At 42.5% G+C, this 144,179-nt stretch overlaps 1 protein-coding gene across 1 annotated transcript; it reads right to left on the minus strand.

Annotated features, from left to right (window-relative positions):
* Positions 1–5,308: 5,308 nt before the first annotated feature.
* LOC124803178 (primary septum endo-1,3(4)-beta-glucanase-like) lies at positions 5,309–111,163 on the minus strand. The gene is made up of 5 exons (XM_047264362.1): positions 111,155–111,163; positions 98,601–98,741; positions 73,477–73,760; positions 21,961–22,146; positions 5,309–5,609 (listed from the first exon to the last, which is right to left on the minus strand). The coding sequence occupies exons 1-5, from the start codon at positions 111,161–111,163 to the stop codon at positions 5,309–5,311; spliced, it is 921 nt and encodes a 306-aa protein (XP_047120318.1).
* Positions 111,164–144,179: the final 33,016 nt, after the last annotated feature.

Below are 144,179 nucleotides of genomic sequence, written 5' to 3' on the forward strand. Positions count from 1 at the left end.
GAGCTTCGTCGGTCCACAAGACGTTACTCAGCCAATCGTCATCTTCAGCCATCTTTTGAAACCCCCGCACCGCAAATGCCCTCCGCTTCACTAAATCGCCAGGTAACAGTTCATGATGCCAATGGATTTTGCACGGATAGCATCGGAGAGTACGCCTAAGTGTCAACCAAACAGTAGTGTATGGAATGCCGGTGCGTCATGCGTCTGCACGAGCGCTGACTTCCCCGTGCATAGACGAACCCGCTACAGTCTCCATTTCTTCCTGAACTGTCTCAGCAGCATTACGCCTTGTGCTCGGTCGGCCACTACGGGGTCTATCGTCTAAACAACCCGTGGCTTCGAACTTCGAAATCATTCTCGCCACAGCTGCAGTTGTCAATGGACCTTTACCCGTTCGAATCCCCTTTCTATGGCGATAGGATCGTAACGCTGAACTAGCACATTCCCCATTCTGATAATACAGCTTCACTAAAGGCGCCTTCTCAGGTAACCTCAACATGCTGCGACTGCTGGCGCATCTGATTCTCTCTCTTTTTTTTTACTTTATTGTTATTTTAAAACCTGTACAACAGGCAGGCTGTCAGCAGCACACTACGCTGCTCTTCAGCCATAGAATAGACAAGGAGCAAAAACAGTGAGAAGACACGTAAGTCACAGAACGGTGGGCAATAAAACAGGAGACACATAGAGACAAACACGGAGCCGTTCACACTCGTCGATAATCCACACTGCTAGCTGATGAGACGACGCATAAACACTGAAGATGACGATGGCACTGGTGAACGATGGAGTGGACGGTGAACACTGAACACTAAACACTACGGCACACACACAAAACACTGATGGCGGTGATCTCCGGCGCGCGAATGTCCACGTAACGTGTGCGAGTCCGGGGACCTGCCAAGAGGGGAACAGGGGTGAGGTGGGGGAGAGGGGAGAAAAAGGATGCCAATGGCTGAGGAGACGGGGGCAGGAGGAGAGGGACAGGGGAGGGGAGGCCCAGGGGAGGAGGGGGGAGAAAAGGAGGAGGGAGGGAAAAGGGAGAGGAGGGAGGGAGGGTGCCAAGAGGAGTAAGTACAGGAGGAGGGCGGGAGGATCAAAGTTGGTAGGTGGGGTAGATGGAGGGGAGGAGGGCATCATCAGGGAAGGAGAGCTGGTGGAAGCCACCTTGGGAAAGGGTAAGGAGGGTGGAGAGATGGAGAACGGGTGGGACGTGCGAATACAGGCGCGGCAGCGGGCGGGGGTGGGAGAGGATCGGGGAGACGAGCGGGTGAGGAGGATCGAGTTTGTGGGAGGTGTACAGGATCCGTATCCTTTCAAGGAAAAGGAGGAGGTGGGGGAAGGGGATGAGATCGTAGAGGATCCGCGTGGGGGAGGGGAGACGGATGCGATAGGCGAGGCGGAGAGCATGGCGTTCAAGGATTTGGAGGGATTTATAAAAGGTAGGGGGAGCGGAGATCCATGCTGGATGGGCGTAACAAAGGGTAGGGCGGATGAGGGATTTACAGGTGTGGAGGATGGTGGAGGGGTCCAGACCCCACGTACGGCCGGAAAGGAGCTTGAGGAGACGGAGGCGGGAACGTGCCTTGGCTTGGACTCTCTCTCATTACGGCTCCTTTTATACACGATTCTCATGCGAAGTCACTGACGTTTTGCTGTCCAGCGCCATCTGTCGGACATTTTGTGAACTTCGTTGTTTCTTGTTCTAATAAAACCCTATGTCATTCCAAGCATGTGTGTCAATTTTTACCTCTCTATCTACATTATTCCGTGGTTTATTAAGTTTTCAAATTTATACTGACTTTTTGATCACCCAGTATTTTTCTTAACCTGAAGGGTTAAGAAAAAGTGGGACTATTTTCTCTCAACGCCGATATCTCGCAATATCGCCATCGAAGTTCTGCATTGGGGGGTTCCCCTCAGCATTCATAGTCCCATGACCTTTCCAATACTGGAACGGTATTACTACGCTGATATCGTTCTAGGAGGTACCAGACACCTATCACTTTCCCGCACAGCTGGCACTCCCATCTACATCCAGCCATGTCAACCAGTGCACCTTCCCACTCAACCTGACTCTGAGCCTTCTATACCAATCGTTCGACGTATGCCTGCCCACTGACTTCTGACTACTCTCATTTCCATTTACTTTGATTAATAATGAAAATATAGTTATTCGCATAGCCTTATGGGTGGCGTGAATTACTTTGGTTTAAATTCGGGTGAAGCCCTTACGTTATTATTGTTATCATTATTATAACAATAGAAGCGTTTAAATAACGCTGCAGAATAACAGTGGGTATGTTTGTACAGTACTACATAATGTAGTTTCTATGTTACAAACATTGCTTCTTGCCAAATTTCATGATTCTAGCCAACGAGAAGTAGCACATAGGTTTTGATGAGTAAGTTTGTCTCAAAAATCTGGCAGTATCTTTTGATTGCACTGACTTACATGTCTAAATTTTTAACACTGCCAATGGACCCTAGACCTTAGATGTGAAATATATTTCAATTGGATACGTTTACCCATTACTGAGAAAAAAAGGGTCTTGTCAGTGGGACAGACAGACGACAAAGTGATCCTATAAAAGTTCCGTTTTCATCAGTTGAGGCGTGAAACCCTAAAAAGTACTCTCTTTTTCGAAATATATTAGCTGAAATGCTTGAGCTGTATTTGATATAACTATGCTACACATTTGTGACACATAAACTTTTGTACTGGACAGGGACTTGAGCACGGATTTCCCGTTTATCGCGAGCATTCGGCTTAGCCACTTACGCTATCCGAGCATGCCTCCCAGTCCGACCTAACTTCCACGTATCACGCTGTCTATATCATTATGTTGCAGTCCAATCTGTTCATTTCTCAGTGTTCAAAACTATACTTGTAGACTTTACACTTTGATATGAGGATGTAGACAGCGTAATATGTGAAAGATTGGTCTGGTAATCGTGCTCAGGTAGCCTAAGTGGTAAGGTGACCACTCACAATAAGCGGGAAAGCCGAGTTTGTGTCCCAGTCCCATTGATTACAGATGTAACTGGAGGTATAGGAATGATCACGAAACAGACTATTGCTGTGATGTACAAACCCACCCGAAACATGCAGTAACTTATAAAGTCGATCAAGACTGCTCACAAACCGCTGAAGAAGCACGAATTTACAGGACACTATGTAGCCGTAAAGACGTGTACGAGGGTACTACTGCAAGAATGGTCCAGAAGCGTCTACAAGAGCAACTGCGGAATAGCAGAAACAGAAAGATTGGACCACTGTGGAACTTCCTTTGCAGTCAAGAGACCAGCTTATTAGATTTGATAAGGTTAGGATACTGACAGCCACGAGCAGATACTACACTACTGGCCATTAAAACTGCTACACCAAGAAGAAATGCAGATGATAAACGGGTATTCATTGAACAAATATATTATACTAGAACTGACAAGTGATTACATTTTCACGCAATTTGGGCGCATAGATCCTGAGAAAGCAGTACCCAGAACAACCACCTCTGGCAGTTATAACGGCCTTGATACGCCTGGGCATTGAGTCAAACAGAGCTTGGATGGCGTGTACAGGTACAGCTGCCCATGCAGCTTCAACCCGATACCACAGTTCATCAAAGGTAGTGACTGGCGTATGGTGACGAGCCAGTTGCTCGGCCACCATTGACCAGACTTTTTCAATTGGTGAGAGATCTGGAGAATGTGCTGGCCAGGACAGCAGTCGAACATTTTTTGAATCCAGAAAGGCCCGTACAGGACCTGCAACATGCGGTCGTGCATTATCCTGCTAAAATGTAGGGTTTTGCAGGGATCGAATGAAGTGTAGAGCCACGGGTCGTAACACATCTGAAATGTAACGTCCACTGTTCAAAGTGCCGCAATGCGAACAAGAGGTGACCGAGACGTGTACCCAATGGCACCCCATACCATCACGTCGGGTGATACGCCAGTATGGCGATGACGAATACACGCTTGCAATGTGCGTTCGCCGCGATGTCGCCAAACACTGATGCGACCATCATGATGCTGTAAACAGAACCTGGATTCATCCGAAAAAATTACGTTTTGCCATTCGTGCACCCAGGTTCGTCGTTGAGTACACCATCGCAAGCGCTCCTGCCTGTGATGCAGCGTCAATGGTAACCGCAGCCATGGTCTCCAAGCTGATAGTCCATGCTGCTGCAAACGTCGTCGAACTGTTCGTGCATATGGTTGTTGTCTTGCAAACGTCCCCATCTGTTGACTCAGGTATCGAGACGTGGCTGTACGATCCGTTACAGCCATGCGGATAATATGCCTGTCATCTCGACTGCTAGTGATACGAGGACGTTGGGATCCAGCACGGCGCTCCGTATTACGCTCCTGCACCCATCGATTCCATATTCTGCTAACAGTCATTGGATCTCGACCAGCGCGAGCAGCAATGTCGCGATACGATAAACCGCAATCGCGATAGGCTACAATCCGACCTTTATCAAAGTCAGAAACGTGATGGTACGCATTTTTCCTCCTTACACGAGGCATCACAACAACGTTCCACCAGGCAACGCCGGTCAACTGCTGTTTGTGTATGAGAAATCGGTTGGAAACTTTCCTCATGTCAGCACGTTGTAGGCGTCGCCACCGGCGCCAACCTTGTGTGAATGCTCTGAAAAGCTAATCATTTGTGTATCACAGCATCTTCTTCCTGTCGGTTAAATTTCGCGTCTGTAGCACGTCATCTTCATGGTGTAGCAATTTTAATGGCCAATAGTGTATCAATGGCTATGCAGGGCGGCTGTAGAGACCACTAAACTCAGCAGTGTTTTTAATCGGAAGGGGGAAGGTGTGAAAGTAGTATGTAACTGGATTCAAGTGCTAAATGCATGTACCAACCTTCTTCCATGGGGTGATGTCCACAGCGGACGACAGCAACCGATAAAGGCCAATGGCACTCGAGTTTTCAAAACTCGAAACTTCTTGCATATGCACAAGGCACACGGAAAGGGAATTTTATTTCAGTCAGTAGCGGGTCAGGATGTGGATAAGACCTCTGAACAAGCTACAGCCTCTCTCGAAGATGTCCTCCGCAGATGGGGACGAAACGTTGGGTTTCAACAGTAAACTCATGCGAGCACTGCATTGTAGCATGGAATATTTCAGTAAGTGTAACAACAGCATTGCTTCATTTTGCATGCCCTTTGGGATAGGTGTGCAATATGAGAAATGTAAACAGATTTTAGAATGTTTTTATTCGTAAAAGCATGATGTTGATTGTGAAGAACTAGAGAGGCCTTCCAGAGATACAGTTGACTCCACATTAGCAGAAGCCAAACTCACAGCTGCTGTGCACGGGGTTGTAGTAGGTGCCGTAGGGGCAGGCAGCATGCATCCACGTCCAGTTCTCGCTGCACTCGTAGTAGCGTGTGCAATCATCCGGGTCGGCGACCCTGATCAGTGGTGGCGAGCAGGGGGTGCCTGGGATGGGGGCAGAGCTGGATGTGGTGGTGCTGGTGGGAGCGGTGGTGGGAGTGGGAGGGGCTGGTGTGGTCGTGGTTGTGGTAGTGGTCGTGGTCGTGGCCGCTCCTGTGCTAGATGTTGGCGAATTGGGGTCGACACAGCTGAAATGAAATATTTATTTATTTAGCAGCTTTTGATGTACATACAGGGTATGCTGGTTAAACGCATAAGAATATAAAATGTAATAACATGAGAAGTAAATGAGATATTCGTTGACTGTGAGTTTCCCCAAGTATGGTAACTCAAATTGTTACCATACTCACACCTAATACACCTGGATATGCGCACCATTAGTGGCGCGACAGACATCTGATCGGTATTCCACTACTCCCCAGGTGTTCTGCAACACTGCAGGCGTAACATTTCCTAAGCTGCACGAATGCGATGACACAGATCTGGTAGATAGCAAGTTGGTGTCTGATACACGCGATTCCTGATGAACCGCCACAGAAAAAAAATCAGGTGTCTGGACTTCTAGGGGGGCAAGCAATCTGTGGAATACATTCACAGTCCAGCAATTTGGAAACTAACAATCCAAGAACATCCTATAATGTTCGCAAAATGGTATGATGGGCCATCTCGTTGAAAGATCAGGTCACGAAGAAGTTGTGGCTCAGCATACAGTTCTAACATGTGTACGTACATTGTCGCATTAACTGTAGGCTCTGCAATGAAGAATGAGCGTATAACCCTGTCCTTCAAAAATCCACAGCACGCATTCACTTTCAGAGAGTCACGTTCACACTCTAACACTACATGGGAGGGAGGGAGGGGGCGGGGATAAGGCACAGTTCACAACATGAGGCACACGTGCGTATTTACCGTGCCAGAAGTATAGAAGACAGCATAGTTCGAGAAACAGACGAAATTGAGGAATGCCTAGTTTTCACCCATTCTTGCCAGAACTGTCCCCGCGAATGCCTTCCATCGCGGCATGTCCTTAGCCTTGATTTTGTGACGAAGCTGCAGCTTGTACACCTGTGGGTGCAACCTTTTATGGACAACATGGTGTACTGTCGAACGAGGTAACTGCCACTGACTACTTGTTTGTAGGGTTGACTTACGAGGACTCCGCTGTAAAGACGTACGGATTAGTTCAATAGTAGCCTGTGGAACTGCGTGCTCGCGTGGTGACCCAACACCGAAACAAACTCCCAGTTTTCAGAAGCCGCTTGTTCCATTTGTTGATTGTTACGTAAGTGGGAACGTCCTCAGTTAGTCGCGGTCCATACCCATGTCGAAAACGACGTTGTATCAGTGTAATGGACCTTAGCTCCGCGAGAGTAAGCACACAGAACACCTTCAGTCCACATGGCTGCTGATGTGTGTTTACGTGAACAAAGCAGTTACGTGCACAAGCACACGGTACCAACTGCCGGGAGCGGACACAGAACACATCTGGAGTTGCCTTATCTCTAGAAGCAAACCGCCAATAAGTACCTCAATTATGTCTCAAGTTATGGCATTCTATGTTGTTACATTTTTAACCTGAACAGCATGTAATAGGTTTAGATGTAACTATATATTTGCATTGTCAGCCTTACAAAATGATATTCACATATACTATTTAATTATCACAGGTATGTTGTTGTTGTTGTTGTGGTCTTCAGTCCTGAGACTGGTTTGATGCAGTTCTCCATGCTACTCTATCCTGTGCAAGCTTTTTCATCTCCCAGTACCTACTGCAGCCTACATCCTTCTGAATCTGCTTAGTGTATTCATCTCTTGGTCTCCCTCTACGATTTTTACCCTCCACGCTGCCCTCCAATACAAAATTGGTGATCCCTTGATGCCTCAGAACATGTCCTACCAACCGATCCCTTCTTCTTGTCAAGTTGTGCCACAAACTTCTCTTCTCCCCAATCCTATTCAATACTTCCTCATTAGTTATGTGATCTACCCATCTAATCTTCAGCATTCTTCTGTAGCACCACATTTCGAAAGCTTCTATTCTCTTCTTGTCCAAACTATTTATCGTCCATGTTTCACTTCCATACATGGCTACACTCCATACGAATACTTTCAGAAATGACTTCCTGACACTTAAATCAATACTGGATGTTAACAAATTTCTCTTCTTCAGAAACGCTTTCCTTGCCATTGCCAGCCTACATTTTATATCCTCTCTACTTCTACCATCATCAGTTATTTTGCTCCCCAAATAGCAAAACTCCTTTACTACTTTAAGTGCCTCATTTCCTAATCTAATTCCCTCACCATCACCCGACTTAATTAGACTACATTCCATTATCCTTGTTTTGCTTTTGTTGATGTTCATCTTATATCCTCCGTTCAAGACACTGTCCATTCCATTCAGCTGCTCTTCCAAGTCCTTTGCTGTCTCTGACAGAATTACAATGTCATCGGCGAACCTCAAAGTTTTTATTTCTTCTCCATGAATTTTAATACCTACTCCGAATTTTTCTTTTGTTTCCTTTACTGCTTGCTCAATATACAGATTGAACAACATCGGGGAGAGGCTACAACCCTGTCTTACTCCCTTCCCAACCACTGCTTCCCTTTCATGTCCCTCGACTCTTATAACTGCCATCTGGTTTCTGTACAAATTGTAAATAGCCTTTCGCTCCCTGTATTTTACCCCTGCCACCTTTAGAATTTGAAAGAGAGTATTCCAGTCAACATTGTCAAAAGCTTTCTCTAAGTCTACAAATGCTAGAAACGTAGGTTTGCCTTTCCTTAATCTTTCTTCTAAGATAAGTCGTAAGGTCAGTATTGCCTCACGTGTTCCAGTGTTTCTACGGAATCCAAACTGATCTTCCCCGAGGTTGGCTTCTACTAGTTTTTCCATTCGTCTGTAAAGAATTCGTGTTAGTATTTTGCAGCTGTGACTTATTAAGCTGATAGTTCGGTAATTTTCACATCTGTCAACACCTGCTTTCTTTGGGATTGGAATTATTATATTCTTCTTGAAGTCTGAGGGTATTTCGCCTGTTTCATACATCTTGCTCACCAGATGGTAGAGTTTTGTCAGGACTGGCTCTCCCACGGCCGTCAGTAGTTCCAATGGAACATTGTCTACTCCGGGGGCCTTGTTTCGACTCAGGTCTTTCAGTGCTCTGTCAAACTCTTCACGCAGTATCAAATCTCCCATTTCATCTTCATCTACATCCTCTTCCATTTCCATAATATTGTCCTCAAGTACATTGCCCTTGTATAGACCCTCTATATACTCCTTCCACTTTTCTGCTTTCCCTTCTTTGCTTAGAACTGGGTTTCCATCTAAGCTCTTGATATTCATACAAGTCGTTCTCTTATCTCCAAAGGTCTCTTTAATTTTCCTGTAGGCGGTATCTATCTTACCCCTAGTGAGATAGGCCTCTACATCCTTACATTTGTCCTCTAGCCATCCCTGCTTAGCCATTTTGCACTTCCTGTCGATCTCATTTTTGAGACGTTTGTATTCCTTTTTTCCTGTTTCACTTACTGCATTTTTATATTTTCTCCTTTCATCAATTAAATTCAATATTTCTTCTGTTACCCAAGGATTTCTACTAGCCCTCGTCTTTTTACCTACTTGATCCTCTGCTGCCTTCACTACTTCATTCCTCAAAGCTACCCATTCTTCTTCTACTGTATTTCTTTCCCCCATTCCTGTCAATTGCTCCCTTATGCTCTCCCTGAATCTCTGTACAACCTCTGGTTCTTTTAGTTTATCCAGGTCCCATCTCCTTAAATTCCCACCTTTTTGCAGTTTCTTCAGTTTTAATCTACAGGTCATAACCAATAGATTGTGGTCAGAGTCCACATCTGCCACTGGAAATGTTTTACAATTTAAAACCTGGTTCCTAAATCTCTGCCTTACAATTATATAATCTATCTGATACCTTTTAGTATCTCCAGGGTTCTTCCATGTATACAACCTTCTTTCATGATTCTTAAACCAAGTGTTAGTTATGATTATATTGTGCTCTGTGCAAAATTCTACCAGGCGGCTTCCTCTTTCATTTCTGTCCCCCAATCCATATTCACCTACTATGTTTCCTTCTCTCCCTCTTCCTACACTCGAATTCCAGTCACCCATGACTATTAAATTTTCGTCTCCCTTCACAATCTGAATAATTTCTTTTATTTCATCATACATTTCTTCAATTTCTTCGTCATCTGCAGAGCTAGTTGACATATAAACTTGTACTACTGTAGTAGGTGTGGGCTTCGTATCTATCTTGGCCACAATAATTCGTTCACTATGCTGTTTGTAGTAGCTTACCCGCATTCCTATTTTCCTATTCATTATTAAACCTACTCCTGCATTACCCCTATTTGATTTTGTGTTTATAACCCTGTAGTCACCTGACCAGAAGTCTTGTTCCTCCTGCCACCGAACTTCACTAATTCCCACTATATCTAACTTCAACCTATCCATTTCCCTTTTTAAATTTTCTAACCTACCTGCCCGATTAAGGGATCTGACATTCCACACTCCGATCCGTAGAACGCCAGTTTTCTTTCTCCTGATAACGACATCCTCTTGAGTAGTCCCCGCCCGGAGATCCGAATGGGGGACTATTTTACCTCCGGAATATTTTACCCAAGAGGACGCCATCATCATGTAATCATACAGTAAAGCTGCATGCCCTCGGGAAAAATTACGGCTGTAGTTTCCCCTTGCTTTCAGCCGTTCGCAGTACCAGCACAGCAAGGCTGTTTTGGTTATTGTTACAAGGCCAGATCAGTCAATCATCCAGACTGTTGCCCTTGCAACTACTGAAAAGGCTGCTGCCCCTCTTCAGGAACCACACGTTTGTCTGGCCTCTCAACAGATACCCCTCCGTTGTGGTTGCACCTACGGTACGGCTATCTGTATCGCTGAGGCACGCAAGCCTCCCCACCAACGGCAAGGTCCATGGTTCATGGGGGGGATCACAGGTATATCATTTTTAAATACAATAACACCACAGATAATTGCACATTTTCTGTGTACTGTACAATCTCCCTACACACATTTTAATTCTGTTACACCACACAGAAGTTCATATCTTCTATTTACCACCCATCTACCTATATACATTTTATTTCTGTTACATCGTACACCTATTTTCATTTGTATTCACTGACTGACTTGACTTTCTGCAAGCAATAGTTTTATCGTTCGCTTAAATATCTATTTCAAACTGATGCCTGAAATATGAAGTGGGAAGCAGTTACACAGTTACATTGCCGTGCTAGCTGAGTAACCGGCGTGGCCCAGGTATATATTTACTTTAATTCTATTTCTCACTCGATTCCTTCCCCTCTTTCTGTCTATCTCCTCCTACTCCTTCTCCCTGTCCACCTCTTCCACCCATCACTCTGTCCGTCCCCTCCTCCCCCTCCCTTTATCCATCGGCTGCTCCCTCCTCTCTCTGTCCATCTTCTCCTACTTCTCCCTGCCCACCTCCTCCACTCATCACTCTGTCCATCCCCTCCTCCCCCTCCCTTTGTCCATCGGCTGCTCCCTTATCTCTCTGTCCATCTTCTCCTCCCCCAATCTCTGCCCATTTCCTCTTCCGCTCTCCCTCTCCATCTCGTCCTCTTCCTTTCCTATCTCCACTCTTCCTTCCTCTCTCTCTCTGTGCCATACAACGATATAATTTTGTAGGTACATTCAGCGGCATATGTAGTTAGTGTCTGCTAAATGTGTTGCAAATAGACTTATTATCAAAGAGATAAAAAATTCAAACGTCATGAAAGTTGCTGCAATTTTTTGCGCATCTCAGTGTTTATGAGGTCATATCTCGTGAACTATCTGCCGTAAAATGATATAATTTCGCATGTACATACAGTCTATATACTGTCTGCAAAATGTGTCGTGAATATAGTAGTAAAGAAGTAAGAAATTAAAAGGTCATGCTTCATGTGACAGTTTCACTGCATGAACAGCGAAAATTTAGTAAGCGGTAATCTTTTCTCCTTTCATCATTTTTCGGGGGTTGTAAGCAACAAAAGTTTTCATAACGACTTGAAATTATATCAAAATTTTGTTGCAAGTCACCAAGTGCCCTCGTTCTCAAATACTGAACAGTGCCGATACTAGCTATACGTGACATTGTGCAGCATGAGAGTGGACGCGTGGATTAAACACACTGAAGATTGTCTAAACATTATATAATTACGTTGAATCGTAGCACATAGCAACCAAGAAAAGCATTTTCACAAATATGATGAAGTTCAAAAGCCAAAAAGCAAATAGCTTTTCGAAAGTCTAAAACTTTTTCTCCAATTCGCGTAACATTCTCAAAATCAACAATTACCTTGTACTACACAGTATCTAAAGTAGCTTTGTTTCTCCCTCAGGATTCAGGCTATTACCTACCAACTTTTATCGAAATCGGTTCTACGGGTTATTTAAGGATCACGCATCTCGGTGTTTATGACGTCATATGCTCTGAAATATGAGTCGTACTCTGATATAATTTTATAGGTTCATTCAGTGGTATATAGGAATACTGTCTGCAAAATTTGACCCGAATACAGCTAGTAGTTAAGACGTAATAAATTGAAACGTCATGCAGGATGCGAAAAGGAGCAATTAATATATAGTAAGCGATAAACATTTTTCCTTTCATCAATATGTGCGGGGTGTCAGCGAGAAAATATTTCATAAGGATTGGAAATTATTTTTTAAATTTGTTGCAAATCAGGACGTCCTCTCTTCTCAAATACTGGATGAATAAAATCTGGATATTCGAGCGTCGTGGCCTACGCTTCTTATTATTTCCTCTCCCCATCCCTTTGACAGGTGGGTGGTTCCTACCCCACGGCGATTATTTCCAGACAGTAAGTGATACATGTACCAAATTTGGTTGAAATGGATCCAGTGGAACACACATATATTTCTATAGTCTCCGTGAATATTTTTTCCCCGATCCGATTTTGATGAAATAAAGCCTATATGGTGCCCCAAGCTACGGAGAAATTACTGCGAAAACTTCTTAAAAATCTGTGTAGTAGTTTTGGAGATTAGCGTGTTAAGGCAAACAAGAAAGTTTTAATAAAATTTTAAATCTCGATGTGTTTTTCTCTGTGATCTAATTTTGGTAAACTGGAGCCTGTAAGGTGCCTCAAAATATGGTCAAGTTACCTGCGAAAACCACATGAAAACTCTTCGAGCAGTTTTGGATATTAATATGTTCAAAGGCAAACAGACAAACACTGAGGTATTACAGATTTATTATTAGTGTAGGTAGGCAGTGCTACTTTCAAGTTTAGCTGCGTTCTCCTGAAGAAATCTTATCTTTATACAGTTTCTGCTGCCACAGCCACGACGCTCCAGCCGTAACTTTGCAGCATGGAATGTCACGCAGGTTCAGTTCAACTCGATTAGAGTCTTTGTTTTGTCAGCTCAGTGTACAACATTCACAACCTATATATCCCAAAATCACGAAAAACGTAATCATGATTTCTGTAGAGTCCTGCTCACTCGTCGCTTATGAGGTGCCTAAAAAGATGCTTCGTCCTCGGAACGCTATACAACAATTGAAGCAAATCACGTAAATAGTCTTTATTCCAAATAAGCAGATTGACAATATTTAACTTTGTATTTACAATGGTGTCGCAAGTGGTGGGCGATGTGCAACCAATCAAAGTCCTTTGCTGTATGCAAGGTCCATGTAAGCAACTGATATGGCTCACACGTCACTGTTATCGTAGTGCTGTCTGCTAGTACTGTGCTAATACTGTCCATCCGAGGCTGGCAGGAACGGCGCTTGTATTCACTTCGTCTGAATGCCTCTCCTATCGTGGTGACGTCCTGGTCAGCACGCTATTGGCTGATAATGCCTCACCACCTTCTCTGGCCTTGCGTTCTTCGTCTTCGTGCCGGCGCTAGTCGATACGCCGGGACAATTTCTTTCAACTAAATTCTGTTGCGTTTTGAGTCTGAGGGACATCTGCTTTAATTCACAGTGCTAGGAACAGAAAGATTGGGCTATGCATCAATCACTGCTATCTGGGACAGAAAAGCCAGTGAACTGACTATGTAAATAATCCTATAAAGTTCAGTTACATTCACATCTACATACATTCTGCGAGCCACCGTATGGTGAATAATGGAGGGAACCTCTTGCCAGTACCAGTCATTTCTTTTCCTGTTCCACTCCCAAATGGAGCGGGGAAAAAACTATAGTTACGAGGGGTAATCCCAAAAGTAAGTGTGTGTGAAATCTTATGGGACTTAACTGCTAAGGTCATCAGTCCCTTAGCTTACGCACTACTTAACCTAAATTATCCTAAGGACAAACACACACACCCATGCCCGAGGGAGGACTCGAACCTCCGCCGGGACCAGCCGCACATTCCATGACAGATACGCCCCAGACCGCTCGGCTAATCCCGCGCGGCCCAAAAGTAAGGTCTCCTATTTTTTATAAGTACATAGACCTGTTTATTTCTACAATGATTGACATCAGTTTACAGCTTGAACATTTAGCAATTTTTCGACATAATCACCGTTTCTGTCGATGCATTTTTGTAGACACTGTGGCAGTTTTTGTATGCCCATGTCACACCAGCTCGCCGCCATGCTGAAGAAAGATGCCGCCACTGGCGTGATTGTTGCTTGGGCTCAGGTGTAAAGTGGTATGCCCAGGTTTCGTCATCCGTGATAGTTGTGTCCAGAAAGTTGTCCTGTTCGGCTGCAAGGCGGTGAAAAAATGCGCTGGAAGCATCATCTCCTTGCCGCATGTGGTCCTCAGTCAGCATACGTAGCACGCATCTTGCGCACACCTTTCGGTAGTTCAGTGTTTCCGTTAAAATTCTGTGAGCGGTGCTTCGGGAAACAGGACGGGCGCAGACAGTAAGGGAGAAATCCAGGAGCCGGAAGAAGCGAGTGGTACGACCTACGATGATTGCCTGGGTCTTGGAAGGATTGATTGTCAGGAGCCACTGGTTACACCATGCAGCAAAAAGGTCAAGGTGATTCTGAAGAAGGCGTTGGGACCGTTGGAGGGTAGGAGCGAGGGCGAGGAAAGCGGTGTCATCAGCATATTGCAAGAGGTGTACTGGAGGGGGGGGGGGGGGGTTGGGGCATATCTGCCATGTACAGGAGGTAGAGGAGAGGGGAGAGGACAGAGCCCTGGGGCACACCCGCAGAGGGGTAGAAGGTGTGGGAATTGGCATGATGGATGGTAACATAGGAGGGGCGGTGGGAAAGGAAGGAGGCCATCAGACGGATGTAGTTGATAGGAAGGGCGTAGGTTTGGAGTTTAAACAGGAGACCGGGATGCCAGAGACGGTCGTAGGCCTTTTCGAGGTCAAGGGAGACAAAAATGGCGGAGCGACGGGAGTTAAGCTGGAGGGAGAGGAGATGAGTGAGGTGGAGGAGTTGGTCATCAGCAGAGAAGGAAGGTCGAAAGCCACATTGGGTGTTGGGGAGGAGGTAGGTTTTGGTGGAGGTGGTGATGGATGCGCCGGGAAAGGATGGATTCCAAGAACTTGCTGAACATCGATGTGAGACAGATTGGACGATAGGAAGAGGCATCAGATGGAGGCTTGTTGGGTTTGGAGAACATCAGGATACGGGAGGTTTTCCACAGGTCGGGGTAGAAGCCAGTGGCCAGGATGACGTTGTAGAGGGTGGCAAGGACTGAAAGAAAGGGGAAAGGGCAGTGTTTGAGGTGGCGGTAGGTAATGCAGTCGTGGCCGGGAGCAGTGTTACGTTTAGTGCGGAGTGTGAGGCTGATGTCCTGTGTAGTGATGGGAGTGTTAAGTTCAGATGGTGGTGTGTGGCCCAAGTACTGGAAGCTAGGAGCAAGGGGACTGCCACACAAACAGAGCTCTGTACTTATAACAAAAATAGGAGACCTTACTTTTGGGATTACCCTCGTAATATGCCTCCCTGTGAGCTCTAATTCATGTTATATCTCCATGGTCCTTACACGAAATGTATAGCGTATCTATAATTTAAATTCCAACTTCAGAAAGCTGTAGAAAGAGAAAAACTGCTTAGAATGCCGTCAAATCTGAATTACTGTCGCAGGAGGGTACGTCATGGAACAAAAAAATTAGCGAAAATTCGATTAATGGATGGCGCCGTAAGCGGCAGTTTACAAGGGGGGACCCAACAGAAACCGGACTCCGAGGGCGCTGCCACTCGTAGACGTAGTGCAGGGTTCTCACGCTAGATGGTGTTAGTAGAGACCTTCATGAAACAGCTGTGCAGACGGCGTCAGTGTAGAGCTGAACGTGCAAGTGTGGTACTGTGTTTCTCTGACTGTTAGCGGGTTACCTCTGCGAAGTCGTTATGCCAACTTTAAAAGAACAAATAGTGTGTGTGAAATTTTGTTTCCTGCTTAAAAAAAAACTGCAACGGAGACACACCAAATGCTTCAGGAAGCTTTCCAGGAGGACGCTATGAGCCGCTCACAGGTGTTCGAGTGGTTTGGGCGCTTTAAACGTGGTGAGATGTACAGGGTGATTCAAAAAGAATACCACAACTTTAAAAATGTGTATTTAATGAAAGAAACATAATATAACCTTCTGTTATACATCATTACAAAGAGTATTTAAAAAGGTTTTTTTTCACTCAAAAACAAGTTCAGAGATGTTCAATATGGCCCCCTCCAGACACACGAGCAATATCAACCCGATACTCCAACTCGTTCCACACTCTCTGTAGCATATCAGGCGTAACAGTTTGGATAGCTGCTGTTATTTCTCGTTTCAAATCATCAATGGTGGCTGGGAGAGGTGGCCGAAACACCATATCCTTAACATACCCCCATAAGAAAAAATCGCAGGGGGTAAGATCAGGGCTTCTTGGAGGCCAGTGATGAAGTGCTCTGTCACGGGCTGCCTGGCGGCCGATCCATCGCCTCGGGTAGTTGACATTCAGGTAGTTACGGACAGATAAGTGCCAATGTGGTGGCGCTCCATCCTGCTGAAATATGAATTGTTGTGCTTCTTGTTCGAGCTGAGGGAACAGCCAATTCTCTAACATCTCCAGATACTGTAGTCCAGTTACAGTAGCACCTTCGAAGAAAAAGGGACCAAAAACTTTAGTCAACAGCGCCTCAAGCGAACAAATGTACAACTAAATGAAACTTTATAGCTCCCTTAATTCGCCGACAGATAGTGCTTAGCTCTGCCTTTTGTCGTTGCAGAGTTTTAAATTTCTAAAGTTGTGGTATTCTTTTTGATTCACCCTGTATGTTGAAGACCAAGCTATTTCTGGACGCCCTTCAACATCGCGAAATGAGGAGAACATTGAAAAGGTCCGCCAAAAGATCAACGAGGATCGTCGCCAAACGATCGACCAAATTTCAGCAGAGACAGGAATCAGTTGGAGCTCGTGCTAGCGAATTCTGAGTGAGGATTTGCGCATGAGACATGTTGCTGCTAAATTTGTTCCGCGCCTTCTCACACAGGAGCAAACAACCATCCGCATGAATGTGTGTCAGGACTTGAAAACAGAGAGTGCACGTGATCCAAACTTCTTGAACAAAGTCATTACAGGGGATGAGAGTTGGTGTTACGGGTATGACCCAGAAAGCAAGCAAGCGTCAAGCCAGTGGAGGACTCCCAGCTCTCCCAGACCAAAAAAGCAAGTGAGGTCAAATGTGAAGACGATGATCATTGTCTTTTTTGATGTTCGTGGAACTGTGCATCGGGAATTTGTACCCCCTGGCCAGAATGTTAACCAGCACTTTTACTTGGATGTTTTAAGGCGTCTGCGAGAGGATGCGGGGAGGAAACGCCCGGAACATTGGCGATCAGGTGACTGGTTTCTCCATCACGGCAACGCTCCAGCACACACGGCCTTACGAGTGACCCACTATTTGGCATCTCAGAGGTGGTCTGTCGTTCCCCACGCTCCGTATTCGCCGGACCTAGCCCCGTGCGACTTTTTCCTATTTCCACGAATGAAAAAAACGCTAAAAGGGGAGCGTTATGACGATGTGGAGGCGGTAAAAACAGCTTCGCAAAGGGCACTGAACAATATCAAACTTGAAGAGTTCCAAACATGCTTCCAACAGTGGGAAAAGAGACTTGACAAATGCATCGCATGTAATGGAAAGTATTTTGAAGGTGACTGAAGTAATTTTGTAAAAAGGTTCATCAATAAATTTTTTATGACAACAATCCAGTTTCTTTTGGGTCCCCCCTCGTACGCACACCAACGGACGGCACACAGGTGTTCCTCAGCTTACGCCCGAGACGTCCAACATGAGGATCTTCATGAAGGATCGCGCCATGCTGGAAAGCTCTTTTACATGAACGGTGACTGTGCGCCAGTAGCCCTGTAGGAGCTCCGCACACTAGAGAGTAGGAAAAAAGACATTAGTTCGACGTCTGCTAAGGGTCTGGAAAAAATGATTGCAAAAATCGAAAAGACAGGTTCTTTTGAAGTAGAATGAGGCAGAGGAAGGAAAGCCACAGCATTGCAGGAGGGGTCTAGCGGCAGTGTGTAAACATACTGTACACGGGAAATTGCCCGAACGCTGGACATGCCTGTGAACACGATGCACAAAATGCTGCCAAACATCCTGCATTGCTATCCATACAAAGTCACCCGTGTTCCGAAGTTGATTCCCGCTCACTTGACAGCAAGACAGGAGTTCGCTCTGGAGTACTTGCTCACGTGGAAGTGGACAGTGGGTGGCCGTGGAACATTCCGTGAACAGTCGAAGCCCATTTTCATCTCCAAGGACATGCCAATATACAGAGCTGCAGAACATGGGCAAGGGAAAATCCGCATGCACATCATCCAGTACCAGTTCATTCTGCTAAGGTGTCTGTGCGGTGCTGGTTGACGGCATCGTTTGTCACAGAGTTGTAATTTTTTGAGGAGATGAGTCCTGCGGGTCCTGTTACCTGTAGCGTCACTGGTAAACGCTATGAGAGTCTCTTGGGCACCAACGTGTTTCCAACTCTCGAACACCGTGCGTGTGCGAGTAGGATCATTTTTATGTAAGAGGGCGTACCTCCGCACATTGCACAGCCAGTGAAACGGTCGCTGAAGATCCATTTCGGAAATGCTAGAATTATCAGCCGTCATTTCCCTACAACCTGGTCGTCCACATCGCCCACTTTTAATCCCTTTGACTCCTGGTAGTGGACCGGTCTGAAAGATGTTGTGTTTAGTGCTACAGTTACGAACGTAGCTGAACTGGCACGCGTTGCGCAAGCATTCTGAATGCAGCCCACCGAGACACTCCGATGCCTTGTGGAACATGCTGTTTCTCGATTTCAACCTGTGGCAGAAAACGGTGGACAGCATACTAAACACGTCTTGTGCAGTCTCATGACAATCAGAAACGGATGCAGTTCGGTTTTTTGTGCGCTTTTTGGCCCCAAGTCAATTACAAACAGTTGTCTTTTGCTTTTTACGCGGTTTCTGGTATCAGGACAATTAAAAACCGATGTGGTACGACCTTTTCACGGTGGATGGGCTAACCTAACAGTGCAGAAACTGTTAACTGCCGAATTTGTGGAGTGATCCACATTGAACAGAACGGATGATGTACCGCGCAACTCAAACCATAACCGAAGTATTGCGATTTATCTGTCATTTGTAGCCGTCCCCATTCACGTTAAGACGCTTACAACGCCATCTATTGATAAAATTTTCGTTAAAAAATTTTCCTTGCATGACGTTTCCCCCTTCGCCAGTAACATGCTGTTCAGATTTGACGTCATTCTGAGCAGTGGTTCTCTTCCCACAGCGTTTTGAAATTGGAACTGTAATTATGGGCAATCGGTATGTTCGCGGCAGCTGAATAGTTCCGCATTTGGCTTCAAATGCCTACTCTCTAACTTTTCTCGATAGTATTTCGTGAAAATAACGTTTTTCTTGAATGGATTCCCATTTGTGCTCGTGAGGCATCCCTGTAATATTCGCATGTTGGCAGAACCTAACGGTAACAAGTCTAGCAGCCCGTCTCTGAATTTCTTCTATGTCTTCCTTCAACCCTACGTGGTGGGGATCGCAAACACTCGAACAGTACTCAAGAACGCCGCGCTGGGTAGGCGTATTGTCACAGTTCGCGCGGCTTCCCCCGTGGGACGTTCGAGACCTCCCTTGGTCATGGGTGTATGTGTTGTCCTTAGCGTAAGTTAGTTTAAGTTAGGTTAGGTAGTGTTTAAGCCTAGGGATCCATGACCTCAGCAGTTTGGTCCCATAGGATCTTACCACAAATTAAAAAAAAAAAAAAATTACTCAAGAACGGGTTGCACTAGTGTTCTATATGCGGTTCCTTTATGGATGAGCTACACTTTCCTAAAATTCTCCCAATCAAGTGTAGTCGACCATTCGCCCTCCTGCTACCATCCTTATATGCTCATTCCATTTCTTCATACCGCTCTGCAGCGTTACTCCCAGATACATAACCGACGTGACTGTGTGCACCTGCACATCACTAATGCTTTATTCGAACGTCACAGGACTGTTTGTGCTTCTCACCTGCATTAACTTGCATTTTTCCAAATTTGGAGCAAGCTGCCATTCATGACACCAAATAGAAATTCTGTCTAAGTCATCCTGTATCCTCTACGTCTACGGGAACGCAACGACGACACTTCCAAGTGCACGACTGCGTCGTCAGCAAACAGCTGTAGATTGTTCATCACCCTGTTCGTCAGATCATTTATATACAGAGAGAGTAAGAGTGGTCCTATCACACTTCCCTGGGGCACTTCTAACGATACCCTTGTCTCTGATGAACACTCCCTTGTGGACAAATTAGTGCGCTCTACTATTTCAGAAGTTCTCGAACTACTTGCATATCTAGCTGCCTAATTCCTGTGCTCGGATCTTCGTTAACGGTCTGCAGTTCAATGCTTTCCGGAAATCTGGGGATATGGAACCTGCTTGTTGCCCTACGTCCATAGATCGCAGTATATCAGGTGACAAAAGGAGTTCTAATCCTTGCTATTCCTCATGTGAAACTGGGCCCTGTGAAGAACTTTCAAGGCCTTGGAAGGACTGGGGAAACATTCTTTATCAGTTGCAAGTACTTCTCACTTTTCGACAAAGTCAAAGCAACGATTTTTTTAAATTTTTTTTTAATACACTGACTCAGTGAGAGTGAACACTTCATTAGCACTCTGACGGTTGATGGGAAATTGGGAAATAACTCCTGTAGTATTTATTTTCTCAAGTGTCCATCATTTTCCTTGGAAGTGCATCAGCAGAAACTATAAGGAATTAGTGCTATACTGTAGAAGCTGGAGATTAACATCCCCATCGAAAAATTACGAAATTGAAATATAGTATAAAGTGATTGGATGGTAGTTTATTACTGATGAACCGTCAAAACAGAACATCTACAAACGACACGTTAATTGATGACGCCTTCACTGACATTCTCGGTGAGATAACAGTAATGCTGATACGTAAATAAAAGCATCTGCGTTAAAGAAAAAGTCTGAAAAGATGAATCAACTAAAATGTCGGGGGTGACCTTATATTTTAAGGACCATTTTTGTTACAGCATCTTCGAAAACAGATTAAGTAGTTTTTTCGATTACAGTTAAAGAAAGCTTTAGTTCTTCTAGTCTAGTGTTACTGATATAAAGGTAATTTAGATGTTACATGCTGGATTACATCTAATCATTCTCTTCACCGAGAAGATATTTTTAGAATCTTTGTTCTTTCGACAACTTTAACGCAACGTAGCAGCTTTTTCTACATGTGATAATACTTATCTAAATAGCTCAACAATCTCTTTCACGTACTGTAATATTAGCCACTAGAAATTTCCATACCAGAGCTAGGTTAATTACTTCTGGATGCCCTAGCATGTTCCAGTAATCTGGGACGTATTCTGGTGGGGACTTCCCGTAGATTTCTTTTTTCTCTATTCTTTATAATACCTCTTAATTTCGTATGCAACTGCTTCGGTTCCTTCTGTGCAACGAAATAAAAACTTCTGTAGTTCTACCGTTCAATTTTCATATTCGTACTATACTGCGTTCCATCTGTACATTTTAGGAGTAGCATTCAATCTCCGTAATGATCTCCACTCGAACTTTCATGTTGTAAAAGCTTCCTTACAGTTCAATAATTTGCGTCGCTTTTGTTCTCTCTAGCCTGCTGCCCAGGAAATAGATATCTTCTGCTGTTACAGTGTCTCCTTAAGTTTTGTTGATCAACAAACCGATAGGTGCTTTTACTTTTTCATCGTAGCTCTGTTTACCGTATACCTAGATGCTGATATAATTAGGCCGCTTATTCGACAGCATTTAACAATAATAGTGCCTGGGAGATGTTGCAGTTGCTATGGGTCAACTCAGAAAGTGAAAATGGTGCTAATCGTAAAACGTTGGACTGACACCAGTTGAAGGCCGAGAGAATTTTATGCACAAATGCTGTTACAGAGAGCTTCGTTGCTAGTCTAACTCTTGACCTGCGTTATAATGCAACAACAAACCAAAAATTTCATTACTATATTTCATTAGTATCTTTTTATCTTAGCTTCGCAGTAACTGCTGTAAGCTGTTTGGCTGGTAACTTACGTATATATTGCGGGGTTATACACTCCTCCGTTGGGGCACTTGAAGAGCGATGGGATCAGTACGTTACTAGTGTCGACTACGCAGACGTAGTACATGCTAGGGTCGGTGGCCAGTGCTCCAGTCTGACCCTCGCTGACGCAAGCAGGCACGGGGCCACTCGTGCAGACGGAGTCCGTCGTCCGGAAGCTGAAACAGAATGCGTACCAGCCTGTGGAGAATGCTGCCTAGAACCACTCTTGGCATGGCGGTAGCAAAGAGAGCTTCACTCCAAGTTTAAACGCAGCCAAAACCTCTCAGACAAACAGAAGCTAAACGATGTCAAAGTTAGCGTAAGGAGGGCTATGCGTGAAGCGTTCAGTGAATTCGAAAGTAAAATTCTATGTACCGACTTGACAGAAAATCCTAGGAACTTCTGGTCTTACGTTAAATCAGCAAGTGGCTCGAAACAGCATATCCAGACACTCCGGGATGATGATGGCATTGAAACAGAGGATGACACGCGTAAAGCTGAAATACTAAACACCTTTTTCCAAAGCTGTTTCACAGAGGAAGACCGCACTGCAGTTCCTTCTATAAATCCTCGCACAAACGAAAAAATGGCTGACATCGAAATAAGCGTCCAAGGAATAGAAAAGCAACTGGAATCACTCAGCAGAGGAAAGTCCACTGGAGCTGACGGGATACCAATTCGATTCTACACAGAGTACTCGAAAGAACTTGCCGCCCTTCTAACAGCTGTGTACCGCAAGTCTCTAGAGGAACGGAAGGTTCCAAATGATTGGAAAAGAGCACAGGTAGTTCCAGTCTTCAAGAAGGGTCGTCGAGCAGATGCGCAAAACTATAGACCTATATCTCTGACGTCGATCTGTTGTAGAATTTTAGAACATGTTTTTTGCTCGCGTATCACGTCGTTTTTGGAAACCCAGAATCTACTCTGTAGGAATCAACATGGATTCCGGAAACAGCGATCGTGTGAGACCCAACTCGCTTTATTTGTTCATGAGACCCAGAAAATATTAGATACAGGCTCCCAGGTAGATGCTATTTTCCTTGACTTCCGGAAGGTATTCGATACAGTTCCGCACTGTCGTCTGATAAACAAAGTAAGAGCCTACGGAATATCAGACCAGCTGTGTGGTTGGATTGAAGAGTTTTTAGCAAACAGAACACAGCATGCTGTTATCAATGGAGAGGCGTCTACAGACGTTGAGGTAACCTCTGGCGTGCCACAGGGGAGTGTTATGGGACCATTGCTTTTCACAATATATATAAATGACCTAGTAGATAGTATCGGAAGTTCCATGCGGCTTTTCGCGGATAATGCCGTAGTATACAGAGAAGTTGCAGCATTAGAAAATTGTAGCGAAATGCAGGAAGATCTGCAGTGGATGGGCACTTGGTGCAGGGAGTGGCAACTGACCCTTAACATAGACAAATGTAATGTATTGCGAATACATAGAAAGAAGGATCCTTTATTGTATGATTATATGATAGCGGAACAAACACTGGTAGCAGTTACTTCTGTAAAATATCTGGGAGTATGCGTGCGGAATGATTTGAAGTGGAACGATCACATAAAATTAATTGTTGGTAAGGCGGGTACCAGGTTGAGATTCATTGGGAGAGTCCTTAGAAAATGTAGTCCATCAACAAAGGAGGTGGCTTACAAAACACTCGTTCGACATATACTTGAGTATTGCTCATCAGTGTGGGATCCGTACCAGATCGGGTTGACGGAGGAGATAGAGAAGATCCAAAGAAGAGCGGCGCGTTTCGTCACAGGGTGATTTGGTAACCGTGATAGAGTTACGGAGATGTTTAGCAAACTCAAGTGGCAGACTCTGCAAGAGAGGCGCTCTGCATCACGGTGTAGCTTGCTCGCTAGGTTTCGAGAGGGTGCGTTTCTGGATGATGTATCGAATATATTGCTTCCCCCTACGTATACCTCCCGAGGAGATCACGAATGTAAAATTAGAGAGATTCGAGCGTGCACGGAGGCTTTCAGACAGTCGCTCTTCCCGCGAACCATATGCGACTGGAACAGAAAAGGGAGGTAATGACAGTGGCACGTAAAGTGCCCTCCGCCACACACCGTTGGGTGACTTGCGGAGTATAAATGTAGATGTAGATGTATTTCATTTAGTAAGGGGCTGGGTTGATCGTCCGTGAACATGTTGCGCGGAGATGTGGAGAGGGAGTTCATAACAACTCTTTATGCTTCCAACTAATTAGGATTTAAATGAACTGTGTACTTAACGTTCCCTGTTGTGCAGGGAAGACATCTACTCCGATAATAAATTAAATCCGCGAATCGTAAGTGCCGCAATAATCGAATCGCCAATGCTCTGTGCTTTCAGCTATGACGATAAGAAAATGAATTTCCGTTAAAGTAAAAAGAAAATAAGAAAGAAATAGAATCACAGTAGTTAGTAAAATTAGGAAAAATATTATAAATTTGGTTAATGAATACAAAAATTAACGGTCGTAAGCTCACTAAGTGAACAAAATTACTGTTGCTGTATTCACTGACTTGTATTGCTGGTAAATTTATTTACGAATAGTTTGCTTTTGTATCAGGCGAAAATAGCACAAATTGTTAATTATTACGTTAGTACAATGGAGATGCCACAGTGCTCAAATACTGTTCAGTTGAATTGTAAGGCATGGAAACAATTTGGTAATGATGGAGAACAACAAAATTTCGTTAGCTATGAGTGGTTTCGTAAAAAGCGAAAATCGTGACGTCACTCACTACAATGCTGATTGTCATTAGTTTTGCGTAAAAGGCATTTATGTCTGTTCATTACCAAATGCTTTCAATTAAGAAGTAAGACATAGCATGATTAGAGCAGTGTTCAGTAATCACTTTCATGTAATTCACAGTTACGCAATGTGCAAAGCAAAGTTTCAGTTGCAGAAGTACACTGTTCAGCCAGAACAGCAAGCAGTGTACGACACTCCTTGGCCATCATGGAGCCTTGCACGAGTTCACTGGACCCATGTATGCACACTTCAATGTTCCCCAGAGCATAATGGACCTGCGGCCAGCTTGACTCTGTCCAAAGCACAGGTGTCAAGAGGCCATTCCCCCAGAAGACAACGAATTCGCATCCTTCCATCACCATGATGAAGAAGGCATCGAGATTCATGAGACAACGCAATGCTCTGCCACTGTGCCAACGTCCAGTGTCGATAGTCACGTGCCCACTTCAGTCGTATGTTGTGGTGTTGACATTGGCATAAGTAGTATGGCAAAGAGGATAACACCCCACTCTGCAGTGTTGCCAAATTTATTCAAGATGGTGGACCCAAAATAGCGGTCATAGATGTGGCAATGTCCCAGTAACGTCATGGTGGGGAGTTAAAATTTTGGCAGGAAATTAGGCCAATTGAGCTGTCTCCACTAGCCTTGAGCTGTCTCCACTAGCCTAACAATTGTCCCCACTCCCTCCCCCTCCCCCCTTCCCCATCCTCTCCCCTCCCTTCTGACCCCCATCTGGAAATATGCAGGAAAAGCATCTGCTGGGCTGCCAGTTAGGATGGATGTAAGTCTTTACTTTGTGTGCATTGTTTATTTAAATAGTTTGAGTTTGAATAGACAGAAGCTCCACACAGTGTGTTCACCATAAGGTCCAGAGTCCAAATGACCTTTTTCACAAGACTGGAGGGCTCCTACCATGATGTAATCCAAGATGGCGGTCTGTGGAAAAATGGCGGAAAATGAGTCACTCTGTTTCTAGCTGCTGGACTGGAAGGACAGACGTAATTGTTTACTGTGTTCAATGGATGCGATGTCTGTGCAGGAGAAATAGGAGTTTAATGAGTACATTAGCTTTAATCATGCAGCTGAGGATTGTGCCCATAGCCACCTGGACGGTGCCAGAAACCAATGATATTTGGTGAAGATGAATACGCTTTATCAAATCATGGAGATGCAGCAGGATGGGGCCATGTTACACTTCCCAACTCATGCTAATAAATGCGTCTGCTGTAAATGTAGATCATTTGATAAAAGTCCAGTCGTCTTCTGAAACACAAAAGCAAGATGTTCACTCATTCTGGTCCGTGGCCTCTTCCAACAGGGGCAGAGACTTGGGCAGGGAGCACATCGGACTTGCACCACTACCACATGGCAGGCACAGGGACAGCTACGTACTTCCTGTCGCATTGAAAATACCCGCAACCGTTCTCCTCCTTCTCATCCCTGGTGCACAGATACCCTTCGTCGATGAATACAAACTGCCTCGGGAGTTATCACATCTGGTGTTTGAGCAATGTGCGGAATACTGTCACATACATAACTAGAAGATGTCCCAGATGTCTGCCTTGCAGATGAGCTTTGCAGATGAGCTTTGCAGATGACGCAAGAATATTTATACAACTTGCGATGTAATTACACGTTTTATTCCGAGGAATACCATCACCACCACACTTGAACACAGACTCTAAAAAGATCGCGACACACTTGTGAAACCATCCCAGAGACACTTCGCACACTTCTGTGGGAAATGCCTATGTCTTTGAGCACAGGCTACTTCAGGAGTTACTAAATCCAACTCAATATGCCTCTTTGACCACCAAAATTCTTGTACATCAAACTTGCGTCCTCAGCATCTTTTTGTATGCATCGGAAACATGGACTACCTATGCCAAACAAGAACGTCACCTTAATGCTATCCACATCCGGTGCCTGAGATCCATCCTCGGAGTAACGTGGAAGGACCGAGTGACCAACGAAGCAGTGCTATCTAAAACTAACTGCAACAGTATTTCAGCAACAGTATTTCAGCTATCTTGAAGCAGAGACGACTCCGCTGGCTGAAACACGTCCACCGTATGGATCCTGACAGATTACCACGTGAGGTGATGCTTGGAGAGATCTATATAGCCAAAAGACCTGTAGGACGTCCTGTATTGAGGTTCAAGGACTCGTGTAAACGAGATATGGAGATCTGTGGAATCGACACAAACAGATGGGAGGCATGGGTTAGCATGAGACCAGAGTGGCGTGATGATATATCATCTGGAATGTCGAAGCATGATGAATGCTTGTTAGACAGATTAAGGCAGAAAAAGCTTCGCAATGCTACCACTGCTCCTGCCTCAGCAGCCAGAACACTTGTGACAATTGCGGCAAGAGATGCCGTGCTGCCATTGGCTTGACAAGTCATATGAAAAAATGCAACCCGTAAGCACACAGGCATTGCAACAATCATCTACCAAGATGTCGTGGCCAATATATATATATATATATATATATATATATATATATATATATATATATATATATATGCCACTAAATACACTTTCAAAAAAGATCGCTGCACAGTAGTTTGCGTCAGTTTTGCGATGTATACCGACACACTCGAACATGGACTCTAAAGCGATCACTGCCCACTTATTGAACATCCCTAAGAAACTTCACACGCTTTTGTGGGAAACAGATCCCGAAACCGATATCAGCCGCAATACACACCCAAACGACTAATTTGTATGTCAAAATAAATACCTCTGTAACTCTCAAAAACAGGACGCTCACCACATTTCGAGTTTTAGCTGCTTGTCTGAAGGCACTGCCGAGACACAGAAAATTTCTGAGTCCTACAGCTACTATGGTGTTCATCACTTTTCTGGAACAGTGACTGGGCTTAGTTAGGATTTGCTTCTGGAGTTGTCTAACTACAGACGGGAAAATAAGAACAATTACACAAATAGAATTCGAAGCACTGCCCTACAGACGAGATAAATGGCTGGAATTTTAGGCAATTTTCGATGTCGTGCAGCTGCTAGTCTGGAGATGCTCGAAAGTCACAGCTGCGGATTAGAGACAGTATCCCGCCTGTCCAAACCAGAGGAGGATGGCCTGCTTGGAGCTGTCTCTGAACTCTCGAACAAACAAGACGTCACGTGACTCTCAGACATCACAGAACTTTCTGTAGATACCTCGCCCCCGTCTTGTTCAAACCAGTCTGTAGAGTGAAAAACTCAATAACCCACTGTTATTGATTCGTGGATTATAGCCTAACAGGCCGTGTGAAAATGATTAAGGCTGATCGGTTAATATTTACAAGGGCACTGTTTCATATAAAATCCAACAAAGCTAATTAGGATGTCAGGTAGCAATAATTGGTACATACTTGTTGTTAATGTTCCTTATCTTTTGTTTAAACAGCATGAATGAGGCAGTTACTCCCTTTGTCTGACAAAATAATGACAGTTAACTCATCACAGATCACCTATCAATGTCGTCGCACACCAATATTCTTCATGTAGCATCGAATGCATAGTCCTCACTGCAATCCAAATCGTGGGTGCCTGGCGTGGTTGTCTCGTAATCACGATACACAAATGAACACTTAAATACATCTATAAATCACTCGATTAATGCCATTTCTGTATTTGCTGGAGGTCAGGTCCACGGCGCTGGGTGACACACACAGCCATTAAACAATAATAAGTGTGGTAGGCTGTCCTGCCGAAATCCGCCCTGCTCATTTAGCAGCCAATAACTTACTTGCTCAGAGTCTCAACACTGAGTACTATCTGGCGCACTCGGCGCTCGACTATCGATAGTACCTATTGCGAGGCAAAGATATACTGTTAGGTAAAGATATACTGCGTGAGGCAAAGATAAACTGTTTTCAATATGTAAGGGGTTGTTGACCCAGTACATCCCCCCCCCCCCCATAGGACTTCTTTGAAACTGGAGATGGAAAAGAATACAGTCAGAGTTCACAGTGATAGAAAGAAAAAAAATATATAAATACAAAGAAATTTACAAACTGATAGGTATATCCTCTGACTGGTCACAAACTGCTGCTACAAAACAGATTACATCTAGATTACAAACTATCCTAATGACACAACACAAAATCATAATTTGTTGAAAAAATACTGTCACATATAGATCATAACAAAACTCCTCTCTACCGCAACTGATGAACTATACAGCTCTGCATATCTATTGAATCATATTGTAACAAACTATTTTCATTTCGTTCACCTCAGTTCGGTTTGCCATCCAGAACACAACCAAAATCCTACTATATTAGCACCATACATCACAGGAAATAACTATCTCTCATTAGACTAATACCTACTTAATCCAATACATCATTGAACAAAAAAATAGGACATAACAAAAAATATTGAATAGAAATGCAGAGAAATGACAATAATTTAGCCTCTATGCAATATGCATATATCCATGTATAGTCAGTGTGGTCATTACAAGACCAGTCTCTAAAGAAATGTCTTTCTCATTGGTTACAAATTGTGGTTCCTGCTTTCGAGCATCTTTTGTTGACACAATTCACAGAGTGGTCCATATCTAGCTCATATTAATACACACTACAATATTCTAAATACTACGAGGGTTGTTTTTTAAGTAAGGGCTGTTTTTATTTTTTTAAAAAAGATACAAATACTTTTGTAAAAAAACTTTTATTTTCTGATTCTACACACTTTTACCTATTTTTCTACATAGTTGCCTTGTTTATTTAAGCACTTGTCATACCATACAACTCAGTTTTTAGTTCCCTCTTCAAAGAATTCGGCCGCCTGCTCCGACAGACAAGAGTTCACGGCCACTTTCACTTCATCGTCGTCATTGAAGCGCTGCCCGCCAAGATGGTGTTTCAGGTACCAGAAAAGGTGAAAATCGCTAGGAGCAAGGCCGGGGCTGTATGGTGCATGGTCCAAAACTTCCCAGCCAAACGAATCAATCAAATCCCGACTCTTTTGAGAGGTGTGAGGCCTAGCGTTATCGTGCAGGAGCAAAACTCCTTTTGTCAGCATGCCTCGCCTTTTGTTTTGAATTGCTCTGCAGAGCTTCTTTAGAGTTGCACAGTAGGCATCTGAGTTGATTATTGTTCCTCGTGGCATAACGTTCACTAGCAAAACACCGCGCCGGTCCCAGAACACAGTTGCCATAATCTTGTGCTTTGACAGCGTCTGTTTGGCTTTGACCTTGACGGGTGAGGTTGTGTGTCGCCATTCCATCGATTGTCGCTTGCTTTCGGGAGTGATATGGGATACCCATGTTTCATCTCCAGTGACAATTTGACTCAACATGTCATCCCCTTCTTTCTCGTAACGAATCAAAAAGTCCAATGAAGTGGCAAATCTCTTCCCTTTGTGGTCCTCTGTGAGGAGTCTGGGTACCCACCGAGAACACAGTTTCTTAAAGTTTAGGTTTTCAGACACAATTCTGTACAAAACCGATCTAGAAACTTGTGGAAATTCCAAAGAAAGAGTGGAAATTGTGAATCTTCTGTCCTCACGAATCTTTGTTTTGACTGCAGCCACCAAATCATCAGTGATCACAGAGGGCCGGCCTGAGCGTTCTTCGTCATGGACGTTTTGACGGCCATTTTTAAACTCTCTAACCCATTGACGCACTTTACTTTCACTCATTGCATTCAAGCCATAAACTTCTGTTAGCTGACGGTGAATTTCTGCAGCTAATAGGCTTCTCGCGGCCAAAAAACGTATTACTGACCGTATCTCACACGCGGCGGGCGATTCAATAATCGTAAACATTGTAAAGTAGCACAGCGATGCGTACACGTCAGCTACAGAGCTGCAACTTGCATCAGTGTGAACGGGAAGGATGCCGGCAAGTGGCGCGGTGGCTTGTTACGGCGTCCGCGCGAACTACGGGACTATACGCGCGAACGGCCCTTACTTAAAAAACAACCCTCGTAATACTTTTCACACTATAAAGGACTTATATGCAATTCATCCCTTAAATATGGTTAATTCTTTTCTCATGATGAAAAACCGTAATCCTGAATAGATACAAATATAGTAACTAAGACAACAACCGACACTTGAACACCAGTTCTCATGATCTTTATTCTCCAAATACACATAATAACCGAAAACCACCTACACACATTTATGTTTATGCCTGACTAGGCCCTACTTCATCATCCTCATTACTTCTCTCCTCTGGGTTGCCCCAATCATCAGGTGTGTAGTATCTCCTCATACTTTCAACTCGTTCCCTGCCGGACGGGAGGCAGGCGTCCAGGTATACAGGCTAGCGCCGAGAAGACCCCGACAGTGCACCGTAGGCCAAGAATAAAGCAGAGGATGGGCCCTTGTTAGGGAGCAAGCCGCCAAAAGAAATTTGAACGTTCTGCGAATTTCCATGGGACAGGAAACTGGCGTCCAGACTCTGTTGCAAAACATGTTTGTGAAAGCACGAGGCTTTTGGCGAGTTTATGGCGGTTCTTTGGGAACTTTGAAATGGACGCAACAGGGGAGACAACAAGCTGTTTATGGAGGGCTGTGCTTCCATCCTGTATTGTGTTAGCAAAAGACACAGCAAACGTGTGGGAAAGAGGCCGCGAAGCTGAATCTTTTATCTGTTTTCTGCCAATTAACTTTAAAGTCTCTGATTGGTCAAATCGGTTTGCAGTGCAAAGACCATTCTCCAAGCTTAGAATGCCAGGCCCCAGCTCGTGATTGGCTTGTGTGAAAGTGGGGGGAGTCAAAAAAGAGAAATGTACTTTTGTACCTGGGCTGAGGAGGAAGCGGTGAGAAAGGAAGAAGGTTCACTCTGGTACAAGTCTCTTTTACTGGCGCTTCGCTAGTAAAGAACTGCAGGTCTCTACCAAAATGGTGAGACTTGTGTCCTTTGCTAATGTGCGACTTAGAGCCTGTGTCAGTCACCTTCTGAACCATCAGAGGTACTGCTTATATTATCATGGTCACAATGAGTGACACGTGCGTGTACTTATTTGTCTTGAGTTGGCCGTCTAAACATTTGACATATTCCGACACGCACAGTCATGGCACGGAGTCAAATTGGTTTGGCAGACCAGCAAACGGGTCCTCCTGCACACTGGAATCCATCGAGGTTTCAGAGGCTCATAGGGAAGTACCTGCATTCTGAATTAACCGAACGTGAGACCGCGTACTTGCATTTTTTGGGAACGCGCATTTAATAACAGATTTCCGCCGTCCATGACTTCAGTCAGCGAACGCATCTTGATGTGTCTCCTGGACCAGCATGAGGGTAAAGTATTCGCTGCTGCGACGTAGGGCTATAATATATATTTCTCAGCACCCTGTTCTTTCGAACCATATTTTTCTTTTTTCTTGTATGGTAGAATATAGATGCTTGGTGGTGGTGTAGTTTGATGCCATAACCTGGATTCACGTGTATGGAGTCAGACAGAGCGATTAGTGTTCTGGTTAGTGTCGTGTGTCAATCCCCAGCAGATCACTTTTTCCACCATAGATCCCATGTTAGTAAGGCGTTTGTTAAATAAAAATGTTTGTGTGAAGTTTCTTGAATAATTTTGCTGTCTTGTCATGTTTAAGAGGAATAAATCGAGTGTCAATTAGACTACAACTTTTCCCTAAGTTCTAATTAATGGTTCCTTCCTATTTTTTTATTTCAGTCTAGATTCTTAACATAAGGAGTAGCTTTCCACTTGATGTCCACTGTGTGGATCTTTTAGTTCATCCTTCAAGGTTATGTCCTTGTGGATATTCCACCAATTCACGAAAAACACTGTCAGGCTCCTGATTAAGTAAGATTTCACAATGTGCAAATCCTGTTGAATCGTGCACTAGGTGGTTCCGAATACGCTCGAATTCTTCTGGGTATTCCTTCCAAGTACCGTGTTTCTTGTGGCAATAGGTCTGACACATGTTTATGTTGAACAGTAGTAGTTTTAGGTTTCTGACAGGTATCATAGGTGCTCAGCTACTTGCATATACGCCTTCCCATGTTGTTGAAGATGCAGTCCACTCTCAGTTTCTCAAGGCATTTCTTAGGTCCATAATGGGCATTGCTATAATGTGTGCACCAGATTAACTTGTCTATTGTATGCTCTAGTATACATAATTTCCAACCCTCTTCATCCTCTCTTCTTCTCTTGTAAAGTATTCCCTGGTGGATATTATAATAGTACGTCCTAATCTTTTCTTCACCAGCAAGTCTATAATTACTCTTGATTAATTTCAGTTTTTTGTCCTGGTTCTGTTTTCTATGTATGTTCCTCAAGAACCTCTTCACAAAGTCTTCATGCTGTACTCGTTTCATTAAATTTATCCGAACTTCTCCTTCTTCTGGTCCGAACATGGCTATTCCCCATTAATTGAGTGGCAGCTGTGACGCATCAGATATGGTATGTGATTTACCTGGCTCATATATCACTTTGAAGTCATAATCTTGCAACACCAATGCCTATCTTATCAAGCAGCTGTGTTTCAGTTTACTTGTAGTTAAGAATGTTAGAACTTTGTGGTCCGTGAACACATTTAGATGTCGAGCTAGATAATAACGAAATCGATTAAAACCCCACACGATAGCCAGTGGCTCTTTTATCTGTAACGTTACATCTCCTTTCCCATGCATTCAAGCGTCTGCTACTAAAGGCTGTAGTCTCTATCACCTCGGTATACCCTTCTTTCTCGATCTGGTATAAATGTGTGCCTAGTCCATAATCAGAACTGTCCACTCCAAAATAAAAGTCTCTGGAGAAATCAGGGTGGCATAATATATCTGTTTCTTCAACCTTTTAAAGTTCTTCACATTCGTCATGTAAGTAGTAAGTGTTCTCAATTCCTTCAGGGGTTTCCGATAGAACTCACAGAAGCCGAAGAATGCTCTCAGTCGCCTTTTGTTACAAGGAACTGGAAACTGCCTAATTGTCTCCAGCTTATTTGGGTAGGGTAGCTACCCTCTTCCGTAATTATGAAGCCCAAGAATTTTATCTGGGATTTACCAAATTCTGATGTATCCAAATTTGTTGCTACCCCTGCTTCCTCAAATGCCTGCAAAACTCCCTCAAGTGTCTCTAAATGTTCTTCCCACGTCTTACTTGCAATGAGTATGTCATCCACATAAACAATAACTTTCTTAAGTAATTCTTCACCGAAAATCATGTCCAGTGCTCTAATGAATTCCGAGACCAACACGTTAAGCCCAACTGGCAATACTCTAACATGACAACTTCTGCCAGCATACATGAAGGCAGTATACTGAAGTGACTCAGGGGCCAGAGGTATTTGCCAGTAGCTGGCGATCAGGTAATTGCTACTAAGTATCTTTGCACACCAAAATCTTTGAATTAATTCTTCTATCGTTTCTGGCTTGTCTTGCTCTGATTCAATAATTTTATTTACCATACATGCATCCAAAACTATCCTCACCCTCCCATCTTTCTTGTCTACCACAATTAATTGACTATTATATTGTCTCTTGGTTCTCTCAATAACCCAAAATCAACAATTCTTTCTATTTCCTCTTCTACCGCTTGACTTTTAGCCTGAGGGATGGAGTATTGTTTAACATTGAAAGGCTTATGTTCCTTAATTTTCAATTTACATTCTACCCATTTCATGATTGCTGGCTGCTGAGAGAAGACTTTGCTGTGCTTATGTAAGATCTCTGCTAACCTCTTCCGAGTCTCTTCATCCAAATGTGTCATATCTTCTAGTTTCTTGCCTATAGCATCTTCACTAGGTTGATCTGCTGGGGCGAATCTCTTGTAGAATATCAATACTTCCTCATCATTTGGTTGCTCTTCTGTAGGCCCTTCCTCACAACACAATTTCACCTGTTGAAACTCATCTTCCTCTTCTGACTTCTTACTTTCTACCAAGGTCAATTCTCTCCTATCTCCCTGACGGCCTCCTACACTCACTGTGCCTTTATCGAAATTCATGTTTGCTTCTACATCGTTCTTCCAATCAAAAATAAATGCCATGTTAAGACCTAGAATCACCAAAAAATGTTCCTTTGTATACTTCTCCCTCTACTTCATATCCAATCACTGCATGTTCCTTAATGGGCTTATTTTTGGCATCTACAGCATTTACAATTTTGACACCATTTACAGAAAAACTAGGTAAGCTGGTATTAGTATTCAGTATCTGTTCATATAGCTTTCAAGATATAGCACATGCTTCACTCCCAGTGTCAACAAGGGCATCAACACCTAATTCACACATCTTTATCCTGCCTACAGGTAATCTTGGCTCTTTGGAACTCTGTTCATTTTTCCTCGTGTGGTCTTCTGTCAGGTCACCATCGTCATGCCTAATCAGATTTATATGGGTTCTCCTTTCTCCCACTCCCGACCGGACCTCTTCAGGAGCGTGGTCTAGTTTATCAAACTCCTTTCCTCCTCATCTTGGGTCTCACTATTTCTTCGCCTGCCGCCTCCTCTCTCATATTCCTTTGCATTTTCATCTCTTCTAGAATCGCTTTGGAACCAATGTCCATTACCGCAGCCCCTATGATCTCTTCCTTGGTTGAAAGATTGCTTATTAAATGGACTCCCTTGGTAATTGTCTTCTCCTAGGCCCTGCTCAACTGCTTGACTATTCTCTTACCCACTTGTGGACTTCAACTGCTCTAGTATCTTCATTACGGCTTCTCTATCTTTAATAAGACTTCCAGATTAGGATTCTTGCATCCTCTGACTTAATCTTCTCTTAATTGCAGAAATCATTATCTCATCATTTAAGGGATGCTCTAAAGTTTCATTCAGTTCCTGTAAATACTCAGCAAATTCTCTCAAGGTACCTCTCCAGTTATTAAGATACTTGTGATGGAACAGGTTTTCCAATGGTGCACATTGATGGCTCTTTGACCAATACTTCTTTAGAAACTCTCCTTCAAAACTGCTCATCACTACTAACTTCGTCTTTCCTCTTCACGCTCCACATGAAAGCTTCACCTGCCATTCTGTCTATCGCAAATTGAATTTTGTCTTTGTCTCAAATATGTGTTGGAAAAATGCCTCTCAGCCGTTTCATAAAAATCGTCAGGTGCAGTTCTCCCTTTGGCTTATATTTTTGTCCCACATGAGCTCATTAACGTTATCACTTTACCTTCCCCTATAGCTACTTTTACATTACCAATCTTCCTGTCAATCTCCTCACTTTTCGTTTCTAATTGTTGGATTTCGCCTTGTAAATGTTACATATCCTGTGCAATCCTCCTATTATCTTCTTCCCTCTGCACTGCTATTGCGTTCTGTATATTTTGAGCTAATCCAGTCTGTTTGTTGCCCAGTCTCATAATAGCTGCTTCACACTGTTGTTTCTTCTGCATTATCTCTTCGATTCTTCCCCCTAATTCTTCCTTAACTTCTTGAATCTCTTCATGGGCTTTCTTGGTTATCTCCTCTCCCATCTTCATATCTTCTGAGAGCAGGTTTATACTCTGCTGGAATCTGCCTTCTCTTTCCTCACCGTCTTACCTCTTCTTTATAATACTGTCATCCTCTCTTCAAATTTTCTTGTTCTCATAATGTCATCTGATTCTTCTCGTTGATGGTGACAATGTTCTGTTGGGTTATTCTGTCAGTTTCTTAGATTTTCTGACTGGCGGCTTCAATCTTTTCTTGGGTCGTTTTATTGTCTTCCTTGATTTCCTCCATTTTCCGATTGGTTTCCTCCATATCCGATTGGTAGCTTCAATATTTTCTAATATCGCCAACAGCATGTCTTGCTGTCCTCCCACTACAATGTTTGATTTACTACTCCCATGTTTAATTGATGTCTCGAGGTAATTGGTGGAATGTGCGAATGGGCTTTCTATTGACAGTCAACAGCCATTATTCCCGAATCACTTCTATCCTCCTGTCCTATCTCCTTCTTCTTGGCTTCTGCCTCTTGAGTCTCCTGCTTGGTTTCAGTAGACATATTTGGTTATGTATATTATATACCAGCAATACTATAAATCAATCTTGGATAATGTAAACAATCTAGACCATCTGACAATTTAAACAAAATAATGACAGCAGTACCTCAAGTAGCTCAAAACAGAAACAATACCTATTTGCACTGGATAAATAAAAAGACTTCACCAACTTATCTGAATTAAACACCAGTGGTAATATTCATCACCTCACACCAAAGCATCAAAAATCAAATAACATCACCAATTAGCACTATAAAACCTCTAATCAGCAGTTAAGGCTGCAGGGTAAGTCTTAAAACATATTCACTATTGCCTTGCTGGTGAAAACACAAAAACCTAAAAATTCGCATACATAGACACACTACTGTCCAGCCAGAACATTCCAAAATGGAAGGAAAAATAGCGTTACATACTGTGATTAAAGCTCCTTATGTGCTCTGCAGATAGCGTAATATAAATTGTTATTGCGCCAGTAGGTTGTCTTCCTCACCGCACAACGCTAATACTTGCTGCGGAATATGTTTGTTGAGCGCTATGTTCACTGGTAGCTGATCACACTACTAGTCGAGTCGCCGCCGCTGCTGTCGGTGTCATTGGCTCGTTCCATGCAGCGACTGTTGGCTGAAGCGTCTCTGTCGTTGGCTGCCCGGCGTGATGAGTGCAGATGTTGTCATCGAAGTTTGATGATCGGTGAGCAGATGACGCTGCAGACAGGATACTTCGTAGTTTCGCCACAAGATGTCATCTTCGACAGCGTGTTGGTCGCTGCTTGGTGTAGCTTGGTTATGGCATAGAAACTCTCACGTGGCTGGAATTAGTGCTGTGTCCAATTACTTCCTGACTGACATTCTTTGACGTGGCTGCTGGGCTAGTCTTCGTGACATCACTCAACAATAACATTAGTCACTCGCATTATTGCCTACGTATCAGTTTATGGGTCCACATCAATTTTCACGATTTTAAAACGTTCAAGGTCAGTTTCGTGCATAAAGTCACAGTACAGAACTTCTCTCATACGCTTGTAACGAATATGCGACCAGTTACGTCGCGATAATGTCTACCTCCCATTAATATGCACTTTGCACTGTTTTTCACACGAATTTCCATGCTTGTACTCCACTATACAGTTTATTAATACTGTCCCTGTCGTCTGATACTGCCAATAGCTTTTCACTATGAGGTGTTATAACGTTCTACTATCCTGCAATTTTTGCAATTACGTCGTAGTACACTGCCTGAAGTTTCTTACACAGATTTTCACAATAAAAACTATTATAGAGTACTGTTTATCGAAGATTGTTTTTCACGCAATTTTTCAATCTTCATGCATACGTAAGCGAATGTGAAGTTTTCGTTACCATTTCAACTTTTCTATATTGTCTTAACACTGTCAATGTTCTTTGGCGATAAGCACACTTAAACCATTTATTGTTATTCTCTTCCTCTTATCGTATGTCCGAAAACTGCACAATGTCCTATCATGGAATGACACGATGAAACACTAACTTATTAACCCACCGTTGTTGACTACTGGCTTATACCCTAACAATTTAGAATAGTTTGACTGTGTGCAAATTATAAAGGCTGATTGGTTAATATTTACAAGGGAGTTGTTTCATATAAAATCCAACAAAGCTAATTAGGATGTCAGGTAGCAATAATCGGTACATACTTGGTGTTAATGTTCTTTATCCTTTGTTTAAACAACAGGAATGAGGCAGTTACTCCCATTGTCTAACAAGATAATAACAGTGAACTCATCGCAGGTTGCCTATTAATGTCGTCACATGCCAATATTCTTCATATAGCACAGGATACACAATCCTCGATGCAATCCAAATTGTGGGTGCCCAGCGTGGGTCGCATAATCACGATCCACAAATGAACACTTAAACACATCAACAAATCACTCGATTAATGCCATTTCCGTATTTGCTGGAGGTCAAGTCCATGGCTTTGGGTGACACACACAGCCGTTAAACAATTATAAGCGCGGTAGGCCGTCCTGCCGAAATCCGCCCTTCTCACTTAGCAGCCAATAACTTATTTGCTCGGAGTCTCAACACTGACTACTTTCTGGTGCACTCGATAGAACCTACTGCGACTTGCGTGAAGTAAAGATATACTGTTCTCAATATGTAAAGGGTTTTTGACACCTTACAAGAGGCACCTACGCCCTGCACAAAGGATGTCTTGTGACTCCCTGACATCATGGAACTTCTTGTGAATGGAGCATTCTGATTAGTGTTTACTGAATGCTGTCGCTACGGGAACACTATCCGCCATTTTCTGCTGTCAGACAAATTTTGAGACTTTCAAATCGACTTTTGTACAGATCGAAAAAAATGTATAGCAGTCACAGTTAAACCCTGAGAAAGATCATGAAATATGGAAACTACCACCAAAGGTACTTCCTCAATTGCACTGCTTCTGCACTGCTCTGCTACTGTCGAGGAAAGCTTGAATTCTTCAGCATGGAACCGATATCCAGCCGAGCTACATCACCACCTACCAAATCGCTGTAGTAAACATAATTCGTATCCTGCATCATACAAAATAATCACTTCTGTATCTTGCAAATAGCTATCGATCACCAGGCTCCCGTGCATATACCGTGAAGACAGAAATATCCTAAGACATAAGCTGATGCACCATATATTTTCCTCAGTCACTTTGTCATCCACTGTGGTCAATGGTCACAAGTCAACTGGCCACCATACACACATGTCCAATACATGACCAGAGCGACCTCAGTGGACAGCACTCACTCACCGAACTGGTGTGCAAAGGCTGGGCTGGCTCTCCTTGGCACACAGGCATTACTGTTTCTGGCCCTGACCTGCTTGCATGCTGCAATGCTTTCTACATGCTTTCTACAGGCATCTCCAGACTCTGGGATTATAAGAACATATGTATTTTCACATGCTTTGCCAGAATATCATATCATTTAAGCGATAGTTCTCGATTCAAGCATATAACAGTGTGCTACCGATCGCTTGCACAGAATAATTCCAAAGATAAAGAGTGGAAATTATATTTCTAGAAACCCAAAACTTTAGCGAGATGCAGCGATGTGGAACATGCTGTTAACCACTAAGTAAGTACACTCATGCTCGTAAATTAAGGATAATTGCAGAATATGGTGCCACACAACGTGGCACTACTCAAAACTGGCGCTAATAGCATAGGCGCATAGGGAACACACACGACACAGATCTGTGAGTATTGGCGATAAGTTGAGAAAACCGTCCCAAAACACATGTGCTACAAAACGCCACTGTTTCCTGCGCCGATTGCACAAAATCCATATCGTTTACTGTATCATTTGCAATCATATAATATGGGATATGATCACCATGCACACATACACAGGCCGCACAACGGGTTGGCATACTTTGGATCAGGTGGTCGAGCAGCTGCTGGGGTATAGCCTCCCATTCTTGCACTAGTGCCTGTCGGAGCTCCATAAGTGTCCTAGGGGTTTGAAGACGTGCAGCGATACGTCGACCGAGAGCATCCCAGACGTGCTCGATGGGGTTTAGGTCTGGAGAACAGTCAGGTCACTCCATTCGCCTGATATCTTCTGTTTCAAGGTACTCCTCCACGATGGCAGCTCGGTGGAGCCGTGCGTTATAATCCATCAGGAGGAAGGTGGGAGCCACTGCACCCCTGAAAAGGCATACATACTGGTGCAAAATGACGTCCCAGTACACCTGACCTGTTACAGTTGCTCTGTCAAAGACAAGCAGCGGTGTATGCGCACCAATCATAATCCCACCCCTCACCACGACCTCCGTACAAGTCCCTTTCAAGGACATTAAGGGGTTGGTGTATGGTTCCTGGTTCACCCCAGATGAAAACCCGGCGAGAATCACTGTTCAGACTACACCTGGACTCGTTCGTGAACATAACCTGGGAACACTGTTCCAATGGCCATGTACTGTACTCTTGACTCCAGCTTTACGGGCTCTCCTGTGGCCAGAGGTCAGTAGAATGCACCTTGCAGGTCTCCGGGAGAATAAACCATGTCTGTTCAGTCGTCTGTAGACTGTGTGTATGGAGACAACTGTTCCGGTGGCTGTAGTAAGGTCCCGAGCAGTACTCCGTGGCCGTTTTGCGGGCACTGATGGTGAGATACCGGTCTTCTTGTGGTGTTGTACACTGTGAACGCTCTGTACTATAGCGTCTGGACACGTTTCCTGTCTGCTGGAATCGTTACCATAATCTTGAGATCACACTTTGTGGCACACGGAGGGCCCGTGCTACGACCGGCTGTGTTTGACCAGTCTCCAGTCGCCTTAGTACTCTACCCCTCATAACGTCATTAATATGTGTTCTTTGAGCCATTTTCAACATTCAGTCACCGTTAGCACGTCTGAAAACGTCTGCACACTTACTCGCTGCACCATACTCTGACATGCACCAACACACCTCTGCGTATGTGGACTGCTGCAAGCGCCACCGTTCGACGACCGCAGGTCAAATGCACCGCATGGTCATACCCCGAGGTGATTTAAACCTGCAAACTGCCCACCAGAGCGTTGTTTCACCATGTATCAGCATTATCCTTAATTTATGAGCATGAGTGTAGAAACATATCATGTCTGGAAAGATCTGTACGTGAAAACCCGAAAATAGAGGAAACTGTTAGTTCCACCCGTATTTTTTAACGACTATCAATGTCAATGATATAACAGATTCCAAATCATTCTTCTACTTTACAAAGTTAACTAAAGTGTTTCTCATGCCCAAAGAACCAGCAAATGTCTCTTCTATTTGTCTTTCACCATCTAGATGCAAACAACACACGCAACAATCGATGTTCTCTAAACCAAAAAAAGACAATAATAATTTGGAAGCAGCCAAACGCACAATTTAAAAGGGAGGGAATAATTGTCCACCGCAAACACACCCATACTGAATCTTCTCAAATTTCAATGGAGAACACACTCGATCACAAAGGCTCACCAAGATATGCTGAGTATTAGTTTGCTGTTCATGCACCTAGAGGGTGACACGGTTAGGTCAGCTACATTCCTTCACCCCAGCCGGCCCCTCTAGTTCAGATGGCTCCCTCCATATGCCTGAAACATCAATCATTCCGGTGACAGGCCACTGCCGCCACGCGCCCCACTCCCCACATAGTACTGTTCTAGGGAGCCATCCACATATATTTTATCACTGTACTTACAATTAAATATTATGATTGCAGCCTCACTCTGACAATATTCAACAATGACTGTGACTCTGGAAGTATGAAAAATCTATATCCTTCTTATAATGGACAAAATTTTCCATATGAAGAAAAATCTTTCATTCCCCTTATGGCTATAGCAATAATCCGCATCAAATCCATACCTTCCTTACAACAGGGCAAAACCATTTTCTTTGCACATGTCGGAACTCTGGTCACCATTTTCTTTGCACATGTGGGAACTCTGGTAACAAATACTTTATAAGCCTGTTGATCACAGCGAATCTTTCACACATCCCCTAATAAGTATAATACTTGGCCAATAAGTGAACGCTGGTGACATCAAAGAATATTGAGCAAAAGCCCGCCATGGATGGACATACCTCATTTGTTTTTCTTGCTAGTGGCACCAGTGTGTCTTAGTAAGAAAGAGATAGTCGTCTTACAAGCCACTAGATGTTAGAAACACGATCGCAAAGTCTATGTTACTGTCACCCTGCATAAAAAGCAGTCTTGTTTCTACTCCCGCACACAAGTATCGCAACGATATCCATGTTAAAAACTATACAACCTTTATAAAACAAGATATGGTGTTGCTTCCGAATGAAGTGGTTTTCCACACCAATACCATGACATTGAATATAGATGGTCATTGCGGGGTGTGTATTAACAGACTGAAAGTGTGGGAGCACATCGCCAGCGATGTAAGCTCGTAATAAAATCACCGAATTTAGAAAGTGACCCGACTACGGAACGTGGTATGAAGCCAGTATTTGCAACTCCACTAGATATTACTCCAGTATTTTTAATGCAAACTGTCTCGATGCCATGTCAAAGGTTCCGCGATATATCCACTGGCTTAAAGGTGAGGGAAGATTATGGTTGGTTGAGAATGATCACATACAGTAGATGGTTCGCTATGTGACAAATCGCTTTAAAAAGATGCAACACTAGACTGAGATCATAAGAAATGTACTCTGGCTTTTCAGATCTATAGTGTTACGCTTTTCGATAGAAACGCTCTATGCGATTTGGAATCAAGTCCTTCCATTTAGCCACACACCTGCGTTGGATCCTAAGGAGACGTCTTATAATGATTACAGTCACTGGTGAATAATATTTGAGGCACTCTCATATCTCTAAACGTATCACCTTTTTCGAACTTATCTCCTACAGTAAAACTCCAACGTGGTTTTAGACCGGCCCTCTGCATCTTGTGATTGTTCCTCACACTTTGCCCCGCCCTCCCTGCACCTTTTTCCATGTGGTCGTCCTAATTTAAGTCCAAACTGAGCAGAAGTCGGAGAGCGCTATGTCTACCACCTTCTGCAACCCGTGGAGAAACAGAGCGACCTGAGTTAATGCGACAGGGCCGCGTTTTCTGATCACTGGTAGGAAAATGGGTACATACTGTCATAGCACCACCAACCATGTTCGATGTGTAAGGTGAACACTAAACGAAGCTTTTCGCTGCAACACGAGGTAGTAGAAAAAGATAGTATGGGAACTGGAAGAAGCATGAGGATTTCGCTACTGCATTGCAATGTGTTTTCAGACTACATACAAGTACCACAGTCCGAAGGAGATCAGTGTCGTTCGGGGTGCATTCATGGCTGTCACGCATACTTTCTTTCTACCATCGTTATTTTGTACCATCCATCAGAAAAAAAACTACAAACTATGAAAGCTCCGCTAACTTCACCCAGTAGAGAACTAGACAAGATATTACTGCATCCCTCTCTTCTCACTGCAATATAGAACTACAGAATGGATCATATGTTTGATATTGTGCAGGACTGATTAGGTGTTTTAAACCCTGTCTGGCGAAGAGCATATATATTATAAACACACCATTAGATGCAGAGTGTGTGTAGGTACATGGTGAAAGACCCCCAGGATATGGTAAAGTTGAAATTTATTAAAAAATGGAACAGCAATAACGGTATAATCAAAGACCAACTATAGTTATGACATTAATTATGAATGCGCAAAAAAATAATTGACAAATGACCATAAAACACCATTCACTTTTCCGTACACGATTTTGTTTCACTCTCTCATTTGTAGAGGTTTGACAGAGATGTACTGCTCGGAGTATGACGGGCTACGAGTGTTTTGTATCATATGAGTGGCTGAATAAGAGAAAACATAATAACATTATTAATTATTTTTATTAGAGTGGAACAGAACCAAGTTAAGAGGAATTCCTTTATATGTTATATATCATCTTGAGAGGCACTGGTGTTCCCTGAAGTCAGCTGCCTGCATCTACAATTTAAATGGAGGAAAAGAAGTCCACGATTATATTTTTTGTAAAATTAACAGAAGGAGAACCTGTCAGAAGATGGGAAATGTAATAAAAATATATATAGTGATGGGCACAGAAAAAGAAACAGTGCAAGGTAAAATAAATGAACAGTAGCTTAATTTCGTACGCGCAGAACACATCATAAAAATGCAATTGTACTAATATTCTCTTTTCAATGCAAGCAAACGGAGAATTAACAAATTTCCTTCATTGTTTCCTTTAATTTTTTTTATTATTGTAATACAACTGGCAACCCAAGTGCCACGACTTGAGGACACCGGTTGTAAGTAGGGTTTTTTAACTATTGTTATAGCAATAAATTTCCATGACAGTGTTATTAGTCATAAAAACTAATTGTTTGTATTTTCTGCTTGCATGAATCACAACGGGGAGAAAGTATTGCAAAAAGGCAAAAATTGCGGAGAAATTCTGGAAAGAAATAAGAGTGGGTCCCAGGTTATGTAAAATATTCCATATTAAGCTGTTTTGTTCGGCGCAACAAAGGTAGGACGGCTACGTGAGTTGCTTGCATGGTTACGCTTGGTAGCACCTCATTTGACATATATAGGAACCTTTTCCTCATTATCCCCTTCCTTGAATTTTCGTGTGAAAAACTTACAGGAATTTTTCAGTGTGATACGTGTTTCAATAAAACATAAGAAATCCCAACACAACAGTTTGCGTGTCATAGTAGACGTAAAACAGGCTTTGGCGTCGCGTAAATTACAATTATCAAGTGTAATAATCAGCATACGAAATTTTTATTTTTGCATATTCATACAACATGGCAGAAAAATATATTTCAATTGTTGATACCTATAGCGAAAACGCAATCAGCCAAGACGGCGTAGAATTGCGCGATCTAACAATTGAAGTTCAGGTGTCATGCATGTCTACTGCAGGAAGTTTAAGTGGGTCAGAGATGAGTGTCGCAGGTGTGACAAATGACAACGACATTCCACAACAGAATAACTTTGAAGACACAATGTTTACAATTGACGAAACAATGTCACACATCTCCCAGAGTGATAGACCACTCAGGAATGAAACACTGGAGAGCGATACAAATTTGAATCTTGATAACACGTTACGAACACCACTTGTTCATAATACAAACATTAACTTGGAAAGTACAGCTGACAGCAACCACAGTAGTACAACTGACGCACTGCTACGGCAGTTATTATCTAACATAAACACAACTGTGCTAATACACCGCAAATACTTTCCACTAATGTCCGCATACTGAGCCGATCTGAGCAGACGAGGCTGGCATGAGTGGTGCTTATATTCACTTTGGCTTGAGGAAGCTCCTGCCCTGGTGTGCTCCTATTCCGCACACCATTGGCCGACATCGTTTAACTGCCTTCTCTGGTCTTGAGTTCTTCGTCTTCATTCCCGTGCTTGTGGTTACGCCAGAACAGAAACAAGATACGAACACGGTAGAACATCAACAAAACACTGTTACACAAGATCTAAATAGAATGAAACAAGAACAAAAACAAGTATCCAAGGATTTGCAAGACACGCTCTCACAGAAGTTCAATGACGTAGCCAAAAATTTGCACACTGAAATCGACGAAAAACTGAATGACATGAAAAAACAAGCAAAGCATAAAGTACTTTCTGAAGTTAGGAGTAACAATACGGAGTTAAAACATAAGGTAGATTCTTTTAATGACCATTATGATTTAGTAGAGCAACAGATAAAGAAAATCACAGATGCGGACACAAACATTGAAGCCAAACAGAACCAGTTGTGTTCGACAGTAAAAGAGGTAACCACTGTCGTTAACAAGCTAAGCAAAGACTATGAAGGCGTACCTCTAGCTGTAGAAGAGCTTACTTTAAGGGTAGCAACATTAGAAGTTGACTCAGCAAGTGCTAAGAAGGAGAGAGAGAAGATCAATGAAAATCTAAGTGATATCATCAGTCCAGCTGAAGCAGGTATGTTAGATAAGAGTATATCATTGCAGAGAAGTTAGTAACCGACTGTAAGTTATACACAGATGTAGTAGGAAAAGCTATTCAGAAAAAAGAAAAGAAAATAGTGAACAAGTTAAACATTAACCTACAAGCCGCAGAAGGTAGGATCCCCAGTCTTTTAGAAGAAAATATTACCGGATCTCGAAATATGCACGTAAATAATACACAGGCTACAGTGAACAAACACAACCTGTCGGTATTTATCCACAAATTGTCACGAGTCCTTCAGCAGGTACCAGTGACAGTTGTAGAGTACAAAATGAAAACATACCCACAACTCCAACACCTGAGCAATTACTAACCAGAGTTACAGGTAACTACAATAACAACATAAATACGTCAGAAAAAGGCCACGTGTCTATCAACTATTTTTGCAGACGAATGTTTGCTGAGACATCGACAGTTTCCTACATTCACTATCAAAGCTAAAAGAATGAACCCAGTAGTTTCTATCAGTGCTTTTCGTCATGTATTTCCGGAAGCACAGAAAATCAGATTTGTCGTGGGATATACACGAGGTGACGTGGCCGAACGTTGCTAGAGCCATTTGAACCCAGGCTATTGACCTCTCAGGGAGTGGGGGCAAAGCAAAACTACAAACATGTTTCATAAGATTTGAGAAACAAATTGACATCAAGGATGATCTGTATCAGCATGAGTCAGATACAACGAATAATATCCAGGAAGAACAAGTCCACAGTTAATTTTAGTTACAGGTTCAACTACCAACCTAATGTCAAACGCATTTTTCTATGAACTGAAGAAGAGAGGTAAATTTCCTGTCCAAAATTGCAAGGTGCAAACTGCTACAGCCAGTAAAAATAAATTGGTAAAACGTAAAGCACTTGTTCCATTACAAATTGAACATTTTACAGTGAAGTGCAATTTTCTTATAATTGACAAACTTATAGTTAATTGTCTTATTGGCAAGGCACATTTAGAACATGCAAAACACAGACTGACGCAGGTAATGGTAAATGCCACTTTTATGTAAAGGAGACAAAACACCTGATAAAAGGAACAAAAACTATCCAGAGTCAAATGTAATAGTACAATATTCCTTCCAACTGTGTCTTTCACAAGCAAATTTGATACTGAACAAGAAGCAAACACTGATGTTAGTTCCAAAATGGTAGAGCAGAAACTAAGTGAATCGCAGATACTAGATGATATGCAATGACAAGAACTTTCTAACTTGTTATTTAAGTATGCAAACGTATCAGAAAGGAGCCACGAATAGTCAAAGACTATCAATATAAATTTGAAGTCTATCCACATGAAGAATTTTATGTAACGTCATATCCTATTCCATGGGCAAAACGAGAGGCAGTAAAGGAAGAGATCAATCATATGATCAAATGGGGAATTATACAACCATCATTTTCATTATAGTGCTATATTACCAGTAAGTAAACCAGGTAGATCTGTAAGGTTAGTTCTTGGTGCTACAGGTATCAATAAGATTTTAGTACCAGTATGCATAAGACCAGAAAACTTTCATGAACAGTCAGTATACTCGACCCAAAGGAATCATACTGGCAAATAAAGCTCCACATAAAAAGTCGAAAATATACAGCTTTTGTTTGTGGTGGCCAAAGCTACGAATTCTGTGTTCTGCCTTTTGGACTGAACATTAGTGCAGTCGTGTTTATATCTGCACTGAACAAGGTCTTAGGACCAGAACTGCTTGGTAAAGTCACTGTTTACGTAGACGACATGCTAATAGCCACATCCACTTGGTTAGAACATATCAGGCTCATTGAACAGGTGCTTCAAAGATTTGCAGATTACAGAGTAACAGCCAAGTTAAAAAAAAATCTAGTTTTGCTAAGGAGCAAGTACAATTTTTAGGACATGTTGTGACAGAACAAGGTATATTACCTGATCCGAAAAAACGTGATGACCTTCTCAATTGTCCAGCTCCAAGGAATAAAAAACAGCTTAAAGCTTATTTAGGACTAGTATCCTTTTTTCGGAAATTCGTACCACAGTAAGTGATAAACAGTGATGCATTACTCAACTTGCTATGAAAAAACAGGCCTTGGTTATGGGATGATAATTGTCAGAAGGACTTTAATAACATTATGCAGGCACTGTCAATGCAAACATTCTTAGTCACCTTGACATGTCCAAGGATTTTGTCAATGAGCAGATGCTTTATCTCAGGGGCTGGGTCCATGCTTGTTCCAGGTATGAAGAGAAGAAAGGAAAGAAGTACCCAAGATCATTAGTTTTGGTAGTCCCCATTATCATAAGCAGAAAGATCTTATTCTGTGTCAGAATTGGAAAGTTCAGCTTAACATGGGAATTTAAAAAGTTTGAATATTTTTTGTGGGGCAAGCATACCAAAGTTTACTGTGACCATCAGTCACTGTCATTTCTTTTAACATGTAAACTATTGCACCGTAGATTAGCTAGGTGGTGTCCATATTTACAAGAACTCAGTTTCGAGATCATTTATATTAAAGGAAGTCAAAATGTTATTGCAGATGCCTTGTCTGGGTTACCAAAAGCTTCAGATGAATTTAGTGAATTAACACAGCAAGTGCAGAAATTAAAACGTTATTAATGCAAGGTACTACACAACAGTCTGATTACCATAAGTTTTGTGAGCAAACGAATGGAGTGAAGTCATGCAAAACCTTAAACAAGATGAAGTTGGAAAGGAAAGTAAATGGTGTCAGTAGTACAAGGGCGTTTTGTTTCATAGGTAACACCACAATGGTGTGGTGTGTTCTGAAGATTATATCGACGAATTTATGAGACACATACACGAAGTATGGGGACATTATGAAGTAGGTAAATCTACTGAAAAAATTGCAGAACTTCATTATTTTCAAAATTTGAGAAGGTAGGTCCTACAGGTATTAAGAAAGTGTGCAATATGTCAAAAATCAAAACAGTCCAGTGTGTCAAAATATACTGAGCTGCACCTAATGCTCGCAAAAACCCTCTAGATATAGTATCCCTGGACATAGCTGGTCCATATCCAAAAAGTGAAGGAGATGTAAGATACGTAGTGGCACTATATGATATTTTCCCGAAACATATCAAAATATATGCCACTGAAAATGCAACAGCCACAAATATCAGAAAAAGAATTAAGGAAGACTATTTGAGAAGAATAGGTAAACCAAAGGTACCACTATGCTTCATATTTCGTTGGGCAAAAGTGGAAACAATTTATGTCTTCACATGGCATAAGACATGTATTAGTAAGCTGTTTTCACCCGGAAGCAAGTCCTGTCGAACGAGTCTTTGTAGAATTTAACTGGTTTATTAGGACATACACCCCCACAAACACACCCGATGGTTAGAATACTTAAATCACTTCATGCAAGTTGTCAATAAAGTTCCACATTCTTCAAACAGGTTTCACACCTAACGAATTGATGTTCCAGACAAAAGAAACGAATGAGTGGGAGTCACCCATACCAAAAGTATTCACTACAGAAATGACACTACAAGACAGAATCAAACAAGCCATAATTACAGCCGAAAACAGTTCCGAGTATAGAACGAAAATTTTAATAAGAAACTGAAACGTGTTACACAGTTTCTGGAAGGGCAACGAGTCCTCTTATGGATGCATCCTAAATCGACAAAATCTGGCAAACGGAATCAGAAGTGGCAATTTAACACTATTCAGGACCATATACAATATCTATAATACTTTACCCTGGAACGTACAGATTAGTGTATGAGAAAACAGTAAGACAAGTGTCTCCACCCTCACAAAGATATAAAAGCATTTATACAATGATGAAGCAAGGTAGCATTTTTCTTTGAATCACAAGATAATTGTGCATAATGTACATAACTCTAAGTGTAATTTTTTTCTGGAGTGTATTTTAGGATAAAGTAATGTGTATCAGTATAAGAAATTCTTTTGACTTGTACACGTAAGCATAAAATCGACAGGATGAAAAGTAATACACCACTTCACGAAAAGCGAAAGTATAAGCAGAATTAGCTTATGGCTCAGCTGTGCACGCTCAGCAATGCGCACTGACGTCAGTAGTGGGAGAGGAGGCACTGACCTGTGCGTATGTGCGACCGACTGGCAGAAGGCACAACCAAACAGGAATGCGATACGTACATATACCTAACTTAAATACAAAGTAAACGGAAATATTAAACAATTACATCTACTAAGAACTAAGGAACCTATTGATATATGTATAGAGAGATTTAATTACATACTAAGCTATATACAACATATTTACAAACAAAAGGAAGCATTATGAAAAATATACGAGACGTGTAAGCTAAGAAGAAACGATGAAATACCGTAGGAAATGTCAAATAATTCTCTTTGCAGGGTAAATGATCATAAAGGGTAACAGAATAAACGAATGTCTGTGGATTTAAACACAGTATGGAAATATCTGCGGACGGATGTAATGACCAAATGCATCAGTGGCCACTGAGCTACACAGTGCCATCAGTTTTAAGTTTTTTTTCTTATTTTAGCGGCTAGTGCATCATCATGGCGCAGAAGAAGAGAATTATGTCGAGAGTAGCAGGTACCAAATGAAGAAATGGGCTGCCCCTCGAGTAAACAATTTAGTTATAAGGATGTTTATACAAAGGTCATCTGGCAAATGAAAAATGAAAATATGCATCGTCGCAGTATAGCTCCATGACATTTACCAGTACCTATGCGCTGCAAAGTACACATAAACATTTAAGCATGTGATTTTACAAAAACTAATTAATTTTTACTGTGTCACATGAAAGCATTCTATGTATTTGAGGAAGATAAGTCTACAACGGTTGAAACTCCTTCATAATTAACACTAAGCTACACGTGAATTGAAGTACACAGCACTAGCGCATGAAGAAACAACAGGGTAATTCATGAATGATTAGTCAGTACGTATCATTTCCATGAAATAAGAGTTCCTTGGCAACTAGTCCATAACTGTACGAGTAGCATTTCCTCCTAAATCATTGAACCAGTAGTTGAGTATTTCCCTTCTTCCCTCCCAAACAAAGGAGGTGGCGCCAAACGTAGTTAGGCTAGTAATGTTTGAATGTTTTTCTTCCTCCTCTACCTCAGCAGGTAATGAGCTCACATAAGTGACAAAAGCATGTCTATAAAATGAAATATAAATGTATCATATGCATGTATTGTACCATAATAATGTGTTACGTACTTAATTTGTATATGTAGTGTGAACAAAGATAAGTTGAAATAAACAAACAAACTGTAGTAACAGAAACCAGCTAAAGAAAAATTTATGACGGTTTAAAACTTTAAAAATGTACGTTGGTAGTATAAGCGATGGATAGAATGTCAGCCATAGATATACGCTATCATGTTATATATTGTTGTAACTCAATACTTGTATGAATTTTCATTGAAAACCAAACTCTGTGTAAAGGAGTGAACTTTAAAGACGAGCAATTTATACAGTGTTTTGGACGGCAATATGAGTCTTTCAACAAAGTGGACAGTGAAGTGTGATGACATTAACGTACGTGTGCAACATAGTTATTTCTCAGAATTCTGTCTCACAACGACTGCTACATTAATAAGTGAACTATAGCTGTTCGAGCCAGTACTTACCTTGTCGACAGATGCCGTTGGCCAGGGTTCTCTCCGCTGAAAATGCGAGTACGATGGGTAATAATGACGCCCGGGCCATAAGAATGGAGATCTTCTGCCACAGTGTCGAATTTTTAACAACAAGCACACACACACTGCACCCAGAATGAAGACAAACGCCACGCAAATCCTTTAATATGTAATACTCAGGTGAAAGTGTGACACTCAATGTGAAATTAATACTAAGAAACGAGTGCACGCACGTGCGACGGTAGCAGCTAGCATGTTGACCGTTAGCGGCTCGTGCTTAGCCGCCAAACGCGTTAGTGCTCAGGCACAAAACCCGACAACGGAGACGAAGCAAACTGAACATTATTGTCAGTGCGCTAAATTCAAATACGTAATGAACTATCATATCATGTAGATAATCTTTTAATTTCTTGTAGAACTCTAATATACATGGCATATGCTGACATCCATTCCATTAAATAAAAGAGAAGCCGACAAATAAAGAGCATCGACCCCATTCGGCAAATGTAAACGTAAGTTATGTACTTACAAAAACATTGTACATCTCTACACCATGTCAACCAACAGTGTGAGGGCTGTTGTGTAGGTACGTGGTAAAAGACCCCCCAGATATGGTAAAGTTGAAATTTATTAAAAAATGAAACACCGATAATGATCTCATCAAAGACTGAATATAAACGTCGGCAAAGACCTTAGATATGAATGCGCAAAAAAGCGTTGACAAATGACCATGAAACATCATTCACATTTCCGTACATAATTTTGTTTCACTCTCTCGTATGTAGAGGTTTGGTCAAGATGTACTGCTCAGAGTATGATGGGCTACGAGTGTTTTGTATCATATGTGTGTCTGAATAAGAGAGGACTTAATAACATTATTAAGTATTTTTATTAAAGTGAAATAGAACCAAGTTAAGAAGAATTTCTTCATATTTTATATCATCTTCAGAGTCACTGGTGTTCCCTGAAGACAACTGTCTGCGTCTACAATTTAAATAGAGGAAAAGAAGTCTGCGGTCATTTTTTCGTAAGATTAACAGAAGGAGAAGCGTTCAGAAGACGCGATATGTAATTAAAACATATATAGTGATGGGCACAGAGAATGAAACGACGCAAGAAAAAATGAATGAACAATAGCACAATTTCGTACACACAGAACATTTCATAATAATGCAATTGTACTAATATTCTGTTTTAATTGCAAGCGAAAGGACAATTAACAATCACATTGCCTTCATTCTTTCCTTTAATTATTTTTTTATTGTAATACAAGGGCTGTTCCACCTAATGTGCATAACCTCTCTTAGAACTTTTGCTCTCATCATTCATATTCGTTTTCGAATTACGCTGTTTCCCTACTGGTAATGGGCTTGATGTTTCCACATTTCGTCGATGATAATAATAATAATAATAACAATAATGCATGGGCATACTTACCAAGCAGCATGTGCTTATCAGACTCCATGCTGGATCAGTGATTCCATGGTGGTAATATATACAAATGGTAATCGAGTTTGGAAATTATTTGCACAGCACATTGCTAGCCCTTCTGGTGACATAAGGCACTAACAAGATGTAATAGACCTGAATGTGGCAAGAATAATGGTCGATACTAATCGATGGGACCATCGGGGGAGGGTACACAGGAGAACAGGTTTAGAATTTAGTATATGGTGTGAAACAATTTGCGTCCACGACGTGCAAACGGTTCTTTAAATGCTGCCCAATGTAAACGATTGTACTTCCATTTCTGTGTTCGTAGTATTCTACCGTATCTTCCTTCGTCGTCGGCGTTGTCGTTGTTACCGTGAGACACCGTTATACCAAGAGGAAAGGCGCGTCGATCTTCGAGCATGAGATATGATGACCTTAAGCCATTGACAACACACAACGGTCACGGTAGCACCTGATTCCAGAATAGCTGCAGTAGTTAGGATCTACGAACTATCCCCTCTTGTGAATTTTAAAATTTTCCCGGTGAATTGACTGTTCAAACAAATTTCGGGCTTGCAGCCGGTCGTCGTTCAATATTTCGCACGATATTTCAACTGGGCACCTGCCAGTCTTCTTCAAGTGAGCCGTCGCAGACTGGCGAAAACGGTTTTTCTTTCTTTTTTTTTTTCTTTATTGTATTTCAATTCCCCATCGGGGTGGGCTGGCAGCAGCATAGGCGCTGCTCTTCAGCCGAAAGACATAGAAGCAAACAATAGAAGACAGTTAAAAACAGCAAAGGATAGAATAAGGTGAACATAGATATACAAAAGGGGGAACATCATGGAAGGCAATAGACAAAAAAACGGGGTGACTGTAAAATGGAGATAAAAAACCGTTTAAAAGTAGCACACACAAAAAGCCACACACTGCGACGGTTAAAAGAACACAAGGCACAGTACGACAGGAGCATAAAGGTAGCGACGGATGGCATAACACATAACGTAACACTGACGGCGAACCTCAAGGCAGTTCACAATTAAAATCACACCTCTAGACGCACACGAGAAACAGCACTAAACACAACACTGATGTGGCACACTGATGATAGTCAATACAGAGGATCTGCCAGGCGCTAGGAGATGAGGGAGACCTGAAGAAGGGAGGGAGGTGAAGGGATGGGAGAGGTGAGCGGGTGGCACGCGGAAGAGGGCCAGGTAGGGAAGGATGTGGGAAGGAGAGAGGCAAGTACGGGGTGCAGGGTCTCAGGGGAGGGGGGAGGACGGAGGAAAATCCGCTCTGGGGGAAGGAGGAAAGAGGAAAAGGGGGCCCTGGGGAGGGGGGGTGAACAAGGCCAGGTTATAGTTGGAAGGAAGGGTAGATGTCACGGCGAAGTTCGTCATCCGGGAGGGGGAGGCGTTGGAAATTGCCCTGATGAAGGAGATGGAGGGTGTGGAGGTGGAGAGAGGGAGGGATACAGCGATAGAGGCGCGGCAACGGGCGGGGGGTGGAGAGGAAGGAGGAAACCAGAGGGTGGGGGGGATCAAGCCTGCGAACAATGTAAAGGATGCGGAGATGTTGGAGGAACAGGAGGAAGTGGGGGAAGGGGATCAGTTCATACAGGAGCCGTGTGGGGGAAGGAAGGCGGATACGGAAGGCAAGGCGGAGCGCATGGCGTTCAAGGATTTGGAGGGCCTTGTAAAAGCGGGTGGGGGCGGAGATCCAGGCGATGCTGGCATAACAGAGGATAGCACGGATGAGGGATTTGTAGGTGTGGAGGATGGTAGAAGGATGCAATCCCCATGTCCGGCCAGACAGGAGTTTCAGCAGGTGGAGGCGGGAATGGGCTTTCTGTTGGATGGTCAGGCCAAGGTATTTCAGGGTGGGGGTGAGTTGGATAGGACGACCATAAAGAATGAGGTAGAAATCATGGAGGCGAAAGGAGCGAGTGGTGTGGCCTATGATGATTGCCTGGGTTTTGGAGGGGTTGAGACGGAGGAACCACTGGTTACACCAAGTGGTGAACTAGTTAAGGTGGGTTTGGAGGGTACATTGAGACCGTTGAAGGGTAGGATAGAGGGATAGAGAGCCAGGAAGGCGGTGTCATCAGCATATTGGAGAAGGTGGACTGGTGGGGGTGGCTTGGGCATATCAGCTGTATACAAGAGATAAAGGAGAGGGGAGAGGACAGAACCCTGGGGGACGCCAGCCGTGGGATAAAAGATACGGGAGTTGGTGTTGTGGAGGGTGACATACGAAGGACGGTGCGAGAGGAAGGAAGCGACCAGACGGACAAAATTGATAGGCAGGGCGTAGGTTTGGAGTTTAAAGAGGAGACCGGGATGCCATACACGGTCATAGGCATTTTGGAGGTCAAGGGAAACAAAAATGGCGGAGTGACGGGAGTTGAGCTGGAGGGACAGAAGGTGAACAAGGTTGAGGAGTTGGTCGTCAGCAGAGAAGGAGGGTCGGAAGCCACACTGGGTAAGGGGGAGGAGGTGGTGTTGAGCAAGGTGCTGATGGATACGGTGGGAGAGGATGGATTCAAAGACCTTACTGAAGATGGAGGTGAGGCAGATGGGACGATAGGAAGAGGCGGCAGAAGGGGGTTTGTTGGGTTTGAGGAATAAGAGGACGCGGGAGGTCTTCCACAGGTCAGGGTAGAAGCCAGTAGAGAGGACGACATTATAGAGATGGGCGAGGACAGTCAGAAAGGAATAGGGGCTTTCGCGAAGGTGACGGTAGGTGACACAGTCGTGACCAGGAGCCGTGTTGTGTTTGGACCGGAGGATAAGTTTAATGTCTTGTGCTGTGATGGGAGTGTTTATGTCAGAGGGGGGCAACTGCCCCAAGTACTGGAGACTAGGAGCAAGTGGAGCAACCGAGGTATCGGCACGTTCCATGACTGTGGGGAAAAGAGAATAATCAAAGTGGGGATCATCGGGGATGGAGAAGACCTCGGAAAGGTGGGAAGCGAAGTGGTTGGCCTTACTGAGGTTGTCAGGAAGGGGCGATCGTTATGGAGAAGGGGTTAGTGGGGAGCAGAAAGGGAACCAGTAAGACGATGGAAGGCGGACCAGTAATTGGAGGAGTTGATAGGGAGGGTGGCATTGAGTCGCGTGCAGGTCTGGCGCCAGTCACGGCGTTTCATTGCTGTAATAAGGTTCCGTACGTGTCGCTGTATTTGCCGGTGGCGTTGGAGTGTATCCCTGTCATGAGTGTGCAGGAAGGAGCGATAGAGGCGGCAGGATTCACGGAGGAGGAGGACAGCCCGCGAAGGGAGAGTGGGACGGTGTGGTTGGATGGTTTTAGTAGGAACATGGGCCTCCACGGCGTCAGTAATTACCTTCTGAAGGAAGGACGAGGCGTGGATGATGTCGTCAGGAAGGCGATAGGTAAGAGGGTGGCTTTCGACCTGGGTGGAGATGGAATCCCGGTAGGCATCCCAGTTGGCACAGCGATAGTCATAGTCATGGACGACCTTGGGAGGGGGTGGAAGGTGCGGAGCCGGAGGGGGGCGGTGAGCAGACGTTATGGTGAGAAGGACAGGGAGGTGATCGCTACCTGTGGGGTCAAGGACGGCGACAGCGATACGCCCAAGGAGGTTGGCGGAGGCAATGACAACATCGGGGGTGGTGTCACTTTCGGGTCGGGTGTGCTGGGGAAGGGGAACAAGGTCACCTTGGATTGTGGAGACGAACTGATGCCACCGCCGAAGGGCAGTAGGAGTGCGGCTATGGATGTTGAGGTTGGCAGCAATCACATAGGTGGAGAAGGTGTGGTCAATGTGTGAGATGAAGTCATAAGGAAGAGGAGCAGTGGAGCGGACATAGATGGTAGCACAGGTAATGGTGAGGGAGGGGAAGAAGACACTAAGGATAAGGTGTTCAGTGGGGTCATTGAGGAGAGGTTGTGGCCGGACGGGGATATGCTTAAGGTGGCCAATCGCGACTCCACCCTGCGCACGAGGACCAGGAGCGTCAGTGCGGTGGAGGATATAGGGGGAGGTGCAGACAGAATGGTGGGGCTGGAGAAAGGTTTCGTTCAAGAGGAAGGTGTCGACCTGGTGGTGGGAGAGGGTGTGCATGAGGAGGTATTTGTTGGAGCAGAAGGAGCGAATGTTCTGGAAGAGGATGCGAGACTCGTGCCGCGCCATGACGGGAAGGAGGGTGGGGGGGGAGAGGGAAGGGAAGAGGCTTAAACTAGGGTGTCGAGGCGGGTGAAGGTGAAGTGGGCTTGGTTGTGGGAGTAAGTGGCGAAGGTGTTCAGGTGGAAAACAGAGCGAGCAGCAAGGGAGATTTGTTGGAAGGTGTGGGGGCGCTGAAAAGGGTGAATGTTTTGGAGTACAACGGTAATGAACCGGATGATGTCCTCGGCCGTGGGGGGTGGACGGAGGGAATTGTTGGGATGGACAGGGGGATCGACGGGACGAACTGGGACTGTAAGTTCAGGGGTGGCTGGAGGGGGTTTAGCTTTACACTTGTGGGAGTATGTGGGATGGGGGCCATTGCAGGAAGGAGTAGCAGCGAGGTTGGGGCAGTTCTTAAGAAAGTGGGAGGCCTTGCAATGGGGACAGGTGGGGGGGTTTTTGCAGTTGGGAGTCAGGTGGTCATTGTACATCAGGCACCGCTGGCAACGGTAGGATTGGGGAGGGGATTTGGAGGATTCAACAGGGTGGCGACGGTGGTATATCAGGGCACCCTGGATGAGGAGATGGTCTATGGATGGGGCGGACTCAGAATACCCGCATGAGGTAGGTGGGACCAGAGGCATTGTGGATAAGTGGGCAGAGCAGATTTCCAAGTCCGGGTGGAAGTTCAGTTCTACCATCACTTCATCCTCTGTGATCACCGGGCTGAGCTTGGTGATCACAGTGGTGTAGGTGGGGGGGGGGGGGGGGGGGGCGACGGGGAGCTGGGGCTGACGAGGAGTGGAAGCGGAAAGGAAGGGTGTCAGAGAGGCGTGGGGGCCAAACATGACTCTTGGGAGTTTTCGCAGGAGGTCTGTGTGAAAGGATGGGGACGGGGACTTGATAAGGACTGAGTCCCTGCGGGGAATGAGCTGGGAGATGGGAGCACCAGGTAAGTACTTTCGTATTTCTTTGGTGAGGGTACGAGCATTGAGGAACTTAGGATCAGGAGTTGACAGGACAAAGGTGTGGAGGGTGGGGGCCAAGGTATGGGTGGCAGGAGGAGGGGTGGTGTCCATGGTGATGGCAGGGGGAGGGGGAGGTGGTGTTGATTTTTTGTGGGAAGTGGTGGGAGCAGAGTCGGTAAGGACGCGCTTTTGGGGTTTTTTTGGAGACTGGAGACTGGGAGGAGGGGAGAGGGACGGGGAGGAGAGGGAGGTGGCGGGTGGCAGATCCCTGTGGCGTAGTGGAGGCACCGGGAGAAGCAGCTGGTTCAGTGGTGGCGATGGTGGCTTGGCGCGACGTGATGCGTGCGGGAGATGCAGAAGACGAAGCGACGGGGTTGGTGAGAGAGGGGAAGCCAACCACCTGAGGGGCGGCAGCAGAGGCGGCAACAGAGGCATACGTGAGGGCGGGGGTAGTAGTGGGAGCTGTTGAGGGTGTAGAGGCTGGAGGAAGGGTATGGAGGTGTGGGTATACAGCAGGGGAGGAGATTGGGGGATGGGTAAGTGGGGGAAGGGAAGGGGAGGGGAGGTGTAAGGAGGGACGCCAGGGAAGGCACTCCAGGAAGTGACTGTGGGAGAGGGGGAGGGGGAGGTGTAGATGACGGTGGAGGTGGGAATACTCATTGCAGACGAACGGCGACGGACAGACGGACGTGCAGCAGGCGGCGGCGGCGGCGGCGGCAGTGGTTACGACGACGGCGATAGACAGCGAGCAGGCAGGCGGACGGACGAACGAACGAACGAACAGCGATAGCAGCAAGCGGCGGGCAGACAGACAGACAGACAAACACAATCTTCGAAGACGGAGATTCCACCCTGAGAGTAGCCCAGGCTTTGCAATCTGACCTTTCGAAGGAGGGGATCTAACCCTCTCGAAGGCGAAAACGGCCTCCGTTCCGCAATATATAGCATACTGTAAGTATTCTGCGCATGCGTCGAAAACTTGATAGTTGAACCACACTGCCCACCGGCAGCGCCCTCGCTGGTGGAATAGCGGAACTCAGTCGCCCTCTGCGTTGCTGTTTGCCACGGCCGTCGACGCACTCTGTCGTCTTCGATTTGAGCAAATCGTGGAGATGATGGGATTCCATGCACTGTCCAGCTGGTAGCCGCTGTCACGATTTAACAGATTTTCCGCCAGTCGTATTTCTACGGATTCTTTAATAATGGAGCCCCAGAAAGACGTTGCTGTGGACAAAATCATTGTTTTCTCATACTCCATTGAATGTCCAGTAGAAATATAATGTTCAGCAACAGCGGACTTGCTTGGCTGCAAAAGGCGGGTGTAACGTTGATGTTCAGTACAGCGTTCTTTCACGGTGCGTATGGTTTGACCTATGTAAGCCATACCACATTGGCACGGTATCTTGTAAATTCCGGCCTTTCGTAGTAACAGATTGTCCTTAACTGATCCCACAAGGTCGCCTATCTAAAGACAGTATTCAGCGAAAATGGATATTCCATCCGGCAGATTAACAGGGCACTAACAGTTAAAACTAAGAAGCAGGAAGTGAATAAAGAGGAGAACATGCCGGAACAATCTTTAGCTTTTCTTCCTTTCGTTGACAACACTTCGTTTAAAATAGCAAGAATCCTCCGAAAATTTCAGGTAAAAGTGGTTTTCCGCCCACCATCGAAGATTGCGGACCTAGTGGGATCAGTTAAGGACAATCTGTTACTACGAAAGGCCGGAATTTACAAGATACCGTGCCAATGTGGTTTGGCTTACATAGGTCAAACCACACGCACCTTGAAAGAACGCTGCACTGAACATCAACGTTACACCCGCCTTTTGCAGCTAAGCAAGTCCGCTATTTTTTTTTCCTTTATTGAGTTTCGATTCCCCCTAAAGGGGGCGGGCTGGCAGCAGATTATTACGCCGCTCTTCAGCCTACAGAATTTGTTTTAAAAAGATGAAGATAATAAAAAATAACAACAGTTGCCGATAAAATCGGTGACTTAAAGGTAAAATGGCAGAAAATTCTGGAGCTTAAAACATAAAACACGGGGTTGATGATGCTAATAAAATACAGAGGAAGCAGAAAAATAATAGACAGACAAAAAAAAAAACACGGTGACAGTCTGGGTTCTGTTCGCAAGAGATATAAAATGCACACACAGCGACAGCATGATTTCTGTTCGCAACACTGTGGAAAGACGCACAACACTGAACACTAACTTAAACACTGCACTAAAAGGTTGGCACAAATATGACATACCACACCCGAGAGCAGGTGGGGGGAAACTGGTCAGATGACGGGAAAGAAAGGGGGGAAGGAGAGGAAAAGTGAAGGGGGAGGGGGGAAAGGAGCTAACGGAAGATGAGGATCCATAAGAGGCGTGGGGAGTGCTGAGCAGACGTGCCAGGGAGTGGGGAAGGCAGAGGAGGGGAGTACAAAAGGACTCGGGGGGGGGGGGGGGGAGAAAGGAGATAGGGAGAGGGTAGGCGGGGAGAAAACACAGGATGGAAGGGGGGAGGAAGAGGGAGCCCAGGGAAAGGATGGAGGAAAGGAGGGGGGTGAGGATCGGAGTTGATAGGAGGGATAAATGGAGGGAGAGAGGGCACCATTCGGGAGGGGGAGTTGATGGAAGCCACCTTGGGAAAGGAGATGTAAGGTGTAGAGATGGAGGGAAGGGGGGATACAACAGTGAAGACGTGGCAGGGGGCGGGGATGGGAGAGGAGTGGAGCAACCAGAGGGTGAGGGGGTTCAAGACAGCGGGAGGTGTAGAGGATGCGGATATGTTCAAGGAAGAGGAGCAGATGGGGGAAAGGAATGAGATCATAGAGGATCCGCTTGGGGGACGGGAGGCATATACGGAAGGCGAGGCAGAGTGCATGACGCTCAAGGATCTGGAGGGACTTATAGAATTTGGGGGGGGGGGGGCAGATATCCAGGCAGGACTGGCATAACAGAGGATGGGACGGATTAAGAATTTGTAGGTGTGGAAGGTGGTAGAGGGGTGCAACCCCCATGACCGGCCAGAGAGGAGTTTGAGGAGTCGGAGGCAGTTGTGGGCTTTGGATTGGATGGAGCGGAGATGAGGGATCCAGGTGAGGTGACGGCAGACGGTAAGAGAGAAATCCAGGAGCCGGATGGAGCGAGTGGTACGACCTACGATGATTGCCTGGGTCTTGGAAGGATTGATTGTCAGGAGCCACTGGTTACACCACGCAGCAAAAACGTCAAGGTGATTCTGGAGAAGGCGTTGGGACCGTTGGAGGGTAGGAGCGAGGGCGAGGAATGCGGTGTCATCAGCATATTGCAAGAGGTGTACTGGAGGGGGGGGGTCAAGTCCGCTATTGCTGAACATTGTATTTCTACTGGACATTCAATGGAGTATGAGAAAACAATGATTTTGTCCACAGCAACGTCTTTCTGGGACTCCATTATTAAAGAATCTGTAGAAATACGACTGGCGGAAAATCTGTTAAACCGTGACAGCGGCTACCAGCTGGACAGTGCATGGAATCCCATCATCTCCACGATTTGCTCAAATCGAAGACGACAGAGTGCGTCGACGGCCGTGGCAAACGGCAACGCAGAGGGCGACTGAGTTCCGCTATTCCACCAGCAAGGGCGCTGCCGGCGGGCAGTGTGGTTCAACTATCAAGTTTTCAACGCATGCGCAGAATACTTACAGTACGCTATATATTGCGGAACGGAGGACGTTTTCGCACCTGTCCCCCACGCGGATCCTCTATGATCTCGTTCCTTTCCCCCATCTGCTCCTATTCCTCGAACATATCCGCATCCTCTACACCTCCCGCTGTCTTGAACCCCCTCACCCCCTGGTTGCTCCTCTCCTCTCCAATCCCTGCCCCCTGCCACGTCTTCACCATTGTGTCCACCCTACCCTCCATCTCCACACCCTACATCTCCTTTCCCAAGGTGGCTTCCATCAACTCCCCCTCCCAGATGATGCCCTCTCTCCCTCCATTTACCCCTCCTATCAACTCTGATCCTCACTCCCCCTCCTTTCCTCTGTCCTTTTCCCAGTTCTCCCTCTCCCCCCCCCCTCCATCCTCTTTCTTCCCCACCTCCCCTCTCTTTGCCCCCTTCTCTCCCCCGCGTCCTTTTACATTTCCCTCCTCTGCCTCCTCTCATTCCCCCTTGCGTCTGCCCTTCTCCCCCTTTATTAGTCCTCTCCCTCCTTGGTTCCCCCCCTTGTCGTTTTTTCCTCTCCTCCCTCCTTGTTTTTCCCCCTACTCCAGGTCCCCCCCCACCATCTGCCTTGGATCGGGAGTGCCATCTTCGTGCCGCCTTTTTCGTGCAGTGTTTTACAGTGTGTTTTTCCAGTGCGTGCTCCGTGTTGTGTCTTTTGGGAAGTGTAGCGAACAGCCATCATACTGTCGCTGGGCGTGCTTTTTATCACTTGCGAACTGAAACCAGACTGTCGCCATGTTTTTTAATTGTGTGTCTACTATGTTACTTGTCTGATTCCTGTGTCTTTTATCTACATTGCCAACCCCTTTTGCTTTCTGTTTTAACTTTCCGCCATTTTACGCCCTTTCACACTTTAAATCGCCATTTTATCGCCTGTTTTTTCCTTGTTTCTTTCTTCTTCCTTTATTTAAAAAAAGTCTGTAGGCTGTAGAGCAGCATAGTAAGCTGCTGCCGGCCCGCCCCCTTCGGGGGGAATTGAAAATCAATAAAGAAAAAAAAAAAACGTTTTCGCCAGTCTGCGACGGCTCACCTGAAGATGACTGGCAGGTGACCAGTTGAAATATCGTGCGAAGTATTGAACGACGACCGGCTGCAAGCCCGAAATTTGTTTGAACTATCCCCTCTTGACCAGGTCACCAAAACTTAACTCATAACGAGATCCCTTCAAAACAAATTGTCATAACGATCGTCTATAAAGGCTTCGTACAACGAGAAGAAATGTCACAGTTTATGGAATAATAACAGATACGACCAAACTGTCTTGTCTCTTCTGCATTATTTAACATAACTTCGTTCACAGTTTCATTTCGCATTCACCACTCATTCACCGAAACACTTTGATGAACAGTTTTGGTTGCTTGACACCAACAGTCAATGATAATGATACAGCTTTTCTCCTTTTTATAAATTGAAGCCCACTCTCCGCGATATAATTAAAAAAAAAACGGTCTGAATTCCGCGTCCCTCGTGAGATGCGAATAGACTTATCCCGGCATTGACCGCCCTGTAGGTGTACTCAGTTTAATGACCACACTTCGCTATCCACTATTTCGCGTAACTGAATGTCCATTTGTTAGTCTAATTATACACTGTAGCCATTTAAAATTCGCCCCTATATTTTACACAACGCACAATTAGCACTTCTTTACTTGTTTTTTTTTTCTCTAAGAGTAAACGAAAAAAAAGACGCTGTATCATCGGCTTAGTCGATATAAAGCAAAACACCTCAATATGTCCAATTTTACCTCTTCTTATAGGACCGGCTACCTTACTCATTAATTTACTACCTATTACTTCCAATAACACTAAACAGGTATCGCCGTTATATTTTAATTGTATTCAAAAGCATGTTACTACTATTATGACCGAGCAAATCGTAACAAATCGCGCGGCGTGCGTTTTTAACGATAACTTTACGCTATTCAAGTTCCGTTACAGCTATCTTGACTCGTAATGTTACACGGCCCCCAGACTGTGTTGTCTTGAAGAGGGTTCCAGACAGAACAGGCTTATTTTTTGTGTACTGTGACAGGAGAGGGTATTTGTTTCGGCGAATACACTCACTCTCAGATTCACTCAACAAGTCAGTACATACATTCTACAATATTTAAGTATAGTTAATGGGCTTAGACAAAATGCCCTTAACTAAATTCCACATTTGTTTATAGGTTGACTTAGAAACACTTCGCACTAATCACTTCATATTCACACCACTTTTTTTTATTTTTTTTTTTTTATTTTTTTTTTTTTTATGAAGCCCTCAGTTCTTCAACCGACTGTGCAAGGCAGGGATCACAGCCGGGTTCGACGATTGGCATCCTGGGCCAAAACCCTTATCAGGCCACTTGTTTAACCAGAGAGGATTTGGTCCTTTTCTTTTCCTCTTAATTCCACTTTTAAATCATCCATCCTCGCTGTTCGGTGAGAGGATAAATCGTATTTCAGCGTCGTCATTGTTGCTGATACCAATAAGGTATCTCATGGAAATCTTCGGTACATTCTTTAATTTTCTTTGTAAGTTAGTATAAGTATGTATTTATCCACTGGTGCTCTTATTTAGTCCACTCTGAGTGTAGTCTTGGTATCATTCAGTGGTTCTTGAATCTATATTTTGCTCATTATTGATAATACTTCTTCAGGTCTATGTGAGGGAACAAGCCCTTAATTACATCAGTATCATAATCTGCCAGGAGGTAGCTCCCTTTATGAGGTATTTTCATTATTTTGTATGTACCTGTATATAAATACTGCCATTTCTTATTCAGTCTTTTCCTGGTTGATGCTTTTGGGTGATTTCTCAATAAAATTTCTTCCCCTACATCATATGTGACTACTTTCTTCACATTTTTATCAAAACGGGTTTTTCTCAATTGTGCTTGATGCTTCAGGTTTTCGTAGACCTTCTTCACCATATCTTCTTTCTTGGTAATCTTTTGTTCTATTGCAGGTAATTTCTTCATCCATTCTGGCACAATACTTTCACCAAATACTATTTGGTTAGGTGAACAATATGTCGATAAGTGTGGTAAGTCATTATACACTTTCTCAAATTCATAAATCCAATCGATCCATTTATAATGTTGTTTGGGTATGTACGTCCGTAAAAATCGGTTCAACTCTCGAAAGATTGTCTCAAACGGATTTCCACAAGGGTAAAATCTTGAGATGTAAATGTGCTGGATTCCTTGTTCTTTCATAGTGTCTCTCCATACTTTGCTTGTATAATAAGTAGCGTTGTCTGCGAAGATCATTATAGGTTTGCCGAGCTCAGTTATATAGTTGTTGATAAATTTGCGTAACATGGGTCGAACGTGGAGATTTTTCAAAGGATATAATTTCACATATTTTGAAAAGAAACCATAGAAAGCCAAAACATATCTGAACCGTCCACGTGTCATGGGATATGGCCCACAGACATCACATGACACCAACATTAAAGGTTGTTGTGGGATGATTGGATGTAATTATATCTTCCGACAATAGTTTATGGGTTTTGCCTTCTGACATATTTTGCACTTCTTAAGAATATTTGTAGCTAGACGTCCCAAATTTGGATGATAGCAGTATTGTGCTATTTTGGCTGTACATTTAGCGGCGCCAAAATGACCCCAATTCGAGTGAGTGTACCATACTAGTGATTCTAAATATTTATTTGGAACACAAACTTTCCAAACATCTTCTTCATCCTTCCTCCGATACAATATTCCGGATTTTAATTGATACTGTTCTTGAGAGTTACTTAGCGTTTTGCTTTCAACAGCATGTCTAATGGCTTTCCACAACTTATCATCTTCTTGCAGTTGTGGAAGACTTCGACATAGCTGTGAAATCTGCCTCTCACAATATTGCCTTGATAAATTCATGACATTTAAGTCAATAGTCCGTTCTTCACACTCGTCGTCATTCTTTCTTTTCGGTAGTCTTGAAAGAGCATCGGCTATGATGTTGTCATTCCCTCTGATGTATTTGAGCGTAATATCATATTCTTGCAGTAGCAAGGCCCACTGGGTTAAACGTGAATGGAACATCCTTCCTGTTAAAATAAAAGATAAAGCTTTGTGGTCGCAGAATACAATGATCTTCTTTCCATATACAAAATAGCGAAACTTTCTAAGGGACCAGACCACGGGCAGTACTTCCAATTCAGTAGTACAATACGCACGTTCACAGCTAGAGAGTGTTCTGCTGGAAAACCCAATTATTTTGATGGTACTGATATCTTCTGGATTGTCCATCTGGAAAAGAGTGGCACCCAATCCTGTTTCAGAAGCATCCGCAGCAATATAAAAATCTTGATCAAGTCTCGGATGATGTAACAGTGGAGCATTAGTCAGAGCATTGCGGATGTTATCAAAAGCTTGCGTGCATTCGGAATTCCACTTCCACATGACATTTTTTCTTAACAGCCGTAACAAACAGTCTTGGCTTCCTAACTGATTGGGTAAAAATCGTCGAAAAAATGAAACTAATCCGATAAATGACTTTAATTCCGTTCTATTCGTTGGATAAGCACATCTGTTAATTGCATCCATCTTTTTAGGATTTGGTTTTATCCCTTCAGGAGTAATTATATGTCCAAGAAATTTCAATTGGTTATGAGCAAACTTGGATTTGCTCAAATTTACAGTAACCCTGCGTTCCAAAAATTTCGCAAAAACTCTTCTTAAAAAGTCCAAATGTTCCTCCCAAGTTTCAGAAGCAATTAGCAAATCAACCACATATAAAGTAACTTCATTCAAAAGGTCTTTACCCAGTATGGTATTTAATGCCGATATGAAAACACCACCGCTTATTTTCAACCCAAATGGCAGACGGTAAACTGGTAACTTCGGCCCAGAAAAACGAATGCAGTATATTTTCGAGATTCTTTCGATATTCTAGTTTGCCAATATGAACTACGCATATCCAAAGAAGTTAAGAAGCGGGCACCATAAAACTTTTGTACTAACTCTTCTAGGTTCTCCGGTTGCGTTTGTACAGGTATAATGATCTTACTGATCTCACTGGCATTCAACACCAATCTGATGTCACCATTGGGTTTAATTACCGCCACAAGAGAGTTACAATATTCAGAATCTGAGGGCTCAATAATACACCATTCTAACATTTAATTGATTTCCTTTCTGACTACTTCTTTCTTTGTCCATGGGATAGAATAGGAAGTACAACAAAAGGGTTTATGTGCATACGTCTTTATATGGTATTCAAAGTCTTTTATTATACCCGGACGTTTACTAAAAATCGACTTATATGCTTCCAACAAGTAGTACAATTCGTCCCTTTGGATAACAGATAAATATTCTGATTCTAACACATTTTCCTGCAATGACATTTTATCCATCATTTCTTCAGAACATTCAATAAGGCAGGTATCATACACATTTTCATCATCAATACTGACATATTTTACTATTAGATTCATACACAATTGATTTGGAATTACTCGGCCCTTTCTAAGGGTGGCTGTCAAAACATTACCATTGGAATTAAATATACATTCACCTTTCTCTAAATTAATGATTGCACCGGTCTCACATAGAAACTGTCATTTTAGGAACAACCAGGAATGTACTTTCTATTTGAGCCCCCCGTATTGTAACGTCGACACGTACCTGTTTCACAACTTTTTGCATTTTTGCGCTGAACGCGCCAGACACGGTACATCCTGTGATAGGAAAAGTGGGCATTTTTACCCCCCGGCTTATCTGTTTTAAACAGTCCAGCGTCATGACACTAATAGTCGCTCCAGTATCAATTAATATTTCAGTATCAACATTATTTATACTTGTTGGAATTATTGCCTGTAAAATTTGTCCGCATTTATTAGAAGCTTCACGTTTTTCTTCAATTAATTCATTCCTTATATCCTGATCATTATTGTACCTTAATACTCTCAGTTCAAATTGATGCCTGCCTTCCTTCTCCTTTCCAGTCATCCTAGGAAGGCATTTGGTGACTGGTATTAGTTTAATCTATCTCGTTGAGTCAGCAGTGGGGGTTCATGAACTTCCACAATCCGTACAGTATGATCCGAGTTATGGTATTCACCCCGTCGCACATTGAAGGCTCCTCCGCCCATTGGTATAACTCCTTGTGCTGGATGAGGACTCGAGGCATTTGTTCCATCCTGCCGATGAACATTATGCTTCGAATTATCTTCCCAAGGTCGAATACAATTGGGTTCATCACTTGGGTACCTGTTACTCTTATTAATATCACTACTATGCACATTCGCGTCACCATATCGAGGTTTACCTCTAGCACAGTAAGTATCTCTTCTATATTTACTACAATCATTGTTTTTATTGCAACCATAGGATGAAGATTGTCCACGCTCCTGTGATGCGGGTTTGACCTGATTTTCGGTATTATTATTATCATACGTTAAATTATTATTATAATTATTCGTATTACTATGAGTGTGAGTCGACATTTGATCACTACTCATTTGTCTTGCGTCTTCCATAATCATATCTATAGAGTCAATCACCGACAAGAATTGTTCTACATCGTGGTCAGGAACATTTATTAACTTTTCACGTATATTTATCGGCAACCTTCCCTTCAAAATTCTGATCACTTCCTTGTGAGAAATTGGATCACTCCAATAACGTGTCTTATTTATGTACTTTTCAAAATATTGCCTTAAAGTACTCCTTTTACTGTTAAAATACTCAGGTTGATAAGCCTCTTTTCTTAATTTCCCATGTTTACTCGACGACCAGTATTTAGCCAAAAAAAGTTGTTCAAACTCAGCGCAAGTATGGTAACTTTCACTTACTTCGGCGGCCCATAATGCGGCTTCTCCGGTAATTTTGGATACTATAAATTGAAGTCGGTCGTGTTCTGACCAGCTACGTGGAAATATTCTTTTGAAATTATTGATAAAGATTTTCGGATGTCGGTTGTTCTTTTCAGTGGAGAATGTTGGGAATTGTCTACTTTTAAAAATGCTGTTCTCCACCTTTAAAGAAGACAAATATCCTCGCTGACCAAAAGAATCATCATCTTTACCAACCGAATCATCAACTTCCCAATGCAAATTTTCACCACAATTGTACTTCGTATTATCACATGTTCGGTTGTTTTTCGACCTATTCTCCGAACGTTCGTCCTCTGTCAACAAATTTGGTGATGACTTTCGTTCTAACTCCGCCAATTTATGATTGGTTTCCTTTTGCCATTTAGGTAACTCATCAACTATTTTGTCTTTTATTTTCTGAATTTCGCTAGTGAAGAGCTTAATTAATTCATCATTTCTACTTAGGTGCTCATTGATATTTTCATTTGGCTGGGATCCAGTAGTAGTCTTAACCTTGTCTACAATTTCATTTCCTTTTATTTCTATCCATTCAGATAGATCTTCGTCAAGTCTTTTAGTTTGATCTACTAAATACTTGTCAATCCCCTTACGAGCATCGGACTCAAACTCGACTATTTGTTTCGAAAGCTCTTTTATCTGTGCGCTAGCATTGAAACAGCTGCTTTCACACTTAACCATCCTGTTGGACAGGCCATCATAACTCTTCGAAACTACCTCACATTTCTTTTCTACGTCATGAAGTTTTCCCATTAAATTATTATATTGCCTTTCTAAGGTGTTAGAAAACTCTACATTTAGTTCTCCAAATTTCGCATTTAATTGAGTCTCCCAGTCCGCCTTTAATTCTTTCTTAGTATTTTCCAGTTTATAATCAAAGGTGTTCAGTTTGCTTTCCAAAGAATCCATTTTAACTTCTAATGAACCAAATTTGGCCTCAAATTTTTCATTTCACTTTTGATTGTCCTCTTTTAATTGCTTATTATCTTTTTCTAGTGAACTAAGACTTCCATTCATTACACCCATTTGAGTATTTATTGATACCAGTATATCAAACATTTTTTGATTAATATTTCCATTTTGAGGATCAACTTGCTGATCTACTTCCGAAACCTCAAGATCTTTATGTTCTCCCACGCTGCTTACCTTACTTATCATTGTATTTGAATCTCATAACGGCTCTAAATCAATAACTGTATTATTATCTGTACATGTCTCCTGTCCCACATTGAGCTCATGGGATGCATCATCCATATACTCTTCACTTTCCTCTCTCTCTCTATTGATTACTCTACTCAACTGCACATTATCATGTATTCTTTTCGTTCGTTTTGACATGATTATTCACTACCAAGACATACACTTATTTTCACTATGTATTTGTATATATTTATCTACCAAAATCACAAGTCGCAACTTCCTTTTTTTTATAATTAGTTATTTTTATCATACCTGGTAGTATCGCTCACTTTTAGCGATTATTGAAGAATACCTCTTTCATTGGACAGACTCACTGGCTGCTACAATATTTTCCAACTCTAGGGTTCGTGAATCCGGATGACACTCGACTCGATGCAGCAATCCTCCTCGTTCGAGCCGCACGTTATGGCGCCACTTCTACCGTATCTTCCTTCGTCGTCGGCGTTGTCGTTGTTACCGTGAGACACCGATATACCAAGAGGAAAGGCGCGTCGATCTTAGAGCATGAGATATGATGACCTTACGCCATTGACAACACACAACGGTCACGGTAGCACCTGATTTCAGAATAGCTGCAGTAGTTAGGATCTACGAACTATCCCCTCTTGACCAGGTCACCAAAACTTAACTCATAACGAGATCCCTTCAAAACAAATTGTCATAAAGATCGTCTATAAAGGCTTCGTACAACGGGAAGAAATGTTACAGTTTATGGAATAATAACAGATACGACCAAACTGTCTTGTCTCTTCTGCTTTATTTAACATAACTTCGTTCACAGTTTCATTTCGTATTCACCACTCATTCACCGAAACCCTTTGATGAACAGTTTTGGTTGCTCGACACCAACAGTCAATGATAATGATACAGCTTTTCTCCTTTTTATAAATTGAAGCCCGCTCTCCGCGATATAATTAAAAAAAAAACGGTCTGAATTCCGCGTCCCTCGTGAGATGCGAATAGACTTATCCCGGCATTGACCGCCCTGTAGGTGTACTCAGTTTAATGACCACACTTCGCTATCCGCTATTTCGCGTAACTGAATGTCCATTTGTTAGTCTGATTATACACTGTAGCTATTTAAAATTCCCCCTCTATATTTTTCACAACGCACAATTAGCACTTTTTTACTTGTTTTTTTTTTCTAAGAGTAAACGGAAAAAAGACGCCGTATCATCGGCTTAGTCGATATAAAGCAAAACACCTTAATATGCCCAATTTTACCTCTTCTTATAGGACCGGCTACCTTACTCATTAATTTACTACATATTACTTCCAATAACACTAAACAGGTATCGCCATTATATTTTAATTGTATTCAAAAGCATGTTACTACTATTATGAGCGACCAAATCGTAACAAATCGCGCGGCGTGCGTTTTTAACGATAACTTTACGCTATTCAAGTTCCGTTACAGCTATCTTGACTCGTAATGTTACAGTATGTAAGTGCAAATGTTTTGTAGAAGACCCACAATAATCGCTGTATGACGGTTGAGACGCCAGGTACCGTAGACTACATTTAGCAAATAAAAACAAAAACGCCTCAACCCAGATTCGACCCTTGACCACCTGCATGGTAACCCAAAACACTATCCATTTCACCAACTGCACAGCACTATTCCTGTCCCTTTCAGATCCTCTGGCTGAAGTTATGCACATTAAATTATAGTGTCTCTTACTTCGAACAGAAATATTTTTCCTCACTTGGAACCTCATGTACTCATTTGTGAATGTTGAATCTCTTTATAATGTACAAGTGCTCAGAATTGAAGGGCTCCACTATAAAAATATCAGTTAGTCAGGGTAGTGGTACACAGCAATTTGTAACTGCCAGGATGTATGGGAGTAGTTGGTTAGTTATATTCCACTGTGTAAATCAATATTATTATTATTGTTATATTGAATTGTAACTATTGAATGACCAGTTTAATTATCACGATAGTGAATATTTCAAAATTAGTTGCTTTAGTACATAAAAAGAAGCTAAGTGTACAAAAAATTTGTTCAGAACAGGTATATATTTTTGTATAAGTCTTGTCTCTAAACTCATTAAAAATGAGTTAAGGGCACTATAGTAAAAATGAACAAATTTCTTACTCCAGAAAAAAATTCAGTTCTGAAAGGGCTATGTGCTGACAGAGGTAGTTAGCGTAATGTGATTACATTGTTGCCAAATTGTCGGTCTTTAACGTCCATTTACTGTCAGAAATATGCACAGGACGAAATTTTGTGACGGATGTTTTTGTATTGCTAGTATGTGAGGAATAGCCCTGTGAAGTGGACGAATTTTTCTTCGCCATGTATGCTTTACATACTGCAAACTCACAGTGACCTTGACAACTACAAAACTTTTATTTCCCGAATATGATGTTCCCGAGCAGCCATAACTCCTTGTAGCATCTACAGTGCCAAAACCGATACTCCTTAACCACTAAGGCACTGTTACATGGGTGAAAGGTCGGGCTGCTGGAGTATTCCGAACTTTAACAATCAAAATTTAGATGGATATGTTACAAAATCATAGAATCAACAGATGATTTTATGATGGCAGTTGAAGACTACTGGACTGACAGGGGAAGATGTAAATAGAAGAGAAAAGTGGGCTGAATTCATTTTTGTAAACTAAGCTGGGCTGCAAAGCTAGGTTTCCCATACGTTTGAAAATGACTGCTTACAATCTGTATGTATTACCAGTTTTGACTTATGGCAGCGAGGCATGTATTGTCTGTACGTAAACTGTTCACTAACTGATGTTCAGTGAGAGAATAGTGGAGAAAAATTCACGATGACCATTAATAGAAGAAACAAGACGACGAGCAAACAATCAGAAAACACAGTGAAAAGGAAAACGTAGCTATGATTTGAATGCAAACACAATGGAGTGGCAGGCGAATCATGTATGCAAGCAATAAAGGGAATAGATGGACCAAAGGAATCAGAAACCAAATGCATGTGTATATGTGGAAACTGTGACGTAGCGATGGGTTTAGAAGAGTATTCAGTGGATGTCAGATGGCTGATGATGGGTAGCAGTTAGTTCAAGTTACTCACACAGGTCCAATGCTTTGAGATGAAACAAGAAATTTTATTTTATAGTTTCACTTTTGTATCGCGTTATAGACTTGCGGAGTTCCTTATTAGCAGTTTGTTGGTTTGCACAACGAAATCGAATCATACATTCAATCGCCTGTGGTTTATAGCCAATGTTTTGGGTGTACCTCAGAAGCGCAAAGGAATTTGATAGTATGTGGGATTGTTACTTCAATATACAGCGTGAAATGCTCTGATGCGCGTTATCACGAGTAGACTAGCATTATTCTTTGCAGTAATGTGGACGTATAAGACTCCTCTGAATGAATATTTTGTCCATGAGTGTATGTGCAGGGTAATTAGGTTTCAGTTTGGACAGATATGTACCGCACTTCTCTTACATCGTGCATGTACTTCTTTCACAGTGTTGCAGTGCTAGCTGAGTGTTCCTTATACAGAAGGTTGTCACTGGTCCTGTAACAACTAAAACTTACCTGCAGTCACTCGTGAGAGGATTGTAGGCGCGGCCGGCAGGGCACTCCATTCGCTGGGAGTAGTAGCCCACGGCAGGGCAGAAGTGGAAGACGCTACAGTTGTACGGGTCTGGGAAATACCCGAGGCCGTTGCAGTGGATGCTGCCGGTCGTGTCGGCGCCACAGGCCGTGGGGCCAGTCACGCAGGTCCCCTGCTCGGCACTGCACCTGGTAGTGGCCGGAGTGCACGTCTCCAGCACCACCTCCTGGAAGCCTCCCTGGCCGTTTGACACGCAGAGGATCACCTATAACCAGAAAAAGGCGAAAAAGCTCCTTTCAGCTAAGGAAAGCTTTCTTCATCAGATTGAATCTACTGGCATCAGACATTCCTCTATTAGCGGTCTGGAGTGATGACCATTATGGAGTGGTCGGGAGCCATTCTTTCAGCCTGTTAGGATAGTATGTGTGATGATTGTTCTTTCATATATGTGTTAAAGAACAGACACTATTTTGATCCTGCAGCCACTATGAATCAAGACATCCTTTTGATACTACAGAAACTATTAATTAAAACACAAAGGAATTAAAGAAATTAGCTGGCAGTGGGGACCACATCCGCCTAGTAAGCAGGAATCTATATTGGAATTCCTATCTGACAGAAAATTTTCATCTCGCTTCATTGATACAGATCAATGCCCACTGGTAGCTAATACTTTTAATTCCTTTGAGTCTTGATTCGTAGTGGCTGCAGGATCAAAATAGTGTCTGTTCTTTCAGACGTGTCTGAAAGAGCAGTGTGATCCATGTGAGTTGTTGTTCAATCGATGTGCATTACTGAGAAATCTAACTCAAGTACTTGATTTCCTTTGTATCATAATTATTATGGAAGTTATTAATGATTTAGTGTATTTCAATTATAAAAATAATCTTGGTGCCGGATCTTCTCACATATGTTGATTACAATTCATATCTGCATGCTAGCAGAGTCGTGTCAATCTCCCCTTTAGTTTTACATATCGTCCCTCATCATGGCTATTACAATTTGCAGTGTGAGTGCACAAATGCGAACAATATAAAAGAACACATTGCTGCTCGTTACCAAAACACATCGCCCACATTCAAATACAGTATGTTTTGCCATATGATAACACATGCTGAGTCCATATAATTGTTCCAACTGCAACAGTTCAGTCACTGACTATGAAGCTTAGCCCAAATTAAATTTGTCAGTCTCCATACATATTCCATAAGACATTACGGATATGTTCTCTTACGTTCACAAGGTCCATGTTTGTTTCTCAATCATATATTCTCTCTGTTCACTCCTTATATACTAATACAAGTATACAATTTTATTTATGTTACACCTTTGTGTCCCTTAACCATTCTAGTAAGCTACTCAGAAGGTATTTGATGTACTGATAACTCATAGGGATTGAAAGTTGTATGTTTCAAGAAAAAGTAGAGCACACAAACTGTTAGCAGAAAAATGGCAACGCTAATTGTGCTAATGCTTACAGTCGTGATGTTACATTATTGTTTTTCTCTACAATGCTGAATATGCTGTAACGTTTGTTCTGCAAAAATTAGTCCCCTCTGTAATGCTATCGGTTCACCCACTGAGTGTAATAGGCCTGGGTCCTAGGTGTTGCTTAGGAACGTTAGGTTTTGTGCTGGTAACACTTCTAACGGTTTTTCCAGTCGGTACCATGTGGGTTGTGATAACTTGATCATGTTCAGACCAGTGATGGTAGCTGGAAGAGGAATTGTGCTCGTGCTATGTCACAAGTTGTACCATTTATCAATACGCCACCGTTTTCTAATTCTAATTTGGTCATAGTTTTGGGTTTTTTTGTTTTTGTAACAGTTCATGAAGACAGCTTCTGGTGAGAAAACTGAATAAATCGATTGTGCTCCCGCTCTCTGGAAATAAGGTCATGGGACCAACCTTCCTCTCCAGCGCTCTGCTACTTCTGTTGTCCATAATAACAACTATACATGTCTGTGTGCTCGTCTGTATCACTCTTACTGGACAAACTGTAATGCTTTCTCAAAGACATTCTCGCAACTCTTCTAATGACAGGAGCATGTAAGCTTTCCTTTGGTCTGGGGTTATTAAGACTTCCTGCATTTGCACTTGTATCCACTCGCCTATAGCTCCCCACTTTATCTTATATGGATGAACTGTAAGACACGGGTATCATGCGTTCATGCACACTATCGAGTATGAAATGGATACATGCAGTTTTGCTTTATCTGTACTGATTTCGACAGTTGCTGTATGATATAGTAGCGCTACATTCTTCTCATGTTGCGTGTCTGTAGTAAAGTCGTTTTGTGCCTGTTGTAATCCTGCTAGAAATTGTTTTGGAGGCAACAGTAAAGAACTCAGTTGCCTGAGTATTACATGGTAAACCGCTTCTTGCAGTGTTGCTACTTCTGGTCTTGCATCATTTAAGCTATCTGCCAATGCTCAAACAGTCTACCTAAGGTCATTCTCCCTTGCAGTGCACTTAACTGAGTATGAACTCTTTTTCAGTTATTATTTATTGTATGTATAGTACTTCATTCATACTGTATCAGTCCTGTAGTCAGCGCTCTTGCCACTCTGTTATTTTTTAACACATTCTGCTCCATGTTTGGCAGTTGCGTCCTATGAAAATCTACTGTGGTTTGGTGGTGTCTGCTATTACCAGTATTTGCTTTATTGTATTATTTAGATTTTGTGTATCTTCGCTGTCTGTTTTGCCAAATACAGTTTTCAGTAATTTTTTTCCTGCATCCAGCCCTCCCCTTTTCCTTTGTGCTAATTTCTGTGGCACTAGTTCTGTTAATTGACTCAGATGCACTCTCAGTTCCCCATACTAGAGTCTCAGTTCTTGATACTTGTTTTGTATTTTCTCTAAAACTTTGTCTCTCCACATATCTCGATGTAATTCCGTTAATACATCTTGTAACGTGTGAACCTCATTTCTTACTTTCTTTATGTCGAAAGTTAATCTGAGTGCCCACTGATAGCTAGTTAACAGCACATCTGGCTATCTGGAGAACAATATTCCAGAATTTAGAAGCTAGTTCTGAATTTTATTCAGTACTCCTTGCTTGACAAAATGCAGTGTTATCAGGACTACAATAATCCTTCTGGATATCTCATGCTGGCATGCCACCTAAGAAAAGAAACCTATTACCAATTCCATCCTGCTTCTGAAAATTTACTGACACAAAAAAGAAAATAACTTCTACCATAAAGCAATGATCACTACAAACTTCCAAGCTCTATCATACATTGTACAGAGATACATCAATAAATTCATAACAATACTAAACAAAATAAAGATAACGAGTGTACAGAAAACCTCTAAAAACAACATAAAAGTCTAATCACAACTATTTATCTCGTGATCTGAGTGCACAAGGTGTGCTGCGTATCGTCATATTGTCATTAGATACCTGTTTTCTAATTTTTAGACACCTTTCTCGATACTGATGTAGGATATGGGACTTGTGGTGGTGCATCAACAGTTCCTGTGAATGGTTTGCTCCTACTATTCACGTGAACAACAGATTTTCTGTCGGCAACTGTAATTTAACTTTTACTAGCAAAGTCATTTCAATGACTTGCTGTGGACCGTGGTACCTGGTTAAAAACATCATCGCTTTAGCTTCAGGCATGTATGGGTTGTTAACAGTACCCACCGACCAGTTCTGCACTTTGGCAGTTACCCTGTATGTTACCCTGCCTGTTCCTGACGTTCTTATTCTTTCGGGTTGGCTCATTTCACATTTTGCCAAACTTCACATAAACATTTTGCCAATTCCCATACTGCCTCTCTATTAGCTCCAAGCTTAGGCTTCAGCATGTCAGAGGATGATGGCACATTCTCTTATAAACCACTTCATATGGCGAAAGATTGGTATTGGTATGGATTTAGAGCTGTAGGCTGATATTATGAACGCTGGATACATGTCTCAGTCATTGAGTTGGATGCTGGCTTGTCCTTGTGTTGTCTTAACATTCTGGAAATTGTCCTATGCACCCTTTCTGTTCGTCCATTTGCTCGTGGATAATAAGAACTTGTTCGTAATTTTCGAATTCGAAGAAAGCGACACAACTGCTTCAATAACTTTGATACGAAATTTATACCTTGAACTGTCATTATGGCATGCAGTACAATGAACTTAAGGATACAATTATTTACCATTGTTTGAGCTACTGTGTTAGCTCGCTGGTCTGCTGGTATTGCGAAAAATGGTCTGTTGCTGTTAATACATACTTTTCCCTGCAGATGTTCTATTAAAAAGTCCTAAAATATTCAGCCCAACGATTTCAAATCGTTTCTTCACCTCTGGCAATCTCTGTAATTATACATTCGGATGTCAGCTGTCTGTGCACAAGATGTGCTGCCTTTTCACATTCTTCCACATCGCATCTCACAGCTTTTCACTACAATTTTTCAGAGACTCGTTTGTCCACAGTTCTGTGACTGCTATGACCTGCTAACATGTGGTCAAGTGTCTCTTGCAAAATCTTGCCCTTAACGCTGGTGGAACCACTTCACATTGTCCACACTTTGGCGATGGATGTAGTATGGATGTAATATAAATGTCTGACAGTCTGAAACAACTGTACTCCAATTTTTCTCTTTAACATATCAACATTCATATGCTTCTTATCCACTTTTTAAACTACTTCATAATCAATTTCACTCAGTTTGAGTGCCCATCTCGTCAGTCGACTAGAAGGATCTCTGTATTCAACAACCATTTCAGCGATATCTGGTCTGTTATTACTTTAAATTTGTGATCACGCAGATAGCACTATAAGTATGTAATTCTGAAAATAACAGATAGCATCGCCTTTTCTCTAGTTCTGCCCTACTGAGTTGTCTAGATGCATGAGCCACTGGAAGTTCTTTACCATCTACATTCTGACTTAGAATGTAACAACCATACTATTGCTGACATCACATGACGGAATGAACCCTTTCTTATATCTGTAAATATCAGTACTGTATATGATATTAACATTTTTTTCAATGCCTCAAATGCTGTTTGGCCCTCTGTTTTACTATGAAATTTTACCCTTTTTCTTAGTAAGTCGTTCAATAGCCCTGCAATTTTTCTCTCAATTCTTGGCAATTTTTCTACAATGGTTGCGTAGACCCAGGAACGATGGAGTTGTTGGGTTGTGTGTGGTGTCGCAAAGTCAGAGACTACCAATATTAATCAGGGATCAGTTTTCACACCTTCTGCACTAATCACATATTCAAGACAGTTAACTTCTGATTGGGCGAAATGTCATTTATACATGCTGAGCGACTTTTTCTTCCACATATCTTATATGTTCTTCCATATCTTTCGAGAATACAATGACATCATTTAAGTATATCGTACATTTATTCAGTTTTCATCGCGGAAGTATACCATCTAACAATCTGTGTAATGTGCGTTCTTGAGTCCAAATGGCATTCTGTGACACCGATAATGGCATCATGGTCTTGTGAAGGCAGTTTTCACTCTGTCTTCTAGAACTACCTCTAGCACTTCTTATATCCATCATCGAAAAATACCTGTGTTGGCCTAAATTGTCCAATATCTCAGTAACATTGAGGGGTGGGATATGCAGCAGTGACAGTTTTTGGATTCAGGTACTGGTAATAACAACAGAACCTGTATTTATTAATACCATTCTGTAATTTCTTAGAACAATGATGACAGTGGCACACCGTAGTCTATGTTTTGTTATTCCTTCCGCAAGTTGCTGATTAATGAATTCCTCCATTAATGGTTGCAGTCACTTTGGTACATGGTTAAGCTTCCTGTAGACTGGATTATTATTACCTGTGGGTATATGATGTTGTGTAACAGGCGTCACTGATAATGGATCATTTGTATTAAACAAATCTACAAGGATTATTATTACCTGCGAGTATATGATGTTGTGTAACAGGCGTCACTGATAATGGATCATTTGTATTAAGCAAATTTACAAATTGTAGTGGTAAAGATCCATCATTTGTTGATCTCTTCTTCACAAGTTATACATTTTGTTACGTAATGCAGATGCACTAACAGTCTGCTTGCAGCTGTGGTCATCATATGACCTATCAGTATCTTGCTGATCCAAAAAATCTAAAATGGCACTCATTAAGCACTTTGGGAGGCTAACCTCGTCCATGCCAAATTATCCAGGCTTACAGCTACCATAAACTCAACAACTTTTTTTACTAATAAGTGCCATTCTTCTTAACACAAAATATGCGCGTATCCAACTGTTCATTTCTTACCGGCGCTTCTTGCAGCTAATCGGCATCTAGAGGAATCCAAACTAACTTCCCTGTACTTGATGGTCCATTATCATGTGAACCAATCCTTATCACACATGTTTGTTCAGTTGGCAAGACCTCATGATCAGTGCACCTTGTGACACAGTCTCGCTTGTAGTTGTTGTTTCCAGTGGAAACAGTGTTCCACTGACTTCAACTGTTTATCGCAAAAGATCGATTTTAGCATGATATTTATCAAGGAAATCTGGTCCAATGATTGTAGAACGACTTTCACAAACATGCGGCAAAACTTCCATGTGCTCACAAAAACAGCTCCAATGCTGAAGGCAAGCAGTGTTGTCGCAAAGCCTTCTCATCATTGTCACCTACCCTACATAACATGTAACATGGAGACCTGAGTCTCTTCCTGTCTAAGAAGTCCAGACTAACGACTGAGCCGGCCGGGGTGGACGAGCGGTTCTAGGCGCTACAGTCTGGAACCGCGCGATCGTTACGGTCGCAGGTTCGAATCCTGCCTCGGGCATGGATGTGTGTGATGTCCTTAGTTAGTTAGGTTTAATTAGTTCTAAGTTCTAGGGGACTGATGACCTCAGAAGTGAAGTCCCATAGTGCTCAGAGCCATTTGAACTATTTGAACTAACGACTGACATCTGCACATCTGTGCCCGCCAAAAAATTACATACCTTGCCCTTAATTGAATCTAACAAACAACATTCTGTCTTTGCATACATTTGTGCAATATTATCTCTTATTGTGGATTATTTCTGATGTGAGATGCATTCCCGTTTGCATTTAAGGATACTTCTTCTGGTGCCGTTCTCCCTGCCTCTTATAACTGCACTCTCATGCCTTATGACCAACTTGACCACACTATGCATTGGCATTGCTTTTGCAGAATACTCGTACGTCCACATCTCTGTGACCTCACTTTGGAATCGAAGACCCGATGGTCATTACGCCGTTTTGTAGCAATATGGATTGTTTCCAACTGTGTGGCGATCTTAATAGCCGTGGTCAGATCAGATGAACTCTGCATTCTGATTCTGTATAATAGTTAAGGGGGATACCCGTGATAGGAAGACATCAAGAGTCCTATTCTCAGCTTCATGCGAGGTGACTGCATCAGCTCCTGCAATCCATGTTAGCTAGTACGGTTGTGCATTAGTCCTACATGTTCTACCTGAGAAGGAGTCCACTGACTCACTGCTTAGTTTCTCCCTGAACAATCTCGTGCTATTCTGTTTCCAGCAGCGCTGGCACAGACCATCAGCTAGAACTTGGAACGTTTCTGCATTACTAAGTGCTCCATGATACATCACATGTGTTTTATCCTCACCAACTAATCGTAAGTTAGACATAGATAAACATGTTTCATCTGGTCGACTGTTCAATTTTGCAGTAGCTGTTACATGTTAATGAACGCAGATCCATCCTGCACTGTCTTTCTGGAAAATAGTTTGATGTTCACTGCTGATGGAGCCACAGAAGGAAGGGGTACACTCAATACTGGTTTTGTTTCTCCTGATTCCGGCTGTACCTGCTGTTGAATAGCTTGCAACACTTCTACTTGCCTACGTAATTCATCATTATATTTCTTCTGCTGAGCATTAACTGCTAAAAAGTGCATTATCTGTTCCAAGAAAGTGAGAACAGTCTCAAACATCTGCTTGTGTTTCTGAACATTTTTTTGTATTCTACAACTATCGTTACAGTAACAGAAAGACAGGAAGAACTAATACACATAAAACAATGAACTAATTTAGCTTTACCATGGATAATGGCCCAATATTTCTCAAAACAGTCCTGTGTCAAATGACCAAAACGTCTACAGATGTCATATGCAGCTGTCACTGACTTAATGCATGGTAACTCAAGTCCTGATAAATTTGAAAATTTACATCTCACTGGTATTAAATATGTTTCTTTGCAATTTCCTGTGAATAAGGACAAGTCTGCAGGCCTGCGGTTTAACAAATGTCACTGTAAGAGTGCTATTGATGTCCCTGCTACCTGAAACGACCACACAGAATAAACACAACCTGGAAGGCCAACAGAAGATTGCTCATTCATTGCACCCCACTGCGTCATCTGGAATTCTGGACGATGACGACGATGGCAGTATGGACTGTCTCCAGGAGAGGTACCATTGTCAATCAGGACCTGAGCTGGCAGCCAATTCTGACACCAATAAATAAGGGTCAGGGGCTAGGACCCTTATGGTTGTAGGATGACGAAGCACGGAGTTGGGTGATGAAGGCCAGTCAAGCACACTGTGCGATAATGAAACGGCACTAACGAATCGTACACTTAGTAGTTAAGGTCTGCATCTGGACCATCTTCTCCGCAGCATGGCGAGGGCAGTGGACACAGCGGGCAGATTTAGAACGTGTTAACTCATCTGTCTCAGTGATATCTCGAAGCCGTCAGCTAGACCACGACAGCTCACATAGCCAGAGCAGTAGCGAGGTGACCCTGCGCCCTTGGTATTATTGCCCAATCTGTGCCCCTCGCCCTCTCCCCTTCCTCATCGACCTGTAAACTATATTTCTGATTGGGTTGTTTTGAAAATCCGCCTTACGCAAACACAATTAGCTTTCTAAATGAAAATACAACACTGTGCAACAAAACACTGTTTGCAACACTCAACGAACTGTACAAAGGCACCTCCACACAAAAAAAAAAAAAAAAAAACTTCCTGGCTCCCTCCCCAACCCGCTTTCCAGCTCTCTATCTTACTCCACACACACCACACACACACACACACACACACATCCCTCTCCCAGCAGCCACGCCACACCGGTTCTGACGAAACATTCAAAATTAGCCTCACAACGAACGCAAGACCAACGACGAACAAGTGAACAGCGACAATAACATAACGCCTCTCGCTGAGTATAGAGTCTGTTCATATCACGTTTCGCCACGTTTTGTGAAAGCGCAAGGGAGGTGAAGTAGTGAGGGAAAATTTCGTGAAAAACTGTGTGGAAACAGTGCACTGGACAGCAGTTGATCGAGACACCAACCACAGACACGAAACAGAACGGAGAATGTAAGTACAGAAACGCACATAATCTCTAACTAGGAAACAGTTCTTCACAAATATGCAATAATTTTCTTCATGGCTAGTTTGCAGACGACATGCTGTCAACAAAACGACGAAAACGAGCACAAAAAAACGCAATTCAGAATGAGATTTTCACTCTGCAGCCATATGTGCGCTAATATGAACCTTCCTGGCGAATTAAAACTGTGTTCCAGACCGAGACTCCAACGCAGGAGAGCTTCTGTGAAGTTTGGAAGGTAGGAGACGAGATATGACAGAAGTAAAGCTGTGAGGAGAGGGCATGAGTCGTGCCTGGGTAGCTCAACTGGTAGAGCACTTGCCAGTGAAAGGCAAAGCTCCTGAATTCGCGTCTCGGTTCGGCATACAGTTTTAATCTGCCAGGAAGTTTCATAATAACGCAGTTCATTTAGTGATGTAATTTTAAGCGGAACATCTAAAAAAAAAGCAAATTGCATATTTTGTAATTCTTAGACCTATAGCTGTCAAATTATTATAAATTTGATATTGTATTTTACAGAAATAAAAATTTGACCCACAGAAGACGACATATAGGAGTCGAAACATGTCTTAATTGGTAAATATAAAAAATAAACTAATTGCGTTTGCATAAGGCGGATTTTCAAAACAACCCAATTTTTAAATAGCAAACATGGAAGAACATCAAGAGGAGTTTCAAATTTCAGTAAAACGACTGTATTTCTGCATTATTTCTACATAGGTTTAGCTAGTTTTATAACTGAAAAATATTATTTAATTTGAACTCAGTTGATAAAAAGAATTGTACGCAACAAATAAAATGTATCATTCTACTAAATAAATCACAAGTAGTATAAACTTTCTGAAAAAAATTAAAGTAAAACGGTATTGTATTTGTTGTGGAGCTACTGTACACTGGTTTCAGTATGATGTACCAGGTCATTCAGAAAGAAAGAACAGATTTCAGTTCTTTTCTACCGACAACCTACAAAAGATAGAAACTCTTTGTGCCTGTCACTGGATAGAGGAAGGTTCAAAGCTTCACCACAGCTGTACTGCTGTTTATTTGTACCAACATGATGACTACACCGCAAGAGTAATCATTTTGTGTGTTGAAAATTGCGCGAAGTCAATCCGCTGTTCAAGTGCAACGTGCATTCCACCGTCGATTCAGCAAAAACTGCCTCCGCACAAGTAGATTTTTGACTGACATACAAAATTCTTAGAAGTTGGTTGCATATACAGAGGGAAGAGCACTGGTCGGCTACACACGTCTGATGATAATGTCGAGTGTATCCAAGACACATTCACAAAATATTGTTCATTGCCTTTGGTCTCCCACATCACCAGACCTCAGACTCGCGATTTCTTTTTCTGTGGGGTACAGAAAAGATAGAGTCTCTGTCCCACACATGACAGCTACTCTGCAACAGCTGAACATCGCATAGTTGAAGTTGCAGATTCAATAAATGGGGACCTGTGATTCGTGTGTGGAGTGAAATGGACTAGAGTATCGATGTTCCTCGAGGAACACATGTTCCTCACGTTGAGTGTACGGTATAGTGTCTGTGCAGTGATAAAACGTGGAATTTTTGTAGTGTAGGCTGAGCAATAAGAAGATCGAAAAAAGAAATGAATCTTAAAACAAACACTTGTAAAATAGAAACACTGCAAAAATAGTTTAGTTATATATTTCCACTAAGACTGAAACTACTACAGAAATTTGTTTTAAATAAATGCATAAAAATTTTAAACAACTAAACATTAATAAAAATATAACACGTAGTATCTCATATTTACTTCTTTTTATAAATTAGTCCTATTCTCCTGTCCTTTTTATGGACGTAAACATCGATAACTCGAGATATGAACTACTGCAGTTTGATTGAATATTTCATAGTTTCCTTCTCTACAGCCAAAGACGCCAAGTTTGACAGTCTGTCATTTGTCTTTGTGTTGCGAAGGTAGATTTTAACGCGTTTTAAAGTACTCATGCTTCTTTTGCAAGACGCAGTGGTTGCTGGAACTGCAAAAACTAACGACAGTAATTTCACACGTTCAGAGAAAGTTTTTTAATACATTGTTTATAATGATTTAAGGAGCCCCTGAGGCTTTAGACGTTATTCTCACTGCTCTAAATAAGGGTTAGTTCTTCTTTCAGTTTGTCGATGTCAAAGAAAGAATATATTTTAAGTAGTTTTTCAACTTCAAGTATCGAGAAATTGTATGGTCTACCACAACGTGAGACGTTTTTCTCATTTGCAAGTTCTGCAAAATTTGTTTCATACAAGTCTTGGAATCTAGTTTCGATGTTTACTACTATTACTACTGTGCCAGTTATTTCGAATGCTAGCCTTCTCCATTCCACAATACTTGCCTCTGTTTCGTTAAAATTAATTTCAGATACTCCTGGTGAATTCATAAGGTTCTTAGCTTCCACTACGCATTTCAGAATAATTTCCTCACATCTTAGTCGTTCAACGACCTTAATTCAGATTTCAATTTCGAACTTACAGCGGTTTATGTCCAATGTTTTACTTTGCAAGATATCAGACAAGATACTTGTACATTGGAAAATCGAATTGCGTAGCTGCAGTAGAAAAAGAAAATTTTGATCATCCAGTATACTATTTAGGACACCTGCCTGATGTAAGGAATTGTCATCCCATCCTTCTCTGTTTATCACGTCATTATATGCTACTCTCTGGTCCGTATAGTGAAGAATAATGGTTTGTACGGTGCGTAAATGAAAATTCCACCTTGTTTCACACAGACTTTGTGGTTTAAATCCACTTTCCCTCAGAAGTTCGCTTTTTTACTTGAATGTCTAAACAATGAGTGAAATGCTGATGTCACAAAAATTTTTACTTGCATAATTCTTTTAAAGCATGAAGGAGGACTAGGTGCAATTGATGTGTGTAGCAATGGATAAAGACAGCTTGAGGATACGCTTGTTTCACAATAGAATGGACAACATAATTTATTCCTGACGTTGAACTGCAGCCATCGTATGTTTGCCATACTAATTTGGTTTTGTCAGTATTCCAATTGCTTAGCACCTGCAACAAAACTGTGGCTATGCTTTGTATACGTTGTCCTTTGGACACGTCATAAAACCCTATGAATCTCTCTTGTATTTCTCCTGATTTGTTATTTGCAAAACTAAAAATTACTCTTATTTGATTCTAGTTGAGACATCCATTGTTTCGGCGTCTTGTACTGATATAAAAGGGTTGTTGTTGCTGTTGTGGTCTTCAGTCCTGAGACTGGTTTGATGCAGCTCTCCATGCTACTCTATCCTGTGCAAGCCTCTTCATCTCCCAGTACCTACTGCCACCTACATCCTTCTGAATCTGCTTCGTGTATTCATCTCTTGGTCTCCCTCTACGATTTTTACCCTCCACGCTGCCCTCCAATACTAAATTGGTGATCCCTTGATGCCTCAGAACATGTCCTACCAACCGATCCCTTCTTCTAGTCAAGTTGTGCCACAAACTTCTCTTCTCCCCATTCCTATTCAATACTTCCTCATTAGTTATGTGATCTACTCATCTAATCTTCAGCATTCTTCTGTAGCACCACACTTCGAAAGCTTCCATTCTCTTCTTGTCTAAACTATTTATCGTCCATGTTTCACTTCCATACATGGCTACACTCCATATAAATACTTTCAGAAATGACTTCCCGACACTTAAATCTATACTCGATGTTGACAAATTTCTCTTCTTCAGAAACGCTTTCCTTGCCATTGTCAGTCTACATTTTATATCCTCTCTACTTCGACCATCATCAGTTATTTTGCTCCCTAAATAGCAAAACTCCTTTACTACTTTAAGTGTCTCATTTCCTAATCCAATTCCCTCAGCATCACCCGACTTGATTCGACTACATTCCATTATCCTCGTTTTGCTTTTGTTGATGTTCATCTTATATCCTCCTTTCAAGACATGATCCATTCCATTCAACTGCTCTTCCAAGTCCTTTGCTGTCTCTGACAGAATTACAATGTCATCGACGAACCTCAAAGTTTTTATTTCTTCTCCATTGGATTTTAATACCTACCCCGAATTTTTCTTTTGTTTCCTTCACTGCTTGCTCAATATACAGACTGAATAACATTGGGGAGAGGCTACAACCCTGTCTCGCTCCCTTCCCTACCACTGCTTCCATTTCATGCCCCTCAACTCTTATAACTACCGTTTGGTTCCTATACAAATTGTAAATAGCCTTTCGCTCCCTATATTTTACCCTTGCCACCTTCAGAATTTGAAAGAGAGTATTCCAGTCAACATTGTTAAAAGCTTTCTCTAAGTCTACAAATGCTAGAAACGTAAGTTTTGCCTTTCCTTAATCTAGCTTCTAAGATAAGTCGTAAGGTCAGTATTGCCTCACGTGTTCCAATATTTCTACGGAATCCAAACTGATCTTCTCCTAGGTCGGCTGTAAAGAATTCGCGTTAGTATTTTTCAGCCGTGACTTATTAAACTGATAGTTCTGTCAACACCTGCTTTCTTTGGGATTGGAATTATTATATTCTTCTTGAAGTCTGAGGGTATTTCGCCTGTCTCATACATCTTGCTCACCAGATGGTGGAGTTTTGTCATGACTGGCTCTCCCAAGGCCGTCAGTAGTTCTAATGGAATGTTGTCTACTGCCGGCCGGGGTGGCCGAGCGGTTCTAGGCGCTACAGTCTGGTACCGCACGACCGCTTCGGTCGCAGGTTCGAATCCTGCCTTGGACATGGATGTGTGTGATGTCCTTAGGTTAGTTATGTTTAAGTAGTTCTAAGTTCTAGTGGACTGATGACCTCAGAAGTTAAGTCCCATAGCTCTCAGAGCCATTTTAACCATTTTTTTGTTGTCTACTCCCGGGGCCTTGTTTCGACTCAGGTCTTTCAGTGCTCTGTCAAACTCTTCACGCATTATCATATCTCCCATTTCATCTTCATCTACATACTCTTCCATTTCCATAATATTGTCCTCAAGAACATCGCCCTTGTATAGACCCTCTATATACTCCTTCCGCCTTTCTGCTTTCCTTTCTTTGCTTAGAACTGGGTTTCCATCTGAGCTCTTGATATTCATACGAGTGGCTCTCTTTTCTCCAAAGGTCTCTTTAATTTTCCTGTAGGCAGTATCTATCGTACCCCTAGTGAGATAAGCCTCTACATCCTTACATTTATCCTCTAGCCATCCGTGCTTAGCCTTTTTGCACTTCCTGTCGATCTCATTTTTGAGACGTTTGTATTCCTTTTTGCCTGCTTCATGTACTGCATTTTTATATTTTCTCCTTTCATCGATTAAATTCAATATTTCTTCTGTTACCCAACGATTTCTACTTGCCCTCGTCTTTTTACCTACTTGATCCTCTGTTGCCTTCACTAAATTCACTTGACATTCATTCGTTAACAACATCCGTAATAAAAGTTACTAATCAATTGTTATGTCAGATCATTTAGCATCCGATAGAGTATTTAAAGGCACTTGCTGTTTCATGTATGTTTCCTCTTCTGCCAAGAAATCCAAATGTAAATAATCTCCTTTATTTACTGACACATCAGATGTGTCATGACTTTGAAGAGCTCTCTCTCTCTCTCTCTCTCTCTGTGCTGAAAAGCAGATAGTCGAAATAAGTTTCTTCGTTATACTTCTGTTTCGACCAGTTACTACGTTTCAAAGCTTCCAACCTGTTGCCGCTGGACCAGCATGGTCAGTTCTTACCGTACCTAGCTGATTATATTTAACAGCTGCTGTGATATGTGAAATGTAATATTTATGCTCTTTAGCTTTCGAAATGATATTTTGAAGACTCTCTTTGTCTACTCCTCACTTAAGCCATTCAAAACCGTTATTATCCATACCAAATAGTGCAGAGTGAAAATAAAAAACCCGATTTCGAATTCCAGCATAACGTCTGGAAACGTCTTACAAATTTTCCATTAGTTTTTTTATCAGACAGACTTGACGTCAGCTTTAGTTCTTTCGCCAGGAGTTTATCTTACAAAGAAATTAGAGAAAAGAATGCAGGGTTTTCTATTAAAAATTCAGTGGATCTTGTGACGAAATAAACGTTTGCGTGGCAGTTTGAGGTAATCAGCGATATCATGCGTTAAAAGATAATGATTTAAATATTAGACAACTTACACTTTTCCTTTCGATAACACAGTGACAGAACAAATTGATGATGACACCTCACACGTGACAGGGCACACCGATTTATACTTCACTAATCAGTTAACCACTACCACTTCTTACTATAATTTAACTACAAAATCCAAGTTCGAGGGTTTCACCATAAGCATATCTAGTAATGTTGATACGAAAACTTACAGGCACCGCTACGGAACTACCGACGTTTGAAATAAGTGAGATTACTAAATTTTAATCTGAGGAACAATGAAAATACATAAGCTATTTCCTATCATCTTGCAACATATCCGTTTAGCACTACCATCGCCCACTATTAGCGGGCGAGGGCACTACATGCTTGTCGAACTGGCTGCCAGCGATTCAGTTGTCGAGAACGGTTGGCGCAGCTTAGAAATGCTTGAAACAGTCAGTGACAAATCTTTTCCCACCAGAAACTGCACTGGTGTCATTCGTATTGCAATTACGAAAAAATGAAATAAAAAATTTACGTCCGTGAAATAAATCATTGGCACTCTTCCAAGTTCTCAACATCGTAAAAAAATTAATTTGTCAACGAAAAAGTTTAGGAGTACGCATCCCCTAGCGTTCCCTAAGAAAAACAGCACTGCTTGTTATTTGTGTTTTAAACAAACTCTTAAATTAAAAATTAATGTTTCTCTTTCTTTCCAGGTTGCTGCTAGCGCTATCTGTTAGAGAACTGCTCAATGACTTGTCATTCTGCTTTGACATGTGTCGAGTGTCCACCTACTGGCGAGAAGTAGAAACAAATCAAACACCAGCTTTAAAAAAAAACTGTGTCCACACAGTAGAACGCCACTCGGCCAAGTGAAAGAAACGGGCTGACTGCAAGCTCGTTAAAAGGCATGGAATTCCAAACTGCTGTTGGCTGCAAAGCTAGAGGAGTGATGCATTACACTGGTGGGTGCAAATACGAGGTTGAAACGTAAAATATTTGAAAACGTTCACGAGGGTACGTGATCAGATTCGATTAAATTTAGTTTGGACGAATTATTTTGGAATTCTTTGGGTATCTGTGTGACCATACAACTTTGAACCTCCCATTATCCAGCGGCAATTTCTGTCTTTCATAGTCTGTCTGCAATAAACATTTAAGATCTGTTCTTCCTTTTTGAATTACGCTGTCCAATAAAGATCCTATATAAGAATCCTACTAGGCGATGCCTTCACACAACTTGGCGGAATAAAGTGTACCAAAAAGCCGTTAGCAATTCCCCAGCGGAAATGGGGTCAGATGTATTGCGTTGTGTCAACAAAGGAATTTGAAAATCACGTTGACCTCCCTGTGGAAAAATTTTCGAAAGCGAAAGATCTGGAGGTAAATCGTACAACGTCTTGATGAGCCTCAAACAGAGCATCAGATCCATGACGTTGCTGTACCATACAGTTCTCAGAAAGAATTTCACGATGTACAAATCCACATAGGAGCAAACGTCGAATCAAATCACTATCTTGTCCGCATCAAAGTTAAATTTACCTCAAAAGAGAACACTGAGGGAGTACACATCTTCAGAAAATTTACACAGTAAGAATCCAAGAAACTAATATAAAAGAGAAAAAGGGGAATGGAAGAAAGAACACGCAGTTACCTGGGAACTGCACCTGAACCGCAGAAGAAAAACACGAAATTACCTCTGTGAGACTAAGAATGTCAAGACACTTCAGAAGAATAGAAGAGAGACTTCCAGGAATATAGCAGTAAAAAAAAATCACCTGAGACTGAATAACGCTTTTTCGAGATCAGAAAACAGGTGGCAACATTAATCAGACAAAGAGGTGACACATGAGTGAAAAAGATTCAATTATTGAAAATGACTTAAGGGAACACAACGCGAGTGACTTTACAGGATGTTCATTGGGAAGATCCGTGGATACGCACCACAGAACCTATGTTTCAGAAAGCAGGACAGTAAACTCGTTCTGACAATCACAACTATAGGAAGCAATGCTACTTCTCTTAGCTACATACAGCTGTCCACAACCGCCTTCAAGATATCCGTGGGAGACACCTGTCCACGCACCAACCCAAAATCTCAACCACCCAGCAAAGATAAAATCTGCAAACAAATCCTTAGACTTAAAAACAATAGGACAAGTGGAGAACATGGCAACTTTGGAGAGTTATTGAAGCACCTAGGTAAAAACAGCTCAATCATTTACACTGCAGACAACTTCAAGAAGATATGACTTGATTGGCCGATAGGCTCTGTTTGGTATCCTAGAAGGACAGCGGCTAGACCGAAAGAGAAGCAGCCTTGTTAAGCAAACTCATGGACACAGCGTCCAAAGTAAAACTTAGGTGCGAAATATCAGAACACTTTGAAATTAAATAGGCGTTCCCGAAGGACATGAACTGTGACCACTCATTTGCAATCTCATCTTAGATAAAATCCTTACGGAATGGAAAAATTTCTTATCTTTTGCAGACGATTTAGCGGTACTAACTGACATGTAAGCCACAGTAATAAGGTAGAAGTCCTCAGTGAATGCGATGAAAAGGCTGACCTACAAATCCATTAAAAAAAAGAGAAGAGACTTGTGCTGATCTCTCTTAAATATACAGGGTGTTACAAAAAGCTACGGCCAAACTTTCAGGAAACATTCCTCATACACAAAGAAAGAAAATATGTTATGTGGACATGTGTCCGCAAACGCTTACTTTCCATGTTAGAGCTCATTTTATTACTTCTCTTCAAATCACGTTAATCATGGATTGGAAACACACAGCAACAGAACGTACCAGCGTGACTTCAAACAGTTTGTTACAGGAAATGTTCAAAATGTCCTCCGTGGGCGAGGATACATGCATCCACCCTCCGTCGCATGGAATTCCTGATGCGCTGATGCAGCCCTGGAGAACAGCGTATTGTATCACATCCGTCCACAATACGAGCACGAAGAGTCTCTACATTTGGTACCGGGGTTGCGTAGACAAGAGCTTTCAAATGCCCCCATAAAAGAAAGTCAAGAGGGTTGAGGTCAGGAGAGCGTGGAGGCCATGGAATTAGTCCGCCTCTACCAATCCATCGGTCACCGCATCTGTTGTTGAGAAGCGTACGAACACTTCGACTGAAATGTGCAGGAGCTCCATCGTGCATGAACCACATGTTGTGTCGTACTTGTAAAGGCACATGTTCTAGCAGCACAGGTAGAGTATCCCGTATGAAATCATGATAACGTGCTCCATTGAGCGTAGGTGGAAGAACATGGGGCCCCATCAAGACATCACCAACAGTGCCTGCCCAAACGTTCACAGAAAATCTGTGTTGATGACGTGATTGCACAATTGCGTGCGGATTCTCGTCAGCCCACACATGTTGATTGTGAAAATTTACAATTTGATCACGTTGGAATGAAGCCTCATCCGTAAAGAGAACATTTGCACTGAAATGAGAATTGACACATTGTTGGATGAACCATTCGCAGAAGTGTACCCGTGGAGGCCAATCAACTGCTGATAGTGCCTGTACACGCTGTACATGGTCCGGAAGCAACTGGTTCTCCCGTAGCACTCTCCATACAGTGACGTGGTCAACGTTACCTTGTACAGCAGCAACTTTCTGACGCTGACATTAGGGTTATCGTCAACTGCACGAAGAATTGCCTCGTCCACTGTAGGTGTCCTCGTCGTTCTAGGTCTTCCCCAGTCGCGAGTCATAGGCTAGAATGTTCCGTGCTCCCTAAGACGCCGATCAATTGCTTCGAACGTCTTCCTGCCGGGACACCTTCGTTCTGGAAATCTGTCTCGATACAAACGTACCGCGCCACGGCTATTGCCCCATGCTAATCCATACGTCAAATAGGCATCTGCCAACTCCGCATTTATAAACATTACACTGACTGCAAAACCACGTTCGTGATGAACACTAACCTGTTGATGCTACGTACTGATGTGCTTGATGCTAGTACTGTAGAGCAATAAGTCGCATGTTAACACAAGCACCGAAGTCAACATTACCTTCCTTCAATTGGGCCAAATGGCGGTGAATCGAGGAAGTACAGTACATACTGACGAAACTAAAATGAGCTCTGACATGGAAATTAAGCGTTTCCGGACACGCGTCCACATAACATTTTTTCTTTATTTGTGTTTGAGGAATGTTTCCTGAAAGTTTGTCCGTACCTTTTTGTAATATCCTGTATAACATTCAGAAAATAAACGCGAAGTATGGAAAATCAAAAGAGTATGACGATGAGTTCTTAGAACAAACACGGTCATCGATCCTAAAGTTCTGTACGCGAGAGAAATGTTCATTCTTGGCAGAAAGGCGATCTGGAAAACATCTTGAAAGAAATACAAAGAATTATAAGAAAAATTCTTCGCCTAAACAAAACGGAAGACCGATAGATACTAACATATTGTAAACCAACGGAGAAATTGTCAAAGCTGGCAGCGGACGTTTAGAAAACAATGATTTAAATTTTGTTGATATGTTCGAAGACTCCCAACATCAAAGCCTATACACGAGATTATGGAACACGGTAAATCGTGGATAAAACATATTAAAAAGTACGTTGAGAAAATCGAGACATAAGCAGTGGAAGTAGCAGACAGGAATCTGTTCAGTCACAAGGCAGACTCTTGTGTAGAATGAGGAACCAAGTGAACTGAAGAAAGAAAAATAGGACACGGAGAGAGAATGAGTGACATAAGGAAAATCAGAAGAAGGAATTTAAAAGCACTGGGTATCAACAGGGCCCGCAAGTAAATAATAACAGCAACAATAATCAACAGGTTTTATTTGCTCTTTATAAATTACAGATAATGCCTACATTACTTATTAGAAATGAAATATAAAGGGCCTAATACGGAGTTGAGACAATATCCCTTTCAATAATTATGTTGTATCACAATTTACTTCACATTTCTTTGGTTTAAGCGCAGAAAACTCTGATAAAGGCAGTGAAGTCAAGTTTAATAGCTGTACACTGTGGACAAGATGTCAAAGCTAAGTTTGCCTTTACCCAAGGCGCTACAGGCCCTGACAAAGCTTATTCGACGTTCGGATAAGCATCTCCTAATCCGTACTTTGAAAAACATTCAAAATACCCAAATCGGGATCCGTTTCTATACTCTTAATCTTCTCTTTCATCTAGAACTTCAATGCAGCTATTACTTTAACTAGCTGACCTATATCAATAACTCCGTTATATTTGGCGCCAAAATTAAGTGCATATTTTTCAAAATAAGATATTGTGCTTTCCTTTAAAATGTTTACCGACAGGAAACTAGAATCAGGTGAAATGTTTTGATATATGGGTGATCTGTTTTCTCTAACACCTATTATTCTGCTAAATTCTTCAAAGCATTCTAGCTCAAACAGTCACGTTCCAGCCCTAAGCTGGCAAAAATCGGATCCTTCAGACAAACACCATATCTGTTTCCGTGTAAGCTCGCCAACTTTTGAGATCCTTCAATACTGTAGCGAAATAGCAGCAAGAGCTCCATTGTTGAACAAGAGCCAACTGTGTAGATTGGAGCTGTGTGAACCAAGTGCACTGTTGCCACAAGACCGTGTTACAGCAGTAGACGTCTTGTCGGTAGCAGTCGTTCATTCATGACGCTGCCTGGACGAAATGACGCTGTAGAGATGATACTATGACAGCGGTGTGCATTCACAATAGACGGCGCAGGGAAACGGCTCCGCTTTAGACAGGAACATGAAGGGTAGGACAACTCACGTACTTCTCCCAGTTAATTTTTAAGCCACATTATTTTAAGTGGCCAGATTTTGCGCCCCTTGCATGCCTGCATCATGGGCAGGGGCCTACTTCACCGTGCTCTTGGTGCAGGCCTGAGCACAGTGGGTGCAGAATCGTGCAGGTTTCCAGTCCAGCGAGTGCCAGGCATAGCTCATACAGCTGTGACATTTTACAATCGTCGACTCCTTCTTACTAGGCCTCACATCTGCTCATCAGAGGGAGTGCTCAAATTAACATCTACATTTACATGTACATGGATATTCTGCAAATCACATTTAAGTGTCTGGGAGAGGGTTCATCGAACCACCTTCGTAATCTTCACAATTCTATATTATTTCAATCTCGTGTAGCGCGCGGAAAGAATGAACACCTATATCTTTCCGTACGAACGCTGATTTCCTTTATTTTATCGTGGTGATCGTTCCGCCCTATGTAGGTCGGTGTCAACAAAATATTTTCGCATTCGGAGGAGAAAGTTGGCGATTGGAATTTCGTGAGAGGATTCCGTCGCAACGAAAAACGCCTTTCTTTTAATGATTTCCAGCCCAAATCCTGTATCATTTCTGTGACACTCTCTTCCATTTTTCGCGATAATACAAAACGTGCTGCCTTCCTTTTAACTTTTTCGATGTACTCCGTCAGTCCTACCTGGTAAGGATCCCACACCGCGCAGCAGTATTCTAAAAGATGACGGACAAGCGTAGTGTAGGCAGTCTTCCTTAGTAGACCTGTTACATTTTCTAAGTGTCCTGCCAATAAAATGCAGTCTTTAGTTAGCCTTCCCCACAACATTTTCTATGTGTTCCTTCCAATTTAAGTTGTTCGTAATTGCAATACCTGGGTATTTAGTTGAATTTACTTCCAATTTAAGTTGTTCGTAATTGTAATACCTGGGTATTTAGTTGAATTTACGGCTTTTAGATTAGACTGATTTATCGTGTAACCGAAGTTTAACTTTTAGCAGTCATGTGGATGACCTCACACTTCTCATTGTTTAGGGTCAACTGCCACATTTCGCACCATTCAGATATTTTTTCTAAATCGTTTTGCAGTTTGTTTTGATCTTCTGGTGACTTTATTAGTCGATAAACGACAGTGTCGTCTGCAAACAACCGAAGACGGCTGCTCAGATTGTCTCCGAAATCGTTTATATAGATAAGTAACAGCAAAGGGCCTTTAACACTATCTTGGGGAACGCCTGAAAGCACTTCTGTTTTACTCGATGACTTTCCTTCAATTACTACGAACTGTGACCTCTCTGACAAGAAATCGCAAATCCGGTCACATAACTAAGACGATATTCCATAAGCACGCAATTTCAGTAAGAACCGCTTGTGTGGTACGGTGTCAAAAGCCTTCCGGAAATCCAGGAATACGGAATCTGAAATCGCTTGTCAATAGCACTCAGCACTTCATGCGAATAAAGAGCTAGTTGTGTTTATAGGAACGATGTTTTCTAAAGCTACGTTGACTGTGAGTCAAGTGACCGTCTCCTTCGGGGTAATTCATAATGTTCGAACACAATATATGTTCTAAAATCCCGCTGCATATCGACCTTAACGATATGGGCCTGTAACTTCCAGCAGCCATGCATGAGGCAAAGGTGGTGGTGCAGAATTACAACATAGCCTCTCCATCAGTGGAGGCCAGCACTACGGCGCCTTCACGGTACAGCGACATGTTGACAGTTCGCCAAACACTATAGTCTGCCTCCCAATTTCAGTAGACTAGACCAGGCTCGCTGCAGTCTAGAAAGTAGAAGTCATGTGGGGGATGATAGGCAGCAAAACACAGACACTTACTGCAACTGAATGGGAGAAGAGTCAGAAACCTGGGTATTTGTAGTTATCCTTTTGAGGCAATGACGTTACATCTTGCTGGGGGTGACTGAATGTGGCCTAGTTTTTCAGGCTCATCGGCATTCTTCTCCACGTACTCTTCCGTCATGTCAGTGGGCTGATAAGCGTTCTTGCGTAAGATTTAATCGTTGTTGTGGCACCTTGCCGTGCTGTTAGAATGACGTTATGTTCGCTCTTCAGTGAGTTCACGTTGCTGAATTCTAGATTCAGACTTTTTGCTGGTGCAAGGTGTAGCAAAACTTTCATTGTGTGCTATGCTATTTCCAGTGTCAGCTCTCAAGCTGTTTGTCATTCTGATTGTTCCACGACATGCGAGCCTGTCTCGGTTTGGCTCATTGCTGGCTAGAAAGAACTTCAAATAATTTCACATTTGCCCAGGATATCTTTCTGCAGCACAGCACATCGCATCTCCAGTGGAGCAGTGACATCATTTGTGAAAGGCAAATGATAACTTTGATCCTAAAGGTAATTGTAAAACAGTGCCCCAAGGTTGTACATGTCTGCGTATAATAGATACCACATTGAAAATTCGATTCTTTTGTAACTAGGAATTTGGGACAAATTTTAACTTACACACAGGGCTACAAAGCTTTTATCTTCATTGATATGGGAGGTATAGGCTCGTGAAATCAGATGAATCATTCTGAAAATCCCGTATTTCGACGGATTAAGTTACTCGCACAGGAAATCAGCGTACGACAGCGTGAAACTGGCCACAAAAGTATTTGATGAAATCAATGCATACACTAGGACAGGGGTCTCCAGACTTTTTAGTCGGCGGGCCACATTGACTCCTCCACGAAGTCGTAAGGGCCAAGATGTACCTAGTGGGATTAAAGCACCCTAGCACTCTATGATGACCGTAATGTAAGGCTAAAGGAAACATAAAATCGCAAAAATCTAAGGTTGTGGGAATAGTGTGAAACGAACTACGATTTTTATTTAATTACATAATTTTGATTGGTGGACGTACCTGACCGAAATTCTGGCGTATTTTATTCTGGCGAATTTTACCGACAAAAAAGTATGTCACTGCACATTCTTCACGAAAGCGTCCTGCAAAGTTAACGAAATCTCAAAATCATTGTTAGCAACAGCAAGACGTAACAGAGGTAGAGTATGTCAACGCATTGTTATTTCAAGTGGCGCAACAATGAGTTTAGTTATGTAGTCTTGTAGCGAGTAGCAGAACCAGAGCATGTATTTGATAGTTCTGTTGCGTTATTGTGTCTATGTTGCGAGTGTCTCACGAGTTTTTTTAGTGTTTTATGCGCTGTACTAGTAGGTGAGACGACGAAGTGTGGGACAATTCAAAGTCTGAATTCGAAGAGACAAGGAAAATCTGAAAATCTAAATACGTATAGCACGACTTGAGTATTTTTTGACTGTATTTTTACTGAAACTACAGTGTAATTGTGAGCATTTAATTTAGTGATTAAAGTACCTGAAAAATAAATTCATTGCATTTTGTTTAGGCAGACTACTACCTAGTTTTATTAGTATAAAGGAGCATAATTTTATTTTCAGATTACAATCTTTTGTGAAGTTCTATACAAACATGGAAAAGAAACGATAGGTTGACAGTGAATGTAGAATTTTTAAAGAGCAGTGGGGATGTCAATATTTCGTGGTGGAGTCAAGCAACAAATCAGTGTGTATTATTTGCAATGAAGCAACATCAGTCTTCAAAGAATACAACACAAAATGTCATTATGAGACTAAGCACTCTCAGAATTACTCCAAGTTTACAGGATGGGAACGATTAGAAATGTATGAGTCTTTGAAACGCCATCTATCGTATTGGTCGCGATACGCCTCGAAACTCAATTGTTGGCAGTATAGGTACCACTTCAAATATTTGGCGGGCCGGATTCGGGGATACCCGGCCAGGTAACGCGGGCCGGTTTGCCGGCCCTCGCGGGCCGGTTTCGGCCCGCGGGCCGTAGTTTGGAGACCCCTGCACTAGGAGAATAACTTTTTTTCTGTCCTCTGTGTGTACTCTGAGGCAAATGGAATGCAGAAAAGAGATTCTCGACCTAGACACTTGTTCTGTGAGCAGCAGGGTATGTGGTGTTTAGTTGCTCCTTACCCCATAGCAGCCCGTAGCACAGACAATCTCCCCAGCTTGGCTGCACGGGGAGTCTGCCAGCGGCAGCGCGTGGCCCAGCTGCAGCAGAAAGTCCCGCAGCGACCTCTGGGCTGGAGACGGGCCGACCTGGGACGCCGCTACCTGCAACACGGACCCACAACCAGCCATGTTAAAACGCAACAACTACTGTAACAATATAGGGAAATTCAGGATGAATACAATATCTGATCAAAAGTATCCAGACTCCTATCAGTAGACATTAATGTGGATTGTGTCAACCCTTTGTCTTTATTAAGACTTGAACTCTGCTGGGGACACATTCAGTCATGTGTCTGAATGTCTGTGGAGGAATGACAGCTTATTCTTCCTCAATAGCCGGAACTAGAGAAGGTGCTGATGTTTGACGACAGGGACTGGAGTGAAGCCGACGTCCTAACTCATGACGATGATGATGATTAGTGTTTTAGGGCGCACAACTACTAGGTTATCAGCGCCCGTTCCCAAAATAAATGTTGACGAGTGCAGCCAAGATCTGTTAAACAAGGAGCAATTCAGAGCCGATCTTTGCGAGAATTGTAAATGCTCAAATTTCAAGATTGGACACAGCACATCAAAACAGGTAGATAAAACTAAAAATAAAATACCAGTACAAAACAGGTAAAAATAATTAACTGTGGCTGGGTGACCACTTACAAATAATGGATGACCAAACCACTTTACAGCACATTAAGATCTCAATCCCAATAGTTGGGGAAGAAGTCCAGACATCACACAAAAACGTAAAACTCTAACCACACTCGCCTCATTATTAGTTAAAATACAGGGCAGGTCTGGTGGGAATCTTAAATCTTCCCTCAAACCCGCATATAAAACACACTCAGTAAAAATACGTTGTATCGACAGCTGTGTCCCACATGTCTGACACGTTGGTGGCTCCTCACGACGTAACAGAAAACCATGTGTCAATGGAAAAAGTCCTATTCGAAGCCGTGTAAGGGCTACTTCCTCAGCTCGTCGTTGTCGGAAGGAGGTAAGCCACGGTCGGACAGAATCCTTCACCGCTCGCAACTTATTATCCCTCACTTCCAGCCACTGAGCCTCCCACCAACGCACGATCTTCCGAGTCATGAATGATGTTATTGCCTGCAGGGGGACGGAACAGCGAGCAGGAGGTGGGATGGAGCAAGTCTCCTCGGCAGCCGCGTCTGCAAGTTCATTTCCAGGAATTCCTATGTGCCCTGGAACCCAGCAGAAAATTACATCCTTACCCTGCTTTTGCAAGAGCAGGAGTGCGTCCTGCACTTCTTGCACCATCCGATCTGCTGGGTACATCTGTTCAAGAGCGTTTAGAGCACTTTGGGAATCGGAGCAGATGATGAATTTCTTGCCATTATGTCATCGCATATGCTCTAATGCTTTCAGAATGGCAAACAGTTCTGTATAGTAAATTGAGAACTGCTCTGGGAGACCTATCCTACGGACGGTATCGGGAAACACAACAGAGCAGCCCATAAAATCCCCCTGTTTAGACCTATCCGTGTAAACAGTGATAAAATCTGAATGGCGGTCTAAAATCTCAGTAAATTTAATTTTAAAAAGGTGGTCCAGGGTACAATACTTCTTGTAAGCAGCCAGATCAAGAAGTAATTTCGGCCGTTGTAGTAGCCAGGGAGATCTCCTACTCCATCCCTGGGTGAGGACCTTAATGCCCTCCAGGTGTACTGATTCGAGACTCTCCTCCCCAACGTATTCCAGTGGGTTCACGTCAGGACTCTGGACAGGTCAGTCAATTTCAGGATTGTTGTTGTCCACAAACCGTCTACACACGCTGCTTTATGACTGTGTTCTTGTATACTGATATAATCATCTCCTTCAAACTGTCCTCTACTCTACGCTGTACTACAATGCTCTTAACTGTGATTCATATCCTTCCACATTTAATTTTCTCTTAAGCGCAAAAATGTTGCCACAACCCAACCACGAAAAGCACCCCGATATCGTAACTTCACCTCCACCGCACTTCACTGTTGGCACTACGCATGGTGGTGGGTAACGTTCTCCATATACTCACCAAACTAAACCCTTCCATCAGATAGTCAAAGGGTATAGCGTGCTTTGATCACCACAGATCACTCGTTTCCAGTCATCCAATGTCCGGCAGCTTTCCTTCTTTAGACCACCTCAAGTGTTGCTTAGCAACATGCAGCTTATGAGAAGCTGCTCGATCGTTGTACGCCATTCTTCTTAATTACCAACGCACAGTCACTGTGCTAGCTTGACTCCAGGTAGCACATTGGAACTCACGAGTGATTTCTCCCACTGATTTCATCCGATTTCTTACAACCACCCTTCACAGTGCTCAATGGTCGCTGTCAGTCAGTACGCACATTGCGCCCGGTTTTGGTTTGGCTGTTGTTCTTACTTCGTATTTCCATTTCACAAGCACATCCACAACAGTGGACTTGGGCAGCCTTTAAGAACGATTAAAACCTACCTGATGGATTTGTTACTGATGTGGCGCCCACATTCGATGTAACTAAGCTCTCCTGACTGACCCAATCTGCTTACAACACAATACTCGCCACCCTCCCTTTTATACTGGCGGATCTGCCTCCCGGTACATCTAGTGGTCAAATTCCACATAGGGCACGGGCACGGTGACCGTCACAGAAACTCTACCGACACGCCTTCGTTTGTTAGTACTAATCGAGAAATTCACAGGACTTAGCGTTTTCGGTACGTCTGGGTAGGATTAGTCAACAATACGGGCCCACGAAGGTGACAGAAAGTGGACGAAAAGCGGCTGAAAAGTAGTGCGATTTAAGGCGGAGGGAAAAAGTTCCAAGGTAATCGCCGAAGGGAAAAAACCTCTCCGATAGTGTATGTGACCCTACATGTTCGCTTATGCATCACAGCACATACACCGGTTTCCGATTCGCTGTGCTTGCGCAAGAGAATTGAAATTTTCAACTTTGTTTTACGTTCTCTGTAACTGGCATCGATTACCGCTAGCCAAAAAATAGTTATAGCCGTTTGTAATTGCTGTTTTCATTTTGAATTGCCCTATATTTGTATGGCTCCAAAAGATTTCTCTATACGAGCTGGTGTAATCTGCAGAAGGGGAGCAGTTACATGTAATATATGAATAAATGGGCGTAGATAATATTTTTAGTGCGGTAGTAGTAGCTGCGTAGTTGAAAGGAAAGCTCCTAGTGATTCAGACGTACAAAAGGCCAAGTACCCAAGATGTCGCTACCAGAAAATGTCATGTATTAACCCTCAAAATACCAACTAGGGGGGCTTTATGCCCACCTTTTGACAATTTCAGATTCGAAAATTGTTATACAATCTATGGAAATTCAAAATAGAACTAAGATACAATCATATATGCAGTTGAAATTATTCACATGGTGATACAAAGGAACGACAAAGGAATCGTCTCTTCTGTCATTTTGATTCAATATCAGTCAGGCAATGAACAGGCAGATCAACTTGCGAAGTCAGAAGTTACAGCAGGAATTTAATATCTCTCAAGAGTTCCTAAATCAGACCTGAATCTCTGGATGAAGGAGAAAATTGATGTTTATTGGAAACAATATTGGAAGTAGAATGAAATTTTCACTCCACAGCGGAGTGTGCGCTGATTGAAACTTCCTGGCAGATTAAAACTGTGTGCCGGACCGAGACTCGAACTCAGGACCTTTGCCTTTCGCGGCCGACTGGTAGGTAGAGCGCTTGCCCGGGAAAGGCAAAGGTCCCGAGTTCGAGTCTCGGTCCGGCACACAGTTTTAATCTGCCAGGAAGTTTCAATATTGGAAGTGATTTGTAGCTATTATATCTCTCATACTTAGAAATTCAGGAAAGGAATATTAAAAGACGTATTACATTGTCATTAATATTTGCGATGTATTACACACATAAATGAGTGGCTGCATGGTGCTATTTACCAAATCCCAAATAAAATAAAATAAAATAAACATTGTTTGTCAGTGACGTTAACAAGAGGCTTGTATTACTGTTATTACTGAAGTATTAAAAGTGTATGAATGAACCTTCCTACTTTGAATCTTGTACGTTGTTACAATCGTGTTGTCGGTTGTACAGTGTTGAGTTGATGTACTGTAATAAACTGTGAGTGCCATCCTTAATTTATTCGTCTGCATAGTCAAAATTCAGTTTAAAAGTTGTTCATAATTTATATTTTTTTAAGTTCTTGTAATTGGGGTTCACAATCTTGCAATATTTTTTAAAAGACATCATAGTCGTCATGGACTGTATTGCAATTTCAGCCTTAAGGGCATTATCAACTGATATACTGCAAAAGAATATGCTTTACTACATGTCAAACTTTATCTTCTGACATGTACATGTGTTGACAGATTGCAATCCCGATCTTTATGCGTGTTCGTCACCTGGCGTGATGGTACATACATGCAATACCGTCACTTTTGGTTTACTTAGCGAGTAATTTGTCAGCTGGCGTACATTTCTGATGTGTTAAGGCTGATGTATTCGGCTTTTCTTAGAGGTCTCTGTGATTTAATCTTTCAGCAGTCTAGTGCAAAATTACATGTTGGCCACATTGTCCTGACCCAACTTCGATACAGATTGTGTTAGTGTGTTGCTCTGTCCAGCACTTTTTCCAGATTCCTGACGCCTTAAGAATATCTGGTCAGAAGTTGCTGAGTGAGTGGTATTTGTGTGTGAGAGTCACGAAAGTAATATTCAGTTTTGAGCGTTGAGTTATCTATGTCTCATATTTGTCTAGCTTCTATATCTTCGCCATTCCAAGAATGTCTGAATAACTAATTGTGTTTTCTTATACATCACAGACATTTTTTAAAACAGTACTACACACCTTAGTAATTCGCTATTTTGTACATAATTTGTATGTAGTGGCACGTATATGCTCCAGAAAACAACAACTAGTGTAAAAAAGTTAAAGAGTTGGTGTGTGGTACATCAAAGCCATCTTCAAATGTTACGTTGAAAACTTGTGTGTTATATTTCATGTTTTTCATTCTCAGGATAATAAAGGTGTTCAAGTACTTATTTGCTATACTTTTTACCACAATTGCCACCGTAATAAAATCATTCTAAAATTAAAAATCTAACTCTGAAAATGCTAGATTTACATGAAAACATGGATCTAGTTAGGCTCGTGGGATACGTGTGTTCCACATCACCGATTTTCAAAATCTGTCAGCTTAAGACTTTTTGTGTTGCGGAAATTCATCACAAAGGAATACTATTTTATGACATTTTATTTTTCAAACGTATGCAAAATAAAGTTTAAGCACGAAAGGGTTAAAACTGGCACAGAGTTGACGCAGCACAGAATGACATTCCCGTATCTGTCATTCAAGCTTAGTTCGACTCGGCATCCAGCCGTGTTAGGGCCACTGTTACTTCTAGAGTTTGCTGCTCTGTGTATTAAATACCCCTATGTGCCAAATATCCCTGCATACTACATATTTCTCTACATTAAATACATGTCATCATCTCCAAATTTAATCAGGTATTCTTGCTACTGCGCATTACACGCGCAGTAAGTAAAATTTCTTTACTTCCTGTCCTTTGCTGTTGCAGCTTTTAACATCCACCAGTGTATTTTGTAGACATAGGCTAGACGCCAAATGTGGTGGCATATTTTTAGAATTTTGCACAGCGCGTAATTTAATCATACCTAACACTTGGTTTAACAATCATGAAAGAAGATTTATACGTGGAAGAGACCTGGAGACACCATTGGGTTTCACATTGATTATATAATGATAAGACAGAGATTTTAAATTGGAAGACAATTCCAGGAGCAGATGTAGACTTTTACTTCAATTTATTGGTTATGAACGGTTGATTAAAACTAAAGAAACTGCAGAAAGGTAGGAAGTTAAGGAGATGGGATCTGTACAGGTTGAATGAACCGGAGGTTTTTGAGAGTGTGAGAGGGAGGATTAGACAACGATTGACTAGAACAGCTTAAAGGAATACAGTGGAAGACGAATGGGTAGCTTTGAAAGATGAAGCAGTGAAGTCAGCTGAGGATGAAATAGGTAAAAAGATAGGACCTGATAGAAATCCATGGATAACAAAGTAGATATTAAATTAAATTGATGAACGGAAAAAATAAAAATGCTGCAAATGAGGCAGGCGAAAGGAGATACAAACGGCAAAAAAATGAGATGGACAGGAAGTGCTAAATGACTAAGCATGAATTGCTAGATGACAAAAGTAAGGATTTAAAAGCGTATTTCACTAGGGGAAAGACAGATACCACATACAGGAAAATTAAAGAGACCTTTGGAGAAAAGAGAAGAAGCAGCTTGAATATCAAGAGCTCAGACAGAAAAACGATACTAAGCAACAAACGAAAGCTGAAAGGTGAAAGAAGTATGTAGAGGATCTGTACAAGGGAGATGAATTTGGAGGCAGCATTATAGAAATGGAAGGGATTGTATATGAAGATGAGACTGGAGATACAACACTGCGAGAATAATGTGACAGAGTACTGAAAGACCTAAGTCGAGACAAGGCCCTGAGAATAAACGACGTTCTGTCAGACCTGCTGAGAGCCTTGGGAGAGCAAGCCATGACAAAACTCTTTCACCTGGCGTGCAAGGTGTATGAGAAGGTGAAATACTCTCAGACTTCAAGAATGTAGTAATTCCAGTTCCGAAGAAAGTAGTGAAGGCATGAAAATTATCGAATTGTCAGTTTAATAAGTCATGGTTTCAAAATGCTAACACAAATTCCTTACAGAAGAATGGGGAAACTAATAGAGCGTGACCTCGGGGAATGTCCAATGAAAGGATGTAACTCAATTGGTCAAACAATATTAGTGGTAGCAACGGGAATTAATTGTGTGAGATGGAAAGGAGCCGAGTAGGAGGTGATGTGCTGAAAGTGTATGTCTAATCTGGAGATTGGAGAGCTTGGTTTGACACACCAGAGAAATGTAGAAACAAGAGAGACTATACTGACCCTTCGAATTACCTTAAAAGACAGGTTAAAGAAAGACAAATCTACATTTATAGTATTTTTAGACTTAGAGAAGGCTTTTGACAACGTTGACTGGAATACTCTTTTCAAATTCTGAAGGTGGCAGGGGTAAAATATAGGGAGCTAAAGGATATTTACAATTTGTAAAGAAACCAGATGGCAGTCATAAGAATCGAGGGGCATGAAAGGGAAGCGATGGTTGGGAACGGAGTGAGACGGGGCTGTAGCCTATCTCTCATCTTATTCAATTTGTATATTGAGCAAGCAGTAAAGGAAACAAAAGAAAAATTTAGAGTGGGAATTAAAATCCATGGAAAAGAAATAAAAACTTCGAGGTTTGCCGATGACATTATGATTCTGTCAGAACTTGGGAGAGCAGTTGAACGGAATGGGAAGATATAAGTTGAACATCAACAGGAGCTAAACAAGGATACTTGAATGATGTCGAATTAAGTCAGGTGATGCTGAGGGAATCAAATTAGGAAATGAGACACTAAAAGTAGCAGACGAGTTTTATTATTTGGGCAGCAGAATAACTGACGACGGCCGAAGTAGACAGGATATAAAATGTAGACTGGCAATGGCAAGAAAAGCGTTCCCGAAGAAAAGAAATTTGTTAACATCGAATATAGAGCGAAGTGTTAAGAAGTCTTTTCTGAAAGTATTTGTATCGAGTGTAGCCACGTATGGAAGTAAAACGTGATTGACAAGTAGTTCAGACAAGAAGAGAATAGGACCTTTTGAAATGTGATCCCGCAGAAGAATGCTGAAGATTAGATGGGTCGATAACGAAAGTAATGTGGATGTGCTGAACAGAATTGGGCAGACAAAAAATTTGTGGTACAACTTTACCAAAGAAAAGGATCGGTTGACAGGACACATTCTGAGACATCAACGGATCACCAGTTTAATATTGGAGGGAAATGTGGTGGGTAAAAATCGCAGAGGGAGACCGAGAACTAAATAAATTAAGCAGATTCAGAAAGATGTAGGTTATAGTAGTTACTCGGAGATGAAGAGGCTTGCACGGGAAAGAGTAGCGTGGAGGGCTTCATCAAACCATTCTTTAGACTGAAGACCGCAACAACAACTTTGCTCACAAAGCTTTGCCTCAGAGAAGCTCCTTTGTAGCGTGGTGGATTGTGATGCTGATAATAACAAGACGGCCGGAGTGGCCGAGCCGTTCTAGGCGCTACAGTCCGGATCCGCGCGACCGCTACAGTCGCAGGTTCGAATCCTGCCTCGGGCATGGATGTGTGTGATGTCCTTAGGTTAGTTAGGTTTAAGTAGTTCTAAGTTCTAGGGGACTGATGACCTTAGAAGTTAAGTCCCATAGTGCTCAGAGCCATTTGAACCATTTGATACTAACAGTTACCGTCTCCGAACTGTTCCTCCACTGTACGGAATACACAGCTCTGCAATCCTTCCGCATTCAGCGTTGCATTAAGCGAAGAAAAATGACGACACCCTTACCACGTAAAAACACCACCATACCATAACACTCTCTCCTCCCTCCATATGTCACTGTTGAATGTACACATGTTGGCAGGTACGTTCTCCACATATTCGTCAAACTCTTCCATCGGATTACTACAGGGCACAGCGTGAATCATCACTGCAATTCACTTGTTTCCAGTCACCCACTGTCCAGTGCTCTCGCTCTTTACACCACCGCAATCATCGCTTAGCAGTGACTACAGAAATGTGTGTGGCTTATGTGGAGCTGTGCAACCATTTTAGCCCATTACTTTTAACTCCCTACGCACATTCAATAAGCTTGATGGACTGCTGGTAGCAATTTGAAATTCACGAGTGATTCAGTCCGCAGACTTCATGCGATTTTCTTTTTTGCGACCATCCCGAGCGATCGTTTTCCATCGGTACGAGAGGTCTGTCTGGTCCTGCTTCAGCTATGGTTGTGACTTCACGTTTCCACTTCAGTCACGTCGCCAACAATCTGCTTGAGCTGCTTTAGAAAGGTTGAAATGTCCCTCGTGGATTTATAACCAAGGAGATATCGAGATGTCTGGTCCACGTTCGAAGTCAATGAGCTCTCCTGAACGACACTTTCTGCTGCAACTGCTTCCCTGCTTACGCCACAATTCTACCCACCTCTTTTTACACTGGCGGGTCCGCCTCGCGTAACATATACTACGAGGGTGAGTCAAATGAAAATCTTAAATATTTTTTTAAATATTATTTATTGTGCAGAATTAGTACAAAGCTGTATCACTTTTCAACATAATCTCCCCCACGCTCAATGCAAGTCCTCCAGCGCTTACAAAGTGCATAAATTCTTTTAGAAAAAAAATTCTGTTGGTAGTCCGCGCAACCACTCATGCACCGGGCGGCGTACCTCTTCACCAGAACGTAACTTCTTTCCTCCTACTGCGTCTTTGAGTGGTCCAAACATATGGAAATCACTTGGGGCAAGGTCTGGTGAGTATGGTGGATCAGGAAGACACTCAAAATGCAAGTATGTGATTGTTGCAACTGTTGTACGTGATTTTTTAGAAGATCTTTGTATGATGCACTGGTGACAATGGCCCCCCCCCCCCCCCTAGGCATATAATGCTCCAAAATGACGCCTTTTTCGTCACAAAAGAGAGTCAGCATAACCTTCCCTGCTGTTCGAAACTTTTTTGGTTTTGGTGATGAGGAATGGCGCCATTGCTTGTTCGCTCTCTTCGTTTCCGGTTGGTGGAAGTGAACCTAGGTTTCGTCTCCAGTAACGATTCTTGCAAGGAAGCCATCACCTTCTTGTTCAAAGCGCCGAAGAAGTTCTTCACAAGCATCAACACGTCGTTCTCTCATTTCAGGAGTCAACTGCTGTGGCACCCATCTTGCAGACACTTTGTGAAACTGGAGCACATCATGCACAATGTGGTGTGCTGACCCATGACTAATCTGTAAACATGCTGCAATGTCATTCAGCGTCACTCGGCAGAATTCCTTCACTATGCCTTCAACTGCTGCAATGTTTTGTGGAGTCACAACTCGTTGTGCCAGACCTGGGCGAGGAGCATCTTCCACTGAAGTCACACGATTTGTGAACTTCCTACTCCATTCGTAGACTTGCTGCTGCGATGAACATGCATCACTGTACTTAACCTTCATTCGTCGATGAATTTCAATAGGTTTCACACCTTCACTATGCGAAAACCGAATAACAGAACGCTGTTATTCCCTGGTGCAAGTCGCAAGTGGGGCGGCCATCTTTATATTGATACTGCGACGGTATGTGTGCATCGGCACTATGCTGCCACCTACAGGTCATTCTACACGCTGTTTGTAGCATGCTTGCCAACTTACAGGATAACGGCGCGAAATTTCGATTTTTTATTACAAATTTAAGGTTTTCATTTTACTCACCCTCGTAGTTAGTTCTGCATTACCAATAAATGGTCGAATATTTGTGATCAGGTAGTGTAGTTGGACAATAGTATTAAGAATATGTTAAGTTCTGGATGTTTTATTGTGGCACTTTATTCTAAAGTTCGAGTACTGTGGTTTCTGTTGCAGAGTTGGCAGTCCACAGTGAACAGGCAACCATTGTTACCCAGAGTATGAAGTTTCCTTGTCCCACGAATGTTCACTCCCGTGCACGAGTGAAAGAAAAATCTCTTCCACAATATTTTTCCATTGGGATTTTCTTCATCTGCCAAACATGTACATGAGAGGCTTCAACACAGCATTCAACCTGAGGCTGCTTATCCGCTTCCATCGAGCCTCAATAGCCGAGTGGTCAACATGATGGGCTGCCGTCCTACTGGCCTGGGTTTGTTTCCCGGCTGGGTCTGAAATTTTCTCCCCTCAAGGACTGTTTGTTGTGTTGTCTTCATTATCATTTCATCCCCATCCGGCGCGCAGGTAGCCCAGTGTGGCGTCGAATGTAATAAGATCTGCACCAAGGCGGCCGGACCTGCCCCGCAAGGGGCCTCCCGGCCAATGACGCCAAACGCTCATTTCCATTTTTCCATCGCCAGCAGAACAGCCCACAGAGTCCTCTTACGAGCGCCTGTCAGCCAACCGGAAGTTGTTCCTGTTCCAAGGAGCCTCACTTTCAAATAAAGGTCCAACTGTCAACTCACTGGCCACACAGTGAAGTTCAGAAGGAAGCAAATACTCCCAGTCCAGTGTACAGTTTGATTTCGTAGTGTTCTGTGACAGACGTATCGATATTACCACGTCACTGTTCTTGACCTACACTGACAACTATTTCCTAACATTAACAATTTGCAGGCAATAAATTGGAGTAAGGCATGTTCACCCTGCCACCCTAGTAATCCAAGAGACCATCGGATGTGTATCAAGGTGACATTCCCAATATTCGATGTCTGCCAAACATTTTTGCATCTGGCGCATTGTTTTTGAGTTCCAGGGTAGGCGCGGTTACTAGGTACAATCCCTTATTTCTCCAGTCGGTTCTTGGTTTATGACAACAACATTCTCAGTCGGACATGTATTCTGCGATAGGATATGTCACTTACGTTGAGAAATTGCGCTTAGGATGTCCTATGTTCAATTACCAGTGGATGCATATTTTTGCAGATTTTGGTATTTTCCGCTATTTCGGCTCTTGCCCAAGTAGCCGTTGGTAAACCTTTTGGGATGTAAGGTCGTGGTCCATAAACCCTTCTGTTCCTGATGTTTCGTCCAGGACTGCGCTGGACATCCTCAGAGGCGCTCCTCCCACTGAGATTTGCCGACTCAGTGGCGGAGCGCATCTGGTGATGTCCAGCGCATTCCTGGACGAAACGTCAGAAACAAAAGTGTTTCTTGGACCACGACCTTACATCCAAAAAGGTTTACCAGCAGTTATGTCATCTGGTAATGAAAGCCTTCACGCTTGCCCAAATGCCTCATAAGTTTTGCCTATGGTGATTTGCGCCGGAGTGTCCTAGATTCAAAAGTGCTGGAAGTATCAGCAGTTATTTTTATTTGGGCTCTTGATTACGCCCTTCATTACTTTTACCTGTCTACACCTCGGGGTTTGAGCGCCACCGCCCATCCAGTAATCCACGAGACCACCCGAACAGTATCGTGACGCTCGACGTGCTTGAAGCATTTTTTTTTCACCTAACAATTTGTCAGTTGTATATTATAAAGGCTTCAACACATTTTGCCTTCATTTATCACAAGCTCGAGTTGCGGAAGCAAGTTTTTATGTATGATAAATACGTTCTCAGTGATTAGGATATATCAGTTATCACGTTTGCTGAAGAGAGCACTCCATGGTCAACAAAGCTAGAGGTTTGATTAAGATTAATGTAATCTATGTTTTGCTCCTGAGAGATAACGAGGGAGTTCAAAACAAACTCCTTAAGACAGAATAAAAATTCTTGATAGTTATCCGACAAATGGATCAGAGTTCGAGTCCATAATTTCTTGTAACCGACAAGGAACTGGGAATTAAGCGTACAGAGTGATTTATGACCTCATCATAAACACTTGAGGATGTATACGTTACACACAGTGGGTATTTCTTTTGTCGGCATACATACCCATTTTTCCCATCGCTTATACTTTACGCGCTGTGACAAAGAATGACTCACATTGGTCATGGTAGGCATTGCTTCGAAGCCAGGTGGTAATTATTTGTTGTCGTGAATCAATACCACCAGTTCTTTATAAGTGAAGATTTGGAAATAGAAGTGATTTCGCAGTGGAATACTTACGAGGCACTCTTTAGTACGGTAGGTAGGGGTTGGATGGCTTAAGGGGCTACATAGGCGCACAGCTTCTATTTCTCGCCACCGCGGAGTTAGAACGCTGGCATCGCGCTAGTGCAGGTTGTATGTAAAGGTGTAGCATCCACCGTACCTTCAGTTTGTTGGGAAGTGTCACGCAGGAAGGACCACGTTTTAATCGTTCTTCTGGCTGGCCAGTAAATTGTTTCGTTGTTATTTGTGACTGGGGTACTACCTCCGCCGACTTTCGAAAGAGTGGTGAACTGTGGTTGTATTCATGTATGATGCTTTTTGTTTCTCATTTTTGTATTCTATGCAATCCAATTCGGTTTGGATATCGCCTTGGGGCTAGTGCGCAGGGTTAAGTATGAGATCAGTTGGCATACCTGTGACAGCTTGCTTCACACCCACAACAAGTAACCCCTCCATTAATATTCATTAAAAAAGAAACAACTTATTTAAAAAATTAAGAAGTATACATCGCCCCAGAAAAAAATCGACGTTTCCCTATAGCCGGGCCACGACAGCTATCCAAGCACAGCCGAAAAATTAGTTTTACTGCTATTCTAACACACAATTCCACCGAAGATTGAATCGTGTTGAAAGATCAACTAAGCAGAAAATGCCAAGCACAATCAAGAAGGGCGACATGGCTAAGGCTGATAAGTCGAAGAACAAAAAACTTCTCAAAATATGTCGAACTGAATTTTCTTCTATGGATTCTGATTACGGTGTCACACACAATAGATAAGACAGACGTGATGACAGTTTGGCCTTTCTTAACTATAGTTCATGGACTGAAGAACCTCTCCATGGGGAAAGAGTTTTCACCATCAGTCTCCTTTCTACACGATGGTGAGGGTTCTCAGTCATCAGTTTCCACAAATCCTACAGAACCTCAAAAAGACGCCAATGGATTACATCGAACAAGACCTGTGACGAATCCCAGACAGTCTCAGGGGCCTCCACACCACCTTGAATACCATGCAGATGTCTGTTTTGGTGTAATCTGAAAAAATGGCAGTGAGATTCGCGTGTCCACCATGATCAGAAATAGGGAAAAAGTGGAGATGGCCAGGACAAGGATGACTCAGTTTGGTAAGGTCAAAGTAAAATTGTGCGGAAATTGTTCCACCTGTTCAAATAAACAAGGGCCCAATCTTCACACTTGTGGTTGATTTAAAACATAGAGGCAATTCTGTTTGAATAACAAGACCATGGTCGTTTGTATTAAAATCATCCCACAACAAACTAAGAAATATTGTCTGTTCAGTGCAGGTTCACTCTGTATACAGAGTGAATCAGTAATACTTTTACAAACCCACAGACACGATCTGGCTCTGGCTGACTTCCCAGTCTCCCAATGTAGCGCACAGTGTGGTACACGAGACATTGTTCAAATACATTATTCAGGACAAAGAATACACTAATTATGTCAGTCCAATATTCGTTTAATCGTAGTAAAAAGTTAACATCGAAGAGTGGCAGTTAGTGTAGACTGATAACGGAAGGTCTGACATGTAACGCTGGTGCTTTTCATCCCTCGCTAGTCACTACTGTGGCATCGTCCATGGCATTGTAGGCAGGGATTCGAATCAAAAACACATAACCTGTAACCAGGTGTGGCATACAAACTAGCTTTCATCTATTGCCTTTTTCTAATCAAAAAACCCTAGAATTTGGATTCAGATAATGGAAGTTCCTGTGTTTCAGTAGACGTGAAAGCTGAATTTGTACAGCTCCATCCACAATTGCAGAATAAGTATTTAGCTGGTAGCAAGAGAACTTTCTTGGGTCTGAATTTAAATGAATATTAAGAGCAGCCATAGCCTCAAAAACTATTTGCCTCTTACACTGAATATCTTCGCGAAAATTCTTTTGTTCTGCCACTACCTCAATATTTAATAGTAAAAATGTTGATCACAAAACATCAAAATGAGACAAAGATTTGCTTTTTAACCTCTGACAACAGCTTGTAGAATATATAAGCTATAAATTAAGGATGAAACTTATCCATAATACATCTCATGACTAAGCTACACAAGGTATTCCATAGTGATTTTCTTTGCTATCGCTGAGGCATTTAACTGTGTAAAACATAACATATTAGGACATATTTGGCATCAAAGACCAATCATTAGCTTGGCTAGAATTCTACTTATATAAGAGAAAACAAAGAGTTGTGCTAAAAGGTACAGGTGAAACAATAAAATTAGAGTGTGGAACTATTAAAAACGGTGTTCCTCAAGGGTTGATTCTTGAACCACTGATCTCCTTAGTGTACCTCAATGAGCTACCAGCATCAATAAGTAACAATGCAAAGATCGTAATGTTTGCTGGTGATACAAGTATGTCGATCAAGGGCATGAAATCTTCAATACAGATTACAGCTAAAACGATAACACAACAAGTAAATGAATGGTTTGCAGCAAATAATTTATCATTAAATAGCTCAGAAATAAATTTAATGCACTTTCAGACTGAAAACGAAAAGCTAAAAGCTCTTCAAATAGATATCAATCGTCAGAAAATAAATCAAACTTAACTTTTACGATTTCTAGGAAAACAAATTGATAATAAATTAAGATGGAATGAAAGCTCAGTATTCTTTGCGCTAAGAGCTATTGCACAGTATGTTTACAGGGAGATAATAATATTGTCATATGTCGCATATTTTCACTCTCTGATCTAGTATGATATAATAGTCATGGGAGATGTTGCAAAACTGGAAAAAGTTTTTAAAATACAAAAGCGCTCTGTAAGGCTGATCTGTGACGTTTCAAATCAGACACGCTGTAGCACCTATTTAACACACTTCTGATTTTGGCGCTCACAAGTCAGTGCATCTACTCGTTGACGATATTTGTATTCAACAGCCAAAAACTTCACAGTCATAGCACAAGTAAGAAGAAGAAACTTCAGTAACTCGCCATGTAGAACAGGAATTATTCAGGCTGGAATAAGTATTTACGATAAGCTCCCACTGAATATAACAAAGGTCACTGAAAAAAAACATATATTCAAGAGGAAAGTGAAACAAATCCTCATAAACTACATTGTATACAATTTAAATTTCTGTGGCTATAAGTTTTGTAAAAGATGTATTATATCACAAAAGATGTAATCAGTATGCTAATGTATGTAATACTGTAAGTCTTGTATGTCTATTGTCTGCAGGACTGTGGTTTTTCTTGAAACCTCAATGTAGTACTGTATACTGGGTATTTGTATTTTTTGCAGTATTTTTTGTTTTTCTTCTATTTTTGCCCTGGAATATTATATTCATTGACTGTCTTACATTTTAGTACAAACTTTGTGCAGAATATAATTTAACAGGAGCAAACAAAAATTGGAATAAAATCACTGGATTGCATATCATATCCGATTATTTGTTGGTGAGGGAACTAAAACCTCAGTACAGGAAACTGAAATTTACGAATTAGAGTAAATAGTATTAGGTAAGCTCAGCTGCTCATCTTAACGGCACGCTAGGAACAGGAGAAATGTGGTTAGTGTGGGCCAGTGTGTAACATGGGGCACTTGGTGTTTCTCGGGTTTGCCGCAAAAGAGCGGTAGCATGCGGTGCTTGGAATGAAATGCAGACATCCTTCTGCCATTTGCTACAGCTTGAGTGCTGTAACTGTTGAGTTTGTGTCACAATTATGTTTTATTTTGTTTTTGGTGTCGAAGATGGTAAGCGGAGAAATTTTCAGTATCGGTTTATGCTTTCGAAGGTAAACAATAATATCATCATATTACTGTTCAATATTTAACTAGCCTAATGTAGGTTGTATCGTAATAATGAAATTCCGATCACTGAAGCTGGTTTCTGTTTCCACTACGTTTTAGAGCCAGAGTCAGTCGGATAGTATGGGCCATACCAAAGTCGGGTGGTATGGACCATATTACTAATATTTTTGTTTTGCTTTTAACGCATAGTGCCAAGGCTGAAGCAGAATCCCACTGGTGGAGGTCGACGGAAGAGGTCGGGGAGTGCAATGAAGCAGGCGGATTCAAGTGCTTTGGAAACCGAAATGACCGAAAGGACTGCTGCAGCTCGTTTTAATGTTCCTAGAACCACACCGCAAAGGAGATTAAAATCGTTGTAGCGAATCAGTAGACAACTGCGACGCCTAAGGTGGTATTTTTCAAATGAACATTTGAAGGAATTTATGAACAAATGTTTCAAGTACACATGAGAGATTTAGATTCCAGGTTAATGCCGCTAGCTAGGATTGAGTTTTGAAAGTTGTCTTGAATCTGGCAGCAAAATTTAAAATTGCCTCAAAGACTTAACAAAGAAAATAAATTGCCAGATGAAGTTTTCTATCAATATTGTATGAAGAATCATCGAGAACTGTCTTACGGAATACCTCAGTCCAGAGGTTTAATGCGTTGTGTCATGTACAGTCGGCCACAAGTAGAAATGTTCTTTTTAACAAAATGCTTTTATTATCTAGTATTTTTGATATATTAACAGATTAATTTGTTTGTGAATCACAGAAACTTGTATTTATTTAGAAACCTACATTTTGTTGTATGGCCCATAATACCCAACACTTTTCGTTTCTGGGAATAATAAATTAATTTGCAGCAAGAAAAGGCAGTTTTACTTACAAAACAAGCTTTTCTTAACAGTTCGAACTGTAAGTCTTAGAAAATCTTTTCTTTCTGTGTGCCACTTTGATTGGAAATCACCATTTGCCTACGTTACATTTCTCAAAATATTCAGACTTCTCAAAACTGTTTTAAAAAAATGTATCAAAATGATCTACGTGTGCATGGCGCACCTCTTTGGTGAAATTTGTTAACAAATTCGTTCTTTTAACTTTAATGTATTAACGGTCGTGTGTCGCATTGGAAAAATGGATACATCAATTAGCAACTCACAGAACTGTGAAGCTCATTGAATCGTTTTGATTTACATTAAAATACGTAGATTTCACACTACCCAATTTTAGGCAGAAAAGTAATCAGTTTGGTGTGAATAGAAACAGAGAATTCACATTTAGCGTTCAGAAGAAAGAGACTTTAGTCGTTCAGAAGAAAGAGACTTTAGTCGAAGTGTTAAAAATATAGACACGAGACGAAAACAGCAAATACTACTTACCAGAAGTAGTGAGATGGCAAGCAACAAACTGCGCATTCTGCTGCAGCGTGTGCGACCCACGAGCACGTGATAGTGTGTGTGCGATAATGAGGTAGTGGTTGATGAGGCAGAATGATAGCTAGACACTCGGTGGAAAAATATGTCTGTTTCCTTTGAAGTAACTGGCCAATCGGTTAACTACATAGTTAATTAACTGTTCAAGACACTTCTACAGAATTCTGGTCTTTTTTCCTGACAAAACGATATTAGATTATCGGATGTTTATATCGGTACGAATCCGATGTAATTAAAGATATAGTTCAACATTTTTCTCGAAGTAATGGTCGTTTACGAGAACAAGTTGCTTCCTTGTAGTATTACAAAATAAGCTGACGCAGTCAAAGACGCATTTCCCCACACAAACGAGATATAGTTTGGCAAAGACCCCCTCCCCTTTCCCCTTAGACATCAGTTGCTTTTTCCTTGTAGGACCTACAAAAATAATTTTAAATCTAGTGATAATGTTAAAGGCTTGTTTTCTCTTTAAAACAAGTTCTACATAGACATTCCTCTCTAACGGAAATGAATTTCTGAATCTTAGGACAGTAATAAATATTAAAAGAAGAAGTAATTCATTTCCTTTTAATGTGATTTGTGACCTTTCAGAAATACTTACACCTGTTGTTCTACCTTCGATAAAAACATACCATTTATTAAATCGGGTGGAAGGAATGAAAATATATAATTTCTGCTATTTTTGAGTTTAGTAACGTAACTTTTTAATTCTCTGATTAAAAAATTACTTCATTTTCCATCGGAAAAATTTCGCTATAAACACAAAAAATACCATCTAATTTTATTATGATGTATTAAACTTACTACGCTGTTTAACTCCCTAAATTGTATGATAAACTTGAAAAAACTCTGCAGTAGTAAACTTTACATGAAGGTTGTGTATGTAAGTGAAAAGGATAACACAACTTTGTATGTGGTACGAAAACCAAATCACACCATGGATATGTATTGGACTTCTGTTGACAGCATCAGTTTAAACAGACTCGTCTGTCACTGAAATTGAGTCAGATGAAAATATTTACATCAAACTCTTAGCCACACCCCATTTATTTACTTACAAACATTATTCATCTTGATGTTGTAAAAAGAAAGCCATGACACTGATCAAATCGGAGAAATGGAGATGGTGGCGAAGGGGTATAATCGTGGGCTTTGCTGTTGATGCTGTGATTCTTGGAGACACTCTGAAGCAATTATGCGCTGATACTTACCAATTTCTCCACAACGCGAAGAAAACGGGGCTTGCGGTGAATGATGATAAACTAAAAATCTCATTGTAGCACGCTGTCAAGTTCTCCTTCCTTCCACTGTTGTCGATGGGCAAACTGTTGAGCGAATTTAAGAGTTCTAGTGCCTGGAATCATCACTGACTAATAAAAGTGAAGTCAAGAGAAAGTGCATAAACGAATAGTAAACGCTAATCGTATGTTGTTGAGTAATTTTAGTAATGACGATTTATTCAAGTCAACACTGATACCCCAGAAGAATAAGGTCCTGCTGCATATAACATTAGTATGGCCGCTACTTACTTGTGCTTGTGAAACCTGGGCAACATCAGCAACAACTGAAGTACCATGGAAGGCAAATGGAAAGGAAGAGCGAAGGAAAACCCATGCCAGCCATTTTTGGAAGCCACACATTGGCCCAACATTAGAGTTCGAGGGACTGCAGTGGGTTGGCCACATTCTTCGAGCTGATAGACCTCTCACATACCGAATTCTCCATTCTCAGCCTGCTGGAAAACGCCCAGGGGAATGTCCAAGGGCGCGATGGAAGGATCGAGTAATAACAAACCTTAAACAAGTGAAGCTAACAAAAAAAAAGGTTCAAATGGCTCTGAGCACTATGGGACTTAACATCTGAGGTCATCAGTCCCCTAGAACTTAGAACTACTTAAACCTAACTAACCTAAGGACATCACACACATCCATGCCCGAGGCAGGATTCGAACCTGCGACCGTAGCAGTCGCTCGGTTCCGGGCTGAGGCGCCTAGAACCGCTCGGCCACCGTGGCCGGCAAGTGGAGCTAACAGCTGTGGAAGATGAAGCTACAGGCCCACAAAGATGGACTGTCATCTGGAGTGGACATCTCTTCTGTTTGTACCCTACCTTTCTTTTTGATTGTGCTTTTTGTTATATGTTTTCTTATAACTTTTTATAGAGTGATCTTTTTTCCTTTTGTAGTGTCGTGATTTGTTTTTCTGCTCTGAGCCTTAAAGGCCCATTAATGCAATAAATGATCATATTGATGACAAACTTTATGATAAACGTTGTGTTATTATACACAGTTTCAAAATTTCCACTACAGGCTTCTACAAGTTGTGGAGGCGATTTAATAGACAAATTTTTCATGAGGAACACATATCTATGTAGAAATGTACCGCTTCGATGTAAAAAATAGTATGAAGATGGAATACCAGTCAGCTCTATTGTCTGATGTATGCACACAAACTGAGAAGATGGCTCCATCACCAGTCCCTGGTGTTATTATGACACCACATACCATTTTCTTTCGTCTACAGCAATGAGTGTGAAACTGGTACGTTCGCAGCTAGGGATGCTGATAGTACAGCTCAACAGACGCGCCACAGTCTCGGTTTTGAAGAGGATGTTCTTCATCACATAGAAGAGAACCTGACCACGAGCATTCGAAACAATGACATTACCATGGGTTGCTGCAGAACACATAGGTCACAGCTCATTGTCTTCGTTATGTGTGTATCGTGAAGCAGTAGATTTGAAAGTGACACAATCTTCAATAGGACCATCTCTGGGCGTGGATTCCTTGTCAGAACTTTACCTATAATTTCCGTCTACAAACCCTAGAAGCCTGTAATACGCCATTTGTCCACGACAGGCTTTTTTTATTTCTGAATTTGCAATACCAGAAAGGAACAAATGTTGTTCTTGCGTTATTTGGTATGTGTGCGTCCTTGAAATGGCCTTGACATTTTTGCATGTAAACACACTAGGTGGCAGGGCTGTGCGTAACAACACACTGGGTTCTCGGTGCATTAGTTACGGCGACACAACGGATGCTGATCGTGAACAAAGAATGAACATTAAGTTATGCATTAAACTCGGGAAAATTCCTAGTGACACGTGGACAATGTTTAAGCAAGCATATGCAGACGAGGCACTTTCAGGAAGTGTTTTCGAGTTGGCTCTGAGCACTATGGGACTTAACATCTGAGGTCATCAGTCCCCTAGAGCTTACAACTACTTAAACCTAAGTAACCTAAGGACATCACACACATCCATGCCCGAGGCAGGATTCGAACCTGCGACCGTAGCGGTCCCGCAGTTCCAGACTGAAGCGCCTTTAACCGCTTGGCCACACCGCCCGGCTGTTTTCGAGTGGCACAAAAGCTGTTGTGGAGGCAGAGGTTAAGTGCAAGACGATCTCAGAGCTGTACGATTTCAGAAGAACTTAATTTGAATTGTGAGGTGTATCTTAAGATTTTACGCAAAGAGTTATGGAAACGGAAACTTAACACAAAACTCGTTCCTCATATACTAACAGAAGCACAGAAAGAGAAAAGATGAAGAATTTGTCCTGAACTACTACATAGAGGCAGACGTGATCCCACAATTCAGTCAAATGCTGGAGATGAAAGCTGGTGCTACCAGTATGATCCTCACATGAAGTGTCAAAGTGCTGAGCGGTGGGGTCCTGGATCACCAGCCATGAAGAAAGTCAAACGACAATCTTCGAGAAAAAGTGTTTATCGCATTCTTTGATGGCAAACGATTAGTTCACCATGAGTATGTTTCTCCAGGTCAAACAGTGAACCAGAATCTTTACATCGAAGTCTCGAAATGTTTGCAACAAGCAATTTCTACATCGGCACCCTGATTTTTGGCGTTGTCAGGACTGGTTCTTACTGCATAATAATGCAAGACCTCATACTGCTTTATTTGGCCAGACATTCTGTGATTGCCATCCCACATCCGCCATATTCGCCCGATCTCTCGCCTTGCAGCATTTTCTTGTTTCTGTGAGTGAAAAGGCAATTGAAAGGGAAGCTTCATCAAGATATTAGTAATTTTCCTGATCATGTCGTTGTAATTGGGGGTGACTTCAACTTGCGAGGTATAGATTGGGAGTGTTATGCCATCAAAACTGGTGCCAGAGACAGGGAATCGTGTGGCATTGTCCTGGATTTTTTGTCCGAAAATTACAACCAACACGTGAGGGTAACGTCTTGGCCCTCCTGGCAAAACTTATCGAATCAGTTAACGTAGAGGAAGGTATCAGTGATCATAAGGCTGTGACAGCATCAATGACGATGGGTCCTACAAGGAATGTTAAGAAAGGTAGGAATACACATTTATTCAGCAAGGGTGACAGGATACAAATTTCAGAATATCTCAGCAGTCAGCATCAAATATTCTGAGGACGAAGATGTGGAGAACAAATGGAAAAATTTCAAAAGCATCGTTCAGCATGCCCTAGACAAGTATGTTCCGAGTGAGGTTTTAAGGGATGAAAAGGTGCACCATGGTTCAATAGACGTGTTAGAAAAGCGCTAGTAAACAAAGAGCACTTCATCTCAGATTCAGGATAAGTAAAAACCTAGATGACAAACAAAAGCTGAACGAGGCGAAAATGAGAGTAAGGAGAGCAATTCGAGAAGCGTCCAATGATTTAGAAAGTAAGACGTTGTCAACCGACCTGAGCAAAAACCCTAAGAGATTCTAATCGTATGTAAAATCAGGTAGTTAGTCAAACTCATCTATTCATTCTCTCAGCGACCACACCGGCACAGAAACGGAAGATAACAGAGAGAAGGCCGAAATACTGAATTCGGTCTTCCGAAGCTGTTTCACCGCGGAAGATCGTAAACTGTCCCTCCTTTCAGTCGTCGTGTGAACGTGGAAATGGCATATATTGAGATAATCGATCGCGGTATTGAAAAGCAGCTACAGTTGTTTAGTAGTGGCAAGGATTCAGGACCAGATGAGATCTTATATGATACTATAGAGATTATGCGAAAGAACTTGCTCCGCTTGTTGCAGTAATTTATCGTAGATCGCTTGAGCAACGACTGGAAAAATGCGCAGGTCATTCCCATTTTTAAGAAAGGCCGTAAGACAGAAGCACACAATTATAGACCCATATCGTCGACGTCAATCTGTTGTAGAATTATGGAACTTGTTTTATGGTGAAGAATTATGACGTTCTTGGAAAATGGACATGTCCTCTATAAAAATCAACATGGATTCCGCAAACAGAGATCCTGCGAAACTCAGTTCTTGGAAAATGGACATGTCCTCTATAAAAATCAACATGGGTTCCGCAAACAGAGATCCTGCGAAACTCAGCTCCCTCTGTTCCTCCTTGAGATCCACAGCGCAGTGGACGACGGCGCTCAGGCTGATGCCGGGTTCCTTGATTTCAGTACGGCATTTGGCACCGTCCCGTATTGCCGTTTAATGAAAAAATACGTGCTTACAGAGTATCGGAGCAGGCCTGCCAGTTGGTTCAAGACTTTCTTACCGAACTCAATACGTGGCTCTTAACTGAACTAAATCGACTGATGTAAAGGTAATATCCGAAGTACCACAGGGAAGTGTGACAGGACCGTTGCTGGCATTTCTGGCCAAGAGAAGTCTACTAATATCAAATACCGGCCTTAATTTGAGGAAGAAATTTCTGAGGATGTACGTCTGGAGTACAGCATTGTATGGTAGTGAAACATGGACTGTGGGAAAACCGAAACAGAAGAGAATCGAAGCATTTGAGATGTGGTGCTATAGACGAATGTTGAAAATTAGGTGGACGGATAAGGTAAGGAATGAGGAGGTTCTACGCAGAATCGGAGAGGAAAGGAATATGTGGAAAACACTGATAAGGAGAAGGGACAGGATGATAGGACATCTGCTAAGACATGAGGGAATGACTTCCATGGTACTAGAGGGAGCTGTAGAGGGCAAAAACTGTAGAGGAAGACAGAGATTGGAATATGTCAAGCAAATAATTGAGGACGTAGGTTGCAAGTGCTACTCTGAGATGAAGAGGTTAGCACAGGAAAGGAATTCGTGGCGGGCCACATCAAACCAGTCAGTAGACTGATGACCAAAAAAAAAAATGACATACAAGACACTGCGGACGACCATCCCTCTCAATGAATATAAAGGTATCGTCCAATAGAGGTACAGGGCTCCCGCGGCTAGTCATAGCTGTCATTGAACACGGGTTATTGCGTCAGTTACGGCTGCATGCGGCCAGGGGGCAGTGAGTTCGCTTTCCCCCTCCACACGGGCTCTGAGCTGCCGCAGTGAGCGCTCCAGAGTGCTCCGGCTCTCTGGAGCTCGGTTGGAACAGCCTGCCAGGCTGTTCCAGCTCATCGGCTCCGTTGTGAGCCGCGGAGCTCTCCCTGCTCCACGGAGCCGTGTCTCTCGCTGTGACCATTCAAGTGGGCCGGCACGCCGGCACGTGGCACGGCTGGCTGAGGCAGGCAGGAAGACGAGCGTTTTGATGTGCCAGCTGCGTCTTACAAGATCGACAACCTCATCCTCTTAGCTGCTAAGACGTGGTGACATGCTACACCAGGAAATACGATGTTCAGGAAATAAATAAGAAACAACTGTTTTACAAGAAATTGCTGTAGCTTGATATTTTCTTTTCATTACAAGATCAGAAATATCAGGCGTCAAACTGTTCGCAGCGTTAATGTGGAGGATGGCCTTCATTGTTGTGTCCTAAAGAAACGATCGTTCCTTACTTTTTACTCTTTTCATTGCTGAGAGAAGCTGCTCACAACAATACGTAGATCAAAACATGCACATGATCTGAGCGGCATTGTTGTGAAGCTTGGGAAATGTTTTTTGCTGTAATGAATGATACCATCGTGACAAATACAACGTGTTGTAGTACCTCTCTTTCAACAAAGTTGACTTTTGCAAATCAATAATCTCCAATTGAAGTGACGATGACAAGGCATCGGGAGAAACTGAAAAAGGAGTGCTGAACACCTTAAGTTCCATTTCCAAGCAAGTGAGGTCTCGGAATCGTGTTTCAAACGACATGATGAGCTGCTTTAACTTTGCTTGGTAATCGCCGAAAGTAGTACCTTCAGGTAGTTTTAAAGAAGCAAGACGATTGAAGAACGTTAAATGTCAATTACTCATCTGCCTCTCAAATAAACGTAACTTTTCCATGAGCGCTTTGATCTGGTCTCGCATGTCAATGATTAGCTGCCCTTTGCCCTGCGTTGACAGATTTAAATTTTTCAGATGCATAGTTATGTCAGCTAGGAACGCCAGGTCTGATATCCATTTCATATCTTTCAGACAACGCATTTCTTCCCCTTTCATTTCGAGAGAAAGGGATATTTCCTCACGAATGGCAAAGAAAACATCAAGAACTTTTCCCCCACTCAGCCAACTAACTGTACTGAGGTAAGGTATATCCTCATACTCCGCTTCCATAACTTTCAGGAATCCTTTGAATTGGCGATGATTCATACCGTGACGCCGCACAAAATACACATACTTCACATCTTTCATTACGCCACCTAGCTCTACTGTTTCAGCACACAGTGCCTCTTGGTGAATAAAACAATGAAGAGTCAAAATGTCTTTCCCGAATTCGTCCCTGAGTTTATTTTTCAAACGAGAAGCAAATCCTTGGTGGCGCCCGATGATTTGTGGTGCACCGTCTGTCGCTATAGAATGGAGCCTATCCCACGGCAAATTGATATTGTCCACTGATTAACAAACAGCTTCAAAAATGTCACGTCCTGTTGCGGTGTAATCGAGTGGTACCACATCCAGGAGTTCTTCAGTTACTTGCAGCTCCATGTCGACACCGCGCACAAAGACTGCATGCTGAGCACAGTCCGATATGTCGGTGCTTTCGTCAAGCGCTAGCGAAAATGCAACAAAGCTCTCCGTCTTTTTCCTGAGCTGTGTGTCTAAATCCGCTGCCATGTCCAGGATTAGATGAGACATTGTTTGCTTCGACAGGCAAACCCCTTCAATTGCCTGCACCTCCCTTGGAAACAAACATTCTGCAACTGCTACCATGCACGATTTTACGAGTGGTCCCACCGAAAACGGCTTTCCACTCGTCGCAATGATGTGAGCGACCCTGTAGCTTGCTCGAATTGCAGATTCGGTAGTGTTTTCTCCGCTCTCATTCACCTGAAAATCATAAACGCATTACAGGACACGAACTATATTGCATGTCTTGATACCCTCCGTATTACGAAACCGTTTTTAAACTTACGTCTCCTGGTATGTCGTTCATACGGCTGGCTACCAGTTCTCTGCGTGCAACGCCTTCAACCTGATCGTAGTGCGCTGCGTGAAGACGTATATAATGTTGTTGTATATTGTACCTCTTCGCAAAATAAAATACTTTTTGATTCATAATCAAAAAACGTCTTTGGTCCCGGGTTCGATCCCCGCCACTGCCTAAATTTTTATAAATAACCAGCATTGGCGGCCGAAGACTTCCGGCATAAGAAGTCAGCCTCATTCTGCCAACGGCCTTGTCAAAGAGGGCGGAGGAGCGGATAGAGGTTCAGGGCACTCTCTTGTCCTAGGGGTGGGAAATTGCCCCTAAAGGCGGAAGAATCAGCAATGATCAACGACGTGAGGATGCAGAAGGCAATGGAAACCCCTGCATTAAAGACACGTAACGTGTATCCACAGGACATGTGGCCTGTAATTGAAAAAGTGTCATGATGATCTCTCCATTGGCAAAAGATTCCGGAATAGTCCCCCATTCGGATCTCCGGGAGGGGCTGCCAAGGGGGAGGTTACCATGAGAAAAAGATTGAATAATCAACGAAAGGATAACGTTCTACGAGTCGGGGCGTGGAATGTCAGAAGCTTGAACGTGGTAGGGAAACTAGAAAATCTGAAAAGGGAAATGCAAAGGCTCAATCTAGATATAGTAGGGGTCAGTGAAGTGAAGTGGTAGGAAGACAAGGATTTCTGGTCAGATGAGTATCGGATAATATCAACAGCAGCAGAAAATGGTATAACAGGCAGCAGAAGTAGGGCAGAGGGTGTGTTACTGTGAACAGTTCAGTGACCGGGTTGTTCTAATCAGAATCGACAGCAGACCAACACCGACAACCATAGTTCAGGTATACATGCCGACGTCGCAAGCTGAAGATGAACAGATAGAGAAAGTGTATGAGGATATTGAAAGGGTAATGCAGGATGTAAAGGGGGACGAAAATCTAATAGTCATGGGCGACTGGAATGCAGTTGTAGGGGAAGGAGTAGAAGAAAAGGTTACAGGAGAAAATGGGCTTGGGACAAGGAATGAAAGAGGAGAAAGACTAATTGAGTTCTGTAACAAGTTTCAGCTAGTAATAGCGAATACCCTGTTCATGAATCACAAGAGGAGGAGGTATACTTGGAAAAGGCCGGGAGATACGGGAAGATTTCAATTAGATTACATCATGGTCAGACAGAGATTCCGAAATCAGATACTGGATTGTAAGGCGTACCCAGGAGCAGATATAGACTCAGATCACAATATAGTAGTGATGAAGAGTAGGCTGAAGTTCAAGACATTAGTCAGGAAGAATCAATACGCAAAGAAGTGGGATACGGAAGTACTAAGGAATGACGAGATACGTTTGAAGTTCTCTAACGCTATAGATACAGCAATAAGGAATAGCGCAGTAGGCAGTAGAGTTGAAGAGGAATGGACATTTCTAAAAAGGGCCATCACAGAAGTTGGGAAGGAAAACATAGGTACAAAGAAGATAGTTGCGAAGAAACCATGGGTAACAGAAGAAATACTTCAGTTGATTGATGAAAGGAGGAGGTACAAACATGTTCCGGGAAAATCAGGAATACAGAAATACAACTCGCAGAGGAATGAAATAAATAGGAAGTGCAGGGAAGCTAAGACGAAATGTCTGCAGGAAAAATGCGAAGACATCGAAAAAGATATGATTGTCGGAAGGACAGACTCAGCATACAGGAAAGTCAAAACAACCTTTGGTGACATTAAAAGCAACGGTGGTAACGTTAAGAGTGCAACGGGAATTCCACTGTTAAATGCAGAAGAGAGAGCAGATAGGTGGAAAGAATACATTGAAAGCCTCTATGAGGGTGAAGATTTGTCTGATGTGATAGAAGAAGAAGCAGGAGTCGATTTAGAAGAGATAGGGGATCCAGTATTAGAATCGGAATTTAAAAGAGCTTTGGAGGACTTACGGTCAAATAAGGCAGAAGGCATAGATAACATTCCATCAGAATTTCTAAAATCATTGGGGGAAGTGGCAACAAAACGAATATTCACGTTGGTGTGTAGAATATATGAGTCTGGCGACATACCATCTGACTTTCGGAAAAGCATCATCCACAGAATTCCGAAGACGGCAAGAGCTGACAAGTGCGAGAATTATCGCACAATCAGCTTAACAGCTCATGCATCGAAGCTGCTTACAAGAATAATATGCAGAAGAATGGAAATGAAAATTGAGAATGCGCTAGGTGACGATCAGTTTGGCTTTAGGAAAAGTAAAAGGACGAGAGAGGCAATTCTGACGTTACGGCTAATAATGGAAGCAAGGCTAAAGAAAAATTAAGACACTTTCATAGGATTTGTCGACCTGGAAAAAGCGTTCGACAATATAAAATGGTGCAAGCTGTTCGAGATTCTGAAAAAAGTAGGGGTAAGCTACAGGGAGGGACGGGTCATATACAATATGTACAACAACCAAGAGGGAATAATAAGAGTGGACGATCAAGAACGAAGTGCTCGTATTAAGAAGGGTGTAAGACAAGGCTGTAGCCTTTCGCCCCTACTCTTCAATCTGTACATCGAGGAAGCAATGATGGAAATAAAAGAAAGGTTCAGGAGTGGAATTAAAATACAAGGTGAAAGGATATCAATGATACGATTCGCTGATGACATTGCTATCCTGAGTGAAAGTGAAGAAGAATTTAATGATCTGCTGAACGGAATGAACAGTCTAATGAGTACACAGTATTGTTTGAGAGTAAATCGGAGAAAGACGAAGGTAATGAGAAGTAGTAGAAATGAGAACAGTGAGAAACTTAACATCAGGATTGATGGTCACGAAGTCAATGAAGTTAAGGAATTCTGCTACCTAGGCAGTAAAATAATCAATGACGGACGGAGCAAGGAGGACATCAAAGCAGACTCGCTATGCCTTACAGTATACATCAATGATCTAGTAGAAAGCGTCGGATGATCTTTAAGGCTACTCGCAAATGATGCAGTTGTTTATACAAAAGCAGCAACGCCAGAAGATAGTAAGAATTTGCAGAACGACCTGCAGAGAAGTGATGAATGGTGCAGACTCTGGCAGTTAACACTGAAGGTAAATAAATGTAACATATTGCGCATACGTAGGAAAAGAAATCCACTACTCTACAGCTACACTAAATTGTGGCCAAGATAGACACGAAGCCCATGCCTACTACAGTAGTACAAGTTTATATGCCAACTAGGTCTGCAGATGATGAAGAAATTGACGAAATGTATGATGAGATAAAAGAAATTATTCAGGTAGTGAAGGGAGACGAAAATTTAATAGTCATGGGTGACTGGAATTCGAGAGCAGGAAAAGAGAGAGAAGGAAACATAGTTTGTGAATATGGATTGGAGGAGAGAAATGAAAGAGGAAGCTGTCTGATAGAATTTTGCGCAGAGCATAACTTAATCATAGCTAACACTTGGTTCAAGAATCATAAAAGAAGGTTGTATACACGGAAGAATCCTGGAGATACTAGAAGGTACCAGATAGATTATATAATGGTAAGACAGAGATTTAGGAACCAGGTTTTAAATTGTAAGACATTTCCAGGGGCAGATGTGGACTCTGACCACAATCTATTGGTTATGAACTGTAGATTAAAACTGAAGAAACTGCAAAAAGGTGGGAATTTAAGGAGATGGGACCTGGATAAACTGAAAGAACCAGAGGTTGCACAGAGTTTCAGGGAGAGGATAAGGGAACAATTGACAGGAATGGGGGAAATAAATACAGTAGAAGAAGAATGGATAGCTCTGAGGGATGAAGTAGTGAATGCGGCAGGGGATCAAGTAGGTAACAAGACAAGGACTAGTAGAAATCCTTGGGTAACAGAAGAAATATTGAATTTAATTGATGAAAGGAGAAAATATAAAAATGCAGTAAATGAAGCAGGCAAAAAGGAATACAAACGTCTCAAAAACGAGATTGACAGGAAGTGCAAAATGGATAAGCAGGGATGGTTAGAGGACAAATGTAAGGATGTAGAGTCTTATCTCACTAGGGGTAAGATAGATACTGCCTACAGGAAAATTAAAGAGACCTTTCGAGAAAAGAGAGCCACTTGTATGAATATCAAGAGCTCAGATGGAAACCCAGTTTTAAGCAAAGAAGGGAAAGCAGAAAGGTGGAAAGAGTATATAGAGGGTCTATACAAGGGTGATGTACTTTAGGACAATATTATGGAAATTGAAGAGGATGTAGATGAAATGGGAGACACGATACTGCGTGAAGAGTTTGACAGAGCACTGAAAGACCTGAGTCGGAACAAGGCCCCGGGAGTAGACAACATTCCACTGGAACTACTGACGGCCTTGGTAGAGCCAGTCCTGACAAAACTCTACTATCTGGTGAGCAAGATGTATGAGACAGGCGAAATACCCTCACACTTCAAGAAGAATATAATAATCCCAATCCCAAAGAAAGCAGGTGTTGACAGATGTGAACTATCAGTTTAATAAGTCACAGCTGCAAAATACTAACGCGAATTCTTTACAGACGAATGGAAAAACTGATAGAAACCGACCTCGGGGAAGATCAGTTTGGATTCCGTAGAAATGTCGGAACACGTGAGGCAATACTGACCCTACGACTTATCTTAGAAGAAAGATTAAGAAAAGGCAAACCTACGTTTCTAGAATTTGTAGACTTAGAGAAAGCTTTCGACAATGTTGACTGGAATACTCTCTTTCAAATTCTAAAGGTGGCAGGGGTAAAATACAGGGAGCGAAAGGCTATTTACAATTTGTACAGAAACCAGATTGCAGTTATAAGGGTCGAGGGGCATGAAAGGGAAGCAGCGGTTGGGAAGGGAGTGAGACAGGGTTGTAGCCTGTCCCCGATGTTATTCAATCTGTATATTGAGCAAGCACTAAAGGAAACAAAAGAAAAATTCGGAGTAGGTATTAAAGTCCATGGAGAAGAAATAAAAATGTTGAGGTTCGCCGATGACATTGTAATTATGTCAGAGACAGCAAAGGACTTGGAAGAGCAGTTGAACGGAATGGACAGTGTCTTGAAAGGAGGATATAAGATGAACATCAACAAAAGCAAAACGAGGATTATGGAATGTAGTCGAATTAAGTCGGGTGATGCTGAGGGAATTAGATTAGGAAATGAGACACTTAAAGTAGTAAAGGAGTTTTGCTATTTGGGGAGCAAAATAACTGATGATGGTCGAAGTAGAGAGGTTATAAAATGTAGACTGGCAATGGCAAGGAAAGCGTTTCTGAAGAAGAGAAATTTGTTGATATCGAGTATAGATTTAAGTCTCAGGAAGTCGTTTCTGAAAGTATTTGTATGGAGTGTAGCCATGTATGGAAGTGAAACATGGACGATGTGTAGTTTGGACAAGAAGAGAATAGAAGCTTCTGAAATGTAGTGCTACAGAAGAATGCTGAAGATTAGATGGGTAGATCACATAACTAATGAGGAGGTATTGAATAGAATTGGGGAGAAGAGGAGTTTGTAGCACAACTTGACCAGAAGAAGGGATCGGTTGGTAGGACATGTTCTGAGGCATCAAGGGATCACAAATTTAGCATTGGAGGGCAGCGTGGAGGGTAAAAATCGTAGAGGGAGACCAAGAGATGAATACACTAAGCAGATTCAGAAGGATGTAGGCTGCAGTAGGTACTGGGAGATGAAGAAGCTTGCACAGGATAGAGTAGCATGGAGAGCTGCATCAAACCAGTCTCAGGACTGAAGACAACAACAACAACAACAACAACAACAACAGCTACACTATTGATGACAAAGAGCTGGAGACAGCGTCTTCCATAAAATATCTAGGCGTAACTATCCAGAGCGACCTTATGTGGAATGACCATATAAAACAGATGGTCCGAAAATATGACGCAAGACTCCGATTCATCTGAAGAATCTAAGGAAATGTAACTCATCCACGAAGGAAGTGGCTTATAAGGCGCTTGTTCGCCCGATTCTTGAATACTGTTCATCTATCTGGGGTCCCTATGAGGTAGGGCTGATAGAGGAGATAGAGAAGATCCAATGAGAAGCGGCGCGTTTCGTCACGAGATCGTTTAGCTGGCAATAGCGCGTTACGGAGCTGCTAAACAAACTCCACTGGCAGACGTTACAAGAGAGGCGTTATACATCACGGAGAGATTTACTATTGAAATTTCGGGACAGCTCTTTTCAGAAGGAGTCAAACAACATATTGTTCCCCCCACATACATCTCGCGTATTTACCACCAGGAGAAAATTCGAGAAATTAGAGCCAATACAGAGGCTTACCGACAATCATTCTTCCCACGCACTATTCGCGAGTGGAACAGGGTTGGAGGGATCTGATAGTGGTACCGAAAGTACCCACCGCCAAACACTATTAGGTGGCTTGCAGACTATGGTGTTGAATCAGATATCACAGATATCCAGTGCGGTGTGCCAAATGGGCTTACAAGCATCACAGCTGAAAATTTCCCTGCTTGCTTCCAAGACATCAGGAAACGTTGAAAGCTGTTTATACACTGTTGTTGTTGTTGTGGTCTTCTGTCCTGAGACTGGTTTGATGCAGCTCTCCATGCTACTCTATCCTGTGCAAGCTTTTTCATCTCCCAGTACCTACTGCAACCTACATCCTTCTGAATCTGCTTAGTGTATTCATCTCTTGGTCTCCCTCTACGATTTTTACCCTCCACGCTGCCCTCCAATACTAAACTGGTGATCCCTTGATGCCTCAGAACATGTCCTACCAACCGATCCCTTCTTCTGGTCAAGTTGTGCCACAAACTTCTCTTCTCCCCAATCCTATTCAATACTTCCTCAGTAGTTATGTGATCTACCCATCTAATCTTCAGCATTCTTCTGTAGCACCACATTTCGAAAGCTTCTATTCTCTTCTTGTCCAAACTATTTATCGTCCATGTTTCACTTCCATACATGGCTACACTCCATACAAATACTTTCAGAAATGACTTCCTGACACTTAAATCAATACTGGATGTTAACAAATTTCTCTTCTTCAGAAACGCTTTCCTTGCCATTGCCAGCCTACATTTTATATCCTCTCTACTTCGACCATCATCAGTTATTTTGCTCCCCAAATAGCAAAACTCCTTTACTACTTGAAGTGCCTCATTTCCTGATCTAATTCCCTCAGCATCACCCGACTTAATTAGACTACATTCCATTATCCTTGTTTTGCTTTTGTTGATGTTCATCTTATATCCTCCTTTCAAGACACTGTCCATTCCATTCAACTGCTCTTCCAAGTCCTTTGCTGTCTCTGACAGAATTACAATGTCATCGGCGAACCTCAAAGTTTTTATTTCTTCTCCATGAATTTTAATACCTACTCCTAATTTTTCTTTTGTTTCATTTACTGCTTGCTCAATAGACAGATTGAACAACATCGGGGAGAGGCTACAACCCTGTCTTACTCCCTTCCCAACCACTGCTTCCCTTTCATGTCCCTCGACTCTTATAACTGCCATCTGGTTTCTGTACAAATTGTAAATTGCCTTTCGCTCCCTGTATTTTACCCCTGCCACCTTTAGAATTTGAAAGAGAGTATTCCAGTCAACATTGTCAAAAGCTTTCTCTAAGTCTACAAATGCTAGATACGTAGGTTTGCCTTTCCTTAATCTTTCTTCTAAGATAAGTCGTAAGGTCAGTATTGCCTCACGTGTTCCAGTGTTTCTACGGAATCCAAACTGATCTTCCCCGATGTTGGCTTCTACTAGTTTTTCTATTCGTCTGTAAAGAATTCGTGTTAGTATTTTGCAGCTGTGACTTATTAAGCTGATAGTTCGGTAATTTTCACATCTGTCAACGCCTGCTTTCTTTGGGATTGGAATTATTATGTTCTTCTTGAAGTCTGAGGGTATTTAGCCTGTTTCATACATCTTGCTCACCAGAAGGTAGAGTTTTGTCAGGACTGGCTCTCCCACGGCCGTCAGTAGTTCCAATGGAATATTGTCTACTCCGGGGGCCTTGTTTCGACTCAGGTCTTTCAGTGCTCTGTCAAACTCTTCACGCAGTATCATATCTCCCATTTCATCTTCATCTACATCCTCTTCCATTTCCATAATATTGTCCTCAAGTACATCGCCCTTGTATAGACCCTCTATATACTCCTTCCACCTTTCTGCTTTCCCTTCTTTGCTTAGAACTGGGTTTCCATCTGAGCTCTTGATATTCATACAAGTCGTTCTCTTATCTCCAAAGGTCTCTTTAATTTTCCTGTAGGCGGTATCTATCTTACCCCTAGTGAGATAGTTTATACACTACGGGCCATTAAAATTGCTATACCAAGAAGAAATTCAGATGATAAACGGGTATTCATTGGACAAATATCTTATACTACAACTGACATGTGATTACATTTTCACGCAATTTGGGTGCATAGATCCTGAGAAATCAGTACCCAGAACAACCACCTCTGGCCGTAATAACGGCCTTGATACGGCCTGGTGAGAGATATGGAGAATGTGCTGGCCAGGGCCGCAGTCGAAAATTTTCTGTATCCAGGAAGGCCAGTATAGGACCTGCAACATGCGGTCTTGCATTATCCTGCTGAATTGTATGGTTTCGCAGAGATCGAATGAAGGGTAGAGCCACAGTCGTAACACATCTGAAATGTAACGTCCCCTGTTCAAAGTGCCGTCAATGCGAACAAGAGGTGACCGAGACGTGTAACCAATGGCACCCCATACAATCATGCCGGGTGATACGCCAGTATGGCGAAGACGAATATACGCTTCCATTGTGCGTTCACCGCGATGTCGCCAAACACGGATGCAACCATCATGATGCTGTAAACAGAACCTGGATTCATCCGAAAAAATGACGTTTTGCCATTCGTGCACCCAGGTTAGTCGTTGCGTATACCATTGCAGGCGCTCCTGTCTGTGATGCAGCGTCAAGGGTAACCGCAGCCATGGTCTCCGAGCTGATAGTCCACCCTGCTGCAAACGTCGTCGAACTGTTCGTGCAGGTGGTTTTTGTCTTGCGAACGTCCCCATCTGTTGACTCAGGGATCGAGACGTGGCTGCACGATCCGTTACAGCCATGCGGATAAGATGCTTGTCATCTCGACTGCTAGTGATACGAGGCCGTTGGGATACAGCACGGCGTTCCGTATTACCCTTCTGCTAACATATTCTGCTAACAGTCATTGGATTCGACCAACACGAGCAGCAATGTCGCGATACAATAAACCACAATCGCGATAGGCTACAATCCGACCTTTATCAAAGTCGGAAACGTGATGGTACGCATTTCTCCTCCTTACACGAGGCATCACAACAACGTTTCACGAGGCAACGCCCGTCAGCTGCTGTTTGTGTATGAGAAATCGGTTGGAAACTTTCCTCATGTCAGCACGTTGTAGGTGTCGCCCCGGGCGCCAACTTTGTGTGAATGCTCTGAAAAGTTAATCATTTGCATATCACAGCATCTTCTTCCTGTCGGTTAAATTTCGCGTCTGTAGCACTTCATCTTCGGGGTGTAGCAAATTTAATGGCCAGTAGTGTAGAAAGCCAAGGGAACTACTTCGATAGGAGCTGGGATCATTGCTTGCTAAGTGCAAGCTATTATTTTTTTTAATATGTCCTGGAACTTTTATGACGAAGACAGCAGGAGTTTTGAAACAGCCAGTAAGTGCAGATTGGATCAGAGTTAACAACAAAACCTCATGCATATGTAGAGATCGGGGGTCACTTGACCTCTACAGTGGATGAAGGACCCGCCTTCTTTTAGAGGTGGCAGGTGGAGTGTACCTCGGTCAGCAAGCGGCCAGTGTGTGGCGTCGCCTCACCCAGCAGGCGGCAGCCGAGCCCAGGTTGCGTGGTCAGCACTCCGGCGCCATAGCACAGGGTCAGCTCACAGGCAGTCGGTCAGTGCGCCACTGTCACAGGCTTTGCAAAGTATGTAGAGTTAGCTGGACAAATGCGCTTCTCAGTGAGCACACAGAGTTGAAGTGAGGACCCCAGAACAGGTGGCAGTGACAATGGCTGGCAGCGGTAAAGTATGCCCGGGACAGGGTGAATCGGCCACAGTAGACTTTGTCCGTGTGAGGCAGCTAGACAGGCTCAGGTGCCGACCAGGGACCCCTACATGTTGAGGACCCGAAGCTGATGGGAGAGGGCCAGCGGGTAGCCTTCCATCTGGTAGGCACCTGTTCCACATCCAGTGTCAATTGGATTTAAGCGCAGCAGTCAGACCCAGGGCTTAGTGAAGACAGCATCGAGCAGCAGCGTCCAGATAATCCATTTCAGGACGAAAACTGTCGCAGACTTCCTCTCGTAGCTGGCTCCGGATGTTGACTGGTACTGTCCAGTCAAAACGGATAGTCGTGCTACAAGCTTGGTCCGTCACTGTTGTGCCAAGGCATTGTTTCCATCACGTAAGGTCCGCATTATAGTGGAGCGGCGCAACAGTGCAAAACGGAGCAGGACGTGGGGCGGCTGCCACACTGCTGCTTCGCGCCCTGATGTACGGTGACTGGGAGCAGCTTGGCAGCTGGCTGGCTCGCTTTACTGGGTGGCGGCAAACTCGCAAGCTGGCCGGCGTGCAGTCTTTCCCAAACGATTTTAAAGGAGCAACAAAGTGAGAAAAATTGGCTCTCGCCCATCTCAGCTTTACTCGTCAGCTTCATAATAAACTTCCTATTGTTTCGTTAATGGTCGTAGTTATTGTGATATTGCAAAATTAAATAACTTACATAAGAATTTCGAAAGGCGACAGCGAAAAAGTCAGAATGAGATAGTTGTAACATTTCCCATATTTCATAAGCGGTTTGAGATATCAAAACAAGATTGTAGAAAAAGAGGAGAGTCTTTTGCCATTTGATTAATAGGCGAAAGTTCCATGTCTAACCGTATTCAAGCTACTACAGATTTTTCCAATGATATAACGTCATTTTTAAGGGCCATCAATAGCTGATGAAATTATAATTGTTGGCGGTTCCTTGAAACCAGAAAAAGTTTTCGTGACATGGCTCTGACATTCAAAAGAGGAGTCACAAACATTGTAAGTATTGTGGCGTAAACGACGAAAATGTTGTGGGACTGCCTACAGTTACACCACATGCAAGTGTATTTTTCTAAATGATTTACATCTGTCACTTTGACAGAAAACACGTTTGTCTAAAATGCACACAAAATTCTGGTACAACGTTTGATAGTAATAAAAATTTTCATTCAATTGCACTGTAAGCAATTGCAGATCCTCAGGAGAAATCCATTATAAACGATGTTGGGGGATATGAGATGGGAGCAGTTCTCTGCGCTACAGTCTGGAACCGCGGGACCGCTACGGTCGCAGGTTCGAATCCTGCCTCGGGCATGGATGTGTGTGATGTCCTTGGGTTAGTTAGGTTTAAGTAGTTCTAAGTTCTAGGGGACTGATGCCTCAGCAGTTAAGTCCCATAGTGCTCAGAGCCATTTGAACCATTTTTTTGGCTATGAGAAGGAAAGGGAAGGTGGTAGATGTTATTCATCTAGTATATTTCCCTTGGTGCAAGAAGGGGAGCTTAATACACCGTCGGACTCTCCACTGCTTAATATATTGGTTAGACTGAATTTTGTATTCATTGGAAATTAAACATACCCACTGCTAAGACATTTTATCAAATATTGTAGACAATGTGTTTTAGATCCACGGTACGAATATTTCAACAAACACTTTTTCAGACCACAACGACTAACAGAATGTGCTTTTGGAATAATGTGCGCTAAGTAGAGCATGTTTTGGTAGCAAATAGAAACTTCATGAGAATTTGCTGATGATATTGTGACATTTACGTGTTCTCCACAGCACTATTGCTGACCTACAAGGATCCCTGAGTGTCGATGAGCAACATATAGAAGACGTCGAGCGTTCTATGCAAGGCATTTATCAGGCAGACCGAAAGTGTAACAGACCTTCAAATGAAGCTGTCCGAATAAGAACTTTTTTCTCACTTAATAAAAAACGATTTTCATGTATTTCTCAGCTATGCCACGTCAGCTTTGGTATCATCACTCGTTTTAAGACAATGACAGGAATAAAGAACTAATGAAATGCGTTCTGTTCTTATGGTCTGTAATTCTGCTATCACGTCATTACATAACTTGTCCAGAATGAATTAGTTGTGATGATAGTTCAAATGGTTCAAATGGCTCTGAGCACTATGGGACTTAACGTCTGAGTTCATCAGTCCCCTAGAACTTAGAACTACTTAAACCTAACTAACCTAAGGACATCACACACATCCATGCCCGAGGCAGGATTCGAACCTGCGACCGTAGCGGTCGCGCGGTTCCGGACTGTAGCGCCTAGAACCGCTCGCCAACCCCGGCAGGCTGTGATGATAATTGTTTCGTTGGTCCCATAGTGGACGTCATCTAAAAACCGCTGCTATCAAGGCTTCTGCTGATCCTATTTTCTCAACAGTACAACAGAAACACAAGAGCCAGAACCAACGCTGACGCTGCCACCCGCAGCCATAGCCGAATGCTACCGGCGTCACCCGACCTCAGCCGGAGTCACCCGAACGCTCCGGGGTCGTCGCGCTCAGAAACGACGACTCGCTCACCGCTGATCTCTGCCGACCTGCTCCGCACCCCCCCCCCCCCCCCGCTCCGCCCCCCCCCCCACCCCCGCCCTTCCATCTGCTTGGAGCGCCACAGTAATCACGCGCAGTTAGCAACACTGGTTTGTTTCGCCATCGCTGCTGTGCTCGCCTCGCCACGCTCCACTATAATCGTAACCTAAGCCACAACAGAGTCACAAATTAGTCGTACAGCCGTCAGGTCACTAACGTACAGGGCTTCTGTCATTCCACTGTGTGACATTAACACTCAGGGCCTCAATATGTGGCTACTACCTGAAGGCTGGATGGGAGTACTTCAGCACAGGCACAGTCTGTTTGACCACTTCGCTGACCACTGTATGACCTGCTTCCATAATGCTTCTTGCATTAGCCCGTGGGTGATATCTTTACTGTAATTTAGCCATGCCAGGTAAAGCAGCTGTGGCGCAACGTAATTGAAAGTGCACAATAACAGAAGCAAAAAAGTTCCAGTGAACATTACGACATACTCTAAGGAAAACGAAAACGATGCACCCCAATGGAAGTACCTGAATGGGATGGAAATTGAATATATGATCTACATCTACACACAAACAAATGATTGCAATTTCAGAAATCTTGAATGATTTATTCTAGACAAAGAGCTTCACAAACTGAGCAAGTCAATAACTCGTTGGTCTGCCTGTGGCCCTTATGCAGGCAGTTATTCGGATTGACGTTCACTGATCGAGTTATTGGGTCTCCTTCTGAGGGACGTCCTGCCAAGTTTTATCCCACTGGCCCCTAAGACTCCAAACGTTCTCATTTGGGGAGAGATCCGATGACCTTACCGGTCAAGGTACGTTTTTGGCAAGAATGAAGACAAGCAGTAGAAACTCTCACCACGTGCGGTTTGACATTTTCTCGCTGAAATGTAAGTCCAGAATGGCTTTCCATGAAGTGCAACAAAAAGGGACGTAGAATATCGTCGATGTACCGATATGCTGTAAGAGTGCCGTGAATGACAACCAAAGCGGTCGTGTTATGAAAAGAAATAGCACCCTAGACCATCACACCAGGTTGTTGTGCCAGATAGTGGGTGACAGTCAGTTTGGTGTCACATGTCTGTCAAGGCTGTCTCCAGACAAGTCTTTGCGGGTCTTCGGGGCTCAGTTCGAAGTAGGACTCCGGTCAATGAGATTTCAGGCCAAAGATGTATCTGGAGACGTCCCGGATACCGATGGGGTACCAATGTGACCGTCACCCTCCATCCACAACGTGTGATGGTCTAGTGTGACTTTTCTTTTCATAGCAGGACCCCCTTGGTTGTCATCCGCTGCACCATTACAGCACATCGGCACGTCGACGATATTCTACTCCCCTTTTTTGTTGTCCTCCATGGCAAGCCATCATGAGCTTCCATTTCAGCAAGATAATGCCCACTCGCACACGGTGACATTTTCTACTGCATGTCTGAGTGCTTGACAAATCCTACCTCAGCCAGTAAGGTCGCCGAATCTCTCCCCAATTCAGAATGTTTTGAACATTATGGACGTGGCTCTCCAATCATCTCGGGTTCTTATCGATCTAAACCACCAATTGGACAGAATTTGGCACGATATCGGAAAGGACATCTGACATCTCTGTCAATCGATCCCAAGCCGAATAACTACTTGCATAAGAGCCTCAATGGACCGACACATTATTGCCATGCTCAATTTGTGACGCTCTTTATCTTGAATAAATCAGTAAGTTTTTCTGAAACTATAATCACCTGTTCGTATATACACGTACATCACATCTACCAATGTCCGTTCTATTAGGGTAATTTTTGCGTGGTCGATCATGTTTTTAAATTTATTGTTAGAGTGTACTTACTTATGTGTGGTTTTATGCAGCCATTGAAGTATTGTCCTAGTCAGTACAGTAGTAATTGCAATTGAATGTGTTCTTTTAAGGCACCTCCAAATTGGGCTAAAATTCCATCTAGGACAATATTTGACATTAAAGTCAATGCTACTGGCTTATAATAATTCATTCACAGTTATCTGTCTGACATGACGTCTTGGGGGCCATTTTTTCTGGAACGTTCTTGCTTCTTTAACATGTGTCTGATTCCGATCCTAATTACGATACACACGATATACAAATTTTGCATTTGGGCCGCTCTTGGATTGGTGCCTCGAAAGGCCGATTGAGGTAGTACACTACACTTACATTCGAGAGAATCGGGTTCAAATCTCACAAGCGGCAAATGTCGGCACTGCCGATTCCCTTCACTATCCTTGGCCAGTTGGAGCATGTGCTCTGTCTCTAATGACCTTCCTTAGTCGAAAAGAGTGTGCTAAGAACAGCTGACCATACTTTTTTTCTGATTGATCAGTCTTCTGACTGGTTTGATGTGTCCCATCACTAACTCCTCTCCTGAGGTAATCTCTTCATCTGAGTAGTACTTTGAAATAGTTACATATAACGAAAATTGTAAATTTTAACGTATTATCCAAGAGCATAAGCGATATATCGATTACCAAGATGTTCGTGTGAAAGAACGCTGCGAACAACTATCGCTGAGGCACAGTGTGTGTAATGAAGAGCTAATGCTAGGTCGCGCGGTAGAAGACAGTGGTTGCTCGGGAGTAGCAGAAGCAGCACGCAAGAGGCTGGCAGTGTCTGTTGCGATGATCCGGAGTGGACAGTCGCTTAGTACTCAGTGTAATAATTTCAGTGTTGTGTCTTAAAGATTTATGGAAGAAGTAAGATTTGAAGTAAAATTAATTAAGAATATGCTACAAATATATTATGAAATTTTGATGAAGAATCTTTCTACATATTGTTACATCAATCTATAACAAGATAATCAATATTCATTATTTATGCGCTTTTGCTGTAGAATGAATTTGAATGAGACCAGCTGTGTATGTAACCCCAGGTTTTTTATTGCATATTTTTGTAATTCCATTTGTTTTGTAAATGTAATTTTTATGATATGGCTTAAAAATTGAAGGTCAGAATCACAGTATAGTAAGATTTTCTAATAAAATATTACAGTCATTCTCGTCAGTCATTTTCCGCCTCCCAATTCCAAATCATTTTTATTTAAACAAATTCTAAATGCATCTCAGCCAAATATCTTTGCATTTTGGCTTTTGCAACTGTAGTTAGTTTAGTGGTGCTGAGAGCAGAACAATGCGTTATCCAAGGCGACACCAATACGAGGTAAGAAATTTATTTCGCACAGTTTATGGATTTTCAGTTTTACAGGGCAATAGTAAGATCGAGTAGATCTGAATGTATTTACCTCTAATTTTTCATTATTGCACATGTTTTAATTAGTTTGCGTTTACTGGTATATTGCTTCCTTCCTAGCAGACAGACTGTTTAAAACAGGGTCAGACAAATATACAGACACACGTAATCAGATAAGCAATCAGCAACACCTCTTGATATAACTGTTGTTTGTTATACATTAACATCACACCTTATTTTAGATTTAAACGTTACACTTGGCGATAACACTGTCACAATCATAACTGTTTCAGAATCTTTTGGTTCTAGCAAAGTGAGACTCAGGTTCTGCTCTCACTTGCATAGTATTAATTGTAGTAAGAAATTTTGGCGCTACGCCTTCAACAGGTAAACGGCAAATTTTTTACTCTATCGTATTGTCATTCATTGTCTTGTCTTGGTGATTGGTTCAAAATGGTTCAAATGGCTATGAGCACTATGGGACTCAACTTCTGAGGTCATCAGTCCATCAGTCCCCTAGAACTTAGAACTACTTAAACCTAATTAACCTAACGACATCACACACATCCATGCCCGAAGCAGGATTCTAACCTGCGGCCGTAGCGGCCACGCGGTATCAGACTGTAGCGCCTAGAACCGCTCGGCCACACCGGCCGTCTGTTGGTGATTGTTTGTCCATTGAATCTGTTAACTGAGTATGTCATGCAAACCTGTGAACAATCAGTCGCGTGCTAACGTAACAAAAACTTATAATTTGTCAATTTTTAAAAACTTTGCGTTCTGCCTTACGGCAGGTCGTGTCATGGGGGAAGCCTCGTCAGAGAGATCCACTGCATGAGCGTCTAGGGAAGTGATTCCAGTGGTGGTTTCCCGTTGCCTTCCACTGATCATGATGAGGACAACACAACACCCAGTCCCTGACCGGAGAAAATCTCCTACCCAGTCGGGAATCGAACCCTGACCCCTTGACATTCCGCCGTGCTGACCACTCAGATATTGTGGCGGACATAATGTGTTAAATGCACAGAATAACTTTACTGCCATGGAAACAGATATTGTTATGAAACTTCCTGCAGATTAAAACTGTGTGCAGGGCTGAGACTCGAACTCGAGACCTTTGCCTTTTGCTGGCAAGTGCTCTACCAACTGAGCTACCCAAGCACGACTCACGCCCTGTCCTCACAGCTTTACTTCGAACTCGGGACCTTTGCCTTTCACAGGCAAGTGCTCTGTTCGAGTCTCGGTCCGGCACACAGTTTTAATCTGCCAGGAAGTTTCATATCACTGCACACTCCGCTGCAGAGTGAACATCTCATTCTGGAAACATCCCCCAGGCTGTGGCTAAGCCATGTCTCCGCAATGTCCTTTCTTCCAGGAGTGCTAGTTCTGCAAGGTTCGCTTCTGTGAAGTTTGGAAAGTAGGAGACGAGGTACTGGCGGAAGTAAAGCTGTGAGGACAGGGTGTGAGTCGTGCTTGGGTAGCTCAGTTGGTAGAGCTCTTGCCTGCGAAAGGCAAAGGTCCCGAGATCGAGTCTCGGTCTGGCACACAGTTTTAATCTGCCAGGAAGTTTCATATCAGTGCACACTCCGCTGCAGAGTGAAAATCTCATTCTGGAGATATTGATAACACTTCATTGCCCGTTGTGCAGAGTACAGCAGACAATGAGCGCACATCCTTAGTGCCCAATGAAGAGATCTTCTCAAATGTGGCAATGCCCAGTAAATCCGCTCAATCGGAAGCCGGTGAAACACACACTTTAAGTGTGGAAGACGTAGATTCTGAACAAGTACACACAAACAGTGTCAATCGTAATATAAATGAAACTCCCTCAGGGGTGTCCATAGACGACACAGTTGCCCACACAACACAAGATACGAATTTAAACACAGTAGATTCTGGACACATTACATCCGATTTGAATCCAAAGTTAAGTAATGATGTTTCTATAAGTATGATTGGTTCAAATGGCTCTGAGCACTATGGGACTTAACTTCTGAGGTCATCAGTCCCCTAGAACTTAGAACTACCTAAATCTAACTAACCTAAGGACATCACACACATCCATGCCCGAGGCAGGATTCGAACCGCCGACCGTAGCGGTAGCGCGGCTCCAGACTGAAGCGTCTAGAACCGCTCGGCCACTCCAGCCGGCGACTATGAATGAATCATCTGTCTTGCAACAAAATATTCAAAGTACATCAGACAGCGAAATTCAGACAGGGAAAGATCCCCTCTTTATGAGTCTTCAACAATTGAATAATAGTATGAATGAACGTTTTAATCAAATATCTGAGAAACAAGAAACCACAGCAAAACAGTTAACTGAGAAACAAGGCCACGTAGCATAACAGTTAAGTGACGAGATTAAATCAGTCGCTCAACAATGCAGTGACACAACCAAACAATTACTTGACGATATTCAATCCATCTCACAACAAATGAATGAACGTTTTACAGAAGAAGAAAAGGAATTTAATGTGTGCTTCACGCAACACATTGAAGCATTAACACTCGTTACCAGCAGGTTACACAACTACAGGACGAAACAGTCAAACAAGTTCGTCAAATATTAAATATTGAACGACAGGAAGATTGTAAGAAACTTTTTGGTCAGGTTTAAACTTATGTAGATAACAAGATTAATACAGTTTCCGGTGAACTTAAAACCGTGCAAGATAAGAACATACAGATCCAAGCTGATCTAAGTGAACACAAAACAGAAACCAACACTCGTCTTCAAAGAAGCGTGGAAGACAAACACACAAAAGATTTAGAGGCCATCACAAATAGAATCGAGCAACTAAAACTCTAAAATAATTCTGACACACTTAAATCTGACATTAAGAAACTTACCAAGAGCACACGTAAGCTACAGAAACATAAAGACGCTATTGGTTCCAACAGTACAGCTCAGATGCAACCGCTCACTGAGAAATACGATGACCTGGTTACAAAAGTGGAAACTATGGAAAATCACAATGATGCTAAATCTGATACACTTCACCTATACCATTTAGCCGTTCACATGAATATCAATCAATGTAACACGCCATTAATCAGCTTGGCACACACAAGTTACACAAGAAAATGAGCAGTTTACATTAGGACATTGCTTCGATTAAGAATTTCGCGACGTTCAATCACAGAAATCGTAACTTACAGTCAGAACAAATACAACATTTTTGCAAGTCCCCTTTGGCACATAACGTTAGTAGATTACGACGTGTCAGAGAAGTAGACACTGAACACACATCAACAAGTACGCACTTAAACTGTAGCGAACCTGTACAACATATGAGACAGGATGGTTTTGACTATAAGCATTTTCTCTCAGTTCGGAAATTTAAAGTCTTCAGACACAATAAATCAGAAATGCATTCCATAGACTGGATTCGACAGTAACGCAATTCTTCGAACATTTGGTTCAAAAAAATCGGCACCTTCCAGAACCTTACAGCTAATCTGCATTAATACAACAAGGGAAAGCATTTCCGGGTTTCGCGATTTCCTAGAACTACTTGAAATTCAACATTCTGATTATTCATTCGTTAATTTCTTTCTGAGGGTAATCAGAATAATAGTGTGAACGGAAGTAGTAACCAACCAGATCACTTTGATAACAGAGGTAATAAGCGTTGTCGTAATGACAGTAATTGTCAAGGTAATTTCCAGGAGCAGCGTTATTACGACAATCAATTCCAGCCATACCAG

Source organism: Schistocerca piceifrons, chromosome 6 (assembly GCF_021461385.2).
Source record: "Schistocerca piceifrons isolate TAMUIC-IGC-003096 chromosome 6, iqSchPice1.1, whole genome shotgun sequence".
Classification (NCBI taxonomy): Eukaryota; Metazoa; Arthropoda; class Insecta; order Orthoptera; family Acrididae; genus Schistocerca; species Schistocerca piceifrons.

What these genes read in the sequence shown, in the direction of transcription:
- LOC124803178 (XM_047264362.1), bottom strand. An exon ending in CCTCTCACGAGTGACTGCAG is followed by an intron (nt 22,147 to 73,476) that starts GTAAGTTTTAGT and finishes ATTCTGTTTCAG; the next exon opens with CTTCCGGACGACGGACTCCG. An exon ending in TATAACCCCGCAATATATAC is followed by an intron (nt 5,610 to 21,960) that starts GTAAGTTACCAG and finishes ATTTCATTTCAG; the next exon opens with CTGTGTCGACCCCAATTCGC.